Source organism: Sminthopsis crassicaudata, chromosome 4 (assembly GCF_048593235.1).
Source record: "Sminthopsis crassicaudata isolate SCR6 chromosome 4, ASM4859323v1, whole genome shotgun sequence".
Classification (NCBI taxonomy): domain Eukaryota; kingdom Metazoa; phylum Chordata; class Mammalia; order Dasyuromorphia; family Dasyuridae; genus Sminthopsis; species Sminthopsis crassicaudata.
This window is the reverse complement of record NC_133620.1, coordinates 40,121,520-40,265,698: the sequence shown is the minus strand read 5'-3', so window position 1 is coordinate 40,265,698 and position 144,179 is coordinate 40,121,520. Positions and strand designations below refer to the sequence as shown.

General features: G+C 31.6%; 2 protein-coding genes across 7 annotated transcripts in view; both read right to left on the bottom strand.

Annotated features, from left to right (window-relative positions):
* The window catches only part of LOC141541841 (vitellogenin-2-like), a 66,798-nt gene extending 63,723 nt beyond the window's left edge, over positions 1 to 3,075 (bottom strand). Inside the window, exons 1-3 of the mRNA XM_074266367.1 lie at positions 2,883 to 3,075; positions 2,312 to 2,332; positions 2,069 to 2,220 (exon numbers count right to left, since the gene is read on the bottom strand). Of these exons, the coding sequence (XP_074122468.1) occupies positions 2,069 to 2,220; positions 2,312 to 2,332; positions 2,883 to 2,922 (213 nt within the window). The 5' untranslated portion in view covers positions 2,923 to 3,075. The remainder of the gene's footprint in view (positions 1 to 2,068; positions 2,221 to 2,311; positions 2,333 to 2,882) is intronic.
* Positions 3,076 to 29,261: 26,186 nt separating this feature from the next.
* Positions 29,262 to 131,164, bottom strand: SSX2IP (SSX family member 2 interacting protein). 6 transcript variants are annotated; one of them, XM_074266361.1, is made up of 15 exons: positions 130,786 to 131,164; positions 73,075 to 73,171; positions 63,149 to 63,272; positions 61,104 to 61,273; positions 60,691 to 60,903; positions 57,812 to 57,922; positions 56,109 to 56,244; positions 49,539 to 49,614; positions 49,259 to 49,436; positions 37,371 to 37,521; positions 35,866 to 36,002; positions 35,487 to 35,660; positions 33,992 to 34,103; positions 32,877 to 33,039; positions 29,262 to 30,140 (listed from the first exon to the last, which is right to left on the bottom strand). In XM_074266361.1, the coding sequence occupies exons 3-15, from the start codon at positions 63,189 to 63,191 to the stop codon at positions 29,960 to 29,962; spliced, it is 1,845 nt and encodes a 614-aa protein (XP_074122462.1). In that variant the 5' UTR covers positions 63,192 to 63,272; positions 73,075 to 73,171; positions 130,786 to 131,164; the 3' UTR covers positions 29,262 to 29,959. The 6 variants fall into 6 exon arrangements, with proteins under 6 accessions (XP_074122462.1, XP_074122463.1, XP_074122465.1 ...); XM_074266362.1 differs by having other exon boundaries at positions 73,075 to 73,130; XM_074266364.1 differs by having other exon boundaries at positions 35,487 to 35,657; positions 73,075 to 73,130.
* Positions 131,165 to 144,179: the final 13,015 nt, after the last annotated feature.

Here is a 144,179-nt window from a genome sequence, read left to right as displayed (position 1 = left end):
GAATGGATGTCCATCAGTTGGAGAATGGTTGGGTAAATTGTGGTATATGAAGGTTATGGAATATTATTGCTCTGTAAGAAATGACCAGCAGGAGGAATACAGAGAGGCTTGGAGAGACTTACATCAACTGATGCTGAGTGAAATGAACAGAACCAGAAGATCACTGTACACTTCAACAACAATACTGTATGAGGATCATATTCTGATGGAAGTGGAAATCTTCAACATAAAGAAGATCCAACTCACTTCCAGTTGATCAATGCTGGACAGAGGTAGCTACACCCAGAGAAGAAACACTGGGAGGGGAATGAAAATTGGTAGCACTAATATCTGTCTGCCCAGGTTACATGTACCTTCGGAATCTAATACTTAACGTGCAACAAGAAAATGGTATTTACACACATGTATTGTATCTAAGTTATATTGTAACACATGTAAAATGTATGGGATTACCTGCCATCAGGGGGAGGGAGTGGAGGGAGGGAGGGGATAATTTGGAAAAATGAATAAAAAAATAAAATAAAATAAAATATTAAAAAAAAAGAAAAAAAGAAATATACCACTAGAAATTATATTCTCCTTGATTCGTAGCACTTTAGAACTTAAAGCTGTAAAAAGCCAAATCAATGGCTGGGTGTAGTGATTGACTAGCAAACTCCATCAATCCACTGGTCCTCAAGCTGAGCCTAAAGGAAACCTGCCACTCATACAAAGGGCATTAAGACCACTGAATTGATCATGGACCTCCAGTAATAATGAGTTTTACTAGTGACCAGAGTGAAACTCTGGTTCCACTACTCTATAAAACTACTCATTAGTAACTATTACATGTATTAACAAGAATGTCACCTGGTCTGTGGGGCTCATTTATACCCAGTGTGATTCTAGGATTCTGTCCCCTCTGTCCATCTCACAAACACCATTTCCTACAGCAGAGTTTCTTAACTTTTTTGTATTTTCATTTATCTATCTGTGAAAGTTATGGACCTCTCTTCAAAGTAATGTTTAAATAAGATAAAAGCAAAGGAAACCAAGATTGGTGTAAATAAAGATGAAGTCTATGAATCCCCTACTCAAAATAATGTTTTTAAACACATAAAATAAAAATGCAAAGGGAATTAAGGTTGGTCAAAATAAAGTTGTAGTTTTTTGTTTTGTTTTTTTTTCCCCATATCTCAGTTAATGGACTCACATAAATCCGTCCACCGAACTTTTGGGGTTCTATGAATCACAGGTTAAGAAACGTAACCTGGAGCAAAGTTGAAATCACAAGCAGTAGATTTCTAGATATCTATACCATCGTTGATTAATCTAGAACCTCTGAAAGTGATCAATATTGTCAGGTCCATGATGCAGAAAAGGGAGTATCAGAGGAAATTATAAATCTATGAGCAGAGGACCAAGCAAGGTTGCTGTAATGAGGAGTTGAAGAGAGACTTAGAGGAACCATGGAGGAATGATCACATTAATATATGGCTGTCTCTCTTGACTTGAGAAGCAACATGGTGGTACCAGAAAGAATACTGGTCTTGGAAATATAACTCTTCAAATCTTGCCTCAGATGACTAGATGCATGACATCAGACAGATTGCTTTACCTCCATATGTCCTTATCTTTAAAATCCTTATCTAATTCAAAGTATTCTACTTAAAGGTAAACTATTATTTTTAAGTGTTTCATGTAGGCTGAAGAGAAGCCAATATAGATGAAGATTAAAGACTCCAAATCTATTTTTAGCATGAGCAGATGAATTTGGGGGACATTTTGAAAACTACTTGCTTAAAAATGGCACTATTTGAGGTGACAGTAATTTGACTAAATGCTATAAAAATATTCAGATCTAGGCTCCTAATGTGTTCCAAACTGGAAGGTATCTCAGAGAATATCTAGCCCAACCATCTTGTTTGCAGATAAGAATTCCAGAGGCTCAGAAAGGCAGAGTGTCTCATTGATAATAAATCTCTGGAGCAGAATGTCAACCCAGAGCAATCAGATTTCAGACTTTTTTTATTCAAAACTACTTTCTGGGTGTGTCCCACATAAACACATTTTTTTTCCCCAGAAGTACCTTGAGGAAATAGAGCTTCTGGGTTGCACCACCGATCTCCAGTTTGCTGGTCAACCTCAGTCCTGATCTAGCCAAACCTCTTTCTGGTAGCCCACTCAGAATCACAGCTTGATAAGTATATGCATAGGTCTTGTTTGGGTTGAATGCTGGTTCTGGAAGGAAAAACACAGATGAGTTTGGGATTTATGATGCCTGATATGCTTCCCACTCAAACCCATGAGGCATGCAAAAGAACATACTTACCCATAATATACTTCTCACTCCCTGTTAAAAATAAAAATAAATTAAATTAAAAGCAAAATGCAAATGTAGAAAATTCTTTAGTTGGAGAACAATATTATTATAACTGAATGGAAAAGGGGGAGTTAAAAGAGGGTCCTTTTTTCCCTATTTCCCTCCTATTTCAGCCTTGACCTCTACTTTCTCTCTAGATCAAGGACCATAGGAGAAGACCTGAAAAAAAATATCATTGGCCCCTTCCCTAGTCCTCCACAACTCCAATCTACAGCAAACCACCATCCCAACACTTCCCTGCCTCCATCTTCCCATCTCCATCCTGCTCCAGCAAGCCCTACCCGCTCCAAGTAGAAGGTGTAAGAGACACCGCAGAACATGATTTGCTTCTGATGTACCTGCCCCCCACACTGTGGCTCCCACTGGTCATGGCCTTGACTTTGGAGCTTTGTTTTTTATGGGTTCCATCAATATATTTCATGCTTAAAATTTTTCCATAGTAAAATTCATTTGGGGAAAGCAGGACTCAGGGATTTCTAAGGCGTCTTCCTATTCTGACATTCTAGAAGAGGGCACTTACCCACCAGAGAGAAGAGCAGGGCCAACGTGATTCCCTTCATTGTGGTGATGAATGCTGAGCCTGGGGCAGCTGGTGGCTTTTATGGCAAGAGAAAAAATCCCACGTGGTCCCCCCTGGGTTGTTTAACTGGGCTGTCTGTTTTTTTAATCACCCTTGGCAAACACCCTGCTGCATGGGGGAAAATTATCTTTTTAAACAGAAGAGGTCATTCTGTCCAGCCTTGCAAAGCCCTTCAGCAGAAATCAGAGTGCCTCTTTTTGTCCTTTGTAAAAAATCACCCTGTCCAGTGGTGCTGCTGATGAGGGAACAACAATTGGCCCACCTTGTCCAGGGATGTTGGTGAAGAGGGAACAACAAGTGGTCCTTCCATATGCGTTCCATGTTGACGGGATTTTTGCCATGATAAAGTTCTACATTGAATTTTTTTGGGGGGAGCCCCATGCATGAGAGCCCAAAAGAGCTCCTAGACCTAAACCCGAGGTGAGTTCAGAAATCACCTACTCCCACCCCCTCATTCTGCTAATGAAGAAACTACTCCCAGGCACTGAAGACCCAGTAAGTCCAATCTTCCCATTTTATACATGAGGAAACTGAGGTTCAAGCAGATGAAGTGATCTTCCCAAGACTATCAGGATATCAGGAGGAAGAATTTGAACCACAGATGTGTTGGATGGGGGTGAGAGATGGGGGAAGTGACCCGAGTTCTCATCTCACCTTGGTCACCAATTGTGTGAACTTGGGTAAGTCATTCAATCCCCTGGCCTCAATTTTTTAATCTGAAAAATGGGAGGGGAGTTGGATTAGGTTCCTTCTAGTATCCCTCTTCTAGGAGTCTATAAAAGGCTTAATTAAAAACTAATGAGACAGTATGGTACAATGGAAAGGATGTTAGAAGATTTGAGTTCAGATTCTGACACATTAACTCTAGCACTTTGGACAAGTCATGTCATCTTACTGGGTTTCAATTTACTCTTCTATAAAATAAGAGTTGTACTAAATGTCTTTGAGTCCCTTTCCAGCTGTAAGATCAAAAGGACCTCGGATGGTCCTTTTTTATGGTGATATAAGTTGGCTACAGGAATCTTACATGGTCTATAGCACAGGGAAGTCCCGTAGAACCCTGAGGGCTTCCTGAAGGAGGTGACCCAAACCAAGTGCTTTTACCCAGACTCACACAGTGGATTATATTTTGGCACCAAGTTAGCATTCAAACCCAGCAAGATCAGGAGACTGGGGACATTCTGAAGTTCCACTGAGGGTAGGATGGGATGGACACTTCTGATTTCTCCAGACTGAGTTCCTTATCACTATACCCATGAGCCTGGGAGCTCAAAAAGAAAAAACTAAAGCTCACACGCTTTCTTACTAATTTTAAATATGAATAACCCGAAACTCTGGAAGATGATGTCCACCTCCAGATATGTCCAGAGGCTGGGATAAACTTCTGTGGAAGAAGAGGGATGAGAACTCTACAAAGGGACTTAGTAAGAGAAGCTATTGGAGTGTCTCAGACAAAGAAAAGGATATTTCTGGGTCATTGTGGTAATGTTGTGTAAAGATTAGAATGCTGAACTTGTAATCAGAAAGATCTGATTTGACTTTTACCTCAATCACATAATCTTGGGGAGATTGGTACTTATAAAGTTTATTTTTTGAATTTCAGTGGAAGATTTTTAACTTATCCTTATGGAATTTTATTTTATTAGATTTGTTTCAACATTCTGGTCTGGTCAAGATTTGGGGGAACCCTGACTTTGTCATTTATGTCGTCTATCCTTCCCTAGTTAGGGGTCATCTAAAAAATTGATCAAAACCTGCTTGAACCTCAGTTTCCTCAGTTATAAAATGGTCTCCATAATGTCCCTTCAGTTTTAAATCTATTTTTAAAAAATTCTAAGAATTATCAGAAATGGAAGCTTCTTTTCATAAGGGAAATATAGCCTATTTTCCTTTAAAATTATTTTTGAACTGTGCATTGATGAACACAGATAATCCAGCTGGCCAGTATTTTTCCACATCATAGCACAGTAAACAGGGCAAAAGGGCAGAGCACAGTGACCTGGCTATTTCTGTTGACAGGTCATCCTTGGGTGAATAGAATTTTTTCCTCAGAACAAGGCAGGTGAGTTAGGTGAATACCAATTCAGTAACAGCTGTCAAATGTCACATTTCTATTCTAATTCTGCTGATCTAGTCTTCACCCCCGCCGCTCCCCACCATCCTACCAAATCACATATGCTATTCACCGCCGAGATTATTGGGTTTTCAATATTTCAATGAGTGAGATCTTGCTGGTTAAATTTCTTCTGTTTTCAGCACATCACAGAAAAGTAATCGTGTATATAAACATAATATTTTAAAGTGTGTATATGCATATATAAACATAAATATTTAAAAATCTTTAAATATGGATAAAGGCTCAAGCAATTTTCAAAAGATTTGCAAACTATTAAGAATTACATGAAGATTGTTCCAGCTCATTAATAATAAAAAGAAACACAAATCAAAAGAGCCAGAGAGTTCATCTCATTCCTAGGAAATTGGCAAAGATATTAAAAGATATCAATAAAATTTTAAGTCACTAAAAAAGAGAATAAATAAGTTATCTTGTAAAAATGATATAGAGAAACTCAGGTTAACAACCTGAGAATTTTAAATAGGAAACCTCTTTTAGATTAGAATAGTTGAGTTGGAAGAAGTCAAGCCTAAGCTGCCATTTTCCACACTTAAAATGAAACATCACATGGTTCAAGTAGCATATCAACATCCTCAAGTCAACTCTGTGAATGAATAGAAATTCTTTTAAGTTTCTTAAAGCACTGGAATACAAATGGAAAATTAAGATGGTCTCTTCTTTTAAAGAACTCACATTTATATGATTTATGATGTGAAAATAACATAAGTAATTAAGATACTTTGAGCTGAACAACTTACTTAGAAAAAACATATTGTCATTATATTTTTATCTGAGAATACATGATATAAAAATAATTTGAGAAAATTCAGCATAAGAGATAAGTAATCCTGGTATTTATAAAGTTTATTTTTTGAATTTCAATGTAAGATTTTGAATTTATCCCTATGGAATTTTATCTTATTAGATTTGTTTCAATATTCTGGTCTGGTCAAGATTTGGGGGGATTCTGACTTTGTCATTTATGTAATCTATCCTTCCCTAGTTAGGGGTCATCTAAAAAACTGATCAATATGCTATCTAAGACTTCTTCCAAACCAAATCCTTGCTCAAGCAGCACTAGTTCCCTGAGACACTAGACTGGAGAGTTACTTCCCAGCGACACAGAACCACAAATGATTACTTCTTGGATCAGGCCATTCAATCACTTCTGAATCAATTTAGCTATACTACCTCCTGGCCAATATCTCTCCAATTTTTTCACAGGAGGAGAAAGAGAAAGAACAGCGTTCTTGTCCTCTGGCACATCAAGCAAAGCAATCAAAAGAGAAAGTAAGTTTAGTCTGGTATGACCTGGTCCTGATGTTTCCCTGTTGGCTTATTTCAGTCACTTCTTACTTTTCTATATATTCACTATCACTTAAAGAAAAAAAAAAGTTATAACTATGTTTTAGAATTATGCAAGGAATTCAAGTCAAGTTCATTGGAATCTAGCTTTCAGACTCCATTCTCTTAACATTTTTTGAAATAAGAATGACTTTTGCCCTTTTCCAGTCTTAAGATTCCTCTCCCACCGCACACGATTGTTCAAAGCTAGCTAACAGTGTAGCAATCACATTTACGATTTTTTTTTTTTGCAGTAACTAAGAACATAGTTCATTTGAACCAAGTAATTTGAGGTATTTGAACCACTAAAAAAATTAGTTCAACAATCACAATCAAAACAATATGTTGATTGAAAAGCAGAAGGAATGCACCAAAAAATTCTAGAGAGGATATAGATAAACCTCTTATAAATTTTCTAATAATGGAACAAACTTCCTCAAATCACCATAACATTTATATTGTCTTTGTTAATTATTGTAAAGCTGTTGACTCAGTTCTATACTCATAGCTTTTTCATGACTGCCAAAAATATATTATGAAAACAGTATAGTATTTGATATCCATAATTGAAAAATTATTCTCTTTTAAAAAAGAGTTTAAAATGTTTAAAAACATTCCACCAACACAGTGATGTCAAGAATAATATCAAATATGACATTTTTTAGTAGGACAACTTAAGCCATATTGTGACTTTGTTGCTGCTGTTCAGTCATTTTTTGGTGTGTTCAATTCTTTCTGACCCTATTTGGAATCTTCTTGGCAAAGATAATGGAGTAGAGTACCACTTCTTCCTTAGTTCATTTTACAGAGAGCAAAACTGAAGCAAACAGGGTTAAGGGATTTTCCCCGAGTCATACAGCTAGTGTCTAAAGTTATATTTGAATCCAGGAAGATGAAGGGAGATGGACTGTCTTTTGGTTTTTCCTGCCCTTAAATCATTTTCTTTTTACTGGATCATTTGATATATGTGGATGGCCTCAAGCAGAAAGGATACAACAAAAAATACATTAAATTAAACAAAAACACATTCAACAACAACAAAAAAATAAACTACTTCATCTCATGTCATTTTTCTACAGTGGGATCAAATGTCATTTGGACTTCATAAATGTAAATCAATTCTTACTGCATACCAAAGAAAGAAACAAAATGAAGGCTTTCAGCTTTAACCTAAAGGTCTCATGGAATCAATGGATGAAGGAGATTCTTACAAAATGTCTTGCTTTTCTTTAAAAAAAAACACATCATACATAAAAATGTTAATTATCAAAGAAGGCTTAAATTAAAGACTTAATAGCATACTGAAATTAAAACTAAATTAAAGTAACACCAATCTTAATGTACACTTTGGGACCTTTAAAATTGCCAAGATGAATTTGGAAAGTATCCTAACAAAAACAAAATAAATGAAATGTAGGGCCATCATCCTAAGACAACTATAAAAAAGATTAATATTTCTTCCCCTGAAGGGAGTATAAGGATTAATGGATAGTTTAAGAGCAAGGGATAAACACATAAAAGACCTATAGAAAAATTTTTGGAAAAGGCAAACATCACAACTTTGGTTTAGTCAGATATAACCAAAACTGGTTTACTTCCTAATGAAACCTACAAAATTACTAAGGTCCAAGGATTAAATCAAAAGGTATTTCCTGGGCAACACCTGCATAGCCATAGCCAACAATATATTGATTCAGCATAATCAAACAAATGGCTAAGTCACATGGATGTTTGTGGAAACACTGGGGGGTCTATGATGACAGATCCATTTCAGGTCAATGCCACCAGAAATTACAGAATGGTTATCCATCCGGGGCCTGGGATTAGCAATTCAACTTATCAATCAATCAAGTGAATACAGCAAACTTTATAATATATCCTTGTAAGCTATAAAAAATTTAGCACCTACTGAAGATCTCCCAAGCTCACTATATTTTATTATAGATGACAAATCTCCATTATAGATGACAGAAACAGAATATCCCAGGCAATCAATCAATGTATCAATCAATCAATCAAGGGAATATAACAAACTTTATAATCTATCATTATAAACTATAAAAACCTACTGAAGATCTCCCAAGCTCACTATATTTTATTACAGATGAAAAATCTCCATGCTACAGATACAGACTTCAAAATATCCCAGGTAATTAATCAATATATCAATCAATCAAGTTAATATAACAAACATTATAACATATTATTGTAAGCTATAAAAACTTAACACCTACTGAGGACCTCCCAAGTTCACTATATTTTATTACAGATGACTAATCTCCATGCTACAGATACAGACTTCAGAATATCCCAGATAATCTCTATACCACATCTGAAAGATTATGTTATATTTCATATTTTAGGAAGGATATTAATCATTTGAGAAGCTTCCAAGTTAGAACAATCAAAATGGTGAAAGGTCTCAAGTCCATGCCATTTAAGGATCACTTAAAAGAATTTGTGGCATTTAGTTCCAGAGAAAGAAAGACTCAGAGGGGATATCTAATATTGTCTTGAAGTTCTTGAAAGACCATTCTGTGGACAAGGGGTTCAATTTGCTCAGTTTCATGCCAAAGGTTAGAATAAGAAGTTGCAGAATAGTAAATTTAGTTTCAAGGTATAGAACACCTTCGTGACACTAAAGAACTAATAATTTTTTTAATTATAAACATCACTATAAAAATATATTCCAATGATCAGTACCAGTGAAACGTGGACCCTAAATCCTCAATTTTTATTTTATTTAAGTCCTATTTTTAATTTTTAAAAATGACATTAGTTAGTTTATAAGTTATTATTCTAAAAATAAATACTATTTTAAAAAACATTTTATGTAGTTTGTTTAAGAAACAGTGATTATCTGACAGGAAAAAAAAATTATTAAAATGTGGTTTTTAAGTTTTAGATGTTATGTCTTAGGTAAGTGAATGGAATATAAAATGAAGTGGAAATCACCCTTAAGCATACATACAAAGTTCGGAAGAGTCAATGAGCCAGACCAGATACATACTGAGCAACATCGATCAAATGTAGGACATTCTTAAAAACTTAGTGCACCTTAAAAAAATATATCTCAGGAAAACATTTCAAAGAATTTTTGAACATTTTCTCCAATATTAATACTCGAGAGTCAATCATAACTACCAAACCAATGCTAATTTTCTCATTTTTGTCAAAATGTTCATAAGAATTATCCATACCTACAACAAAGGTATCCTAGATAGAAATACAGAAGGCATGTATTTGGGGATGGAGGAGAGGTTCTATAAGTGACACTTTGATTCTGTCACACAATTGACTGGAAAGTGCAGAGAATGCAAGATTCCTCTCTGTTTATTGATTGGAGAAAAAAGCTTTTGAGCAAATACACTCTTAAAGGCTGTCCTTTGTCAAAGACTCTCTCAAGTATTAGTTAAGATCATACAGGACTCCTTGATAAATGCAATCACAGAGACAGCTCTATTCAATTACCCTCTGATTATTGATGTCAAGAAGGAATCAATCACGCAATCAAGGATTTATTGAGGCAGCTAGCTGACATGGTGGATTGACTGTGCAACTTGGTATTATAAAGACCTGGGTTTGAATAGTTCTGTCAGATACTCACTAGCTCTGGAACTGTGGACAAGTTACTTTAACACATTGAACCTCAGTTTTTGCATCTGTAAAATGAGGAAATTAGGCTTGCTGACCTCTAGGTCCCTTCCAGTTCTAAATCTATGATCCTATGAATCTGACTACGCACTATTTGTAAGGTATTGTGTTAAGTGCTAGAACTTACAAAAACATTAGAGACAGATGCATGTTTTTGCCATAAGTGTTCATCAATGACATGGAAGATAGATAGATTGTAAAGAATGAAAGAGTTGTTCTTTATAAAAAATGAGATACTTCATATCTCTAGTTTGCAGATTGTTTTGCTGCATTTTTAATTTTTTTCACTTAATAGTATTTTATTTTTTTCCAATCACATGTAAAGATAGTTTCTGACATTCACTTTTATAAGATTTTGAGTTGCAAATGATTTTTTCTCCCTCCTCAAACCCTTCTTCAAGATGGCAAGCAATCTGATATAGATTATAAATGTACAATCATATTAAATGTATTTCCACATTAATCATGTGGTGAAAGAAGAATTAGGACAAAAGGGGAAAACTATGAGAAAGAAAAAAAAGTGAAATTAGTATGCTTCAGTGTGTGCATTCAGACTCAATATATCTTTTTTTTTTTTGGATGTGGGACAGTCTTTTCCATCACGAGTCTTTTGGAAATGTCTTTGATCATTGTATTACTGGGAAGACCTAAATAGATCAAAGTTCCTCATCATTTGAAAATAATATTGAGGTCTATTCCTAATATTTCATTTAATATTGAAAACACTTAAAACTTAGTGGGGGGAATTAACATACACCCAGAAAAGCAAATTCAGGGTAATTTCACATTAGAGGGGGCAGTAACAGTTGAGGTGTCGAGAAAGATCTTCTGCAGGGGATGAAAGATGAATTGAGCCTTCACATAAACTAGAGAGTCTAAGAAGCAAAGATAAAGAAAGAGTAGATTATAGGTAGTGAAAAATGGAAGACGGCGGACTATAGCTTATTAAAGGAGAAATTCTATATAATAAGTTCATGAATGTAATAGGATGGTACATGCTGCTACATGCAGGATGAAGAATTTGCATTTAATGCCTTCTCCAGTCTATCTGTACACAGCTTGCCAAATTTATATTCTTAAAACACAGGTCTGCCCGTGTCACTTTTCTGCTAAAGAAACTCCAGTGGGATCCTCTTGCTTACAATACTTGGGTGGCACTTACTGCTTATGAAGATTTCGAGGGATGTAAAGGAAAAGGTAGAGTTCAAGTGTGATGCTAATGTTGCAAACCTTAGTTAAAATATTAAAAGTAGAAAGCTGGACATATGCTGATTTGTATGCTAAATGTTCAAACAGATTTTAAATGGTCTAGTAAAAAAGGTAAGTGGGATGCCATGGCCTAAAATTATCCAAGAAAAGTCATTCCAAAAGGATGAGATGTTCTCAAAAAGGTAATTCTGTTGAATATTCTGAAAACTGCTGTTTTCTTTATTTTTATTTTTAAAGCTTTTTATTTTCAAAACATATAGAGATAATTTTTCAACATTGACCCTTGCACAGCCTTGTGTTTCAGATTTTCCCCTCCTTCCACTCACTCCTTCCCTTAGATGATAAGCAATCCAATATATGTTATATATGTTAAATCCAATATGTGTAAACATATTTATACAATTCTCTTTCTGCTGGCTTTTTAAAAGTTTATAGAATCAACTTTATTGTCAGAAGTTCTTACAGCTGTTATTATGTGACAGATAGAGCCTGGAGCCTACAAAGTAACCATACAGAAACCAATGTGCATCTGATATGTAAATTGGAAAATAATCTGCCTTCTAAAAGATTAAAAAAAAAAAAAACCTATCTTCCATGCAAAAACCTTTTTAAAAGAATCTTCTCCAAGTTTGGAAAAAACTATTAGCCAAGATTATGATGTAACCAAACATAACATTTTCTTTACAAATAAAAAAGTATATTATAAAGTTAGGATGGAGTATGTTTATGATTTAACAAAATAATCCTAAAGAATAAATACTTCCCAAAAATGTTTTGTTACCTGACAGGGAAACTAAAAATAAAACTGCTATATTATGTCCAATATTAAGTTTTTTTCATTTGTCAAAATCTAAAATATTTAAAACTTTTTTAAAAGGGGAAAGAGAAGGGAGATGGTTCTAGAAGAACAGATTGGAATGTTTTGGCCTTGCATATGTTTTATCAACAACAGGAATGTTCCTCTATTCACTATGGAGGCTAAATTAGTGATCTATGGAGATTAACTGCAGAATAAAAATGAAAAGATTGATGATGTCCAGGTAGAAATAATCAGGATACTGCTATTTTTGTCTTTCTAAGTCTAGAGTCTAACATAGTGACTTGTATATAATAGGCTTTTTAAGATGCCACTGGATTGAATGCAATCTAATGTAAAATGTTGACTTCCCATCAAGATTTCAATCATTTCTCCTTCAAAAATCAGTTCTTTCTTATTTTTTTTTAAACCATGTATGGAATGCTATTTCCCATGGTCATTTACCCTACCTTCTAAACTCTTCTGTCACCCATTTCAATATTGCTTCTCTGCCTCATTGATCATGAATTTCCAATATTGGTCCACCATTTATATTATATTTATATTATATCCTTCTACAGCCATATTCTAGACATGAGTGACATTCCATTGATACTTAGGAGATATTTGAATTAGGATATCCAATTTACCTTGTTAATTTCTGATAGTTTGTATATGTAAATATTTAAGGTCATGGGTATAATTTCTGTCCTTGGATATTGTCTTTTATGAATTAATAGGTATCTTCATATTTTTCCCTGTGTCATAGCTTTTATTACCTGTGATATGTCACAGTAGACATGTGTGAGTGGATTTATGTGCCCCCATTTATTCTTTTTTTAACACTCCCCCCTTTGATAAGATTTTTCTTTAATATTTAATAATATATATATATATTTAATATTTAATATGTTTTCTTTAATATTTTAGTAATCCTTATTTGTATTTTATATCTCCTTATATATTACCTATACCTATTTATATATATCCTTTTTATATTTTTTAATAATCTTTAATAGATGAGCTCCATCTCTACCCAATATCTCACCATTTTTACATTGTAAATCCTGCTCTTAGAACCCAAATTCTATCTTCAGACATTATGATCCTCTTAATCAGTCTTTGACTGCTTACATCTGTCTTCCCATTCCTTTGATCAGTAGCAATGATGAAAGCTCATCTATACCACTGAGTTTTTGACTTTTTTTTGCTAAGACCTTATTCCCAGCTTCTCGGGTTCTTTCTGGAAGTACCAAATTTCTTCATAAGAATCACCAGTAATGACTAAGGGTCATCAGGTTTGACAAATCCCAGGAAGCTCTCCAATATGTACCCCAGGAAGATAATAGATTTTCTGGCTGTTTATGTCATATTGACCCTCCCTTAAATGCTTACTGATTATGTCTCTGAGCAAGTCACTTTTTTTTTTCATGAACTTGTTCCCTTATCTATAAAATGGGGACATCGATAACATTTACCCTCATAAGGTAGTGCTGAGAATCAAATGAAGTCCCCTCCTCTCCTGCCCTCCTCATTCTCCATCAAACGAAGCTTTTCTGTTCCCTGTCACTCTTGTGCCTGACTCCCTGTGCTAAATCTCAAAGTTGTTCTTTAAGTATCCATTGTTCCAGAAGGCATAACTAGGACTGATGGGTAGAAGATACAGGGAGATCAATTTGGCTCAACAGTAGGAAGAATTTTCTAACAATTACCAGCTGGAATAGGCTGCTTCACAAAATAATGAGCTTTCCACCAGTGGAAATGTTCAGGGAATGGCTGAGTGACTTTCTGTCAAGGATGTCTCAGACAGGGATTCTCACACTGGGAGACAAGTGGGATCCAATCCAATTCAACAGACTCATATTCTCTACCAGTTCCAAAAAAGGCCACGGTATAGAGAAGAGAAGGATGGAAGTCAGGTCAGGGAGAAGGGAAATATATTTTTTTAAATAATAGATTTTTATTTTCAAAATGCATGCAAAGATAGTTTTCAACATTGTAAAACCTTGTGTTCCAAATTTTTTACTCTCCTTTTGAGGGAAAATAATCTTTTGGTCTTCTTCCTGGATTTTCTATTCTATCCTGGATTGTACTTTATTTAGGTGAAAAATCTGTTTAAAGCTGGCAAACTCAAGTCAAATCAACAAGCATTTATTAAGCACCTACTGTGTGCTATGCACTGCATAAATATTTCCCAAACTTACAAAGGTCAGCTAAGAATATAGACTAAGAAACTTTCTGGATTGCTCAAGAAGATGCTTTAAAGCACCCATGGGAGTAGAAGGAAAATCAGATTACAGATTTTTTGCTGAGGTTTGGAAGCTCTTTGTCTGAATAATGCATGTATGCAAGGATCAGGAAAGTTTAAACCTTCAAGAAGATTCAGATTAAAACTTCAAGGAACAGGTTAGAGAGGCAGATTTGGTATCATTTTCTGTAATTATTCTTATTGCTTCAAGTTCATAATGAGGAGCTTTCAGTGATATGACACCAACCACTTGAACAGATTTAACCAGGCTAATTAAAGTTAGGCAGATGATTCTGGACACATCCAAAACCATTAATGCTATTTCATGTTCAGTCCCAAAGACGACAAAATTATTCTCCATCTAGCAGACTTAAATGCCAAACGTGGATTTAATATATTCATCATTGGGAAAAAAACTAGACAAAAACAAACTGCTAAACAAACAATATATGCAAAAGCTGACATTTCTCTATAAGCCTTTGTTTGTTTATTTTACCTTTCTGCCTTTTTAATTGTTGTTGTTCAATTGATTAGCCTCATTTAGGGTTTTCTTAGTAAAGATACTGGAGTGGTTTACCATTTCCTTACCCAGCTCATTTTACAAATGAGAAAACTGAGGTAAGCAAAGTTGAGTGACTTGCCTAGAGTCACACAGCTAGTAAGTGTCTGAGGCATATTTAAACTAAGGTCCTCCTGATTCCAGGCCAAGGCTCTATCCACTGAGCCACTCCTGTCTGTTTTTGAAGACTGAATTTCCTTATCTTTTCCATGCTGGGAATTCAGAGACCCCGCAAAGCCTGAATTCATCAATGTTTAGCTCAGTAGTTTCTGCCTGATCATTTTTTTTCTAACCAGGTGGGTTTCCTCTTACACTGTGCCCCTTTATTTTCCTGGGTTTCATGTGGGTTTAGTATGGATGCCTCATCAGCTTTAGCCCTACTGGAGCCCTGTACTCCTAAAATCAAATAATATGCCAGTCTCCCCATAGAAGGAATCACAGACATACATTATCAAACCCAAATAAAGTTTTCTTTAGTTTGGAAACAGGACCTGAATCAGGTTGATAACAGAATTCAACAGATTCAACTGTACAGATGTTTTAAGTACCTACTAATGTGTTCCACACACTGTGTCAAGCAGTGGGGGAAAAAGTCACAAATTAAACAGTCCTTTCCATCTAAGTATTTACTTTCTATTAGTTTTACATTATCTATACATTGTAAGCCTGAACCACATACATAAAAATGACTAAGCTAAGTCACGTGTCTAGCATGTACCAGCCACTCTGCTAAGCACACCACTAAATAGTAGGAACTACCCCTAAGCCAATCAAAAACCTACTTCCTTGGAAGAATATAATTTTTTTAGTGTTCCCTCCTCCAATCCTATCTGTGACTTAATCTATCTATAAAAGAGTCTGAAGATTCTTCAATTTGGGACTATGCCCAAAGGGCATACTGTGCATACTTTTGTTCCAGCAGTGTCTCTTTTGGGTCTGTGTCCCAAAGAGATTATAAAAAAGGGAAAAGTAAAAAAAAAAAAAAAAAAGGAGAAAAATACTCATATGTGCAAAAATATTTGCGGTAACCCTTTTTGTAGTGGCAGGAAACTAGAAATTGAATGGCTGAATAAGTTATGCTCTATGAATGTGATAGAATATTCTTTTTTATAGAAATGATGAGCAGCCTGATGTCAGAAAAGCCTAGAATTACTTGAATTGATGCTGAGGGAAGTGAGCAGAACCAGAACACTGTACATAGCAACAGCAACATTATGTGATGATCCACTATGATAGATCTAGCTCTTCTCAGAAATAGTGATCCAAGACAGTTCCAATAGCCCTGTGAGAGAAAAAACTATGGATACTAAATATGGATCAAAGCATATACTATTTTCATTTTTTCTTATGTTTTTCCCTTTAGTTCTGATTTTTCTTTCATAATATGACTAATATGGAAATATTTTAAATGACTATACATATAAACTATTATCAGATTGTTTGCTGTTTTGGGGAGGGGAATAGAAATTTATAACTCAATATTTCTTATAAAAATGAATGTTGAAAACTATCTTTATATGTATTTGGAAAAAAATAAATCACATCTATATCTATATAGATCTAGATATATGTATGTAGATCTCTATATCGATCTCTCTCTATATGTATAAATATAGATAGATGTAAAGAATCTAAGCTCAAGATCTCCAAGGCAAAGCCTAGGATTTTTCAAGTGATACTAACACCGTGATCAGAACTGCATGTTGCTTAGAGGGAAATAGATTCCAACAGCTCAACTGTCAAGATTAAATCTTAATCTGGCCCCATAAAGTTATTGATAACAGCTCACATTTGTATCCATGTGTCGTTATTTGTCCTTTGTTTTTGAAAAGAATTAATGACATAATTATATCTTGTCTCTTGCATAAATTGGATTTTAGTGAAAAAAAAAAAAAATTGCACAAAATCATCAACCTCACTCTCTCTTCCAGATCTGTCAACGTCCAATGGCAAGACAAAATCCAAACAGCTAGTGACAGCTTGAGATGCAGGGGATAACCTTGACATCTTCCTTATCTGACACATTTCTCACTGTTCCATAGAATCTGCTTTAGCCATCTTCATGGCCATGGGAACAAATCTTTCTCATTAGCCCACTGGGGTGGGGGAGTCTTTACATTGTTTGGGTAGATATCCTCTGAAATCATCAAGAGATTTAAGGGCTGTTGATTACCCAACCTATACATGTGCACATGTATGTTCATGTATATGTATGTTTACATAGACAATAACATAAAAGATCATTTATTTTCTCATTTGGCTCTCACAAACAACCCTGTAAAATGAATAATTGTTATTTCCATCATCCAGATGAGGAAACTCAGCCCTAGAGATGAAATAACTTACTCAATTACATTTGTCCAAGATACCAGAATTTAAAATTCAAAACTAAACCTTCTGACTTGGAGTTCCATGTTCTGCTCATATTTCCTCTGCTGTCATTGAATCTCTACCAACCCTTCACATCACAGAGATGATGACAATACTGCATAGCAGAAACAGTAGTACTTTGAACTGCATTTTCAAATTTTATTAAAATTCTGATGTCTTTCAAAACTGATCTCATTTCTCTTAGAATCAGGATAGAAACTGAAACTCACTGGCAAGAATAGTTTGTTTTTTTTAAATGTTTCCATCTGTCCTTTAACTCTCCTTTAAGGAGCATAAAACCCAGAAATATGTTTCAATTACATTTGTTGGATAGGATTAGACTATCCCTTGGGGACACTGGGTGAATTTCCAGTGTTTGAGAGGCTGTTAAACTGCTCATTAGCACACTCTTTTAAGGTCTTTAGAAGAAATAAAATGAAATGAAACTCAAGCATACCAATTTGGCCAATTTTCTGCAGTAAAAAAGACTTGGTGGCAAAAATAAAACTTTGAATTATCTGTGTATTTCACTTATTTATGCTACCTCTGTCATCTAGGGTGGGCAGGGTCGATGGTGTCCTGACTGGCCACAGAAATCTGGAAGCCCTAGGCCCAAATTTTCCCTCTTCTAAGTATAGATATCATCTCTCTAAACTGCATGCAATCTTCTAGGGCTGGGCTCCTAAGCTACAGGCAAATTACTAACTGCATTGGTCACATATTGATGTCTTCCATTACCTTCAGCACTGGAGATACCTGAACTTTAAAGAACAAGCATTTCTTAAGGACCTGCTATGTCTAGGCAAATATTAGGTACTAGAGAAAAAAAGACAAGTATCCATTAAACAACACAACTGCATCCAGTTCACTGTTTGTGAGGTTGAGCTATACCTTTTACTGAGAAAGTCAAATAACAGATATTCTCTCTAAACACACAAGCTATAACCCATCCATGCCCAAGAGTCTGATATTCATCCATTTCCTCCCTAAATCTTAATAAGAGGGATCCACCCAAAGTACTGGTCCTATTATTCTCTCAACATGGCATAGATATAGAATATGTAAGCTATTAGTTATCCTCTAAACTCTTCTTCCATCACCAATATATCTTTTCTTCCAGTCATGAATCTCTAGGCTGATTATCTTTTCCACTGAGTTTCCTTCTTAATACCCTGTTCATGCTGCAGTGTTCTTATTCTCACCATGAGTCTGTGGAACAATGAGAACTAAATTTAAAAAGTTAATTCTCTTTAACAGCTAGAGGTTACCATTCCAGATCTTAGAGCAGGAAATTTAAACTATAAAGTATGAAGTCTTACTAAGTATTCAGGGTTAAGAAATTTCATTTTAAAAGTCTTATTAAGAAATTATATTTATAAGGAGTTAACGACATGAGAGGAAAGCTGTGAAAATAAGATTCTACAGAACATGAAGCTTTGCCAATGATAAACAGATCACCTGAAATCTCATTTCCATGCTGACTCAATTGTGTTTACACAACACTTTTTTCAATTTCCTCAATGGCCTCTTCCTTCTGATAGGAGGGCTGGAGCACTAAATTCTTCCCAAAACCTTCCTGAGCAGGGGCCTTTCTGAATCTGAACTTCCCAGGTAATTCTCCACTTTTCATCAGCAGCTTTGCTTGGTTTTTAACTCCATAGACCACTGGGAAACTCCTTCAGCTTTCTTTTACATTAAACTGTAATCATCCTAAGGGCAGGGATTCTCTAATATTTCTTCCTCAATGAGTTTGATACCTGGGTCCCCAATTCCTGCCCTCACACTAAGGTAATTCACCAAACATTGATTTCTCCCCTTAAATATCAAAACCACTTATTTCTCCCACGAACAGCCTCTCCACCCAACCTCAGCTGATGGTCCTATCTTTGGTCTTGCCATCATTCACATTGCACTTCTATTTTCAAGAATTCTGAAATCTCCCTTTCCAGTCACAATTTTAGACTTTTTACTCTCCTTCTGCCTTCCTTATAAATCTTCATCTTTACCATGACTTCCAATTCCTTGGCCCCTCAATTCTGTCTTTAGCCATTTTCCCCATCATTCTCTCTTCTCTCCATCTTGACTCCTTGGTGATCCAACTTAACCCTCTTAAATCTTTCTCTCCTAAATCCTTAGCTTATTATTATATGCTGTCACTAATTTTACCCAGCTAGGCTTTTTAGCCTTGGTTATTCCCATTATTTACCACATGCTGTTGAAAATGCAAAATAAATCACACTATTGAGTCCACTACAAATGTTACACAACCTCACTCCTCCCCCCCCCCCTCAATATCCCACATTCCACAGCAATTCTTCCAAACCTTTTCTTACTCAAACATCCCATGGTTCCTTCTCTCATCACCCTCTCAACTGAAATCTTGCCTCATATTTTAAAGAAAAAATTAGGATGTTTACTGAGGTCCCCCTTTTCTCTTCTTCATCTCTTCTGCCCCTCCTTCACTCCATCTCATATGAGAAAGTAGCCTTTAGCCTCTTGTTCAAATGATCCTATTCTATCCTGTCTTTTCCAATGATTGTCCTGCTGTTCCATTTATTTTTCAATCTCTCCCTTTCTGCAGGCTCATTTCTTATTGCCCACACATACACACCTATCCTGATGAAATCCTCACATGGTCTTTCTTCCATCCCTGCTAATCATTCTGTATCTCTTCTGTACGTAGGGCTAAACTCCTCCCCAAGGTCTTCTACAACAGCCTCCACTTTGACTCCTCTTGCTCCGTTCTTAATCCCTTGCTACTGGACTTCAGATCTTTCCTACCTAAACTGCTTTCTCCAAAGTTACTAATGCTCTCTTAGTTGTCAAGTCCAGCAAGCTTTTCTCAAGCCTCATTCTGCTCGACTTTTCTGCACACTTTTGACCCTGTTGACGTCTTTCTCTTACAAATTATGTCTTCTGTGTGTCTTATGGTTTTGTCCTGGACCCTATTAAAAACTTTTATTTTATTATAAAAAGTTTTCTGTTTGACGTCATGTATCCTTCCCCATAGTCGTAAGAAATTATAAGGAACAGAGTCCTTTCCTTTTTAGCAAGGAAAAAAAAAAAAACTGATCAATACAATAAGAAACTCTTGGGGCAGCTAGGTAGCACAGTGGATAGAGCACCAGCCCTGAAGTCAGGAGGACCCGAGTTCAAATTTGACCTCAGACACAACATGTCCTGTGTGACCCCGGGCAAGTCACTTAACCCCAATTTCCTCAGTAAAAGAAAAAAAAATTAATTCTGAAAATATGTGCAATGTATAAACCTGTAGACCTCTCCACCTTTACCAAAGAGTGGGTTACTTCATTTGAGTCCTATTGAACTTTATAATTTGATACATTTACTTTTGTTGTTCTTTCCATTTACATTGTAATGATCATATATAGTGTTTTCTTGGTTCTCTTGCTTCACTCTGCATCTGTTCACAAAGATTTTCCCATTCTTCTCCATATTCATCACACACATTTCTTACAGAAGTGTATTCTATTGTATTATGTACCACAATTTGTTTAGTCATTCCTCAATTGATGGCAATCTATTTTTCTTTCAATTCTTAGCTAGCACAAAAAGTGTTGCTACATCCAGAGAGAAAATTAAGGAAGCTGGATATGGTTCAAAGGATAATACTTTCATCTTTTTGTCATTTTTCTTTCTTTCCCCCTTTTGGATTGATTTTTCTTGTACAATATGACAGATATGTATGTTTAAAAGGAATGCACACATTTAACCTATATCAGATTGACAGAAAAGTCAACAATGTCAAGGATTTAAGGAACAACCAAGCAGAATGAGGCTTGAGAGAAGCCCACTGGACTTGATAACTAAGAGATCATTAGAAACATTGCAGAAAACAGTTTAGGTAGAATGAAAAGGGCTAAAGTCCAAATTCAAGGAATTAAGAACGGAATAAGAGGAGACAAAGTGGAAGCTATTGTAGAAAACCTTTTTGAGGAGTTTTCCCTTAAGGGGAAGAGAAGGGAGAAAATTTTAGAACACAAAGTCAATGTCAAAAATTTTCTTTACATATATTGGAAAAATAAAATACTTTTAAAAGTGTGGTGACTTTGCTCTTATTGATGCCTTCCTTGGATTTAAGCCTAGTAATAGAATGTCTGGTTTAAAGGGTATGGACAAGGGACAACTAGATGACACAATGAATGGAGCAACAATCTGACACTTCACACACACTAGCTGTGTGATTCTGGACAAGTCACTTAACACTGAATGGCTTACCTCTTCCCAATATTATAAAAAGGTTATAGACATTTTAATCACTTTATTCACATGATTCAAAATGCACCATTTCATAGTTCCACCAATAACAGATTAGTATGCCTAACTTCTTACAACCCTCCAACACTGACTATTGTCATTTTTGTCAATTTGTAGGGTGGGAGGTAAAACTCAGGATTATTTTGATCCGAATTTCTTTTATTACTAGTGATTTAGGGCATTTTTATGTGATTGTGAATTGTTTATAATTATTTTGAGAACTGCTTCTTTTTGGCCATTTATATTCTGGGGAATGACTCAGTTACAAATGAATGTGTGTATGTACACCCACACAATTTTTTATTACTTATATAGCTTGGAAATCCTTATCAGAGAAATTCAGTACAAAGATTATTTTCCCCCATTTGACTACTTCCCTTCTTATCCTAGATGCATTATTTTCTTTGCTTTTTAGTTTCAAGTAACCAATGTTATCTATTTCCCCTTTTGTAACTGCTCCTATCTTGTTTGGTTAAGAATACCTCTCTTGGAGAACTAGAGATCATTATTGATCACAAAATAGAAGATTTTGATTACATCAAACTAAAAAGTTTCTGTACAAACAATACTAATGCAAACAAGATTAGAAGGGAAGTAAGAAATTGGAAAATATTTTTAAAGTTAAAGGTTCTGACAAAGGTCTCATTTCCAAAATATATAGAGAACTGACCCTAATTTATAGGAAACCAAACCATTCTCCAATTGATAAATGGTCAAGGGATATGGACAATTCTCAGATGATGAAATTGAAACTATATCCACTCATATGAAAGAGTGTTCCAAATCACTACTGATCAGAGAAATGCAAATTAAGACAACTCTGAGATACCACTACACACCTGTCAGATTGGCTAAGATGACAGGAACAAATGATGAATGTTGGAGGGGATGTGGGAAAACTGGGACTGATGCATTGTTGGTGGAGTTGTGAAAGAATCCAGCCATTTTGTAGAGCAATCTGGAATTATGCCCAAAAAGTTATCAAACTGTGCATACCCTTTGACCCAGCATTGCTGCTATTGGGCTTATATCCCAAAGAAATACTAAAGAGTGGAAAGGGACCTGTATGTGCCAAAATGTTTGTGGCAGCTCTTTTTGTTGTAGCTAGAAACTGGAAGATGAATAGATGTCCATCAGTTGGAGAATGGTTGGGTAAATTGTGGTATATGAAGGTTATGGAATATTATTGCTCTGTAAGAAATGACCAGCAGGAGGAATACTGAGAGGCTTGGAGAGACTTACATCAACTGATGCTGAGTGAAATGAACAGAACCAGAAGATCACTATACACTTCAACAACAATACTGTATGAGGATATATTCTGATGGAAGTGGAAATCTTCAACATAAAGAAGAGCCAACTCACTTCCAGTTGATCAATGATGGACAGAAATAACTATACCCAGAGAAGGAACACTGGGAAGCGAATGTAAATTGTTAGCACTACTGTCTAGCTACCCAGGTTACTTATACCTTCGGAAGCTAATACTTAATGTGCAACAAGAAAATGGTATTTACACACATGTATTGTATCTAGGTTATATAGTAGCACATGTAAAATGTATGGGATTGCCTGTCATCAAGGGGAGGGAGTGGAGGGAGGGAGGGGATAATTTGGAAAAATGAATAAAAAAAAAAAAAAAGAATACCTCTCTTACTTGTAGCTATAAGATTACCCAATCTGTTTCTCTTCTAATATTTTATGCTACCATATATAATCTTCATTATTAAAGTCATGTATGGATTTTGAATGTGTTGTGGACTGTGATTTAAGCTTAATTTCTGCCAGGCTGCTTTCCAGATTTTCCAGAAATTTTTATCAAATAGTAAGTTTTTCTCCAGATAATTCATGTTTTCCACTTTATCATACCCTAAGTCAGTGAGTTTTATGGTTTCTGAATCTGTTGTCTATCCATTGACTGACATTTCATTGACCTGTTCTTTTCTCTCTATACTTGACTTGGTGATCTTACCATCTTCCATGGATTTAATTCGCATCTCTATGCTAAACTGCCACAAACTCTCTGCTGATCTTCAATCTTGTACCTTCAATTGCCTTCAATACCTTGTACCTTCAATAGAAACTGGATTTTTAGTAGATTATCTTAAACTCAGTATTTCCAAAACTGAAATTGTCTTTTTCCCCAAATCCTCCTCCCATCTCCCCTTTGCTGTACAAGGCAATACCACCCCCATTTTCTCAGTCCCTCATGCTCTCAACCTTGGACACATTGCTATCTCTCACCCTCCCCATAGCCACTCTACTTCCAGGGTCTATCGATTCCACCCTTACAACATTCCTGGCTAATGAGAGCTCCTTTCTCTCTTTTGACATTGCCATGTTGTAAGGCCCTTCATTGCTGCACCTGACTATTCCCCCAAGCCTGCTTCAGGCATCCCTCTCTGCTCCAAACCCTCCTCCATTCAGCTACCAAAATGATTTTCCTAAAGTATAGGTCTGATATTACTTCCCTACTCAATAAACTTCAGTAGCTTCCTATTGCCTCTAGGATCAAATTCAAAATACTGTTTGGTATTTAAAGTCCTGTGACCCAGCCCCTTCCTACCTTTCCATTCATTTTACACCTTACTTCCGAACACACACTTTTCCATCCACTGATACTGATACTGATTTTTGGTTTTAGGCATTTTTTTTTCTGGCTATCCCTCATATCTCCTGCCTCTCTATTGCAACTACTGATCTCCTTGGCTTCCTTTAAATCCCAAATACAATTTCATCTACAGAAATTTTTCCCCAACCTCTCTGAATTCCAATGTCTTCCCCCTGTTATTTCCTAGCTTGCCTTGTATATGTGTGTATGTGTGTGTGTGTGTGTATAGTTATGTGTTTTGCATGTTGTCTCTATTAGGCAGGCTTTCTTTTGACTTTTTTTTTGTCTCCAGTAGCTAACACATAGATGCTTAATGGTTTTTATATCCCTAGTATTTAGCATAGTGATTATACAGTGGACACATAAATGTTTATTCAATTGAAAAAAACAGTATTTTCTAAATGTGTTTTCTATAAAGATAACTCTATACTAATTGCTGTCACTACCTTTTCCTCCTTTATAATTTGGCTTCTGACTCCACAAGTCACCTGAACTTCTCTAAGGCCAACAATAAAATTCATGCTTTCTAAATCCAAGTCTTTCCTCAGTCCTCATCTTCCTTTTTCACACACCCTTCTATTCTGGAATACTCTGAATCTCTGTCATATTCTTACTCAAGCCTTATTAATTCTAACTATGGATGACTTATACTATATCCTTCCTGCATCCCTACTCACATGTTAGGGAAAAAAAGCTGAAGTCATCCAACTGAGATGACTGGGTGACATTATATATTTTATACCACCTGACACTCTCTGGATCCATCTCACTGCAAGGGGATCTTTTTACTCCTCTCCCAAATCAAGTCTCTCTCCACCTCTCTACAAATGTCTCTCCTCTGCCCTTCTTCCCATAGTGGAGTCAGGCCTTCTCCTTGCCTAGACCAACCTTTCTATATATGTTAATTCCATCCCTTCTCTTTTTCCAGTTGATTGCTATTTCAGTCTTCAATTCTTCCTGCCTTCTAGTTGCTATCCTGTTGCCTATAAAAATGCCCTAAGAGTTCCTCATCTTTAAAAAATCCTCACTAGATCCTACAATCCCTTCAACTTATGGAACTTTTTGCCTCAGCCAACTCCTAAACATCTGTCATTCATTGTTAGTATTTCCATTTCTCTCAATTCACTTCTCAACTCTTTATAATTTGGCTTCCTTTCTCATTATACTCTCCTCCTCCAATTACCAAAAATTAACTTACAAATCCATCTTTTCATCCTTTATCTCCATATTTGATGAGAACCATCCTTTCCTCTTATTCTCTTTTCTATGTATTTATGACAGTTCTACTTTTCTAACTCTTTTGCTGACTCACCAGTCTTATCATTCACTTCAAATGTGGATAGATTCCAAGGTTCTGGACTGTATCATTTATTTGGTAACCTCATCAGGTCCCATGGATTTAAATATCATTTATATGTAGATCAACAAGCAAACAAGCATTTTTAAAAAGCAGATTGCTCTAATTTTTTATAGCCTAGATTTTCAAAGAGCCATCTTTTATAACAAAGAATTTTCAAGAAGAAAAAAAAATAGTAAAACAGATCAACACATTTAAGAAACCATGTCATATACCATGTTCTGCATATTCCCCCCTCCTAGGGACTCCCTATCTCTGGGATCAAGGGAAGATGTCTGCTCATCTCTCTTCTTTGGGATCAAGGTTGTTCTTTATAATTCAACAACATTCTTTGATTGTTGTGTCAATAAAGATTTTTAACCACCTACTCGTAGGCAGCCATTGTACTACTAGGAATGCCAAGACAAAATGACTCAATCCCTGCTCTCAAGGAGTTAACATTTAATCACATCTGCAATCTAGACATTCAGCTTTAGTCTTTTTTGGGAAATTCTCTCCTGAACTTGAGCCAACTGTGCGCTGGACATTTCTAACCATCTGTGCACAGATATCCTCAGCATCCTCCCTTCCCTACCAATTCACCCCTCTTCCCAATCTCACACCAACCTTCCAGGTATGCAAGTTTACAGCTTCAATGCTACTCTCCTGATTCTCCCTCATACAACATATATACAACCAGCAAATTGCCAAACTTTTCCTACCTCCACAGCTCTCATAATTCTCACTGCTCAAACAACTTCCCCCTACCACCTCACACACTTTTCCTGTTGCAGAAAATACAGTAGTAGTCATATTCTTTTCCCCCAGAAATTGATCTCTTGGTCCCACTTCTTCCCACTCTGATTTATCCTTCATACAACTGTCAAAGTGATCTTTCTTTAAATGCAGATTTGACTGTTACCGCCCTATTCAATCAACCCTAATGATTCCTTATTGCTTTTAGAATAAAAATAAAGCCATACCAATAAATAATAATAAAAGTAAAGCTTTTTAGGGCTTGCTTGGGGAGTCTTGCACAACACGACTGAGACTGATCTTTCTTGATTAGTTGTGTCACACTGTTCCACATTCTCGCATCCAAGAGTGTCCTTGCTCTCCCCAGCATGAGACTCCATCTCCTAAGGTCTTGTGGCCCTCCCCTAAAGAATAGTATTGGTGTTAGGAGCAGGGAAGAGGCTAGCTGACGAGGGAACGACGAAGAGAGCAAACTGCTCCTTTGGATAGAGCACATTAGCTCCACTAATTAGGATAGAGGCCCATTATTTGCTCCAAGGCAACTCACGCATCAACTTTTATATGAAACTTTCCCTGAGAACACCAATTAAAAGGATTCTCTTCCTCCTCGAACTTTCTTGTACCACTTTGTCTGAATCCTTCCTTTGCCCAGGTCACATTTTAGCTGGAATTATACTGATATACACGTTGCAGTTCTGGTAGAATGGAAGTGCTCTGAGAGCTGTCATTTTTTTGAGCCAATTATCATTATCTTGCACACAAATGCTTAATGTTTGAGTATTTTGCTGTACCTAACATGATTAGACATATAGAGCTGAACATTACAATTCCTTCCGAAGCAAAAATTCTAGAAAACTCTAGAAAGCCAAAGCCAAATGTAAAAAAGATCTTAATGAGAGGGATATGGCTAAGGACAAATCCCAGGATATGACTCTGTGTTGGAGAACAGACCAATTCCATGCTTTCCCCTCGAGGTATTGCCTTCATTTCATAATTATAAAAACTGCTTAGGCTTGCTGCATTGGAATATTCTGATAAGATACAAAAGGATCTGGACATTAATTATACTAGATTGTGTTTATTTCCTTTAAGAAAACTGGAAAAAAAATTGGAAAATCTTAACTGACTTGCATTTATAATTTTCTTCTAAATTCAGGAGAATTTTTTTAAAATGTCATTTGTTCATCACTTTAATATTGATCCTTTATGATGTAACTTACAAAAGGCTGATGGACCTTTGAACACAACAGAAAGTCTGGTCACTATGACCCTAGTCAAAAGATCTTTTTTAAACATAGTAATATTGACAAAATGAGAGCAAAGAATGGTATTGGTAAAGGGTGTTTACGGGAGAGTTGGGGAAAGTCTGGGACTAAGGGAAAAGGAAGAAAACAAATTGCTCCTTTTGGATAGCATATCAGTTCCACTGGTTATGAATTGCTTTTGTTTTATAAATCAAGAGCTAAAGCTCATCAATAAAAGCCATATACATATTAAAATAATTATTTTTAAACAAAAACTGTTCAACTCAGTTTTATATAAAAGTTTACATATGAAACAGGGTACATAAAATTTAGCTATTCAATTCTTTGGCAGTTGTTATTTCATTTATCTGGATACTGTTCCCAATAAGCTGATTGCTTTCCTTTGGGTCTGTCTCATCCTTGTGATTTGTGTTTTTCCACATTTTTTAATGAAACATTTATCTAAACACTGATGGCCACTATATAGTTAGCATATCAAAGAAAAAGGAACTTGGCTTGGTAGGCCTTCAAGCATCTGTCACTAAGGATATATCTAGAGTATGGATTAGAGGAGTATGATCAAAATGTTTTATGTTAGCAGTAGGGAGAAAAGCTGCAGGAGTAGAGAAGCTAAAACTTTGCATCAACTTACCAAATAAGATGTAAGGGTAGAGGAAGAGTCTAATGTGACATCAAGCTTTCAAATAGAGGGATATGAGTCTTCATAGATCATAAGAGGTCTAGAGACCTCAGGGGTCATTTAGTCCAGAGTTCCTTCATTTATAGATAAGAAAATTGAGGTCCAGAAAATTGGACAAAATTACAAAAAAAACTAACATCAGAGGCAAAGGATGTGAAGCCAGATCTCCTGACAAATGTTAATGCTGTCAATTGACAATTTCAGGGGGTGGAATGCTGAAAATTTGGGGAAATTAAGAAAAAATCATTGTGTAGAAGGTGGCACTTGTAAAACCTGAAGAGGGCTAAGGATTCCCAGAGGGCAACAAAAATCTGGTAGAAAACCTATGTAGACAGCACTGAAGCTACTTGGGGAAGACCAGAGACCATTTTGGACCACTGAATAAATGTGTGATGAGCAATGTGAAAAAAGGTTATAAAACTTATCGGGGCCAAGTCATGAAGGGCTTGAAATGCCACAATTTTTATTTATCCTTCAGAGAATAGGGACAATTCACTGAAGCTTGTGAAGGAGTGACATGGTTTGTGCACACACATGTGCGTGCATGTGTGTGTGAATGATTGCCCCGAAACAATATTAAATAACTCACTCTGATATGTAGTCCTGAGGGCACATACTGGCTCTCTATGCAGCCTTACAGTATAGTACTTGATGGCAAAAGGACAGCTCCTGTGGGGAAGAACATGGACACTTCTTTTCTTCCCTCCTCAGATTTTACTCCTTTCCTTTTCGAAATCATTGTGTATTAGGAACTAGATTGCACAACAAGGAACCTTTAACACAATGCTGTCACATAAAGCACACCAAGATGTTTCAGTGGTCAACTCTGAAGGCTACATGGCCACTTAATATCTGCAGATGAAATAGGTGCTTTCACTAATGGTAGATAATTTCTGCTGTGCAAATATCACCATCATTAATATTCTAAATCTTAGAAACATTCTGAAGTGGTCTTAAAGGCATTTCTGATTCCATTCCCCCCAAGTGATACATATTATATGTGCATATATAAAAATTGTCCTCTCAAATAACTGGTCCATGGTTTAAAATCCAAGTAAATAATTTCCACATTAATCAGTAATAAACACTGTTAAAACTCAGTTTCATAAGAATAGTTTTTTTCACATTTATTGCCCAGATATATTTAAAAAGTCCAATCCTTTAATGAAATTTGGCAATAGCCCTAATACATCTGTAAACAGAATATTACTAAAAAAGATTTAAATTGGCATGTAAAATACTATGATTATGGATGCATGAAATTATTAAATTTTAAAGCATCTTAACATAATCATGTATAACTATATACAAAACATACATAAATCTCAATTTAAAACATATGAAAGAGGCAATTTCAAATCACACAAGACGTAATAAATATAGAGCTTGCTTTGTTAAAAATCTACATTTTACATTCAAGTAAAGGCAAAACTTCCAATGCCAGTTATACTGTAGACAAAGTTAAACATTTACAATAATTGGTTTCCTAAAAGTGCTACTTTTTATATCAATAAAAGGAAATGCTCCTTTCTAGTGCTTCAATTTCCATCTGAAATGTGTCTACATTCCTTTATTCACAGAACCAGAAGTTTCTGTTACTAAAAATCCAAAGCTTTTGTATCTTTTTCAATAGATAACATTTCAGTTCTTTGGGGAATAGAATATAGGGAATTCAGAACAAAACTCAAGACAAACTTTCTTAAAACCATTAAATATGATCAAGTTTATCCCACTTTGCATCTTAGACAAGAGAATTTAGGAACACATTAACTTAACCAAGCACATTCCACTTGATATGCCTATGGTAAGCCATCTCTGTGTTCTATGGATGAATCTGTACAAGCCAAAGAGCGTGAACCAGAGCAGCCTCCTTCTTGTGAGTCCGATCTTGATGCCATGCTCCATCTCTGAGTCATACATTCCCTTCCAACCTGATTTGGTTTAGTGTCTTCTGTAGTTACATTCAGTACCCTGCTTGAACTGTTAGGAGGAAAAAGTTAATATTACTATATTTATATTTGTACCTCATTTCTAAGATGTTTTTAAAATTCTCCATTATCTCAGTTTCAAAAGTATAGGTTAATTGGAGGGGTAGAGGAAGAAGTACTTCAAATAATTTTATTGCAATATTTGAATACTCCCTATACTCTTTGATTTCTTGGCCCCCAGAAAAAAGAATACAACAAATCCCAGTCAATTTTGGGAGTAAGCTATTCATCTGAAGAGCAGGACTCGTCATAAATATTAAGGTGTAGTCTACCACCAGAGTTCCATTCTTTGCATGGCTTCTCCACATATTTAAAGTGGCTAGCAAAATTTCAATTATATAGTCTAAAATGTTTTCATTTAAAGTGATATCCACATCACTCAGAAATACATGAAAAAAAAATTTTTTTTAAACTAAAGGTACTGAACAGTCATGTTTAAGTCTGGTATATCAACTAAACTTCCTATAATACTCTTTTTCAACAGAAATTATTATAAAAGTATCTACAATCTAGAACATTTCTCTTAAGACTTAAGTTTTGGTTCTCTATACACTATCTGCACATGATGTGGAAAACGAACCATTGTGCTTGGAACTATTAAATGTGGGTTTCAAATCCTGGTTCTCCTACCAATAGGGTCTCTTCAAGCATTTAACATTATCATAGTAAAAGTGCGGCATGTGAGCTACATGTTTTCCTAAGGTTTCTCTACCTGTTGAATATTCTATGATATACTCTTCAAAGAAATTGTGAGAAGGCTTCAAATAAAAATTGTATAATGAAAACTTGAATTGAAAAAAGGAGAGGAGGGCATCTCTATTAATTACTAAAACTTCTTAATATGTCAATATTGTAACAAATATAGAACTGGACCTTCTTGAGATACTGTCCTTGAATTACATGCCATGAAGATACATAATAAATTAAATTACCCTAAGGATTTTTTAGGTCATTTAATAACGAAATGCCTCACACCAAAGGATTTAAGATACCTCTTATTGAATTCTCCCTGAAAGTGAAGTTATCTTAAGTCATAGTATAGTTGTTTTTTTTTTTAAATATATTTTTGAAAATCTTTTTCTAAAACCACTTTTTATGGTTTTGTTCAAATTTCAAAGGCCTTGAAGTATGAAATAAGGTAAAAATATCTACTTTAAATGTTTTCATTATATTGGCCTTCAGAATAGCAGCAGAGGAAAATGTTGTTATATCCATTTTTATGTGATATAAACTTACATTACTAATAAATCACAAAGACAACTTTTGAAAGAATTAAGCCAATCACATTATTTTGTTGTTGTAATTAACATTTAAATTTTTCTTTTCTGTTCTTTTTCTTTTTGCTGAGGCAATTTTGGGTTAAGTGACTTGCCCAGGATCACACAGCCAGAATGTGTTAAAGTGTCTGAAGCCAGTTTTGAATTCAGGTCCTCTTGACTTCAGGACTGGTGCTCTATCTACTGAACTGATTTTCAAAAGAAAATCCTTAATTTCACAGGTTAAGTAAAACCACACTTAACAACAATTGATACTACATGATTCTTAGGGAATTCCTGGAAGAAAGCTTTTTAAATGTTCCATAAGTATATTCTCCAGGCTCATTGTATTTTCATTTTGACTGATGTTACATTTTCATTTATTTAAATAAAATCTTATCTTGGAATTAAGATCAAACAAACATTAAAAAACATTGTTAAAACATGCTAAGACCTATCTTCCTTAAATTATCTATTATCAATTGTGTTGAATGACTAAAGACATGTTTTTGCTAATGTTTTTCAATGATTCTAGCAAGCATGTTTTTCTTTGAAAAAATTTTTTGTAACTATACTCTTAGGTTTCTTTAAAGTCTCATCCTTCTGTTAAAATCATCTACAAATTAGATACCGAGGGCTATTTTCCCCCCATATTGGAATTTTTTTCTTTTAAACAAAGCCAACCAATACCATGACTTAGTGGGAAAAGGATGCTTTCTCAGCCTTTTTGTTGTTCAATGCTCTTCCTCTCTTCTCAGCTTCCCCATTGCCTTGAACCCAAATCTCCTCAGAGCTAGCTCATGAATGCTTTTATACTAGACTCAATTCTTTCTGGAATTCAGGAGATACTGATGAGCTCCCTCTTAACTGTCAACAAGGACCCTGTTTCTACAGCACTTATTTCTTCTACAACTCCATACTTTCCCATCTGCTTTGCTCATTCTTTCCTTTTTCAGGCATTTTTCAGGCATTTTCTTAACAGTTCATTTGGGAAAAGTCTGATCCAAAGAAGAGAAAATGGAATGGATAACCTTAAGGGTTATCTTAAGGTTGAGACAAGGAGGAAAAGATGGAGAAATCTAAAACATCAATAGATTATGACTTTACACTATTAATTTTGGTTTTTCTATTAAAAAGACCAAAAGGGTACATTTAAAGAAATTTTTAAAATAGACATACAGCATTTCCCCCTAATTATCAGGAATTGATTTGGTATTTAAAGTACTTTTTAAAAAGCTAAGTAATTCCTGTCATTCATTATTAACCATTTAAAAAAAAAATATTTAAGTAACTGAACATTATAATAACGTCTGTATGTATTATCTTCATTTGGTACTAAATTATTTTCTGTGTACAAGGGAAAAATTTTCAATGGACAAAAGAATTTGATGAAGCAGTTTTTGTTTCAGCAATGTGAGTGGCTAACACTTTTCAAAAAGTATATAAGAATAAGGTCATCTATAGACTAATACCTATTTGTTGATAAATGGTGAATTGTCTGGAAAAGCTCTGAAGTACAAGGGGAAACAGGCAGAGATTTAGTGAGTTTAGATGCGCATACTGAAGACTCGCTAGACACAGAATAAAATTTTTGCCCAGGCTTGGAGTGCAGTGTTAGATTGTCCTGATCAGAACCTAAAAAAGAAAAAGAGTAAAAAATGTTCACTTCTTCAGAGATTCTGAACTACAGAGACACTGATATGTGAAATGGTCCAGTAGACCTAAGACCAATGAAGTGAGTTTTTGAGTATACTTCTGGTCCTGGGATTCCAACCTCCCTAGGAATGCTCTTCTGTATTATTAAAATAATAATCTGAGAAGGGCCTAGGAGTGGAGAACTCTTGGGTTAAAATAATTCCACTGATACACACTTGGCTGTTTGACTCTGGAAAAGCCATTTAACTAACCTTTCAGTAATTCAATTAATTTTAACCTAAATTCATTTACTCGATAAATTATATAGTTCTGAACTATATGATAAAGGGAATGTCCATGGAGGGAGTTATTCCCTGAACTGATAAAATCACAGAACTTGCCAAAAGTCAAAATGAACTACTGTGGATTTATTTTGAAAAAATTTATAATTTTGTCTAAGTAGATACTCCCTTCTTCCCATTGACACTAAGCCAACCCCATCTGGAATTTAGTAAAAAGCCCCTAAGAAAGACTCTTTATCTAATACAGCCAACCTCTCAATGAGGCTCTCTGGATTCAGCCAAGCTGGGGCTCAGACAATAGTCATCATATGGAACTGAAACTATAAGCTGAGAAGACTTTGCCATATTCTCATGCTCCACTAATCAGGGCTTCTTAAATTTTGCTTACTTTCATACCAAAATGAGTCATCATAGGACCTCAATGGAAGGATTCTTCAGAATATTTATGTACTACAACTGACTTGAAAGCTTTGAAATGTTTGGTTGTCATTAACTGATACACTCATGTTCAGTGTGATCATAAGAAACATGTAAATCCAAACTAATTTTGAAAAACAGAAATGTCTACATAGTAATTGCTTGCAATAACATGCTTCCAAATAAAATATCCTCATGTTTGTTTTTTTTTTCTTCATTTGTAAACTACTTACTTCCTGAGAAGGCACTTTGAGGTTTCCCATTTTCTGAATTCTTGTCAAAAGAAGTCATGTTTAAAAACTGTTGCTTTAGCCAACCAGCTCGGTCTTCTTCAAAGGCCTTTCTCTATGAAATGATAGACACAACCACACAAAAAAATGAAATAAATGCCTCTCTATGTCATGATTTTATTTCCTGGATCGCTCTTGATATCAGCTAAAGTTAGTTTCCTAGAAAGCTAAGGAAAATTTACTAGTTCATTTATAAGATCTATAAATTTACTTAATAGGCATTATTCTTTGTCTAATATATTCAAATACAATGGCCTCTGAATTAAGCAGTTTACAAATCAAGGCATAGTAGTATACAACTTGTAAATAATGTAAAATGTTAAGAACCTTAAGTTTTAAGTGATATCAAGAGTACACTGATATAGGCTATATTTCTGCAGATTTGTCAATTAATCATAGGAGGAAGTTATATTGAGAAAATATTAAGACTAATTCAAAGATAAGAGTTCAAAGATTTGAGTCTTCAATCACTTACTATGTGATCTTGTTTGTCACAATCATACTAAGATCAAATTTAGTTTCCACATATGCTCTTCCTCCATCATAGGATATTCGAAGGATCAGCAACAATATAAGGAAAAATCCTTTTTTAAATGTAACACATGATTCTGATCAACATGATCTGATGCAAATAACTCCAAAAGATCGATGATGAAAAATGCTCTATGCCTCCAAAAAAAGAATTGATGAATTCAAAGAGCAAACCGAAAGATATATTTTTTTTTTCTTTTTATTTTTTTCCTTTTTCGGACAGAGGGATTTGACATGAAGAATATGGAAATGTTCTAAGGCTTCATATAATGTATACTCTCAATGGATGGGGGAGAGAATTTGAAACTCAAAATTTTTTTAAATGAGAGCAAAAATTAATATAAAGCATTATAAGCAACAGTAAGTATTAAATTGTCCCTTTAAAATCATTAAAATACAGGGATGATTAAAAACTGGCAAACTTCCATTCCAGACATAAAGAATAAGGATAAAAGAAACGTTTACAAGTAGCTTCTAAATAGTTATGAGTTGCAGATACACTCTTCTGATGTTCCCTAAAATAACCCCCAGAGGTTATTTAAATAAGGTCCATGAGTGGTCACTGTACATCGAAGTCTGGCTCTAATAGAACTTGGTCTAAAAGAAAGTTTGAAGAAAAGCTTTCCAAAGATTCAATGCATATGAATTCAACAATAAAAACAAAAATCCAAGTTAATCTAGGAATATTCTCATTTGTTTCTAAGAGTTTGAGCCCAGATTATCTGTTTGATTCAAAGTAGGTGAAATAAGAAACATTTTTATATTGTTTATATATTTTTTGAAACACACTAATTAATAATCATATTTACTGTTGATCTACTGTTGATTCTTTCAAATATAACTATTCCAGCTTTGAATCTATATTAGGTTGGAATTTGCTAGAAATCCAGTGATTTAAATAAAATACCTCTAATCCTAGTCGGATAGCAGCTTCTGTAAAATTCCGTCTTTCTTTCTCAAAGTTCTTTTTTTGTTCTTTAAATAAGGCCCATTCTTCTTCGAGACGTTCTTTTTCTTCCAATAAATAACAGTCTTGTAATAATGAAGAGGTGTCATCATCACATGCAGTGGTGAATTGCTGCTACAAATTAAAACAAAATCTGTTTAAATTTTAAGATAGATCACCTTATAGGCTGAGGTTCTTAAGTAGTAAGCTCTCCATACAAAAAATTTGGAAACGGGTAATCAACACAAGAAATTCAATGTTTTAAATACTCTGAAAAGAAAAGAATGCCATCTTCAAGGATTATAGGACACAACAGTTAAACTAGGTAACTGATATCTACCTGTAAAAGTTGTTGCTGAGTCTGGATCATTTCCTTGCAATGTTGAATTTCCAACTCCAATTTTTCAGTTTCTTGTTCATGATCCTGTCTTGAGATAACTTCTTCATCTTTAAAGCCTCCTAAGTGTACCTTTGACACTGATTCAAAAACATTTAACAATGGTATAAAAATCTGCAGATACCTAAAGTTCCCTTGCATATGTTAAAACAGTAAGCATCTTAGAATTCTTATCACTCAAGATTTTCATGAATTCTTTAAAATTTCAACCATTTCTAAAAGAAGAGATCTTTGTTGCTATAAATGTCAAATTTCACCATAAACTTAAATTTCAAGATCAAATGCCTTCAATATAATATACATTAAAAAACAAGTGGCTTCCAAGGCATGTACAGCTAAGCATGTACCTTACTGTGTTAGAAATTATCTAATTTCTCCTGCTTATTAAAAGTTTTCCTCGAATTGTACATGTACCACAATGACTTTTATATTAACTTTATCCAAGCACTTTTCTTGGCTTAAAAAAAAGATAATTTCCACTGCTGTGGATATTACAGCAAGATTATGCAATAAAATTCATGAATTATGTTTTGCTGCCACTTCTATTTCAAAGCAAAATTGGGACTTATTCCTTTATTACAGGCTTCAGCACATGAAAATGTTATCTGAGCCTTGTTCATTGGCATTAAATGCAAGATTTACAAACTGTAAGCCTACTTGTAAAATCTAAGCACAGTTTATTTATTGCTGATAATGGCTGAAATCAAAGTAATATATTTAAACACTCAGTTTTGGAAACAGAAGTATAAACATTACTTTGCTAGTCATTCTTTCCTGCTGAAGACATTTGTCAGCACTGAGTTTATAGCTGGGCAATTTATGATGACTTTTTTCTGTAGGACAATAACTCCTTCAAATAAATAGGTTTGCCCAATAACCAATTTATTAATAACTAAAATTATGTAATTTCTGTTCAAAGTATTAACATACAAAATATTAAACAATATATTCTAGAAATCTACATTAAGAAATGTCTAAGGAATAAGGAATCATAGAAAGACTATGTGAATTTATATTGCATTATAAATAGTACTTGATTTTAAAATGTTTAGAATAAAACAAAATGACCTTATTCACTCTTACTGAGTAAATTACACTGCAGGCACACAAATGTGCTTTTTTCTCAAAGACTTTCTGTACATGCAAAGTTAAGTTTCTCCAGGCAAAACAAACTCTTAATAAAATGCCTAAAAGACGACAAAATTTTGTATTTCTAAGTAAAGTACTTTAAGTTGTTCCAGGACATATATGAATGTGATCCTGTAACTAGTATTCTAGATCTCTATTCAACAAGGGTTAGAAATTATAGATGAACATGGTATCATATAACATTTATAATAAATACATGCATTCAAAGATGTTTCTAGAAGATTTACCAACATGTTAATTTGAACATTTCTTTGGGTGTCACAATTTTGCTAAAAGTGTATAGAAGTCAAGACAATCACCTTGGTTATCAAGTTTTTCCACATGACTTTTCAGAATTCTCCACTGTTTTCTAATGCTATTAGTTAGCTGCTCTCTCACAGTTTCACAAGAGAGTTCCCACATATTTTCTTTACTTAATTCTGAAGTATCTTCTTCAATATCCGACTGGACCTACACATAAATGGTAGAATTATAGAAGTAGAAAAATAGAAAAAAGGAGAAAAACAGAAAAAAGCAGAAAAACTCAGAATATATCAGCACACATTGTTACTAATTCAGAATGATGAAACATCAGCTTTTCTCTATCATCTTCACATGAGCTTTCATAATTAATGTTCTCCTGTTAATCATTAAAAACAATTGATGAATTTCAAAGTATATTTTCTATACATAAAACCTTTTCTGTCACAAAGTTGAGTCCTCTCCCGATTACAAAGTATACAAACTATCTTAACACCTATTAAATCAGTACTATCTTAACACTCATAATATAGTGTGAAGGTGATCCTGCTCTACTAAAGGTATGGGAACCCCAGCAAGTCCTCTAACTGGAAAGACCACAAGAACCCCTCTCTAAGCCAGAGTCTATGACCCTAAGAGATCCCAGGGACTGATGATTGTCTAAGTATCAGTGTAAGCTAAAATGGAGAATCATTCAATACCTGAGTAGGGGCAGGAGGATGAATCTGTAGAACCTGTGTTCTAAGGTAAGAGACAGGATAGCTTAGTGAAAGTGAAAAGACAGTAGCAGCTCTGGTCTCAGGCCAATGTGGTTTCAAGTACAGTTAACTTGTCAACAGGCAATCACAACTTCATGAAACTTCAGTGAAAACGAGGCTTATACAAGAGAAATGAATATGCACACGGAGCCCAAGGAGTTTACAATCCATACAAAATACTCAATTTTTTTTTTTTTAACAGCAAGACAAAGGACAAAGGAAGGAGGAGATACCAGAAGTCTCTACCCTAAAGAAGTGTGGCAGAGAAGAAGGAAGTGCAGTACAGGTGGGCAAAGGACAAAACCCCTCCCCCAAGTGGATAAGCCACTGGAAAATATGACAACTCAAAAAGACAAGTTCAAGGGATCTTTTAACAATACTTAGCAGATTTTAGGAGAGTTCCTGAAGCTCTCAAACTTCAAATTGAAGATGCTGACCTGAATAGGTGGAGTCATCTCCTAAGGAAAAATCTCAGTCAAATCCAAAGACAACAACATTTCAAGATCTGAAGGTATCTCATTCTGCAGAGATAGGGGGAACAGGAATGACAGATTTGCTGCTAGATAACAAGCAGGAGGCAAAGCACTTCATGTCTCTCAGATCCAGCTCCATTCTGTACAAATGACCAAATTTCTATAAGAATCCTTCTAACTCTAAAGTTCTACATACAACATATACTTCACATCAAAGAAAGTGATGAATAATGAATTCTGGTAGATATCAGATTTAATCTAATAACTATTTATCCAAATATAGTTTTCCTTAACAATGGAAGGGGGGAAAAAATCGAAACCATTTATAAAGCAAAATATATACATTAGCCCTACTTTCCAACTGACTTCCATTTTATAACTAGAGATATGTTATTTCTTTGGAAAATTCTTCAGCCAACACACCTAATCATATTTAATGAAATTCATTGCAATGCTAATAGTATTGAATCAAAGATAAGATAAACAAGTCTAAGTAGCTCAAAAATATATCAAAACCCAAATTATATACATAATAGCTACTGCAATAAATGGGAATACAAAATAATTTTTAAGTGACCAACCAGGTCACTCCTAAATTTCGTCCTCCTAAAAATTAACAGATGCAAAATCAAATTACATTTTGCAGAAAGGCATCAAATTTGTTTTGTTATATTAAAATCTCATCTATCATTTTTAAAGGAACTTTGTACTCACCCCCTATTTACCCATCATAGTTAAAAACTAAGTACTAAAAAATTCATCCATACTACATAAATATATCATGCAACTTTTTAAAGCCACAGGACCTCAAAGTTCTCCCTAGAAAAATTTAAAATGAGAACATGTTTGGTTTTTTTTGTTGTTGCTTTTTGACATTTACCATATTCCACATCTTAATAACAAATTGACTAGCCATGGTCTAAACACAAAGAATGTTTTGTTTGTGTCTTAATCTCTTCAAGACCTACCTAGCACAATGCCTCAAACACAACAACAACTTTTGCTGCATTGAAATAAATCACTGGTTTCAGGCCACATTTTCTGCAGATTACTCAGTCATGCATAGAAATTGAGGGGAAAAGCCCGATGCAATTATCCATCATACAATTAGAAATAATACTTATGAATGTTTGAAAGGATATAATACAAAAGCTTTAGGCCAGGTTTTAAGAAAGAACAGAAAATAGAAAAAAAAAAAAAAAAAGTTCTACCCAGGAAACTTAGGTATTACTGCTTCTCCAAAGTTAAATACTTAACCCCACAAAATATAAAGTAGGCCATTGCCACTTGCTAATTGATGATCTGTAGCTAATTTGCCCCATTACCAATGAAGAAAGCATCCTGGCCTAAGATCTCCTGGACCTATCTAAAGAGAGATAGATGTTGGCAACTTTGCCAGTCACACAAATGGAAAACATTTTGAGGGGGGCTTTACTAATAATACAGGCCATGTGTGTTCATCAAACTACTACTTGCTTGAGAACAAGTCTAGAAAGCAACAAAATACAATCTACAAATATAGTTATAAAAGTAAAAAAACAAAATCTAAAGAAAAATGAAAATATGTATGGTTCAATTTAATCAGTTATGTAAACCTACTTGGAAAGAGATTAGAAGCAAAATGGTAACTACATTTTAAAAAGTCAGTAGAAGTCCCAGAAAAGGTCCTGGAGAGTATCTACATTGGTTTATTGGCTTCTAAAGAACAGAACCTAGGAGATTCAGGACACTGCAACTTCTTAAATCCATATTGAGAAGCAAAGTAAGGATCAATCAAAATAGACAAAGAGTTTAGATTCTGCAAATATGAAGAACAGTATTTATGGGAAGGATTCTGGAATGATGGCCAAGTAGGTAAAAAAATTTCAAGTTCTCCAGATTTCCCCCACAAACAAAACAAAATTGTATTACAGGGTGAACAACAAATAAGACCAGTGAAAAATAAATAAGATTTGGGGCTGAACAGGGGTCCCCATTGGGACAACCTAAAAAGACCTGAAAAAAGACCCCAGGACTAAAGTTTAACTGGGTGTAAAGTATAAGCACCTCCAAGCTAACACTACAGAAAAAGCCTGCCCAGAGACCTGAGGCTAGCTGGCTCTGGAGGTAGCCTAAGCCAAACCACAGGAACTCTGGGACACGGGGGGAAGTCAGGGGTCTGAACTCTGAGGATTCCAAATGCCAGGCCCAGTCGTGCTGCAAGAAAAGGGGTCAGGGAGTGCAGGGGCAGAGAGATGCTGGCTGCAGACACTTCCAGTCCGGACTCTCACAATTCAAGAACTTTACATATTGGCGCCCAACGTGGGGCAAGGACTTTTAATTATCCTGACATGGACTTATTCTGAGCCCTTCAGAGGAGCTAGCCCGACTTTCGCAATTTGGCGCCCGAACAGGGACAGACACGATCCTGATTCCAGTAGAAAAACCTCTGATTCAGATTCCAGTGGAAAAGATTTTATGACGCAGAAATAACTGTGAGTAACAAGGAAACTTTGTTAAAGATTAAGTGAGTGTTCTAATAGACAAATAAGGAACTTAAATTGTTATGGGCTAAACCAGCAATCTCTTATAGCTGAAATGGGGCAGATGTTAGCTAAAGACAATCCCTCGACCTCAGCCGACTCAGCCCCAGCGGCAGCCTCAGCTCCAGTCCCAATCAGGAGTGGTACTATAGAGAGTATAATTAAGATAATTGAGGAGCAGAGTTTACTTGTAACCTGGGCACAGATTGCTAAACTCTTGGCTGCATTAAGACGCACATCCCCTTGGTTCTTAGAGGAAGAAAAGATAGATGTAGATAACTGGAAGCTAGTGGGATTTGAAATGAAAGAATTTCACACAAAAAATGGGCCTCGTTCAATTTCTGCAGAGGTATTTTATATCTACAACACAGTTCAATTAGCCTTAAACTATCAAGCAAATTGTAGGAGAAGGAAAAGTTTTAAAAATGAACAGAGGAGGAAACTGATTGGGAAGCAGTAACAACAGCTGTCCAAAGAGTAGCTGGAATGCTTCAAAGACCAGACTAACTAAAGTGGAACAGTACTGCAGAAGGGAGGCTCGTAAAAAAAGCCTCAGTGGAGGCTAGACTGAAGGCTGCGACCCAGTCACAATTAGATGGTGTTCAGACTGGTTTGAGCCAGCTTCATAATGCATTAAATGATGTAAAAAATATACAGCAATTTCTAGCAGATGTCAGTAAAGACTGGAGACAGAGCATCAACACTATTGAAAATCTTAAGGATGTGAAGGATGCAGTAGTACAGCATAGCCAGCTGGCTGCTGCTGTAGAAAACCTACCAGAGATTGTCAGAGAAACTCAAGACAACACTAACTATGATATAAAAACCTCCTGGCTTGAAATAAGAAGAAATGAGTTAAAAATTCTTGATTCTATTCACACCTGGCTCCTCAAGGGTAGACCACAACAGCAATGGCTAGGCTAGATAATTTCTAACCATCATTTCCTCCTCTCTGCCCTACCAACTGAAGTACATATCTAACTTGTAATTTCCATCCAGAAGGGAAGTAGATGTATTCTTTCTTCATTTCTAATTCAAGCATCTGGAGCACAAAAATTTCAGGAAAGGAGGATAACAGAAAAACCATCAATGTATAAATATAGAAGGCAACAGAGAGAAAGATGGCTAGAAAAAGCGTGGAGAAAAATCAAAGTTTTCAGGGGAAAAAAAAACTGCAGGAAAAGACAAAGGAAAAAAAATCAGTAGGCAGACCAACTCATGAGAAGACAACTAAGAAATAGTATTTAAAGAAAAATGTACTGAAAATTCACAAAGAAAAATAAACCAACGTAACAACATTTGGCAGGTCCTCAAGGAATAATGAAGCAACCACTAGTAAGTAATTTTAAAAAAGAAATTAGAAAAATTAAAGAAGAAAGCAAGAGTAAAAGAACATAGGACTAAAATTAATGTTGAAAAGAACTTTCAATAACCTGGCAATGTAAGACAATTTTTAAATATGTGGTGGATTCCTTCCAAGTATGTAAGGTTCTCAAAAGGATAATATTAAGTCAATAACTAAAAATACTGATCTAAAGGAAAAAACTGGCCAAAAAAAGAAAAAAAAAATGTTGAGGTAGAGCAGGGAGAGCTCCGAGGGCAGGAAAAGGAAGCAATCAGAATATCGGAGTCCTATATATGACAAAATAATTGACATGGGGAACAAAATGAATAAGAGACAAATCTGAGGATCAAAAACACTGTTAGAATAACATGCAGTAAAAAGTCTGAACACCATAATAAAAGTTGAAAGTCTTCATAGGACAGTGAATGAAAGAAATCCCTAGTTTTAATCACCAAGGAATGCATTGGTTTAACTGTAGAATTTCACCCTTCAAAAGCACAAATATTATATAAACAGTTAATCAAAAGTACTTATGCTCTCAAAGAAAGTAAATATGAGTAGCTCAGGGCTATTCTTTTTCTAAAATTAAGAAGCTAGTGAAACATTCTAAAAAGTAAAGGCAAACAGGATACACTCAAGAATAAAATATCCTACAATAATATAGTCATCAAAAAAAAAAAAAAAAAAAACCAGGAATGATTTTAATAAGGAAAATATTAGAATTGTTCCTTGAAAAGATTCCAAAATATAAATAGGCTTTTTGATGTGCAAATAATTTATATTGGATAAACACAAGAAATATAAATAAATAAAATTAGTAAGAAAAGTCTAAAGGAAATCAATTTTCTTGTGTTTCTAGAGTCATACTAGATTACTATTTAGAAAGAAAATTTTTGTTTATACTAATCAAGGAGCACAGAGAATATAAATTTATCAAGGGACAAAGATGTCTTTCTGATCTGAGGGTGAGAAAATTAAGAAAGAAATGAACAAATAATTCAGAGATTATGTAACACATGTTATCTCCTAATTTTTTTTTGGGGGGGGGGAAGGTTTGAGAGTAGGAAAAGCGTTATTAGTATTCAGACAGCAGATTCCAGAGAGGATAAAAAGATAAATGATAAAAGGAAGCTGGAGACATGTTTCTGGTGACCTAACTAAAAAGGAAAGAAAAAAAAATAAGGGCAGTGAGATAAGAAGAATGTTGAGAAGGATTTCAGATGAGGAAGTTTAGGAAATATCCTAAATGTACTTGTAGAAAAGAGAAGCAAAAAAAAAAAAAAAAAAAAAAAAAAAGATACAAATCTAATATTAAAAGAATGATGACATCCTTGAGTCAAAAAACAAATCACAGAAGTGATTAATAAAAATCAGAATTAACAAAGCTTTTAAGCACAAACCAAATTGTCAAAATCAGATAATAAAGAGATTAAATTAAAAACAAAAAAGTTATATAGAACTGAACTCAAAACCATAACTGTTTTCTGAAAAGTTTAATAAATAGCTGAGGGAAATCAAATCACAAGAATAAGGTGAATTCACAATGAACTGCAATATGTAATTATAAACTGGGAAATGAGTAGAAACTGTTAGCATTTTTTTTGCTTTTCTCCCCAGGTTATTTTTACCTTCCGAATCCAATTCTTCCTTTGCAACAACAACAAAAAAATTCGGTTCTGCACATATATATTGTACCTAGGATATACTATAACTATATATACTAGGATATTTAATATGTATGGAAATGCCTGCCATCTAAGGGAGGGGGTGGAGGGAAGGAGGGGAAAAATTTGAAACAGAAGGGAGTACAAGGAATAATGTTGTAAAAAATTATCTATGCATATGTACTGTCAAAAAATGTTATAATTATAAAATTAATTTAAAGATTATCCGTTTGTCTTTTTACAAAAATATAAAATAACCAAATTAACAAAGACATCCCCAGTTGTAGAAAAAGTCATAAATGAACTACCTAGAGGATAAAAATTCCTTGTACAAACAGATTTACAAATAAATTTTATAAATGTATTAAAAGCAATAAATAGCTGTTACAAAACGATTCTCAATAATTGGAAAGTATGGCACTTTACCTAAACTCCTTAAATTCTGACATCCAAGTAAGGAAATGATAAAAGAAAAAAAGAACCATAGATCAATTTCACTAGGACATTATCACAAATAATATGAAATAAAACCTTAGCAAAGCTGCCACCACAAAATAAATTTTAAAACAAACAACTATTAAGTAAAAAATATTTTATTAAGATTTAAGTTGTATTTATATTAGAGACACCAAGAATGGTTCAAACGTTGCAATAATCAAAACAAACAGCATTCATTTATATTGCTTTTTAAAAAAAACTAACAAGCATATAACCTTGGAAAGTTTCTTCTTAAGAAATATATATATATATGGGGGCCAGCTAGGTAGCGCAGTGGTTAGAGCACCAGCCCTGAATTCAGGAGGACCCGAGTTCAAATCTGGTGTCAAGACACTTAACATTTCCTAGCTGTGTGACCCTGGGCAAGTCACTTAACCCCAGCCTCAGGGGGAAAAAAAGAAAAGAAACATGTATGTATGTATGTATGTATATAAATATATACATGTATACACACATACATATATGTATATATACATATAAATATATATATACACACATACATATATATGTATACATATTTATATGTAATATCAGCCAATAAAGAAATATATATATACATATTTATTATCAGTCAAGAGAGAAAAAAAATCTCTAATTGCAGATAAGATAGCTCACCATCCAGAGAAACTTGATCACTCGAGACAAGAAATTGAGACAAAATTTTCAGTAAAAGGATATAAAACCAAATAAAAATCAATAATCAAAACATTTAGTACTAGCTAAGAAATAGAATGGTAGTAGATCAGTGGAATAGATTTGAAACACATGATATAATAACAAGGCCTATAGAAATCTAGTATTTGATAAACCCTCAAATTCCAGCTTCTGGAATTAAGAACTCGCTCTCTGGCAAAAATTGCTGGAAAAACTTGAAAATAATATGTCAGAAATTCAGCACAGACCTCTATCTCACGACCATATATAAAAATTAAGGTCAAAATGGGTACATGACTTTTTTTCTTTTCTCCTCTTTTTTCCCCCTCTCGTTGTTTCCTTTTGTTCTGATTTTTCTCCCCCAAAATGTACATGTAATATCAAAAAAATTTTTTTAAAGTTTTAAAAAAGAATCAATGTAAAACAGCTCTGAGAAGAAAAAAACAGCAACAATATTCTTCTGGAAAACCTATGAATTAGTCCAACCATTCTAGAAAACCTATGAAATTGTCTTAGTCACTTACTGTTGAAACTTTTTAACCCAGAAATCCTTGTGGTTAAGTTTATCTGCCCCCCCCCCCCCCCGCCCAAGACAAAAGAAAGAAAAGGGGACAGAGGCAGAAAGTTCCTTGTCAATAACAGCATTTATCTTAACACCAAAATCTGGAAACAAAATAGGTGCTCCACATTGAGGAACAGATGCCATCATGTCAATGAAAAAGGAAGCTATACAGAGTTGTTATATGGAGAAGAGAATAATCACAGAACTTGTGGGTAAAGTAAGTAGAACCTTAACCTCCCTCAGACCCTTACTGCATATACTATTGTGGGCAAGCCATTTAACTACTCTGACTTGCGGCTTCCTCAGGTATAAAATCAAAGAGTCAAACTCAATAACTCCTTTCCAACTCTGGGTCTGTTATCCTCCTAATGGAATTAAATAATTTCTTTCTCCTCTTGGGAGAGGGTAGGATACAACACAGGAATAACTATGCATACTTCTACTGTTAGAATCCATTGCTGTCGGGGCAGCTAGGTGTCGCAGTGGATAGAGCACCAGCCCTGAATTCAGGAGGACCTGAGTTCAAATTTGGTCTCAGAAACTTAACACTTCCTAGCTGTGTGACCCTGGGCAAGTCACTTAACCCCAGCCTCAGGAAAAAGAAAAAAAAAAATCCATTGCTGTGTCATTTAACTTTGCTTAAAGAAGAGCTGCAGTGGGAATGGTAGGTAGAAGTTAAGGAAATATAACCAGTATTATAAGCAAGAAAACTAAACTGCTTTCTAAAAGCCTTTTTATTTTTCATTTTTATCAAAGAAGTCAATGCTTACAAGAATCCCTGCAATTATTAGTATTTAAACAAATTTGATTGTATTAATGTGCAACATTAGGTTTCTAATGTTTATTCTTTTAAATGAAGAATAATCTTTAATGGGAAAAGATTATATGCTACTAAAGCAAAATTATTTCATGGAGAGAACACTGAATTAATTGTCAGTAAAAACAGTAATTTTCTAGCTGAGTTAGTACCTCTAGATACTGCTAAAATCAAGCAGTACCTATCCCACAAGACTGCAATCAGACCAAAATGAGACTATGCATTTATGAAAATGCTTAGACAAGTATAAAGCTCACTCCAAAATTTTTTTAAAGAAATAGTTAAAACATTGAGATTTTTAGATGAAAAATGTTACCAGTATTATTATGTACATAGCATGTCTCTGCATGTGGCTAACCTTCAAACAAAAATCACTAAGTATAAGTAGATTAAAATAACAATCAAAAAGGCTCCATGTTGTTTAAAAATCTTTATCAAATACATTTCTCTTCCAAGTTCACTCAAACCAAATAACTTGTTTCTTTATTTCACTCTACAATTCTTAGCACTCCCCTCCGAGGTGGGGGGTCTTGCTTTTTTTCATCTGATGATCTCATCAGCTCCCACAGAATCAATTATTCTCTCTACACAGAGAAGCCCCAAGTCTATACCCAGACCTAATCTCTGTGAAGCTCTAACCCTGAATTAACAATTGTCCCACTGGACATTTTGAACTGAATGCCCTACAGTCACATCCAACTCAACATGTCTGTCCAAGAGCATCTATCAATCTTTCCAGGAGCATCTATTAATTTTCTAGTCATCCAAGTTCATTAATTTGGGTCAAAATTTCTCACTGTTTTTCATCTTCCATTTGCCAAATCTGATTTCTTCCTACACATTATCACTCAAATATGTCCCCTTTTCTCCACTCATTCATTGGGCCATCATCACCTCTAGCCTGAAATATTACAAATAAAACTATTTTGTCTCCTTGCCTGAAGCCTCTCCCTATTCCAATTTACCCTATATTCTCCTTAAGGGAATTTCTGATCAAGCCACACATCTTGCTTTCTCCCAGCTTCAGCAAACTCTGGTGATCCTCTTATTTCCTCTTTGGCATCTTCATCTCTTCACAAAACTGGTCCCCTTTCTAGCTTAGCTTCCCATGTACTGACCTCCTCTTGGTTGCATATAAATGACCCTCCCCATCACTGCCCTCTGGGTTTTTGCCCTAACTGCCCCACCTACCTAGAATTCACTCTCATCTCTACTTTGTAAAGTCCTTAAATTTCAAGAATGCAGTTCTATAATCACCCTCTCGTACCTTTCCCAATAACCTTACATTTAAATTTATTCAATATATATTCCTTAACATTTATATACATTCATGTTACCTCTCCCAATCTAAGCTCCTTGAGAGAAAAGACTGTTTTGTTTAAATTTTTGTCTTTATATCCCCCATGCCTAGCAGAGGACCTGGCAAACAGCAAATTTAATAATGCTTGCTGATTAAAAGAGGTATTTTTTCCCATGACATAGAGCTGTGTGAGTCACTGAGGATACAGGCAATAGTCCCCACTCTCCTCTGGGAAATAATATTTAGTATAAAGATTTTTTTAAAATAGGATATAGACTAGAATGTGATTGAGTGTTTATAATTTATCAAATAAGAAATGAGAATGAGGATTATCTGTAAATGTAGTAGAGGAAAAAATAAACACAAACCTTTCATAGAAGAGACTGAAGAAATAGAAAGCAAGCAGGGAAATAAGCCTTTATTAAACACCTATTTTGTACCAGGCACTGTGATAAACAATATGATATCATTTGATCTTCACAACAATCAAGGGAAGTAGATACTATTATCCCAATTTTACAATTGAGGAAACTAAAGTAAATAGAGATTAAATGATTTTTCTAGAATTCACAAGTAATTCTCTGAGGCTAGATTTGAATTTAGGGTGTACTCCTAAATCCAGGCCCAGATTTCTATCCACTTTACCACCTGATTTAAAAAAGTATTTCAAGAGTCTAATGTGGAAAAATCCATTTTATTTTCTTCCCCATTTAATAGTATTTTATTTTTTTCCAATTACATGTAAAGACAAATTTTAACATTCATTTGTAAGATTTTGAGTTCCAAACTTTTTTTCGTCTCTCCCTCTCCCCCCAAGCAATCTGATATATAAACATATAGGTTATATGTATATAATCATATTAAATATAAGAAATAATCCATTTTAGGAACAGGAAATAATGTGCACAAATGAATAGTGAAGAAAGCAGCCCCAGTCTATCTTCAATACAGAAAGTGTAAAATAAGGCTGAAAATATAGGAATGAGTTAGACCTTTAACAGTCTTGAATATCAGGTTAAAGAATCTATAATTCTTGCAAGCAATGGGCACCACCGAACCTTGGTGACAAATCACATGATTAGATTTCTATAACAGGCCTATAGAATGGATTGTGAAGGAGGAAGGCAAAAAAGACCAGTTAGAAGGTTGATAATGATAATATAGACATGCCCAGGGTGGAGCTGATTATATCCTTTTCCAAATCAACCCCATCTAACTTTCTTATTTCTAGATATCGATTCTCATCCATTCTTAATGGAAAAGAGGAGGAAATCAGCAAAGGAAGAAGGGTAGTATCAGAAACATAGTAAAATAATTCTTGGTATGACTTAAGAAAAATTAAATAGACACTTACAGCCCCGGGACTATCTTCAGCCTTTTCTTTAGGTTTTTGCTTTTGTGGCGCCAGAAGAGAAATCATTTCCTTTTTCATTTGCTGAAGAACTTTCTTGAGCTCAGCATTTTCCAACAGAATTTGTTTCTGGCGTTGTTCATAGTCATTCAACAGAACTTTATACATTTCATCTTCATTCCTTCATTATTTGAAAGAGGAGGGTACAGTCAGAGTTAAGAATATTAAAAAAAAGAAATTTGAGTTTAAATACATGAATTTGGAAATTTTAAGTAAATGTTACCTAGCTTCAGTTTTGCCAGTTCTCCAGGCTCCTCTCTTTCCATCTGCTCTCCCTACATAATTTAAAATATCCATAGCTACCAATAAGGGGGAAAAAAAACAAAAAACATGTTATAAGTTTCAAACTTTTTGAAAACTAAGTCTATACCATATAATGGTAGAGAAGAAGAAAGAATTATAAACTGAATCTTTATCAGGTTTAAAACACTGCATGATTCATGTGCCAGTCCAACCTCTTTCCCTACAGTGTTTCTACTAAGGGAAGATGAAATGGAAAAGTTGAGGGGTGGGGGTTGAAGCAAAACAATTATTATCTATTCAAAAATAAAATAATGTTTAAGAGCTTTCATATAAACTTGTATGCTTATGAACTTCTCTTTTAAGTGTTGAATATCCTTCATTCCAAATGACAGTCAAAAAATCCACAATCTTAGGCTACATTGAGGCATAATAATGCCCCCAACTATGGAAGTAACTATTCACCAGTACCTTGCTTAATTCTGGACATATCGTTCTAAGGAAGGACAGGAATAAACTAGGGAGCATTCAGAAGAAAGGTCAGTATGGCAGAAAGCTTCAAGATTATGCCTACATGAATCTTGCTTGGAGGAACAAGTATGATGGTCTGTAGAAATGAAGACTGACAGAAGGATATGACAGCTAACTTCAAGATCTAAATATCTAACATGTAAAAGGGGGATTATGTCAGGAATAATTAAACTGGGGTCTATGAACTTTTAAAAAATATCTATTTGATGACTATTTCAATATAATCAATTTCCTTTCTGATCCTATGTATTTTATTTTATTCACTTACCAACATTATTCTTCAAAGGAGTTTCTGGTTTTTACCAGACTATCAAGGAAATCCAGAACAAAAAAATTACAAACAAAAACACATGCATGCAATTGTTTAAGTCAAAACTTATAAAGTTTGAGGGGGGGGGGAAAGATGTTTTACCATTTTAAAAAACCTTATCATTATAAAATATTTTACATAAATTTACTTCCTCCTAGTCTAGGTAGTATAAATGCTAAGGCCAGTGACCTCATCAATGTAGTGATTTCCTTTCAATAATGCAAATTACAATGCATCTGGATTCTTTAATCCTTGAGCCTTTTGTCTATGTCCCACTGGACATGATGGGAGTGGAGAATGTGAGGTTTATTCAACATATAGGGAGCTTTCTTCTACATCTATTTCAGCTCTTGAAAATATACAGCTAACCATCACTTCTCTCTTGTTCTTGATGTTGCCCCCTACTCTCTTCTAGCTGTTACATCAATCAGGAAGCATAATTTATGCCATATTTCCTGGATAATTCTTGGTTGGTAATAAGCATTAGCCTACTCACATAAATACTATGCAACACCCTCCCCCCTCCCCCAATCCTCTAGGTGATTAAGCTTTAATTTTTCAGAAAATGTGGTATCCATGACTCACAGTCGCAGAGCCTCACCAGAACAGAATAATACTGGTGTCAAAAAAAAAAAAATCTTGCTTCAAGGAGAAGTTTTGGATTATTAAAGAACACAATTTCCCAAAGACAATCTAAATCTAGTATTAAATAGTATTAATATTAAATAATTAATGATACTGATGATATGTTAAGATTGTTAACAAACATTTTAGGATTCCACCTATATAAAGTCATGTAAAGTATTTCAGGTTTTTTGTTTCTTTTTCTAATTCCTTTTATTTCCCCTCTCTCCCAAACACATTTTTAGGTACTTTATATAATTGACATTTAGAATTATAAGGGAAATTTATACTTAGTTTTTATTTTCTTGATAGAGATGATCATGTTACTAATAAAATGTTTCTAAAACACAGCTCAAACTATTTAGGAAGCAAAGAAAAAGACCTAATAAAAGACACTTTGCAAAATAATCCCCTAAATTCCTTAAAAGTGTTTTGCCCCCCTAAATATTTGATTCCCCCAAAATTTAAACTCTTCTTGCCCAAGGAGAACCCAAGTTAGTATGCCACTTACAAAAATAGATCTGAAAAAATTTTAGGAAAAACATCAAAACTGCTATGCTAGTAACAGAATTTTAAGGATTTCATTTTTAATTGCCACTGGTGTTTTGTTTTTATAACCACAGCATTTACCACAGTACTGTGCATATATGTAGTCATTTAATAAATTGAACCATACCTGATTTTACTAGTTCACAGATCATTTTAAAAGTAGTCAATCAACCAACTTTAAATCTTCCTAATAATCTTCTATCAAAATGTTCTATCTTAGCTGCATTAGATAAAAGTTTTCCCAGATGGTGAGCAAAACATTCACTATCACCAATTTCCAAAAACCATGCCTGCTAAAATAAAGGAAGATTTGGTTGTTTCTCTCAATCTGTACTCCTTCTTGTCAATTTAGCAAACTTTATGGTATTCCTGAGATAGGGAACTTTTAGACTGCTACCTTTTAATCTGCTTTAGTTATCTGAAATAACATAAAAGCTTCATGGTAATACCAACTAATAGATCACTTAAAAACAACACTGTAAAAGACCCACGTTAGAGTTAAAATGAATATTTTATGCTTCAGCTGAACTCAAAAAAGGGGTAGCAAACATGGTCTCAGAGAAGACTATTGTAGCAAGAGATATGAAGAGGAGATAAGCAAGGAAAGTACATTAGATTTACAGGCACCAAAAAAAAATGATGCAATATATGTGTATACAGATATACATATACACCCCCCCCCCAATAACAGAGCATCTAAAAACTTAAGGGAAAAGTTAATTTAATTATAGGAGGAACCAGAGATTATAAGAAACTATTTAATTATAGGAGGAACCAAAGATTGTAAAAAACTATAATAGTAGTGGGCCCTCAAATGGCCTTCTTTAGATCCAAACAAACTAATAAAACAGAAAAATTAGAAATTTTACATCTCTGACAATTACTGAATGAGAACAGATTTTATAGGTTTCTCAGCCATCTATATGGTACTTTACAAAAAGTAGACACATAGTGAACCATAAAAAAAACCTCACCCAAATGTAAAAAAGTTGAGATACTGAGCCCCATTATTTATTGACCACAATGCAATAAAAATATTATGATGAAAAAATCCAAAATTAATTGTATACCAAATAATACTAAAAAAAAAAAAAAAAAAAAAAAAAAAAAAGTGTGAAAAAACAAATTAGAGATATGGAAAAATTTAAATAAAATATAATAAGACAACATGGCAATGCTTAGAATGCAGCTAAAGTAATTCTTATAGGAAAATATCTCTCTAAAATACTTTCATCAACAAAAGGGAGAAAAAGCAATTCAATTAGCTGGATATGCAACTAGAAGAACTAGAGCAAGATCCCTCAAAAATAATTAATTTCTGAAAATCAAGGAAGCGATATGAAAAAATAAATTGAAAAACAAGCTTAAAGCTGATTACAAAAGAAACTGATAGTTAATTTAAAAGTTTATTTTTTAAAAAGAAACAAAAAATTTATGACAACTGAATTAAAATATTATCAGAACCTATACTGTCAAATAACATACCTACAAAACTTTTAACTTACAATAAATTAATGAATATTTACAAAAAAATAAAATGTTATATTAACAAAATAAAATAAGATTACTTAAAACTCATTATCAGAAAAAGAAATTAAAAGTCATAAATGAATTTCCAAAGATAAAAGTTTCCAGACTAGATGGATTTATAAATAAATTCTATCAAATATTTAGTGAACAATTTATTCCAATGTTACATAAACTGTCTGCAAAAATAGAGGAAAGAGACCTAAATAGTGGTCTTTATACGTAAAAGAAAAGATAGATCAGAGAAACAAAACTACAAAATATGTTTAATGAACACTGATGCCAAAATTTTAATACAAAATATTAGTAAACATACTACAACAACATAGTATTCAAGATTACACACTATATCAAATTTGTATTTATATCAAGAATGTGAAATTGTTGACTCAATGGAAAAAAAAAACACAAACATAAGAAACCACATCAATAACAAAAACATGGTTATCTCAAGAGATGCTAAAAAGAGTTTTGACAAAATCCAATACATTTCTATTAAAAAATTTTTTAAAGTTAGAAAGAAATTTTCATTAATATAGAACAAAATAGTAGTATTTATTTAAACCAAGAATAAACATTAAGTATAAATGAGAAAAGTTGAAAACCTTTCCAATTTCCAGGAGGAAAGCAAGAATGTCTATTATTGTGACTATCGTTTAAAAACATTGCTAGAATAGAGGTAAGAAGAGAAAAAAGAAATTGGGAGAATAGAATATGGCAAAGAAGAAGTACCCTAGCTTTTTGCAGATCATATAATTTATTAAAAATCCTAGAGTCATCTAAAAATTAAATGAAACAATACATTCAAAATTACAGGAAACAATCCACAAAGTTAAAAGCAAAAGTTGTGGAATATAATAAATGCATATAAATCATTAGTGTTACTGTACGTTACTAAAGAAAAAAAAAAACATTCAGAAACAAGTGAAATCTGAATTTAAATAACAAAATATTTGGAAGTCCATTTGCCAAGACACAGCAGGAACTACATACTACAGAATATAGAAATTAAGATAGTTCTAAATAATTGGAGAAATATTACTTGCTCAAGGGTAGAATAAGTTAATATAATAAAAATTATAATACTGCTTAAGCTAATTGACTTATTCAGTGCCAAAACAATCAAACTACCACAGGATTATTTTATAGAACTAGGAAAAATAACCAACAATGAAACTATTAAGAATATTGAGGGAAATTAAGAAAAAAAAAAAAAAGAAAAAAAAAAGAGAACAAACAGGGCCTAATAGTAATCACTAGTACTAGATCAACATTATAAATACTATAAAGCTATAACCATTAAAACAACTAATAGTTTAAAAACGGGAGCAGTCAGTATGTGAAATAGATTAGTTTTAACACATGGAAGAGTAAATAAACACAGGAACATAGTGTTCAATGACCTTCAAAAATCACTATTTGGTAATAAATGCTAAAAATCCTTGAAAGGAATCTGAAAGATGCCATCTTGTAGAGATGAAGATAAATTGCAAATGGAGATATGATTTTAAAAAGTGGCCTCAAAAGCAAAGTTATTAAAATTATTAAACTGTATATTAGTTTGATTCAGATACACCACAACTAGACATATACCCTTAAAGAGTGTTTATATATATATATATATAAAGAGAGAAAGGAGAGAGAGAGAGAGAGAGAGAGAGAGAGAGAGAGAGAGAGAGAGAGAGATATGTAAATACTTCTAGAAATCTCTTTTTGTAGTGGCAAAAAACTGAAAACTACTAAAGGAAGTGTCCATCTATTGGGGAACAGCTAAACATTATGATTTATGAATGTAATCTAATATTTATTATGCCATAAGAACTGATGAAAAAATGGGCAGTTTCAAACTAAACAGGAAAGATTTATGTAAGCTGATGTATGGTGATGCAAACAAAATCAAGGAAACAATTTATATAATGACAACACCATTAAAAAAAAAATTGTCATGTGCCTAGCAGAACATCAAAGATGATTCAAAATATGCAATAAAAAACATTGATTTAAAAAAAATTCAAAGAATTTAGGAAGTCAACAATTTATTTATGCAACAAACCACAATATCAGATGGCTGCAGATGAATCACAAACTAGGTGAAGGAGTCATGCATTTTTGAACATGGCCAATAAGAAATCTGTTTAGCCTGACTAGACATAGTATCACTGTTTCTTTTTCTTTTTGTTATTTTAACTGGAATGCAGGCATAAAGGTGGAGGAAGTGATAATATTTGCTAACTGAAAAAAAAAAAAAAAAAAAAAAATATATATATATATATATATATTATAAAGGTTGCTAACTGCCTGACACTAAAGCTTTTAAAATCTCTCAACTGATTAAAAAAAAAAAAAGAAAAAGACAGAGGTACAGTTTAGATAATACTTTGAGACAAACTCTAGGATTTCATTTCTTTACTAGATTCCTCAAAGTTAAAAGTGATCTAATTTCAAAGGACTTAATAATCTTTTTTATAAAAAGCCATTTAAATATATTTTTCCCTCTATTAAAGTATAAGAACATTAAGACAAGCAAACAAACATTTCACTTATTTCCCTCAGTACCTATCCCAATGAAAGGCACATAGCAGGCACTTAAATGTTTATAGAATTAACACTAAAAATAATGCATGCTTTTTTATTGTATAATTTATTCACTCTATTCTAATTCTGTCATAACTGTTCCTTGCCTTATCAGTTTTGCAATATTCTTTGACCAAAATCAATTCAGAGCAGACTGTTTTAAGGCTTAACATCTCTATATCTCCTCTTCAATGTTAGAAAAATAAACAATTGTTAGGTTAGGAAAATAAAAAACTATTAGCTGCTTACAGGCAAAGCAAGCAATTCTCCTTTTCCACAAAGCAATACTTTGATTGGTTTATGGATTTTCTTCACCTAAAACCAAAGAATGAAAATATAACGCTCCAAATTAATATAGTCCTTATACTTGATTTTTAAATCAAAATATCCCCCCCCAATAATTACAACTTCTTTACTACTTATTTGTCAGATGTTTACCTGTTTTTTTATCCTTTTTATTCATAACAAGTTGATGAAGACGTTCCTTTAGCTTGTTATATTCACGCTCTTTTCTCTTCATATCATGATTATACTGAGTTGCCCGACTCGCAATGATATTCTGTAATTTTTGTACCTTAAAAAAAGGCATTTGTTTTTAAATAGGTATTCCTTTAAACAATTTATGCATTTGTATTAATAACTTCAAAAGTGAGTAAATAAAAAAGCCTTTCTTCCTTGGGTATTGTGGATGAGGACTATATCACATTCATCCCACCTGTCTACATTAACTGGGAAAGAGGTCAAATCTTAAGAATTAAAAAAATCAATCTTATTTCTACAAAACATTATACTACTACAAAGCCTTATTTTCTTCTAGCAACTGAAATACTGCTTCATTATGGCACAGGGCAATTGCTTGAATCTCAGAGGTGCTTCATATGATTACTGAAGGCTTCAAACAAAGGGGCAAAAACTGTTGTCCAAGGGAACAGTCTAGTTAAGTTCAAAAAGCTCATCAACTCCCATGTTGGGCCACCAGTAGGTGATAAGGTTTTTTTAACTAAAGCAATTAAACCACTTAAGTAGTGGAGGAAATAGAATCTACATATATATATATATACCCGATTGAATCACAAATCCTTGAGATTTCTTTTTATTCAGTAATTCTGAAAAATGCTAGATTGTTTTAATTATCAACTCAGAATAAAATATTTCTAGATCTACAATAATCTCCTCCGCTCCAAACATAGAAAAGTCACAGTTAGCACAGTCTTGCCCCTCAATTCTAAAGCATAACCCATTAACTATTACTATAAGTCCAATTCCTATGTAGGAATTCTTATTCAATATTAGTTTGTATGTCAAAGAGGAGGACTCCCATGACAAGAGATGATATTCTATCTATAATCACTTTCAAAATGAGATAATTTGGGTTCTACTATCCTCTAGCCCAAGTGCTGCCCCGAGTTCTATACAAAATTGTCCAATTCAAAGTACTACAGGATTTTCAGTTAGTTGCCACCTATTTGGTAGGTATAGAGCTACTGAGGTAAAATCATTCCTAACAAAAGTTTTTAAAGTTATCTGAAACTAGCAATTAAATATACTTAATACATTTTATACTATTATTGAAAGTAAACAGGGTATTCTGGATACTAAATTATCACATATCAAGAATTATATGGCAGGGCAATTGAGACAACAGCTTTCTTACACATCAATTTGAAAAAAAAAAAGTCTGAATTCTAATAACCGATTCTACAAATATAAGTTTCATGTCAGCAGGACTAAACACAAAGCTAAAACTAAAACATCAATGCCTGGTGACAAAAATATTTCAGATACAATATTTTTTGTACTAAAACCTCCCCCCACTAATATGTGTGGCAATGTGGAGGGTATCATTAAGTGAAAAGGAAGATGGGGCAGGAATTGGAAACATATGGTGGACATTAAGAGGTTCAACCTTAAAAAGTGAAAGCAAGTCAGAAAAGCAGTTAGCCAGGAGTGGGGAAGGCAATTAGCTATGACAAAGCAGAAAAGACATTACATCTGAAATTGAACCTTTAAACTGAAACACAACACACCATATGATAATGTAGGACGAGATTTTGCTCTTTCCTACTTTAAGGAAAGAATGGACACAAAATCTCTATAACTTATATTAGGTAGGGGGGAAAATCACTAGGACTATGACTCACCTCATCCTTCTCATTTTTAAGCAACTGGTGCAAGTTTCTGTTCTTGCCTTGTAGCTGTCTGTCTCTCTCCTGAAGCCCAATCATTTCCCTCCTAGATGTTTCTAGTTGTTCCTAAAACATCCATATTTAGCCTTAAGTAAAATTCATATCGAATTCAAAACTAGTTTAACTCTTAAGAGTCTAAATAAGTTATAGATACATTAAAATTCTTGCCATCTAAAAGATGTCTATTTTCACACAAGCTATTTTTCTTTCAATGAAGACTGGCTAATAAAATGAAGAAGACAACTAAGTTGCAACAGCAGAATTTATACAACCAAAGGAATGTGACATCTTGCAACTTAAGTATTTCTGAAGGTGACCCATTCCAATAATGCTACTATTAATTCAAAATGTTGGTGCAGCTTCAGGAATAGGCTTCAAAGACTATTTCAGAATCTTTTGAACATTCTCAGAAGAGTCAACTCATTACTCTTGCTGGTTCAGTTTGGTTTTGGAATAGGCAAAACTAAGAGAGTCAAATTTAATGAAGATAGTTGATAACATGTTTTTGAATCAAAATTAAGTGTAACTACAAAGTAACTTAATTGATTTTATTACACGGCTTATTAAACTCTAAAGGTAATTTCCCAAAGAATTAAAAACTTTCTAAACAACATGATTAAAACACAACAGAGAGCACCCCAAAGTGCCTGCCTCTGAAAGAAACAACATGCACTGTTGTGCAAAGTGTTGATGTTTGTGGATTTATAGTCACATCTTAAACTCTTTGAAATGCTCCTGTTTTTCCAAACCTGTAGAGAAATAACCATTAGCCTACTGTTTCCCCTTTATGTTGGGTCCAAACTATTGAGGAAAGCAGATTAATATTCTAATTCACAGCAATTAATGTCTCAATCTAATTCTGGAAAATGGAGAAGGAAGAGAACTCAAGGATCCATCTTTTAGTTCTCAGATTTTCCAAATAAAATTTTAGCACAGTGAAGTAACTCTCATAATTAGCTTTCATGGATCCTCTACCCACAGAACACACCCAGACTTTGAATGGACCTTTTAAAAAGCTTGTGCCAGCTATCCTAGGAAGTTCTGTAGGGAACAGAGTGTGTGCTAGACCAGAGCATTGACCAAAGCTCTGTGGCACTTTCCAAACTACATTTTCAGTCCAATGAGCTTTACACATTGAGCTAATCTCAATTGGTGTCCAGGATGTTTAAAAAAAAAAAAAAAAAAAAAAGAAGCATTCTTAAAACAAGCAACAAAAAAAATTGTTACTGTGGATCACTTGAGCTCAAGAGAAAATGAGCAACTGATAATACTCCAATATTAGGCTACAAAGACAGGCAGCAAGGCAGCAATTGTTAAGTTAAGCAAGAATCAACCTCTCTAAAATTCCAAAAAGAATCCACAAATAGTCATAACCCAGCCACCATCCCAACACCTGTATCATTTTCCTACTAAAGAATATTTTAAAAGTTAATTTTTGCCTGGAAAGATCTACATGAACTGATGTTGTATGAAGTGAGCAGAACCAGGAAAACACTGTATGCAGCAACAAGATTATTATATGATGCTCAACTGTGACTTGGTTTTTCTCAACAATGCAGTGATTCAAGGAATGGAAAATGCTAATCCCATCAAGAGAAAGAACTCTGGGTATTGAATGTGGATCAAAACATAATATTTTCACTTTTTTGCTTTTTTTTTTTTCATTCTTTCATGCTTCTCCCCCCCTTTGGTCTGATTTTTAATTGCATAATGTGACAAATATACAAATATGTTTAAAAGGATTACACATATTTAACTTATATCAGATTGCCTGCTGGCTTGGGGAAAGAGAAGATAAGGGAGGAAGAGAGAAAAATTGAGAAAAAGTTTTACAAAAATGAATGCTGGAAACAATCTTTACTATATTTGGAAAAATAAAGTACTATAAAAAATTTTTTTGTGCTGTTCAAGAGAAGCAGGGAACAAGCTGAGAAGATAGATAATGAGGAAGGAAGGAAACATTGACAGAGTGAGAGACAGACAGAAAAAGAGAGAGAGAGAGAGAGAGAGAGAGAGAGAGAGAGAGAGAGAGAGAGAGAGAGAGAGAGAGAGAGAGAGAGAGAGAGGCAAAGAAAAAGAGATGGGTAATTGGGGATCTTTTTAAATAAGATGATTTGACTATATTAAGAAAGATTCAGAATATAGTGATTTTTATTTATATAATATACATAATAAACTAAAGAAAATCTATGATATCCACTGTACAGCTAATTTAGAAAATCTTTTTTTCTTAATAGACTGACCAGCAATCTTTTTAAAATTGCTGATGTGATGTAGCAGATCAATCACCAGGGGGAAAAAAATTCTTCTGTTAAATAAACAAAGTAATGGTACTTTGTCACACATTGCCATAATCTTCTCATCTGAAAGCCCAGGAGGCTTCAGCAAGGAACAGCTCATCATCTATGATTGCTTAACTCCTGGCCCACTATTATATTGAGTATTGGGTCCTTTGGTATGAGTTTCCTTTAAATAAAAATATTGTTCTCAGTGTTTGAGGACTAGCTTCTTAATAGGACTATTTATTAGTGTCATCTTCTTTGTTAGAAAACAAGTTCTTTAAAATCATAAATTTCATCATTATTATTCCTTAACTGTATCTGCTATATCCAGATGGCCACAAAACAGTTCATAAAGTAAACATCTTCATTATAAATATTAAGATGTAGAAATTAATGCCTTCTTGCATTAAGTACTTGCATTAACACACAAACAATAATAGTAAGATAATTATTACTAAAGTTTATTTAACATGTTTGGCAAATAAAATAATGAAAATGTCTAGCATTAATTTACATAACATAATTCAAATGCAAATTGAATATAATTTCTACCTTCAGCTTGGAATAGCAGTTCTGCAGATGGTCCATATCACTTCCCAGTTTCAAATTCTGTGTTTCCACATTTTCCTGAGCTAGGAGGTTCTTTCGATGAAGTACAAGTAGTTCATGGATACAATTTAAAACTGCAACTATATTTAAGTCTCTTTTAACCTCTTTACCTTTGGACTCTTCACATAATGAAGGAAAACCTAAAGTAGTCAGCTCCTAGTAGGAGAAAAATATATTTTTTTTTCTAAAAGCATTTGTTGAACAAACTTAAGAAGTAGATAATGACTTTCAAAACTATCCCAAAAACATTTAAACAACATAATATACTTGTCCTTACTATATAGTTTTCTCTCAGAGGTATTAAGACTCTTTGTTGACTAAATTGATTTCTGCCCACATTTTATTTTTAAAATTACCTGGTCAAGATAGGATATACTCTGGTCAACATTCTCTTCTGTGCAGAAAGCCCTGAAAAAACTGTGCACACTCTTTGCCAAAGGTAGTGAAGGACACAGAACTTGCTGTGAGTATAAACTTGAAGGAGACATATTGGTTTCTGAGGTAAACTGAGAAATATTTTTGCTTTCTGGAATTCAAGAAAAAAATGCTTAATATAAATTATTTAGAATATTAACCAAAAAAGGCACTCTAAGTTATGTGGATTTTAAGAGTATTGTCAATTTGTAAGGATTTTTAATTTGAAAAAAAAAAATACTATTATATTCATTCTCATGAAGGGTCAATGTATAGAATAATTTTTAAATCATTTTCTCTCCTATCCCAACCACCATTATCATATAAAACTTTAATTTAGATGTAATGAATAACAAAAATCTATTCAACCTATACCACACATAATTTATAAAAATTGTCAGATAGCCAACATACATTTATTAAGCAATTACAATGTGAAAATCCGTGCTCATGATCAAATGGATGAGGTAACACATAAATGACTAAATATGTAGATAGAAGGTAATGTCAAGGATTCAAGGTAGCACCAAGGGGGATTGATCAAAACCAGTAAAAGGTAGGGTTTGAGCTGAGCCTTAAAGAAAGCTGTGAAAATTAAAGAGGCAGGAGTTATGGAACAGAGCACTCCAAGCAACAGAGTGCTATATTCAAGAAATTGTTACTTTACTAGAAGGATCGGGAGGCAAAATAGACAATTATGAAATAGTCAATGAATATTTAGAAGGTAGAGAATTGCCAAAAATATTTGTGTTCAAAATTAGTCATTCATCTCAAATGCTACCCTATCCATTAGGGACAGAGAATATCCTCTAAATTTCCCTTGAAATAATAATTAGATTTTATACATCACATTGTACAATTGAGAGTCCTGGACTAGAAACAAACCATAAGTAAATTCAAGCCCCACTTATTACATATTGTGTGACCATCACCAAGTCCCTTCACCTTTTAAGTCTCAGCTTCCCCATTTGTAAAATGAGAGAGTATTCATAACATGCACACATGCTTGTCTGTATATGTATGCAAACTTATATGGAGTTTAAAATATGTGAATATCAACTACATAAAGTAGGGTTAAGACAAAGAAAAAAGGATTGATTCACATGATGAGAAAAACTGACAATCCATGTGATTCCCCAGTAACTTTGCAATGTTAAAAGACCTAGAACAAAGTCTCATGGACATGGCAGACTGCTTACTGCTTGGGAGAGATTTACAGGAAAATGATAGATGAGAACTATACAAGATAGGCAAGAAGGCAAGAGGAAGTACTAACCTTAGTGAAATTAGAGCTCCAGAAGCAGTCAGTAATCATTAAGTGCCTACTAAGTTCCAAGCACAATGTTAAGTGCCAGGGACGCAAAGAAAGGCAGAGCAGTTCTTGCCCTCCAGAAGCTCACAATCAAATCTGTGTTGTGGAGATTTTGGCATTGGCATGGAGAAAGACCACCTCTTTGTCCAAGAATGAGTTAAGAATGAGGCAGAAAATGAGGTCAAAAGGTTTTGAGATGGAGAAAATAGGAAAAGATGCCAATATTAAATGGCTTCAAGTATCTCAGTAAAAGGTAACATTCCTCAGCCAAGAGGCAGGAAAAGAAGGGAGAGATGAGACAGAAGAGAATCTCTAGAATAGTTTCTGGAGGAAATAAGTGAGGCAATCAATTGGGGAAGAACAAAAAAGACTGTCTTCACACAATGAGAGCCAAGTTGAAATTGTATAACATGATTTTTTAAATGTCATTTTATTATATATTTAACAAGTATTTTTCCTTCCCTTCTCCTCCCTGTCCTTCAGTGAATTTAAAACAAACAAAAAAAACCCATAACAAATATGCAAAGTGCATTCCAACACTGGGAATGCCAAAAAATGTGTCACACTCACCTCTTGATTAGGTATTACTGTAGTCTTGTTTTCAACTATTTAACCTAAGAATTAAAGTTCATTCAAGATATTATACTTTACTTTTTTAAAAAAAACTATAATTACCTGATGATGGAATTGGCACTGTAATAGTTTTCCAATCTCCCATAGCAACCAAATCAGCTAGGATACCTGAGTGACTGGCTCAGCAATAATGCATTCAGTCCAATTGCTTCTATGTAGGCATCATCTAAAAACGGAAAGATTTTGGTTCAACAACAATAACTAACAGCTATAAGAGGTAGATGCATGAAAATCCAATATACCTCATTATATGATTAAGCTAATTCTCAAAAAAAAAAAAAAAAAACCCAAAACAGGGAAATATCAAATATTTATCAGAAAAATAGACATAAAACAATATATATACCACAGAATCCAAATGTAGTGGGGTTATTATCTCAAGACAAGAGGCACAACTAAGTGATAGGGTAAATAGATCAATGAGCCTGTAGTCACAGAGACTTGAGTTCTAATTTGGCCTTGGCCACTTACGAGATTGCATGACCCTGGGCAAGTTACTTAACCACCATCTACTTCAGTTTCCTCATCTGTAAAGTAGGGATAATAACTCCTAACTTGTAGTGTTATTGTGAAGATGAAATGAGATAATAAAACTCTTAGCACAATGCCTGGTACATAGTAAGCACTATGTAAATATTAACTATGATTATCATTACTGTTATTAAAAATTACTTAGAATAGTCCACAGCACATAATAGGTACTCTATTTTCTGCTTCCAAAGGCATTATAGGTTTTTCATATTATAGTGCATGGCACTTACATGTTTTTTAAATGTCTACATTCATTCATTATACTAAATGTATATACTATGAAGGCTATGATGAAGACTACAGAATGAACTTCTATGGTATAGGAAATACTCTGTAACAGAATTTTACTTTATATTTATTTCTTTTTGTATTAAAACTTCTGCCCACCACTGCTTAGAAGAACAATGATCAGAAAGTCTGTTCTATGAACATATGAAGTCCATTCTTTATTCTGTAACAACAGCTGAGTTTTGAACCCACACTATCTGAAATGTTGGTTTGTTTAAATGCTACATGCTAAAAAAAAAAAAAAAACAAAAAAAACAAAATAAAAACCTTCCTTGCTATATTATTTCATATTTTCCAAGTAGTTAAACCATGATTTTACTAACAATAATATTAATAACAGTGAACTAAATGATGATCCTACTTGTAATATAAGGATGTGTATAGACATATTAGCATCCATTAGAAAAGTATTCTTTAAACAAAATTCCTTATCAAACTGTTATTTTCCTTTTCATTTAGTTTACAAAATGAAGAGAAATGTATAAAATGTAATGATAACAAATTTTAATTTTTTAATTAGGATGACATTATAGCAGATATATAATTTTTAAGCAAAGACCCACTTTGCCATACATAACAAAAGAAAATGGGCTGAATCAATAAATGGTAAGTCACTCAATGCATAGAAATTCTACTTAGATTGGATTCCAAGTGGATTGGTGTCTGAAAAGCCATGAAAATCCAGGAAGAAAAAGGCAGTTTGTTTCTTTCTTCCCTTCCCCTCCCATTTTCTGCACATAACTCTTTGGAACAATGACATGTGAAGATAAAAATAAGATTTTTCCAATAAAAGTAGCCCGTTAGAAACAGAAATATTTTCCTATTCCTGAAAGGTTTCAAATTACCCCTATATCCAAGCTGAATTGCCCCTCTGCTATTGCTATCCATCTTTATCATTTTTATTATCTCTGTCTTAGATATTGTTTTAGGCAAATGAGAGAGACAAGTGAAATAGCCTGCTTTATTTGAATTTAGGAAAAAGAAAAAAACCAGTATTCACTATGCAAATACCACATCAAGATAATTGTTACTTCTCTTCTCCCTGTAAGCAAAATTTTAAGACAAAATGAGAAACCCTTTACCATTTTACCTCATAATGCTTTCATGGCAAGGGAAACTAATAATTCTGAAGATTAAAAAACTCAATACTGTTTCCCTAGCTCTAATTTGAAATTTATTTGATAAAGTATCTTAAAAAAATAAAGACAATAGTCAAAATACAGTACATTTTGGTGAGTTTTCATCTTACACAAAGATTATTATGTGAAATGGCCTCACCAAGAGTACTCTAGAGTTTAGTTTGGACTCAAGTCCCACTACACTATTTGAAGAACTTGAGATGTAAATCTGACCACCAATCCTTTGTCCTACACAATATGATACACATCAGTCTTTCTGACAACTCCAGGGACTATGAAGTACTTCCTATGTTGGGAGCCAAATTAGAAGAGTAGGGACTGGCTACTTCACAGAATAAAAGTTGGAGTCTAGACATTAAGTCTAAGTTATATAATCAATTTTTGCCCATGGCTCCCAAGAACAACAGAACAGGATTCAAAAGACAATGTTCAAGATAAGAATGTACAACATATCAAAAGGTCAATATATTCTTCTTAATAACTTCAGGACATAATGTGACATGAGATGGGAAAAAATGTATGCTGATATCCTCAAGTCCTTGATCACACTCTTAACAATTTACAACAACCTCCACCCCAATGTTCTCCAAGGTTGTATTACACATACATCCCAAGGAGTGAGATACTCTATAAGGAATCAGAAACTACTAAAACTTCCATATGACCACAAGAAAACTACTATGGTAATAAAGAAGTTCAAAACACTAACTCAGAAGAGGACAATAATTTCAAAATGCCTACAATCTTAAAGGGGAATACAAATTGGGTCTAAAGCCTAAAATTCAAAGAGTATTTTGAAAATCAAACAAAAAAGGGAGAAGAAAAATTGGGAAAATGAAAAGTTATGCAAGATATTTATGAAAAAACAATCAACAGCTTGAAAAAAAAAAAAAAGAAAATGATTGAAGAAAACATTTCTTAAAAAATTAAAATTGGCCAAATGGGGGAAAAAATATCCACTACAGAAAACCATTCCTTTAAAAGTAGAATCGATCAAATGGAAAAAGAGGTACAAAAGCTAACTGAAGAAAATAATCCCTTAAAAATTAGAATTGTGCAAATGGAAGCTAATGACTTTATGAGGCATAAAGAATCAAATAAATAATAATAATAAATAAACCCAAAAGAAGAAAATGTAAAACATTTTGGAAATGTTTTGAAAAAACAACAATTGGAAAAACAACTTGCAGAATAATCCAGTAGAGACAATTTAAGAATTGCTAGACTACCTAAAAGCCATGATCAAAAAAAAAAAAAAAAAAAAAAAAAAAAGGACGAACAGAAGGAAGGAAAGAAGGAAGGAAGGAAAAAAGAAAGCCAAGACAGCATCTTTTAAGAAATTATGAAGGAAAATTGTCCTGATATCCCAGAACAGAGGGTAAAATAGTTGTTGAAAGAATGGGCTTATACCCCAAGGAACTACTAAAGAAGGGAAAGGGACCTGTATGTGCCAAAATGTTTGTGGCAGCCCTTTTCATAGTGGCTAGAAGCTGGAAGATGAATGGATGTCCATCAATTGGAGAATGGTTGGGTAAACTATGGTATATGAATGTTATGGAATATTATTGTTCTATAAGAAATGACCAACAGGAGGAATACAGAGAGGCTTGGAGAGACTTACATCAACTGATGCTAAGTGAAACAAGCAGAACCAGAAGATCATTATACACTTCAACAATGAAACTGTACGAGGATGTATGCTGATGGAAGTGGATTTCTTCAACATAGAGAAGAGCTAATCCAATTCCAATTGATTAATGATGGACAGAACCAGCTACATCCAGAAAAGGAACACTGGGAAATGAATGTAAACTGTTATTTTTACCTTCTGAATCCAATTCTTCCTGTGCAACAAAAAATTCGGTTCTACACACATATATTGTATCTAGAATATACTGTAATATATTTAACATATATAAGACTGCTTGCCATCTGGGGGAGGGGGTTGGGGGAGGAAGGGAAAAAATCTGAATAGAAATAAGTGCAAGGGATAATGTTGTAAAAAATTACCCATGCATATGTACTGTCAAAAAATGTTATAATTATAAAATAAAATAACAATTAAAAAATAAAAAAATAAAATTAAATTAAAAAAATAAATAAATAAAGAATCCACTGTTCATTTCTCAAAAGAGGAATCCCAGGACTTATCAGGTCAAGAAACAAATATTGCCTAAAGACAGAAGTAAACAATTCACATATTAAAGAGCCACAGTCAGGAGGACACAGGACTTAACATCTGCATTAAAGGACTGGAAGGCTTGGAATATCATACTCTGGAAAGCAAAGGAGTCTGGACCACAAGAATCAACTACCCAGCAAACTGAGCATATTTCAGGGGAAAAAAATGCACCTTCAATGAAGTAAGAAACTCTCAAACTTTTCTGATGAGAAGACAAGAACTAATCTGATCTTCAGAACAGAAAATCTGATCTTCAAATACAAGACTCAAAAGAAGTATAAGACAGCATATAAGAAAAAAAAATCATGTTATTCAAGAATACTAAATGTTTACATCCCTAAACAGGAAGATGATACTTGTAAACTTTTGAAAGCAAGATCTTTATTAGGGCAGTTGGAAGGAATATTGAGAGGATGTGGGTATCATGTGATGATATTTAAAAAAAAAAATTAGGTGAAAAAAGGATTGTACTAGGAGAAAAGTGGGAGATAAAAATAAGGTAAATTATATCACATAAAGGAACCAAAAAAAGACCTATTACACTAAAGGAGGAAAAAAAGAGAAGTGAGGATAGTTTAAATCTGGAATAGCATTACTCAACAGGTATAGAAATTTATTTTACCTTATAGAGAAGGGGAAACAGGAAAGAAAAGGAAAGGGGGAGGGGCTGATAGGAGAGAGGGCAAATTGAGAGAATATTCAGAGGTAAAACACTGGCGAAGAAGGGCAAGTTGAAAGGACAGAGAAAAGTAAGTATAAATGGGGAAGGGGAAGGAATTGGATGGAGAGAAATAGTAATAACCAAATGAATGTGAACTCTCCCACAAAATGGAAGCATACAGCAGAGTAGATGAAAAGAAACACATTTGAAACAGGAAAATACACAGAGACTAAAGGTACAACATAATATATTATGCTTCAACTAAAGTTAAAAAAAAAAAAAAAAGCAGGGGTAGCAATCTTAAGACAAAGCAAAAGCAAAAAGAGATCTGATTAAAAGGGATAAGGAAGGAAACTACATCTTGCTAAAGGGTACCATAGATAATGAAGTAATGTCAATACTAAACATATATACACCAGGGATGCTATATGGTATAGTATCCAAATTCTTAGAGAAGTTAAGTTACAGAAGGATATAGAAAACAAAACCATACTAGTAGGGGAACTCAACATTCCCCTCTCAGAACTAGATAAATGTAACTACAAAACATACAAAGAGGAAGTTAAGGAGATAAAGAGAATTTTTTTAAAAGTTAAGATGATAGATCTCTAGAGAAAACTGAATGGGGATATAAAGAAATATACATTTCTCAGTGGTACAAGATACCTACACAAAAAGTGACCGTGTATTAGGACATAAAAAAAATCTCACAATTAAATGAAAAAAAGCAGAAATATTAGAGGCATCCTTCCTTTTCAGATCAGGATAAAATAAAAATTATGTAATAAAGGAAAGAGTGGAAATGAACACTTTTTAAACCTGGAATAATGTACACACTCAGCAGGAAAGAAAAGGAAATAATCAAAGAAAGATAAGACTAAAATTGGAAACTATAATCTAATACTAAAGAATGACTGGGTAAAACCACAAATCATAGAAATGATATCAAAAGAGAAAAGCCATCATAAAACAAATACCAAAACTTTTGGGATGCAGCCAAAGCAATTCTTAAGGGAAATTTCATATCACTTACATGAATAAAATAGCAAAAGAAGAGAGCCAATGAATTGGACCTGCAACTAAAAAAGCTAGAAGAAAAAATTTTAAACCCCCCAATTAAATATCAAATTAGAAATTCTGAAAAAAATCAAAGGAGAAATTTTAAAAACAAAGTTAATAAAACTAAGAACTTTATGAGAAATGCATTTATATAAAATAGATAAACTTTTGGTAATTTTTCATTTAAAAATTACCAGTATCAAAAATGAAAAAGGCCAATTTACCAGCAATGAAGAGTAAATTAAAGCAATAATTAGGAGCTGTTTTGCCAATAAATCTGACAATCTAAATGAAATGAATATTTACAAAAATATAAATTGCCCAGATAAACATAATAAAAAACCCCATTTTAGAAAAAAAAGTTGCACAATCAAGCCATAAACGAACTCCCTAAAAAAAAAAAAAAATTACAAATGAATTCTACCCAATCTTTAAAGAGCAATTCCTTCCAATATGATATGTAACTGAAGGAAACCTACCAAATTCCTTTTATGTCACAAATATCATATCACAGTGATATCTAAACCAGGAAAAACCCAGAGAAAAAAAAATTACAGACCAATGAGTATTTATGAAAAAATTAAATATTAGAAAAGAGATGATAGCAATTATTCCCAATAATTAACATTATTATCAGGTGGGATTTATATCAGGAATGCAGGGATGGTTCAGTATCAGGAAAACTATCAGCACAATAGATCCTCTATTCAAAGGGAAAAAAACTCACACAAATTATATATATGATTTAACTCAATTGATGTAGAAAAAGCTTTTGACAAAATACAATACAGCACCTGTTACTACTGGAAACACTATAGAGAGCATGGGAATAAAAGGAATTTTTCTTAAAATGATAAGAAGCAACTATCTAAAATCATCAACAAGCATATGTAAAAGCATTCTCAATAAAATCAGGGATGAAACAAGGATACCCATTATCACCCACTATTATTCAATACTACAAGAAACCTTAGCTTTAGCAGTAAGAAGAAAAAGAATTGAAAGAATTAGAATAAGCAATGAAAAAATAAAACTTATCACTCTTTGAATATAAGACTGCTCAGAGAATCCTAGAGAATCAATTAAAAATTTACTTGAAATAATGAACTTTAGCAAAGCTGAAGGACATAAAAAATAAAACAAACAAAAAAAAAATCAACATTTCTATATATTACCAAAAAAAAAAAAAAAAAAAGTTATATAAAATATTCCGAAGTCTACCTGACAAGACTAACACAAGAACTATATTGGACACAATTAAATAGATCTAGACAACTAAAAAAGTGAAGAGTAGAAACAATATAATAAAAATGACAATTTAATTCTACCTAAAGTAAATTCACTTATTCAGTGCCATACCAATTAAACTATCAAAAAATATTTTAAAGAAAAAAAATATAAAATTCATCTGGAAGAACAAAAAGGTCAAGAATATCAAGGGAATCAATGGAGAAAAAATGAAAAGGACATTGTCTAGTCATACCAGATCTAAAACTATATTATAAAGCAAGTCATCAAAACTGTTTAGTACTGGTAGTACTGGATAAGAAACAGTATTCCACTGTTTCATAAATCTAAAGATTCTAGCTTCTAGGATAAGAACTCACCAACTGACAAAAAGTGCTAGGAAACCTAGAAAATAGTATGTCAGAAACTAAGCAAAGATCAACATCTCACCAAAATGAGGGCAAAATTGGTGCACGATTTAGATACAGGATGACAGTTTAAGCAACTGAGGAGGAATAGTTTACCTGTCAGATCTACAAAAGAGAGAAGAATTTATAATCAAAACAGAAATAGAGAACATTATGAAATACAAAATGGCTAATTTTGATGACATTAAATTAAAAGTTTTTTGCACAAACAAAACCAATGCAATCAAGTAAGAGGAAAGCAGACAACTGGGATACAACTTTTATAGCCAGTGTTTCTGATAAAGGCCTCATTTCTAAAATACACAGAGTATTCAATCAAATTTATAAAAAAAATACAAGTCACTCCCCAATTGATTAATGGTCAAAGAATATGAACCGACAGTTTTCAGATGAAGAAATTAAAGCTAACTATAGTCACATGAAAAAAATGCTCAAAATCACTATTGATTAGAGAAATGCCAATTAAAACAACTGAAGTAATATCTCATATCTACCAGACTGGCTAATGTGACAGAAGAGGAAAATGATAAATGCTGGAGAAAATGTGGGAAAATTAGAACCCTAATGCATTGCTGGAATTGTTAACTAGTCCAATCATCCTGGAAAGCAATTTGAACTATGCACACAAAGAGCTATAAAGCTCTTTTTATATCCTTTGTTTATAAAGAAGTTTTAAAAACTCTTGCATACCCTTTGATGGAGAAATACCTCCTCTATGATCTGTATCCCAAAGAGATCATTAAAAGAGGGAAAAGATCCACAAAAATATTTATAACAGCTTTGAAAATTGGAAATTGAGGAGATGCCCATCAACTGGGGAATGGCTGAACAAGTTATGGTACATAAATGTAATTGAATACTACTGTGCTATAAGAAATGATGAGCAAAAGGATTTCAGAAAAACATGGAAGGACTTACATGAACTGATACCAAGTAAAATGATCATTAGAATCAAAAAAACATTTTATACAGTAACAGCAAGATTATGTGATAATCAACTATGATAGACTTAGCTCTTTTCTATGATCTAAGACAATTCCAAAAGACCTGTGATGGAAAATACTATTCATATCCAGAGAAAGAAGTATGAAGTCTGAACATAGGTCAAAGAATACCATCTTCACTTTTTGGGTTTTTTTTTTTTTCTTTCTGTGGTCTTTCCATTGTGTTCTGATTCTTTTTTTACAACATGATTATAATGTGGAAATATGGTTAACATGATAGTACATATATAACCTAAATAAGGCTGCTTGATGTCTTGGAGAAGCAAGAGAGAAAGAAGGGAGAAAAATTTGGAAATCAAAATCTTATAAAAATGGTGTTGAAAACTATTTTTGCATGTAATTGGAAAAAAACAAAATAGTATTAAACAGGGAAAAAAGTATCTAATGTAATTTTTAAAATGAGGTTAATTCAAAGTGAGGGGAATGGTTTCATCCCATTTGTTAAAAATATAAAAATGCAATATCTTGCAATTAGTTTCCAAGTACATCTGATTGACACTAGGAAAAATGGAAATATATTAGTCAAATTTCAACAACTATAGTTAATGAAAGAGGCATCACAGATTAATAAATGAATTCAATGATGTACTACATTTTTTTTTTTTTGCTAGAACCACAACTAAGCATCAAATCTAATTTAAAGTGTTAAAACCAAGATTTTCAAAACTCTATTAGGCACATTGAACCATATTACAAACCCACTAAAAATTATTGATAATGTATTTTTGAAAATAAAAGTGTGCACATGTGTGTGTGTGTTGTGTGTGTGTGTGTGTGTGTGTGTGTGTGTGTGTGTGTGTGTGACAGAGAGAGGAAAACCAACATATGTATTGGGGATGTGTGCTTAAAAAATTTTTGACAGAGGTAATGGCACAATAAAAAATAAAAGACCACTTCTACAAAATGAGGAAAACTAGATATATATGTGTGTGTGTGTGTGTGTGTGTGTGTGTGTGTGTGTGTGTGTGTGTGTGTGTGAAAGAGAGAGAGAGAGAGAGAGAGAGAGAGAGAGAGACAGACAGAGACAGAGACAGAGACAGACAGAGACAGAGACACAGAGAAAAATCAACATATATATAGGGGATGTATACTCAAAAAATTTTTGACAGGGATGATGGCACAATAAAAAATAAAAGACCACTTCTACAAAATGAGGAAAGCTAGACATTTTCCATGTCTAAAAAGAACAAGCCAATAAATTTAGTTTCTATGACATATCTAACATGTATAAGACTGCCTGCCATCTAGGGGAAAGGATAGAGGGAAGGAAGGGAAAAATCGGAACAGGAGTGAGTGCAAGGGATAATGTAAAAAATTACCCATGCATATGTACTGTCAAAAAAAAGTTATAGTTATAAAATTAAAAATATTAATTAAAAATAAAATAAATTTAGTTATCATATTTAGATGAATAAAATATTCATAAAATGCCTTGTCTTTTAAACTTACCTGAATTTGGTTTTTCTTTTATCTATAAATTCAGAAATGATGTCACCACAGTAGTTCTGTTAAAAGAGGGGGGAAAAAAATCAAATTGCAGAACATTCTGAGCACTACTATTTGAAATGCTTTCTTATACTATATTCTTGTACAAATTGCTAACAGTATAAAAAAAAATCTATTGTTAAAAGGTGCAACTCTATTGTACTAAGGTTTCTATTAAATGAAAATTTATAACTGAGTCCTTCTAAAAGGATATTAGAAATCAAGAAAGCAAAATGATGTGCTAATTTATTAGTTCAGCTAATATTTCATTCAAAAAGGCAAAATCTAACTTCCAAAGATAGTCATTTTGAATTAATCCTTAGCCAACTTCAATAAAGACTGAACACAAAAGAAAAAAATGCTTTAAGAAGTTCACACTGCTAGAAAGAAATTCATTTTGTCCTAAAAGCTTAAGAAAAATTGTAAAACTTAGCACATTATATTAGGCATTTGTCATTTGTAATTTTCTTTTTAGGTAATGATAGATTTATCCATATTAATTCATGAAATGACAAATATGTTATAATATTTCACTATTATATTCTCCTTTTAGAAGCTCAAGATTCTTTTTATTGAAATTTAATTCAAAAAGAACAAGAAATCTCAGCTTTAAAAAGTTCACATTGCCATAATTATTTTGCCCTAAAAGCTTCTATATAAAAAGAATCACATTGTATTAAGCATTTGTTAAATGGGGTTTTCTTTTCAAGAACATGATGGAGATATGTATGTTTGTTTATACATATGCGGTTGTATATATTCATTTAATAATAAATTTTATAAGATTTTTATAAAGCTCTTTATCTCAAGATTCATTACAACAGAATTCAAACTTAAAAGAAAAAACCAAACCCTCTTCTTTAAAAAGTTCATACTGTTACAAAATCATTTTATCCTAAAAGTTACAGCTTCAGGAAAACTAATCATATTATAATATACATCTTCACATATAATTTAATTTGTAGGGGAATGATGATTTTATAAATATACATAAAACAAAATTCTTGTTATAATAGAAGCCCAAGATTCATATTACTTCACATACATAAAAAAAAATTCCTTTAAAAAGTTCACTTTCACAAAATCATTTTATCCTCAAAACTTCAGATTACTGTAAAAGAAATCACAAGTGGCATTAGACATTTTTTATAATTTTTTTTTGCAAGGATGATAGCTTTATCCATATTCAAATACACACGCATATATATACCATATATACACACATATATGCCAAATTCATGAAATAACAAATCTTGTCATAGATTTTTCTATTATTTTTTTCTCGTTAAAATAAAGTTCACAATACTACAAAATCATTTTATTCTAAAAGCTTCAAAAGAAATACTTTAAAACTAATTACATTATATTAGACATTTGTTTTATATAATTTTGTTTGCAAGGACATGATGGTTGTATATAGATACCCATGTAATTATACATATGTTAATTCATATAGTAACAAATATTACTATATTATTATTATATTCTGCTTAGCTGAAATTCATTACAACATAACCTCAAAAAAAAATCTCCTTTAAAAGTTACTATTACCACAAAATCATTTTAAAGTTTCAGAATACTGTAAAACTAATAACATTACATTAGACAATTATTATATGTAATTTTATTTGCAAAGACATGATGGTTGTATCTACATATATGCACATTTTTAAACATATATATATATATATATATATATATATATATATATATAATGGATCCAATAACAAAGCTCCCAATAAAATAGGCTTCTATTATACTCTTTAGCTCAAATTTAAAAAACAAAAAAAAGAAAGAAAATTCTCCACTTTTGAAAGGTTACACTACCAAAAAATGATTTTACCCTAATCATTTTACCCTATAAGCTTCAAAAGAAATTGTAAAATTCTTCACAAGACATGTTATATTATTTTGTCTGCCGGTGCATAATGGTTGTAAACAGTTATGTGTGTGTGTGTGTGTGTGTGTAAATACATATATATATATATATATATATGTATATACATATATATGTATATACACACACAGACGCACACACAATCATATATACATATGCAAAAAGAAATCTTGATATAACACAGAAATTTACTACTTCATAATTCAAACCAAAAGCAAAACAAAATAAGAAAAAACTCCTTTAAAATGTCCATACTGCCACAAAACCATTTTATACTAAAAAAAACAAAAAAAAAAACAAAATCAAAACAAAACAAAAAAAAAAAACACGAGGGAAAAATACTCTAAAGTTAATCACATTATATTATAGAATTGTTATAAAATTTCATTTTTAACAGCATGATTGCATATATATATATTATATATATATATACACACACAAATACATTCCTATGCTAATTTGTATAACAAATCTTGTTATACTAAGTTTGATATTTTCCTATCTCCAATACTCAAAATTTACTATATTAAAAGAGAATTCACACCTGAAAGAACTCTCCTTTAATAAGTTAACATTGCCACAAAATTTTATTCTTCAGAAGAAATACCAGAAAACTAATATTATCACATTATATTAAACATTTGTTTTATGTAACTATACTTACAAGGACACAAGATTTATCTAAATAAACAGATATACTAATTCATAAAATCACAATGTTTGTTATAAAAATTCTATTATATTATTCTTTACTCAATATTAATTATACCTTAACTCAAACAAAAAAAAAAGTTTTTAAAAGTTCACACTGCCACAACATCATTTTGTCCTAAAAGCTTCAGAAGACATGCTGTGAAATTAATCACATTATACTAGACAAATCATATAGAGATTTATTTTACAAGAGAAAAATAGTGTGTAAAAAATATATGAACACATACACTAATTCAAGTTAACAAATTTTGTGATAAGATTTCTACTATATTGTCCTTAGAAATTCAAGGTTCATTATATTACAACAGAATTCAAAATTTAAAAAACAACCCCTCTCCTTTAAAAAGTTCATACGAAACAGATATAGTAATTCATAAGATCACAATTTTTGCTACAAAAATTTTATTATTATATTCTTCTTTATTCAACATTCGTTATAACTTAAGTCAAACAAAAAAAAGTTTTTAAAAGTTCACACTGCCACAAAATCATTTTGTCCTAAAAGCTTCAGAAGAGATGCTGTGAAATTAATCACATTATACTAGCCAAATCATATAGAGATTTATTTTGCAAGAGAATAATGGTATGTATAAATAAATAAATATATATATATACACATACATTGATTCAAGTTAACAAATTCTGTGATAAGATTCCTATTATATTGTCCTTAGAAATTCAAGGTTCATTATATTACAAACAACAGAATGCAAAATTTAAAAAAACCCTCTTTTAAAAAGTTCATACTAAACAGATGTACTAATTCTAATTCATAAGATCACAATATTTGCTACAAAAATTCTATTATTATACTCTTCTTTACTCAACATTCATTATAACTTAAACAAAAAAAAAAAAAAAAAAAGAAAAAGTTTTTAAAACTTCACACTGCCACAAAATCATTTTGTCCTAAAAGCTTCAGAAGGGATGCTGTGAAATTAATCACATTATACTTGTCAAATAATATAGAGATTTATTTTACAAGAGAATAATGGTGTGTATAAAGAAATATATACACACACCCTAATTTAAGTTAACAAATTTTGTGATAAGATTTCTATTATATTGCCTTACAAATTCAAGGTACATTATATTATGACAGAAAGCATAATTAAAAAAATACCTCTCTCCTTTAAAAACTTCATAGTAAACATATACTACTTCATAAGATCACAATTTTTGTTATAAAAATTCTATTATATTCTTCTTTATTCAACAATCATTGCAACTTAACTCAAACAAAAAAAAAAAGCTTTTAAAAAGTTCACACTGCCAAAAAATCATTTTGTCCTAAAAGCTTCAGAAGAGATGCTGTGAAATAAATCACATTATACTAGCCAAATCATCTAGAGATTTATTTTGCAAGAGAATAATGGTGTGTATAAATAAGTATATACAAGTACCCTAATTCAAGTTAACAAATTTTGTGATAAGACTTCTATTATATTGTCCTTAGAAATTCAAGGTTCATTATATTACAACAGAATTCAAAATTACAAAAAAAAAACCCTCTCTCCTTTAAAAAGATTACTAAACATATACTAATTCATAAGATCACAATTTTTGTTATAAAAATTTTATTATTATATTCTTCTTTATTCAACAGTCATTATAACTTAACTCAAAAAAAAAAAAGTTTTTAAAAGTTCACACTGCCACAAAATCATTTTGTCCTAAAAGCTTCAGAAGAGATGCAGTGAAATTAATCACATTATACAGTCAAATCACATAGAGATTTTGCAAGAGAATAATGGTGTGTATCAATAAATATATACACCTACACTAATTCAAGTTAACAAATTTTGTGATAAGATTTCTATTATATTGTCCTTAGAAATTCAAGGTTCATTATATTACAACAGAATTCAAAATTAAGAAAATACCTCGCTCCTTTAAAAAGTTCATAGTAAATATATACTACTTCATAAGATCACAATTTTTGTTATAAGAATTCTATTATTGTATTCTTCTTTATTCAACATTCATTATAACTTAACTCAACCAAAAAAAAATTCCTCTCTCCTTCAAAAAGTTCATAGTAAACATATACTACTTCATAAGATCACAATTTTTGTTATAAAAATTCTATTATTATATTCTTGACTCAACATTCATTATAAAAACTCAAACAAAAAAAAATGTTTTAAAAAGTTCACACTGCCATAAAATCATTTTATCCTAAAAGCTTCAGAAGAGATGCTGTGAAATTAATCACATTATACTAGTCAAATCACATAGAGATTTATTTTGCAAGAGAATAATGGTGTGTATCAATAAATATATACAACTAGACTAATTCAAGGTAACAAATTTTGTGATAAGATTTCTATAATATTGTCCTTAGAAATTCAAGGTTCATTATATTACAACAGAATTCAAAATTAAAAAAATACCTCTCTCCCTTAAAAAGTTCATAGTAAATATATACTACTTCATAAGATCACAATTTTTGTTATAAAAATTCTATTATTGTATTCTTCTTTATTCAACATTCATTATAACTTAACTCAAACAAAAAAAAAAAAGTTTTTAAAAGTTCACACTGCCAAAAAATCATTTTGTCCTAAAAGCTTCAGAAGAGATGCTGTGAAATTAATCACATTATACTAGACAAATCATATAGAGATTTATTTTGCAAGAGAATAATGGTGTGTGCATATATTGTATCTAGAATATACTGTAATATATTTAACATATATAAGACTGCTTGCCATCTGGGGGAGGGGGTTGGGTGAGGAAGGGAAAAAATCTGAATAGAAGTAAGTGCAAGGGATAATGTTGTAAAAAATTACCCATGCATATGTACTGTCAAAAAAATGTTATAATTATAAAATAAAATTTAAATTAAAAAAAAAAGAGAATAATGGTGTGTATCAATAAATATATACACATACCCTAATTCAAGTTAACAAATTTTGTGATAAGATTTCTATTATATTGCCCTTAGAAATTCAAGGCTCAATATATTACAACAGAATTCAAAATTTTAAAAAAAAAAACCTGTCTCCTTTAAAAAGTTCATAGTAAACATATACTAATTCATAGAATCACAATTTTTGTTATAAAAATTCTATTATTATATTCTTCTTCACTCAACATTCATTATAGAAACTCAAACAAAAAAAATGTTTTAAAAAGTTCACACTGCCATAAAATCATTTTATCCTAAAAGCTTCAGAAGAGATGCTGTGAAATTAATCACATTATACTAGTCAAATCACATAGAGATTTATTTTGCAAGAGAATAATGCTGTGTATCAATAACTATATACACCTAGACTAATTCAAGGTAAAAAATTTTGTGATAAGATTTCTATTATATTGTCCTTAGAAATTCAAGGTTCATTATATTACAACAGAATTCAAAATTAAAAAAATATCTCTCTCCTTTAAAAAGTTCATAGTAAATATATACTACTTCATAAGATCACAATTTTTGTTATAAAAATTCTATTGTATTCTTCTTTATTCAACATTCGTTTTAACTTCACTCAACCAAAAAAAAAAAAAGTTTTTAAAAGTTCACACTTCCACAAAATCATTTTGTCCTAAAAGCTTCAGAAGAGATGCTGTGCAATTAATCAAATTATACTGGTCAAATCATATAGAGATTTATTTTGCAAGAGAATAATGGTGTGTATAAATAAATATATACACATACCCTAATTCAAGTTAACAAATTTTGTGATAAGATTTCTATTATATTGTCCTTAGAAATTCAAGGTTCATTATATTACCACAGAATTCAAAATTAAAAGAAAAAACCTCTCTCCTTTAAAAAGTTCATATGAAAAAGATATACGAATTCATAAGATCACAATTTTTGCTACAAAAATTCTATTAATATATTCTTCTTTACTCAACATTCATTATAACTTAACTCAAACAAAAAAAAAAAAAAAGTTTTTAAAAGTTCACACTGCCACAAAATCATTTTGTCCTAAAAGCTTCAGAAGAGATGCTGTGCAATTAATCACATTATACTGGTCAAATCATATAGAGATTTATTTTGCAAGAGAATAATGGTGTGTATAAATAAATATATACACATACCATAATTCAAGGTAACAAATTTTGTGATAGGATTTCTATTATATTGTCCTTAAAAATTCAAGGTTGATTATATTACAACAGAATTCAAAATTAAAAAAATTCCTCTCTCCTTTAAAAAGTTCATATTAAACATATACTACTTCATAATATCACATTTTTTGTTATAAAAATTCTGTTATTATATTCTTCTTTATTCAACATTCATTATAACTTAAGTCAAACAAAAAAAAAGTTTTTAAAAGTTCACACTGCCACAAAATCATTTTGTCCTAAAAGCTACAGAAGAGATGCTGTGAAATAAGTTACATTATATTAGTCAAATCACATAGAGATCTATTTTGCAAGAGAATAATGGTGTGTATCAATAAATATATACACATACACTAATTCAAGTTAACAAATTTTGTGATAAGATTTCTATTATATTGTCCTTAGAAATTCAAGATTCATTATATTACTCTGAATTCAAAATTAAAAAAATTCCTCTCTCCTTTAAAAAGTTCGTAGTAAACATATACTACTTCATAAGATCACAATTTTTGTTATAAAAATTCTATTATTGTATTCTTCTTTATTCAACATTGATTATAACTTACCTCAACCAAAAAAAAAAAAGTTTTTAAAAGTTCACACTGCCACAAAATCATTTTGTCCTAAAAGCTTCAGAAGAAAAGCTGTGAAATTAATTACATTGCACTAGACAAATCATAGAGAGATTTATTTTGCAAGAGAATAATGGTGTGTGTAAATAAATATATACACCTACACTTATTCAAGGTAACAAATTTTGTGATAAGATTTCTATTATATTGTCCTTAGAAATTCAACGTTCATTATATTAAAAAAGACTGCAAAATTAAAAAAAAAAAAAAAAAAAAACCTCTCTCCTTTAAAAATTTCAAGCTAAACATTTATGCTAATTCATAGGATCACAATTTTTGTTATAAAAATTCTATTATTATATTCTTCTTTACTCAATATTCATTATAACTTAAACAAAAAAAAGTTTTCCAAAGTTCACACTGCCACAAAATCATTGTCCTAAAAGCTTCAGAAGAGATGCTGTGAAATTAATCACATTGTACTAGTAAAATCATATAGTGATTTATTTTGCAAGAGAATAATGGTGTGTGCATATATTGTATCTAGAATATACTGTAATATATTTAACATATATAAGACTGCTTGCCATCTGGGGGAGGGGGTTGGGGGAGGAAGGGAAAAAATCTGAATAGAAGTAAGTGCAAGGGATAATGTTGTAAAAAATTATCCATGCATATGTACTGTCAAAAAAATGTTATCATTATAAAATAAAATTTAAATTTAAAAAAAAAAGAGAATAATGGTGTGTGAAAATAAATATATACACCTACACTAAATCAAGGTAACAAATTTTGTGATAAGATTTCTATTATATTGTCCTTAGAAATTCAAGGTACATTATATTAAAACAGAATGCAAAATTAAAAAAAAAACCCTCTTTCCTTTAAAAAGTTCATACTAAACAGTTATGCTACTTCATAAGATCACAATTTTTGTTATAAAAATTCTCTTATTATATTCTTCTTTACTTAACATTCATTATAACAACTCAAACAAACAAAAAAAAGTTTTAAAAAGTTCACACTGCCATAAAATCATTTTGTCCTAAAAGCTTCAGAAGAGATGCTGTGAAATAAATCACATTATACTAGTCAAATCATATAGAGATTTATTTTGCAAGAGAATAATGGTGTGTATAAATAAATATATACACATACCCTAATTCAAGTTAACAAATTTTGTGATAGGATTTCTATTATATTGTCCTTAGAAATTCAAGGTTCATTATATTACAACAGAATTCAAAATTAAAAAAATTCCTCTCTCCTTTAAAAAGTTCATAGTAAACATATACTACTTCATAAGATCACAATTTTTGTTATAAAAATTCTGTTATTATATTCTTCTTTATTCAACATTCATCATCACTTAAGTCAAACAAAAAAAAAAAGTTTTTAAAAGTTCACACTGCCACAAAATCATTTTGTCCTAAAAGATTCAGAAGAGATGCTGTGAAATTAATCACATTATACTAGACAAATCATATAGAGATTTATTTTGCAAGAGAATAATGGTGTGTGTAAGTAAATATGTACACCTACACTTATTCAAGGTAACAAATTTTGTGATAAGATTTCTATTATATTGTCCTTAGAAATTCAAGGTTCATTATATTACAACAGAATTCAAAATTAAAAAAATACCTCTCTCCTTTAAAAAGTTCATAGTAAATATATACTACTTCATAAGATCACAATTTTTGTTATAAAAATTCTATTATTATATTCTTCTTTATTCAACATTCATTATAACTTAAGTCAAACAAAAAAAAAGTTTTTAAAAGTTCACACTGCCACAAAATCATTTTGTCCTAAAAGCTACAGAAGAGATGCTGTGAAATAAGTTACATTATATTAGTCAAATCACATAGAGATCTATTTTGCAAGAGAATAATGGTGTGTATCAATAAATATATACACATACACTAATTCAAGTTAACAAATTTTGTGATAAGATTTCTATTATATTGTCCTTAGAAATTCAAGATTCATTATATTACTCTGAATTCAAAATTAAAAAAATTCCTCTCTCCTTTAAAAAGTTCGTAGTAAACATATACTACTTCATAAGATCACAATTTTTGTTATAAAAATTCTATTATTGTATTCTTCTTTATTCAACATTGATTATAACTTACCTCAACCAAAAAAAAAAAAGTTTTTAAAAGTTCACACTGCCACAAAATCATTTTGTCCTAAAAGCTTCAGAAGAAAAGCTGTGAAATTAATTACATTGCACTAGACAAATCATAGAGAGATTTATTTTGCAAGAGAATAATGGTGTGTGTAAATAAATATATACACCTACACTTATTCAAGGTAACAAATTTTGTGATAAGATTTCTATTATATTGTCCTTAGAAATTCAACGTTCATTATATTAAAAAAGACTGCAAAATTAAAAAAAAAAAAAAAAAAAACCTCTCTCCTTTAAAAATTTCAAGCTAAACATTTATGCTAATTCATAGGATCACAATTTTTGTTATAAAAATTCTATTATTATATTCTTCTTTACTCAATATTCATTATAACTTAAACAAAAAAAAGTTTTCCAAAGTTCACACTGCCACAAAATCATTGTCCTAAAAGCTTCAGAAGAGATGCTGTGAAATTAATCACATTGTACTAGTAAAATCATATAGTGATTTATTTTGCAAGAGAATAATGGTGTGTGCATATATTGTATCTAGAATATACTGTAATATATTTAACATATATAAGACTGCTTGCCATCTGGGGGAGGGGGTTGGGGGAGGAAGGGAAAAAATCTGAATAGAAGTAAGTGCAAGGGATAATGTTGTAAAAAATTATCCATGCATATGTACTGTCAAAAAAATGTTATCATTATAAAATAAAATTTAAATTTAAAAAAAAAAGAGAATAATGGTGTGTGAAAATAAATATATACACCTACACTAAATCAAGGTAACAAATTTTGTGATAAGATTTCTATTATATTGTCCTTAGAAATTCAAGGTACATTATATTAAAACAGAATGCAAAATTAAAAAAAAAACCCTCTTTCCTTTAAAAAGTTCATACTAAACAGTTATGCTACTTCATAAGATCACAATTTTTGTTATAAAAATTCTCTTATTATATTCTTCTTTACTTAACATTCATTATAACAACTCAAACAAACAAAAAAAAGTTTTAAAAAGTTCACACTGCCATAAAATCATTTTGTCCTAAAAGCTTCAGAAGAGATGCTGTGAAATAAATCACATTATACTAGTCAAATCATATAGAGATTTATTTTGCAAGAGAATAATGGTGTGTATAAATAAATATATACACATACCCTAATTCAAGTTAACAAATTTTGTGATAGGATTTCTATTATATTGTCCTTAGAAATTCAAGGTTCATTATATTACAACAGAATTCAAAATTAAAAAAATTCCTCTCTCCTTTAAAAAGTTCATAGTAAACATATACTACTTCATAAGATCACAATTTTTGTTATAAAAATTCTGTTATTATATTCTTCTTTATTCAACATTCATCATCACTTAAGTCAAACAAAAAAAAAAAGTTTTTAAAAGTTCACACTGCCACAAAATCATTTTGTCCTAAAAGATTCAGAAGAGATGCTGTGAAATTAATCACATTATACTAGACAAATCATATAGAGATTTATTTTGCAAGAGAATAATGGTGTGTGTAAGTAAATATGTACACCTACACTTATTCAAGGTAACAAATTTTGTGATAAGATTTCTATTATATTGTCCTTAGAAATTCAAGGTTCATTATATTACAACAGAATTCAAAATTAAAAAAATACCTCTCTCCTTTAAAAAGTTCATAGTAAATATATACTACTTCATAAGATCACAATTTTTGTTATAAAAATTCTATTATTATATTCTTCTTTATTCAACATTCATTATAACTTAAGTCAAACAAAAAAAAAGTTTTTAAAAGTTCACACTGCCACAAAATCATTTTGTCCTAAAAGCTACAGAAGAGATGCTGTGAAATAAGTTACATTATATTAGTCAAATCACATAGAGATCTATTTTGCAAGAGAATAATGGTGTGTATCAATAAATATATACACATACACTAATTCAAGTTAACAAATTTTGTGATAAGATTTCTATTATATTGTCCTTAGAAATTCAAGATTCATTATATTACTCTGAATTCAAAATTAAAAAAATTCCTCTCTCCTTTAAAAAGTTCGTAGTAAACATATACTACTTCATAAGATCACAATTTTTGTTATAAAAATTCTATTATTGTATTCTTCTTTATTCAACATTGATTATAACTTACCTCAACCAAAAAAAAAAAAGTTTTTAAAAGTTCACACTGCCACAAAATCATTTTGTCCTAAAAGCTTCAGAAGAAAAGCTGTGAAATTAATTACATTGCACTAGACAAATCATAGAGAGATTTATTTTGCAAGAGAATAATGGTGTGTGTAAATAAATATATACACCTACACTTATTCAAGGTAACAAATTTTGTGATAAGATTTCTATTATATTGTCCTTAGAAATTCAACGTTCATTATATTAAAAAAGACTGCAAAATTAAAAAAAAAAAAAAAAAAACCTCTCTCCTTTAAAAATTTCAAGCTAAACATTTATGCTAATTCATAGGATCACAATTTTTGTTATAAAAATTCTATTATTATATTCTTCTTTACTCAATATTCATTATAACTTAAACAAAAAAAAGTTTTCCAAAGTTCACACTGCCACAAAATCATTGTCCTAAAAGCTTCAGAAGAGATGCTGTGAAATTAATCACATTGTACTAGTAAAATCATATAGTGATTTATTTTGCAAGAGAATAATGGTGTGTGCATATATTGTATCTAGAATATACTGTAATATATTTAACATATATAAGACTGCTTGCCATCTGGGGGAGGGGGTTGGGGGAGGAAGGGAAAAAATCTGAATAGAAGTAAGTGCAAGGGATAATGTTGTAAAAAATTATCCATGCATATGTACTGTCAAAAAAATGTTATCATTATAAAATAAAATTTAAATTTAAAAAAAAAAGAGAATAATGGTGTGTGAAAATAAATATATACACCTACACTAAATCAAGGTAACAAATTTTGTGATAAGATTTCTATTATATTGTCCTTAGAAATTCAAGGTACATTATATTAAAACAGAATGCAAAATTAAAAAAAAAACCCTCTTTCCTTTAAAAAGTTCATACTAAACAGTTATGCTACTTCATAAGATCACAATTTTTGTTATAAAAATTCTCTTATTATATTCTTCTTTACTTAACATTCATTATAACAACTCAAACAAACAAAAAAAAGTTTTAAAAAGTTCACACTGCCATAAAATCATTTTGTCCTAAAAGCTTCAGAAGAGATGCTGTGAAATAAATCACATTATACTAGTCAAATCATATAGAGATTTATTTTGCAAGAGAATAATGGTGTGTATAAATAAATATATACACATACCCTAATTCAAGTTAACAAATTTTGTGATAGGATTTCTATTATATTGTCCTTAGAAATTCAAGGTTCATTATATTACAACAGAATTCAAAATTAAAAAAATTCCTCTCTCCTTTAAAAAGTTCATAGTAAACATATACTACTTCATAAGATCACAATTTTTGTTATAAAAATTCTGTTATTATATTCTTCTTTATTCAACATTCATCATCACTTAAGTCAAACAAAAAAAAAAAGTTTTTAAAAGTTCACACTGCCACAAAATCATTTTGTCCTAAAAGATTCAGAAGAGATGCTGTGAAATTAATCACATTATACTAGACAAATCATATAGAGATTTATTTTGCAAGAGAATAATGGTGTGTGTAAGTAAATATGTACACCTACACTTATTCAAGGTAACAAATTTTGTGATAAGATTTCTATTATATTGTCCTTAGAAATTCAAGGTTCATTATATTACAACAGAATTCAAAATTAAAAAAATACCTCTCTCCTTTAAAAAGTTCATAGTAAATATATACTACTTCATAAGATCACAATTTTTGTTATAAAAATTCTATTATTATATTCTTCTTTATTCAACATTCATTATAACTTAAGTCAAACAAAAAAAAAGTTTTTAAAAGTTCACACTGCCACAAAATCATTTTGTCCTAAAAGCTACAGAAGAGATGCTGTGAAATAAGTTACATTATATTAGTCAAATCACATAGAGATCTATTTTGCAAGAGAATAATGGTGTGTATCAATAAATATATACACATACACTAATTCAAGTTAACAAATTTTGTGATAAGATTTCTATTATATTGTCCTTAGAAATTCAAGATTCATTATATTACTCTGAATTCAAAATTAAAAAAATTCCTCTCTCCTTTAAAAAGTTCGTAGTAAACATATACTACTTCATAAGATCACAATTTTTGTTATAAAAATTCTATTATTGTATTCTTCTTTATTCAACATTGATTATAACTTACCTCAACCAAAAAAAAAAAAGTTTTTAAAAGTTCACACTGCCACAAAATCATTTTGTCCTAAAAGCTTCAGAAGAAAAGCTGTGAAATTAATTACATTGCACTAGACAAATCATAGAGAGATTTATTTTGCAAGAGAATAATGGTGTGTGTAAATAAATATATACACCTACACTTATTCAAGGTAACAAATTTTGTGATAAGATTTCTATTATATTGTCCTTAGAAATTCAACGTTCATTATATTAAAAAAGACTGCAAAATTAAAAAAAAAAAAAAAAAAAACCTCTCTCCTTTAAAAATTTCAAGCTAAACATTTATGCTAATTCATAGGATCACAATTTTTGTTATAAAAATTCTATTATTATATTCTTCTTTACTCAATATTCATTATAACTTAAACAAAAAAAAGTTTTCCAAAGTTCACACTGCCACAAAATCATTGTCCTAAAAGCTTCAGAAGAGATGCTGTGAAATTAATCACATTGTACTAGTAAAATCATATAGTGATTTATTTTGCAAGAGAATAATGGTGTGTGCATATATTGTATCTAGAATATACTGTAATATATTTAACATATATAAGACTGCTTGCCATCTGGGGGAGGGGGTTGGGGGAGGAAGGGAAAAAATCTGAATAGAAGTAAGTGCAAGGGATAATGTTGTAAAAAATTATCCATGCATATGTACTGTCAAAAAAATGTTATCATTATAAAATAAAATTTAAATTTAAAAAAAAAAGAGAATAATGGTGTGTGAAAATAAATATATACACCTACACTAAATCAAGGTAACAAATTTTGTGATAAGATTTCTATTATATTGTCCTTAGAAATTCAAGGTACATTATATTAAAACAGAATGCAAAATTAAAAAAAAAACCCTCTTTCCTTTAAAAAGTTCATACTAAACAGTTATGCTACTTCATAAGATCACAATTTTTGTTATAAAAATTCTCTTATTATATTCTTCTTTACTTAACATTCATTATAACAACTCAAACAAACAAAAAAAAGTTTTAAAAAGTTCACACTGCCATAAAATCATTTTGTCCTAAAAGCTTCAGAAGAGATGCTGTGAAATAAATCACATTATACTAGTCAAATCATATAGAGATTTATTTTGCAAGAGAATAATGGTGTGTATAAATAAATATATACACATACCCTAATTCAAGTTAACAAATTTTGTGATAGGATTTCTATTATATTGTCCTTAGAAATTCAAGGTTCATTATATTACAACAGAATTCAAAATTAAAAAAATTCCTCTCTCCTTTAAAAAGTTCATAGTAAACATATACTACTTCATAAGATCACAATTTTTGTTATAAAAATTCTGTTATTATATTCTTCTTTATTCAACATTCATCATCACTTAAGTCAAACAAAAAAAAAAAGTTTTTAAAAGTTCACACTGCCACAAAATCATTTTGTCCTAAAAGATTCAGAAGAGATGCTGTGAAATTAATCACATTATACTAGACAAATCATATAGAGATTTATTTTGCAAGAGAATAATGGTGTGTGTAAGTAAATATGTACACCTACACTTATTCAAGGTAACAAATTTTGTGATAAGATTTCTATTATATTGTCCTTAGAAATTCAAGGTTCATTATATTACAACAGAATTCAAAATTAAAAAAATACCTCTCTCCTTTAAAAAGTTCATAGTAAATATATACTACTTCATAAGATCACAATTTTTGTTATAAAAATTCTATTATTATATTCTTCTTTATTCAACATTCATTATAACTTAAGTCAAACAAAAAAAAAGTTTTTAAAAGTTCACACTGCCACAAAATCATTTTGTCCTAAAAGCTACAGAAGAGATGCTGTGAAATAAGTTACATTATATTAGTCAAATCACATAGAGATCTATTTTGCAAGAGAATAATGGTGTGTATCAATAAATATATACACATACACTAATTCAAGTTAACAAATTTTGTGATAAGATTTCTATTATATTGTCCTTAGAAATTCAAGATTCATTATATTACTCTGAATTCAAAATTAAAAAAATTCCTCTCTCCTTTAAAAAGTTCGTAGTAAACATATACTACTTCATAAGATCACAATTTTTGTTATAAAAATTCTATTATTGTATTCTTCTTTATTCAACATTGATTATAACTTACCTCAACCAAAAAAAAAAAAGTTTTTAAAAGTTCACACTGCCACAAAATCATTTTGTCCTAAAAGCTTCAGAAGAAAAGCTGTGAAATTAATTACATTGCACTAGACAAATCATAGAGAGATTTATTTTGCAAGAGAATAATGGTGTGTGTAAATAAATATATACACCTACACTTATTCAAGGTAACAAATTTTGTGATAAGATTTCTATTATATTGTCCTTAGAAATTCAACGTTCATTATATTAAAAAAGACTGCAAAATTAAAAAAAAAAAAAAAAAAAACCTCTCTCCTTTAAAAATTTCAAGCTAAACATTTATGCTAATTCATAGGATCACAATTTTTGTTATAAAAATTCTATTATTATATTCTTCTTTACTCAATATTCATTATAACTTAAACAAAAAAAAGTTTTCCAAAGTTCACACTGCCACAAAATCATTGTCCTAAAAGCTTCAGAAGAGATGCTGTGAAATTAATCACATTGTACTAGTAAAATCATATAGTGATTTATTTTGCAAGAGAATAATGGTGTGTGCATATATTGTATCTAGAATATACTGTAATATATTTAACATATATAAGACTGCTTGCCATCTGGGGGAGGGGGTTGGGGGAGGAAGGGAAAAAATCTGAATAGAAGTAAGTGCAAGGGATAATGTTGTAAAAAATTATCCATGCATATGTACTGTCAAAAAAATGTTATCATTATAAAATAAAATTTAAATTTAAAAAAAAAAGAGAATAATGGTGTGTGAAAATAAATATATACACCTACACTAAATCAAGGTAACAAATTTTGTGATAAGATTTCTATTATATTGTCCTTAGAAATTCAAGGTACATTATATTAAAACAGAATGCAAAATTAAAAAAAAAACCCTCTTTCCTTTAAAAAGTTCATACTAAACAGTTATGCTACTTCATAAGATCACAATTTTTGTTATAAAAATTCTCTTATTATATTCTTCTTTACTTAACATTCATTATAACAACTCAAACAAACAAAAAAAAGTTTTAAAAAGTTCACACTGCCATAAAATCATTTTGTCCTAAAAGCTTCAGAAGAGATGCTGTGAAATAAATCACATTATACTAGTCAAATCATATAGAGATTTATTTTGCAAGAGAATAATGGTGTGTATAAATAAATATATACACATACCCTAATTCAAGTTAACAAATTTTGTGATAGGATTTCTATTATATTGTCCTTAGAAATTCAAGGTTCATTATATTACAACAGAATTCAAAATTAAAAAAATACCTCTCTCCTTTAAAAAGTTCATAGTAAATATATACTACTTCATAAGATCACAATTTTTGTTATAAAAATTCTATTATTATATTCTTCTTTATTCAACATTCATTATAACTTAAGTCAAACAAAAAAAAAGTTTTTAAAAGTTCACACTGCCACAAAATCATTTTGTCCTAAAAGCTACAGAAGAGATGCTGTGAAATAAGTTACATTATATTAGTCAAATCACATAGAGATCTATTTTGCAAGAGAATAATGGTGTGTATCAATAAATATATACACATACACTAATTCAAGTTAACAAATTTTGTGATAAGATTTCTATTATATTGTCCTTAGAAATTCAAGATTCATTATATTACTCTGAATTCAAAATTAAAAAAATTCCTCTCTCCTTTAAAAAGTTCGTAGTAAACATATACTACTTCATAAGATCACAATTTTTGTTATAAAAATTCTATTATTGTATTCTTTATTCAACATTGATTATAACTTACCTCAACCAAAAAAAAAAAAGTTTTTAAAAGTTCACACTGCCACAAAATCATTTTGTCCTAAAAGCTTCAGAAGAAAAGCTGTGAAATTAATTACATTGCCTAGACAAATCATAGAGAGATTTATTTTGCAAGAGAATAATGGTGTGTGTAAATAAATATATACACCTACACTTATTCAAGGTAACAAATTTTGTGATAAGATTTCTATTATATTGTCCTTAGAAATTCAACGTTCATTATATTAAAAAAGACTGCAAAATTAAAAAAAAAAAAAAAAAAAAAAACCTCTCTCCTTTAAAAATTTCAAGCTAAACATTTATGCTAATTCATAGGATCACAATTTTTGTTATAAAAATTCTATTATTATATTCTTCTTTACTCAATATTCATTATAACTTAAACAAAAAAAAGTTTTCCAAAGTTCACACTGCCACAAAATCATTGTCCTAAAAGCTTCAGAAGAGATGCTGTGAAATTAATCACATTGTACTAGTAAAATCATATAGTGATTTATTTTGCAAGAGAATAATGGTGTGTGCATATATTGTATCTAGAATATACTGTAATATATTTAACATATATAAGACTGCTTGCCATCTGGGGGAGGGGGTTGGGGGAGGAAGGGAAAAAATCTGAATAGAAGTAAGTGCAAGGGATAATGTTGTAAAAAATTATCCATGCATATGTACTGTCAAAAAAATGTTATCATTATAAAATAAAATTTAAATTTAAAAAAAAAAGAGAATAATGGTGTGTGAAAATAAATATATACACCTACACTAAATCAAGGTAACAAATTTTGTGATAAGATTTCTATTATATTGTCCTTAGAAATTCAAGGTACATTATATTAAAACAGAATGCAAAATTAAAAAAAAAACCCTCTTTCCTTTAAAAAGTTCATACTAAACAGTTATGCTACTTCATAAGATCACAATTTTTGTTATAAAAATTCTCTTATTATATTCTTCTTTACTTAACATTCATTATAACAACTCAAACAAACAAAAAAAAGTTTTAAAAAGTTCACACTGCCATAAAATCATTTTGTCCTAAAAGCTTCAGAAGAGATGCTGTGAAATAAATCACATTATACTAGTCAAATCATATAGAGATTTATTTTGCAAGAGAATAATGGTGTGTATAAATAAATATATACACATACCCTAATTCAAGTTAACAAATTTTGTGATAGGATTTCTATTATATTGTCCTTAGAAATTCAAGGTTCATTATATTACAACAGAATTCAAAATTAAAAAAATTCCTCTCTCCTTTAAAAAGTTCATAGTAAACATATACTACTTCATAAGATCACAATTTTTGTTATAAAAATTCTGTTATTATATTCTTCTTTATTCAACATTCATCATAACTTAAGTCAAACAAAAAAAAAAAGTTTTTAAAAGTTCACACTGCCACAAAATCATTTTGTCCTAAAAGATTCAGAAGAGATGCTGTGAAATTAATCACATTATACTAGACAAATCATATAGAGATTTATTTTGCAAGAGAATAATGGTGTGTGTAAGTAAATATGTACACCTACACTTATTCAAGGTAACAAATTTTGTGATAAGATTTCTATTATATTGTCCTTAGAAATTCAAGGTTCATTATATTACAACAGAATTCAAAATTAAAAAAATACCTCTCTCCTTTAAAAAGTTCATAGTAAATATATACTACTTCATAAGATCACAATTTTTGTTATAAAAATTCTATTATTATATTCTTCTTTATTCAACATTCATTATAACTTAAGTCAAACAAAAAAAAAGTTTTTAAAAGTTCACACTGCCACAAAATCATTTTGTCCTAAAAGCTACAGAAGAGATGCTGTGAAATAAGTTACATTATATTAGTCAAATCACATAGAGATCTATTTTGCAAGAGAATAATGGTGTGTATCAATAAATATATACACATACACTAATTCAAGTTAACAAATTTTGTGATAAGATTTCTATTATATTGTCCTTAGAAATTCAAGATTCATTATATTACTCTGAATTCAAAATTAAAAAAATTCCTCTCTCCTTTAAAAAGTTCGTAGTAAACATATACTACTTCATAAGATCACAATTTTTGTTATAAAAATTCTATTATTGTATTCTTCTTTATTCAACATTGATTATAACTTACCTCAACCAAAAAAAAAAAAGTTTTTAAAAGTTCACACTGCCACAAAATCATTTTGTCCTAAAAGCTTCAGAAGAAAAGCTGTGAAATTAATTACATTGCACTAGACAAATCATAGAGAGATTTATTTTGCAAGAGAATAATGGTGTGTGTAAATAAATATATACACCTACACTTATTCAAGGTAACAAATTTTGTGATAAGATTTCTATTATATTGTCCTTAGAAATTCAACGTTCATTATATTAAAAAAGACTGCAAAATTAAAAAAAAAAAAAAAAAAACCTCTCTCCTTTAAAAATTTCAAGCTAAACATTTATGCTAATTCATAGGATCACAATTTTTGTTATAAAAATTCTATTATTATATTCTTCTTTACTCAATATTCATTATAACTTAAACAAAAAAAAGTTTTCCAAAGTTCACACTGCCACAAAATCATTGTCCTAAAAGCTTCAGAAGAGATGCTGTGAAATTAATCACATTGTACTAGTAAAATCATATAGTGATTTATTTTGCAAGAGAATAATGGTGTGTGCATATATTGTATCTAGAATATACTGTAATATATTTAACATATATAAGACTGCTTGCCATCTGGGGGAGGGGGTTGGGGGAGGAAGGGAAAAAATCTGAATAGAAGTAAGTGCAAGGGATAATGTTGTAAAAAATTATCCATGCATATGTACTGTCAAAAAAATGTTATCATTATAAAATAAAATTTAAATTTAAAAAAAAAAGAGAATAATGGTGTGTGAAAATAAATATATACACCTACACTAAATCAAGGTAACAAATTTTGTGATAAGATTTCTATTATATTGTCCTTAGAAATTCAAGGTACATTATATTAAAACAGAATGCAAAATTAAAAAAAAAACCCTCTTTCCTTTAAAAAGTTCATACTAAACAGTAATGCTACTTCATAAGATCACAATTTTTGTTATAAAAATTCTCTTATTATATTCTTCTTTACTTAACATTCATTATAACAACTCAAACAAACAAAAAAAAGTTTTAAAAAGTTCACACTGCCATAAAATCATTTTGTCCTAAAAGCTTCAGAAGAGATGCTGTGAAATAAATCACATTATACTAGACAAATCATATAGAGATTTATTTTGCAAGAGAATAATGGTGTGTGTAAGTAAATATGTACACCTACACTTATTCAAGGTAACAAATTTTGTGATAAGATTTCTATTATATTGTCCTTAGAAATTCAAGGTTCATTATATTACAACAGAATTCAAAATTAAAAAAATACCTCTCTCCTTTAAAAAGTTCATAGTAAATATATACTACTTCATAAGATCACAATTTTTGTTATAAAAATTCTATTATTGTATTCTTCTTTATTCAACATTCATTATAACTTCACTCAACCAAAAAAAAAAAGTTTTTAAAAGTTCACACTGCCACAAAATCATTTTGTCCTAAAAGCTTCAGAAGAGATGCTGTGTAATTAATCACATTATACTGGTCAAATCATATAGAGATTTATTTTGCAAGAGAATAATGTTGTGTATAAATAAATATATACACATACCATAATTCAAGGTAACAAATTTTATGATAAGATTTCTATTATATTGTCCTTAGAAATTCAAGGTTCATTATATTACCACAGAATTCAAAATTAAAAGAAAAAACCTCTCTCCTTTAAAAAGTTCATATGAAAAAGATATACAAATTCATAAGATCACAATTTTTGCTACAAAAATTCTATTAATATATTCTTCTTTACTTAACATTCATTATAACAACTCAAACAAACAAAAAAAAGTTTTTAAAAGTTCACACTGCCACAAAATCATTTTGTCCTAAAAGCTTCAGAAGAGATGCTGTGCAATTAATCACATTATACTGGTCAAATCATATAGAAATTTATTTTGCAAGAGAATAATGGTGTGTATCAATAAATATATACACCTAGACTAATTCAAGGCAACAAATATTGTGATAAGATTTCTATTATATTGTCCTTAGAAATTCAAGGTTGATTATATTCCAAAAGAATTGAAAATTATAAAAATTCCTCTCTCCTTTAAAAAGTTCCTAGTAAACATATACTACCTCATAAGATCACAATTTTGTTATAAAAATTCTATTATTATATTCTTCTTTATTCAACATTCATTATAACTTAAGTCAAACAAAAAAAAAGTTTTTAAAACTTCACACTGCCACAAAATCATTTTGTCCTAAAAGCTACAGAAGAGATGCTGTGAAATAAATCACATTATACTAGCCAAATCATCTAGAGATTTATTTTGCAAGAGAATAATGGTGTGTATCAATAAATATATAGACCTAGACTAATTCAAGGCAACAAATTTTGTGATAAGATTTATATTATATTGTCCTTAGAAATTCAAGGTTCATTATATTACAACAGAATTCAAAATTTAAAAAATACCTTTCTCCTTTAAAAAGTTCATAGTAAATATATACTACTTCATAAGATCACAATTTTTGTTATAAAAATTCTATTACTATATTCTTCTTTATTCAACATTCATTATAACTTAAGTCAAACAAAAAAAAAAGTTTTTAAAAGTTCACACTGCCACTAAATCATTTTGTCCTAAAAGCTTTCAGAAGAGATGCTGTGAAATTAATCACATATACTAGTCAAATCATATAGAGAATTATTTTGCAAGAGAATAATGGTGTGTATAAATAAATATATACAAGTACACTAATTCAAGTTAACAAATTTTGTGATAAGATTTCTATTATATTGTACTTAGAAATTCAAGGTTCATTATATTACAACAGAATTGAAAAATAAAAAAAAACCACCTCTCTCCCTTAAAAAGTTCACACTAAACATATACTAATTCATAAGATCACATTTTTGTTATAAAAATTCTATTACTATATTCTTCTTTACGCAACATTCATTATAACTTAAACAAACAAAAAAAAGTTTTCCAAAGTTCACACTGCCACAAAATCATTGTCCTAAAAGCTTCAGAAGAGATGCTGTGAAATTAATCACATTATACTAGTCAAAACACAGTGATTTATTTTGCAAGAGAATAATGGTGTGTATCAATAAATATCTACACCTACACTAATTCAAGTTAACAAATTTTGTGATAAGATTTCTATTATATTGTCCTTAGAAATTCAAGGTTCATTATATTACAACTGAATTCAAAATTAAAAAAAAAAACCTCTCTACTTTAAAAAGATTACTAAACATATACTAACTCATAACATCACAATTTTTGTTCTAAAAATTTTATTATTATATTCTTCTTTATTCAACATTCATTATAACTTAACACAAACAAAATAAAAAAAGTTTTTAAAAGTTCACACTGCCACAAAATTATTTTGTCCTAAAAGCTTCAGATGAGATGCTGTTAAATTAATCAGATTATACTGGCCAAATCATATAGAGATTTATTTTGCAAGAGAATATTGGTGTGTGCATATATTGTATCTAGAATATACTGTAATATATTTAACATATATAAGACAGCTTGCCATCTGGGGGAGGGGGTGGGGGAGGAAGGGAAAAAATCTGAATAGAAGTAAGTGCAAGGGATAATGTTGTAAAAAATTATCCATGCATATGTACTGTCAAAAAAATGTTATCATTATAAAATAAAATTTAAATTTAAAAAAAAAAAGAGAATAATGGTGTGTGTAAATAAATATATACACCTACACTAAATCAAGGTAACAAATTTTGTGATAAGATTTCTATTATATTGTCCTTAGAAATTCAAGGTACATTATATTAAAACAGAATGCAAAATTAAAAAAAAAACCCTGTTTCCTTTAAAAAGTTCATACTAAACAGTTATGCTACTTCATAAGATCACAAGTTTTGTTATAAAAATTCTCTTATTATATTCTTCTTTACTTAACATTCATTATAACAACTCAAACAAACAAAAAAAAGTTTTAAAAAGTTCACACTGCCATAAAATCATTTTGTCCTAAAAGCTTCAGAAGAGATGCTGTGAAATAAATCACATTGTACTAGTCAAATCATATAGAGATTTATTTTGCAAGAGAATAATGGTGTGTATAAATAAATATATACACATACCCTAATTCAAGTTAACAAATTTTGTGATAGGATTTCTATTATATTGTCCTTAGAAATTCAAGGTTCATTATATTACAAGAGAATTCAAAATTAAAAAAATTCCTCTCTCCTTTAAAAAGTTCGTAGTAAACATATACTACTTCATAAGATCACAATTTTTGTTATAAATATTCTGTTATTATATTCTTCTTTATTCAACATTCATCATAACTTAAGTCAAACAAAAAAAAAAGTTTTTAAAAGTTCACACTGCCACAAAATCATTTTGTCCTAAAAGATTCAGAAGAGATGCTGTGAAATTAATCACATTATACTACACAAATCATATAGAGATTTATTTTGCAAGAGAATAAAGGTGTGTGTAAGTAAATATATATACCTACACTTATTTAAGGTAACAAATTTTGTGATAAGATTTCTATTATATTGTCCTTAGAAATTCAAGGTTCATTATATTAAAAAAGAATGCAAAATTAAAAAAAAAAAAACCTCTCTCCTTTAAAAAGTTCATACTAAACAGTTATAGTAATTCATAAGATTACAATTTTTGTTATAAAAATTCTATTATTATATTCTTCTTTACTCAACATTCATTATAACTTAAACAAAAAAAAGTATTTAAAAGTTCACACTGCCACAAAATCATTGTCCTAAAAGCTTCAGAAGAGATGCTGTGAAATTAATCACATTATACTAGTCAAAACACATAATGATTTATTTTGCAAGAGAATAATGGTGTGTATCAATAAATATCTACACCTACACTAATTCAAGTTAACAAATTTTGTGATAAGATTTCTATTATATTGTCCTTAGAAATTCAAGGTTCATTATATTACAACAGAATTCAAAATTAAAAAAAAAACCTCTCTCCTTTAAAAAGATTACTAAACATATACTAATTCATAACATCACAATTTTTGTTCTAAAAATTTTATTATTATATTCTTCTTTATTCAACATTCATTATAACTTAACACAAACAAAATAAAAAAAGTTTTTAAAAGTTCACACTGCCACAAAATCATTTTGTCCTAAAAGCTTCAGAAGAGATGCTGTGAAATTAATCACATTATACTGGCCAAATCATATAGAGATTTATTTTGCAAGAGAATAATGGTGTGTGCATATATTGTATCTAGAATATACTGTAATATATTTAACATATATAAGACTGCTTGCCATCTGGGGGAGGGGGTTGGGGGAGGAAGGGAAAAAATCTGAATAGAAGTAAGTGCAAGGGATAATGTTGTAAAAAATTACCCATGCATATGTACTGTCAAAAAAATGTTATCATTATAAAATAAAATTTAAATTTAAAAAAAAAGAGAATAATGGTGTGTATCAATAAATATATACACATACCCTAATTCAAGTTAACAAATTTTGTGATAAGATTTCTATTATATTGCCCTTAGAAATTCAAGGCTCATTATATTACAACAGAATTCAAAATTTTAAAAAAAAAAACCTCTCTCCTTTAAAAAGTTCATAGTAAACATATACTAATGCATAAGATCACAATTTTTGTTATAAAAATTCTATTATTTTATTCTTCTTCACTCAACATTCATTATAGAAACTCAAACAAAAAAAAAAGGTTTTAAAAAGTTCACACTGCCATAAAATCATTTTGTCCTAAAAGCTTCAGAAGAGATGCTGTGAAATTAATCACATTATACTAGTCAAATCACATAGAGATTTATTTTGCAAGACAATAATGGTGTGTATCAATAAATATATAAACCTAAACTAATTCAAGATAACAAATTTTGTGATAAGATTTCTATTATATTGTCCTTAGAAATTCAAGGTTCATTATATTACAATAGAATTCAAAATTAAAAAATACCTCTCTCCTTTGAAAAGTTCATAGTAAATATATACTATTTCATAAGATCACAATTTTTGTTATAAAAATTCTATTATTGTATTATTCTTTATTCAACATTCATTATAACTTCACTCAACCAAAAAAAAAAAAGTTTTTAAAAGTTCACACTGCCACAAAATCATTTTGTCCTAAAAGCTTCAGAAGAGATGCTGTGAAATTAATCATATTATACTGGCCAAATCATATAGAGATTTATTTTGCAAGAGAATAATGGTGTGTGCATATATTGTATCTAGAATATACTGTAATATATTTAACATATATAAGACTGCTTTCCATCTGGGGGAGGGGGTTGGGGGAGGAAGGGAAAAAATCTGAATAGAAGTAAGTGCAAGGGATAATGTTGTAAAAAATTACCCATGCATATGTACTGTCAAAAAAATGTTATCATTATAAAATAAAATTTAAATTAAAAAAAAAAGAGAATAATGGTGTGTATCAATAAATATATACACATACCCTAATTCAAGTTAACAAATTTTGTGATAAGATTTCTATTATATTGCCCTTAGAAATTCAAGGCTCATTATATTACAACAGAATTCAAAATTTTAAAAAAAAAAACCTCTCTCCTTTAAAAAGTTCATAGTAAACATATACTAATGCATAAGATCACAATTTTTGTTATAAAAATTCTATTATTTTATTCTTCTTCACTCAACATTCATTATAGAAACTCAAACAAAAAAAAAAGGTTTTAAAAAGTTCACACTGCCATAAAATCATTTTGTCCTAAAAGCTTCAGAAGAGATGCTGTGAAATTAATCACATTATACTAGTCAAATCACATAGAGATTTATTTTGCAAGACAATAATGGTGTGTATCAATAAATATATAAACCTAAACTAATTCAAGATAACAAATTTTGTGATAAGATTTCTATTATATTGTCCTTAGAAATTCAAGGTTCATTATATTACAATAGAATTCAAAATTAAAAAAATACCTCTCTCCTTTAAGAAGTTCATAGTAAATATATACTATTTCATAAGATCACAATTTTTGTTATAAAAATTCTATTATTGTATTATTCTTTATTCAACATTCATTATAACTTCACGCAACCAAAAAAAAAAAAAGTTTTTAAAAGTTCACACTGCCACAAAATCATTTTGTCCTAAAAGCTTCAGAAGAGATGCTGTGAAATTAATCACATTATACTGGCCAAATCATATAGAGATTTATTTTGCAAGAGAATAATGGTGTGTGCATATATTGTATCTAGAATATACTGTAATATATTTAACATATATAAGACTGCTTGCCATCTGGGGGAGGGGGTTGGGGGAGGAAGGGAAAAAATCTGAATAGAAGTAAGTGCAAGGGATAATGTTGTAAAAAATTACCCATGCATATGTACTGTCAAAAAAATGTTATCATTATAAAATAAAATTTAAATTTAAAAAAAAAGAGAATAATGGTGTGTATCAATAAATATATACACATACCCTAATTCAAGTTAACAAATTTTGTGATAAGATTTCTATTATATTGCCCTTAGAAATTCAAGGCTCATTATATTACAACAGAATTCAAAATTTTAAAAAAAAAAACCTCTCTCCTTTAAAAAGTTCATAGTAAACATATACTAATGCATAAGATCACAATTTTTGTTATAAAAATTCTATTATTTTATTCTTCTTCACTCAACATTCATTATAGAAACTCAAACAAAAAAAAAAGGTTTTAAAAAGTTCACACTGCCATAAAATCATTTTGTCCTAAAAGCTTCAGAAGAGATGCTGTGAAATTAATCACATTATACTAGTCAAATCACATAGAGATTTATTTTGCAAGACAATAATGGTGTGTATCAATAAATATATAAACCTAAACTAATTCAAGATAACAAATTTTGTGATAAGATTTCTATTATATTGTCCTTAGAAATTCAAGGTTCATTATATTACAATAGAATTCAAAATTAAAAAAATACCTCTCTCCTTTAAGAAGTTCATAGTAAATATATACTATTCCATAAGATCACAATTTTTGTTATAAAAATTCTATTATTGTATTATTCTTTATTCAACATTCATTATAACTTCACGCAACCAAAAAAAAAAAAAGTTTTTAAAAGTTCACACTGCCACAAAATCATTTTGTCCTAAAAGCTTCAGAAGAGATGCTGTGAAATTAATCATATTATACTGGCCAAATCATATAGAGATTTATTTTGCAAGAGAATAATGGTGTGTGCATATATTGTATCTAGAATATACTGTAATATATTTAACATATATAAGACTGCTTGCCATCTGGGGGATGGGTTTGTGGGAGGAAGGGAAAAAATCTGAATAGATGTAAGTGCAAGGGATAATGTTGTAAAAAATTAGCCATGTATATGTACTGTCAAAAAAATGTTATAATTATAAAATAAAATTTAAATTTAAAAAAAAGAGAATAATTGTGTGTATCAATAAATATATACACATACCCTAATTCAAGTTAACAAATTTTGTGATAAGATTTCTATTATATTGTCCTTAGAAATTCAAGGTTCATTATATTACAACAGAATTCAAAATTTTAAAAATACCTCTCTCCTTTAAAAAGTTCATAGTAAATATATACTACTTCATAAGATCACAATTTTTGTTATAAAAATTCTATTATTGTATTCTTCTTTATTCAACATTCATTATAACTTCACTCAACCAAAAAAAAAAAGTTTTTAAAAGTTCACACTGCCACAAAATCATTTTGCCTAAAAGCTTCAGAAGAGATGCTGTGTAATTAATCACATTATACTGGTCAAATCATATAGAGATTTATTTTGCAAGAGAATAATGGTGTGTATAAATAAATATATACACATACCATAATTCAAGGTAACAAATTTTGTGATAAGATTTCTCTTATATTGTCCTTAGAAATTCAAGGTTCATTATATTACCACAGAATTCAAAATTAAAAGAAAAAACCTCTCTCCTTTAAAAAGTTCATATGAAAAAGATATACGAATTCATAAGATCACAATTTTTGCTACAAAAATTCTATTAATATATTCTTCTTTACTCAACATTCATTATAACTTAACTCAAACAAAAAAAAAAAAAAGTTTTTAAAAGTTCACACTGCCACAAAATCATTTTGTCCTAAAAGCTTCAGAAGAGATGCTGTGCAATTAATCACTTTATACTGGTCAAATCATATAGAGATTTATTTTGCAAGAGAATAATGGTGTGTATCAATAAATATATACACCTAGACTAATTCAAGGTAACAAATTTTGTGATAAGATTTCTATTATATTGTCCTTAGAAATTCAAGGTTGATTATATTCCAACAGAATTGAAAATTATAAAAATTCCTCTCTCCTTTAAAAAGTTCCTAGTAAACATATACTACCTCATAAGATCACAATTTTTGTTATAAAAATTCTATTATTATATTCTTCTTTATTCAACATTCATTATAACTTAAGTCAAACAAAAAAAAAGGTTTTAAAACTTCACACTGCCACAAAATCATTTTGTCCTAAAAGCTACAGAAGAGATGCTGTGAAATAAATCACATTATACTAGCCAAATCATCTAGAGATTTATTTTGCAAGAGAATAATGGTGTCTATCAATAAATATATACACCTAGACTAATTCAAGGCAACAAATTTTGTGAAAAGATTTATATTATATTGTCCTTGGAAATTCAAGGTTCATTATATTACAACAGAATTCAAAATTTAAAAAATACCTTTCTCCTTTAAAAAGTTCATAGTAAATATATACTACTTCATAAGATCACAATTTTTGTTATAGAAATTCTATTATTGTATTCTTCTTTATTCAAAATTCATTATAACTTAAGTCAAACAAAAAAAAAGTTTTTAAAAGTTCACACTGCCACTAAATCATTTTGTCCTAAAAGCTTTCAGAAGAGATGCTGTGAAATTAATCACATATACTAGTCAAATCATATAGAGAATTATTTTGCAAGAGAATAATGGTATGTATAAATAAATATATACAAGTACACTAATTCAAGTTAACAAATTTTGTGATAAGATTTCTATTATATTGTACTTAGAAATTCAAGGTTCATTATATTACAACATATACTACTTCATAAGATCACAATTTTTGTTATAAAAATTCTGTTATTATATTCTTCTTTATTCAACATTCATCATAACTTCACTCAACCAAACAAAAAAAAAGTTTTTAAAAGTTCACACTGCCACAAAATCATTGTCCTAAAAGCTTCAGAAGAGATGCTGTGAAATTAATCACATTATACTAGTCAAAACACATAGTGATTTATTTTGCAAGAGAATAATGGTGTGTATCAATAAATATCTACACCTACACTAATTCAAGTTAACAAATTTTGTGATAAGATTTCTATTATATTGTCCTTAGAAATTCAAGGTTCATTATATTACAACAGAATTCAAAATTAAAAAAAAAAACCTCTCTCCTTTAAAAAGATTACTAAACATATACTAACTCATAACATTACAATTTTTGTTATATAAATTTTATTATTATATTCTTCTTTATTCAACATTCATTATAACTTAACACAAACAAAATAAAAAAAGTTTTTAAAAGTTCACACTGCCACAAAATCATTTTGTCCTAAAAGCTTCAGAAGAGATGCTGTGAAATTAATCACATTATACTGGCCACATCATATAGAGATTTATTTTGCAAGAGAATATTGGTGTGTGCATATATTGTATCTAGAATATACTGTAATATATTTAACATATATAAGACTGCTTGCCATCTGGGGGAGGGGGTTGGGGGAGGAAGGGAAAAAATCTGAATAGAAGTAAGTGCAAGGGATAATGTTGTAAAAAAATTACCCATGCATATGTACTTTCAAAAAAATGTTATCATTATAAAATAAAATTTAAATTTAAAAAAAAAGAGAATGGTGTGTATCAATAAATATATACACATACCCTAATTCAAGTTAACAAATTTTGTGATAAGATTTCTATTATATTGCCCTTAGAAATTAAAGGCTCATTATATTGCAACAGAATTCAAAATTTAAAAAAAAAACCTCTCTCCTTTAAAAAGTTCATAGTAAACATATACTAATTCATAAGATCACAATTTTTGTTATAAAAATTCTATTATTATATTCTTCTTGACTCAACATTCAGTATAAAAACTCAAAGAAAAAAAAATGTTTTAAAAAGTTCACACTGTCACAAAATCATATTGTCCTAAAAGCTTCAGAAGAGATGCTGTGCAATTAATCACATTATACTGGTCAAATCATATAGAGATTTATTTTGCAAGAGAATAATGGTGTGTATAAATAAATATATACACATACCATAATTCAAGGTAACAAATTTTGTGATAGAATTTCTATTATATTGTCCTTAGAAATTCATGGTTCATTATATTACAACAGAATTCAAATTTAAAAAATTCCTCTCTCCTTTAAAAAGTTCATAGTAAACATATACTACTTCATAAGATCACAATTTTTGTTATAAAAATTCTGGTATTATATTCTTCTTTATTCAACATTCATTATAACTTAAGTCAAACAAAAAAAAAGTTTTTAAAAGTTCACACTGCCACAAAATCATTTTGTCCTAAAAGCTTCAGAAGAGATGCTGTTAAATTAATCACATTATACTAGTCAAATCACATATTGATTTATTTTGCAAGAGAATAATGGTGTGTATCAATAAATATCTATACCTTCACTAATTCAAGTTAACAAATTTTGTGATAAGATTTCTATTATATTGCCCTTAGAAATTCAAGGTTCATTATATTACAAAAGAATGCAAAATTTAAAAAAAACCTCTCTTTCAAAAAGTTCATACTAAACAGATGTACTAATTCTAATTCATAAGATCACAATTTTTGCTACAAAAATTCTATTACTATATTCTTCTTTACCCAACATTCATTATAACTTAACTCAACCAAACAAAAAAAAAGTTTTTAAAAGTTCACACTGCCAAAAAATCATTTTGTCCTAAAAGCTTCAGAAGAGATGCTGTGAAATTAATCACATTATACTGGTCAAATCATATAGAGATTTATTTTGCAAGAGAATAATGGTGAGTATAAATAAATATATACACATACCCTAATTCAAGTTAACAAATTTTGTGATGAGATTTCTATTATATTGTACTTAGAAATTCAAGGTTCATTATATTACAACAGAATTCAAAATTAAAAAAAAAAAAAACCTCTCTCCTTTAAAAAGATTACTAAACATATACTAATTCATAACATCACAATTTTTGTTATAAAAATTTTATTATTATATTCTTCTTTACTCAACATTCATTATAACTTAACTCAAACAAAATAAAAAAAGTTTTTAAAAGTTCACACTGCCATAAAATCATTTTGTCCTAAAAGCTTCAGAAGAGATGCTGTGAAATTAATCACATTATACTAGTCAAATCACATAGAGATTTATTTTGCAAGAGAATAATTGTGTGCATATATTGTATCTAGAATATACTGTAATATATTTAACATATATAAGACTGCTTGCGTTGGGGGAGGAAGGGAAAAAATCTGTATAGAAGTGCAAGGGATAATGTTGTAAAAAATTACCCATGCATATGTACTGTCAAAAAAATGTTATAATTATAAAATAAAATTAAAATTAAAAAAAAAAAGGGAATAAAGGTGTGTGTAAATAAATATATAAACCTATACTAATTCAAGTTAACGAATTTTGTGTTAAGATTTCTATTATATTGTAATAAAATGAACTGTGAATTTCTAAGGACAACAGAATTCAAAATTTAAAAAATACCTCTCTCCTTTAAAAAGTTCATACGAAAAAGATATACTAATTCATAAGATCACAATTTTTGCTATAAAAATTCTATTATTATATTCTTCTTTATTCAACATTCATTATAACTTACGTCAAACAACAAAAAAAAAGTTTTTAAAAGTTCACACTGCCACAAAATCATTTTGTCCTAAAAGCTTCAGAAGAGATGCTATGAAATTAATCACATTATACTAGACAAATCATATAGAGATTTATTTTGCAAGAGAATAATGGTGTGTGTAAATAAATATATACACATACACTAATTCAAGGTAACAAATTTTGTGATAAGATTTCTATTATATTGTCCTTAGAAATTCAAGGTACATTATATTAAAACAGAATGGAAAATTCAAAAAAAAACCTCTTTCCTTTAAAAAGTTCATACTAAACAGTTATGCTAATTCATAAGATCACAATTTTTGTTATAAAAATTCTATTATTATATTCTTCTTAACATTCATTATAACAACTCAAACAACAAAAAAAAAGTTTTAAAAAGTTCACACTGCCATAAAATCATTTTGTCCTAAAAGCTTTAGAAGACATGCTGTGAAATTAATCACATTATAATAGTCAAATCATAAAGAGATTTATTTTGCAAGAGAATAATGGTGTGTATAAATAAATATATACACATACCCTAATTCAATTTAACAAATTTTGTGATAAGATTTCTATTATATTGTCCTTAGAAATTCAAGGTTCATTATATTACAACAGAATTCAAAATTAAAAAAAAAACCTCTCCTTTAAAAAGTTCACACTAAATATATACTAATTCATAAGATCACATTTTTGTTATAAAAATTCTATTATTATATTCTTCTTTACTCAACATTCATTATAACAACTCAAACAAAAACAAAAAAAGTTTTTAAAAGTTCACACTGCCACAAAATCATTTTGTCCTAAAAGCTTCAAAAGAGATGCTGTGAAATTAATCACTAGACAAATCATATAGAGATTTATTTTGCAAGAGAATAATGGTGTTATAAATAAATATATACATATACCCTAATTCAAGTTAACAAATTTTGTGATAAGATTTCTATTATATTGTCCTTAGAAATTCAAGGTTCATTATATTACAACAGAATTCAAAATTAACAAAAAAAAACCTCTCTCCTTTAAAAAGTTCATATGAAAAAGATATACTAATTCATAAGATCACAATTTTTGCTACAAAAATTCTATTACTATATTCTTCTTTACTCAACATTCATTATAACAACTCAAACAAAAAAAAAAAAAAGTTTTTAAAAGTTCACACTGCCACAAAATGATTTCGACCTAAAAGCTTCAAAAGAGATGCTGTGCAATTAATCACATTATACTGGTCAAATCATATAGAGTTTTATTTTGCAAGAGAATAATGGTGTGTATAAATAAATGTTAGGATTACTAAGTGAGAACTCGGGTTGTCTGGATAGTGACGAGGTGAGAATTCAGGTTGGACAATTACAAGGTGAGAACTCAGGTTGACTTGATGGAAGGAGCAGGCTCATTGGCTGAGGTGGTTCTTCCCAGAAGCCCTTGCATTATCCCACGCCCATTCTCTGGGAGAATAAAAGAGAGGACTCCCAGAGATAGAGAGAAGACTCTGAATTGCATCAGGCTTGATGGGGCTCTCTGCAGGAAGGGAAGTCACTTCTTTGGACAAGAGTTAACAGCAACTGCCTGGAGACAACGGTTCACTACAGGAAGAAGAATCTGTCTGAGAGATTTGAGTAGACACAGCATGATCTCTTCCCAGAGAGTGATCCGGCAGCTTCTAGAGATGACAGCTCGCTACAAATAAATATATACACATACCCTAATTCAAGTTAACAAATTTTGTGATAAGATTTCTATTATATTGCCCTTAGAAATTCAAGGCTCATTATATTACAACAGAATTCAAAATTTAAAAAAAACCTCTCTCCTTAAAAAAGTTCATACTAAACAGTTATACTAATTCATAAGATCTCATTTTTGTTATAAAAATTCTATTATTATATTCTTCTTTACTCAACATTCATTATAACTTAAAAAAACAAAAAAAAGTTTTTAAAAGTTCACACCTGCCACAAAATCATTTTGTCCTAAAAGCTTCAGAAGAGATGCTGTGAAATTATACTAGTCAAATCATATAGAGATTTATTTTGCAAGAGAATAATGGTGCGTATAAATAAATATATACAAGTACCTAATTCAAGGTAACAAATTTTGTGATAAGATTTCTATTATATTGTCCTTAGAAATTCAAGGTTCATTATATTACAACAGAATTCAAAATTTAAAAAAAAACTTCTCTCCTTTAAAAAGATTACTAAACATATACTAATTCTTAAGATCAAAATTTTTGTTATAAAAATTTTATTATTATATTCTTCTTTATTCAACAGTCATAACTTAACTCAAAAAAAAAAAAAAAAGTTTTTACAAGTTCACACTGCCACAAAATCATTTGTCCTAAAAGCTTCAGAAGAGATCCTGTGAAATTAATCACATTATAATAGTCAAATCATATAGAGATTTATTTTGCAAGAGAAAAATGGTGGTGAAAATATATACACATACACTAATTCAATTTAACAAATTTTGTGATAAGATTTCTATTATATTGTCCTTAGAAATTCAAGGTTCATTATATTACAACAGAATTCAAAATTAAAAAAAAAACCTCTCTTTTAAAAAGTTCATACTAAACAGTTATACTAATTCATAAGATCTTATTTTTGTTACAAAAATTCTATTATTATATTCTTCTTTACTCAACATTCATTATAACTTAACTGAAACAAAAAAAAAGTTTTTAAAAGTTCACACTGCAACCATTCTCCAATTGATAAATGGTCAGGGGATATGAACAGACAATTCTCAGATGATGAAATTGAAACTATTTCCACTCACATGAAAGAGTGTTCCAAATCACTACTGATCAGAGAAATGCAAATTAAGACAAGTCTGAGATACCACTACACACCTGTCAGATTGGCTAAAATGACAGGAACAAATAATGATGAATGTTGGAGGGGATGTGGGAAAACGGGGACACTGATACACTGTTGGTGGAGTTGTGAAAGAATCCAGCCATTCTGGAGAGCAATTTGGAACTATGCCCAAAAAGTTGTCAAACTGTGCATACCCTTTGACCCAGCATTGCTGTTATTGGGATTATATCCCAAAGAAATACTAAAGAGTGGAAAGGGACCTGTATGTGCCAAAATGTTTGTGGCAGCTCTTTTTGTTGTAGCTAGAAACTGGAAGTTGAATGCATGTCCATCAATTGGAGAATGGTTGGGTAAATTGTGGTATATGAAGGTTATGGAATATTATTGCTCTGTAAGAAATGACCAGCAGGAGGAATACTGAGAGGCTTGGAGAGACTTACATCAACTGCTGCTGAGTGAAATGAGCAGAACTAGAAGATCACTATACACTTCAACAACAATACTGTATGAGGATGTATTCTGATGGAGGTGGAAATCTTCAACATAAAGAAGATCCAACTCACTTCCAGTTGATCAATGATGGACAGAAATAACTATACCCAGAGAAGGAACACTGGGAAGCAAATGTAAATTGTTAGCACTATTGTCTATCTACCCAGGTTACTTATACCTTCGGAAGCTAATAATTAATGTGCAACAAGAAAATGGTATTTACACACATATATTGTATCTAGGTTATATTGTAACACATGTAAAATGTATGGGAATACCTGTCATCGGGGGGGAGGGTGTGCAGGGAGGGAGGGGATAATTTGGAAAAATGAATTTAAAAAAAAAAAAAAAAAGTTCACACTGCAACAAAATCATTTTGTCCTAAAAGCTTCAAAAGAGATGCTTGTGAAATTAATCACATTATATTAGTCAAATCATATAGAGATTTATTTTGCAAGAGAATAATGGTGTGTATAAATAAATATATACACATACCCTAATTCAAGTTAACAAATTTTGTGATAAGATTTCTATTATATTGTCCTTAGAAATTCAAGGTTCATTATATTACAACAGAATTCAAAATTTAAAAAAAACCTCTCTCCTTTAAAAAGTTCATACTAAACAGTTATACTAATTCATAAGATCACAATTTTTGTTATAAAAATTCTATTATTATATTCTTCTTTACTCAACATTCATTATAACTTAACTCAAACAAAAAAAAAAAAAGTTTTTAAAAGTTCACTCTGCCACAAAATCATTTTGTCCTAAAAGCTTCAGAAGAGATGCTGTGAAATTAATCACATTATACTAGCCAAATCATATAGTGATTTATTTTGCAAGAGAATAATGGTGTGTATAAATATATACACATACCCTAATTCAAGTTAACAAATTTTGTGATAAGATTTCTATTATATTGTCCTTAGAAATTCAAGGTTCATTATATTACAACAGAATTCAAAATTAAAAAAAAAAAAAACCTCTCTTTTAAAAAGTTCATACTAAACAGTTATACTAATTCATAAGATCACAATTTGTTATAAAAATTCTATTATTATATTCTTCTTTACTCAGCATTCATTATAACTTAACTCAAACAAAAAAAATGGTTTTAAAAGTTCACACTGTCACAAAATCATTTTGTTTTAAAAGCTTCAGAAAAGATGCTGTGAAATTAATCACATTATACTAGTCAAATCATATAGACATTTATTTTGCAAGAGAATAATGGTGTGTGTAAATATATACACACACACTAATTCAAGTTAACATTTTGGGATAAGATTTCTATTATAGTCCTTAGAAATTCAAGGTTCATTATACAACAGAATTAAAAATTTAAAAAGAAAAACCTCTCTCCTTTAAAAAGTTCATACTAAACATATACTAATTCATAAGATCACAATTTTTGTTATAAAAATTCTATTATATTCTTCTTTACTCAACATTCATTATAACAACTCAAACAAACAAAAAAAATGTTTTTAAAAGTTCACACTGCCACAAAATCATTTTGTCCTAAAAGCTTCAGAAGAGATGCTGTGAAATTAATCACATTATAATAGTCAAATCATATAGAGATTTATTTTGCAAGAGAATAATGGTGGTGAAAATATATACACATACACTAATTCAAGTTAACAAATTTTGTGATAAGATTTCTATTATATTGTCCTTAGAAATTCAAGGTTCATTATATTACAACAGAATTCAAAATTAAAAAAAAAAAACCTCTCTTTTAAAAAGTTCATACTAAACAGTTATACTAATTCATAAGATCACAATTTTTGTTATAAAAATTCTATTATTATATTCTTCTTTACTCAACATTCATTATAACTTAACTCAAACAAACAAAAAAAATGGTTTTAAAAGTTCACACTGCCACAAAATCATTTTGTTTTAAAAGCTTCAGAAGAGATGCTGTGAAGTTAATCACATTATAATAGTCAAATCATATAGAGATTTATTTTGCAAGAGTATAATGGTGTGTGTAAATATATACACATACACTAATTCAAGTTAACATTTTGTGATAAGATTTCTATTATATTGTCCTTAGAAATTCAATGTTCATTATATTACAACAGAATTCAAAATTAAAAAAAAAAACCTCTCTCCTTTAAAAAGTTCATACTAAACATATACTAATTCATAAGATCACAATTTTTGTTATAAAAATTCTATTATATTCTTCTTTACTCAACATTCATTATAACTTAACTGAAACAAAAAAAAAGTTTTTAAAAGTCCACACTGCCACAAAATCATTTTGTCCTAAAAGCTTCAGAAGAGATGCTGTGAAATTAATCACATTATACTAGTCAAATCATATAGAGATTTATTTTGCAAGAGAATAATGGTATGTGTAAATAAATATATACACATACACTAATTCAAGTTAACAAATTTTGTGATAATATTTCTATTATATTGTCCTTAGAAATTCAAGGTTCATTATATTACAACTGAATTCAAAATTAAAAAAAAAACCTCTCTCCTTTAAAAAGTTCATACTTGCCACAAAAACCTTCAGCAGATATACTGTAAAATTAATCCTATTATGTTGAAATATGTTATTTGCAAAACAATTCAATACACACATTGTATAAATTTATAAATACATACATGCCAATTTATAACAAAATCTTATTATAATAGGATTCTAAAATTATATTCTCCTTATTTCAAAATTCATTATGATATAATTTAAAAAATTTTTTTGCTTTAAAAAGATTAAATGCTACAAAATAATTTTGTCCTAAAAGCTTCAGAATAAACTAGTCACATTAATGTTAGATATTTGTTTCAAGTTCATTTGAAAGAAAGTAAAGGACATGTTACATATATACAATCTTTCTCTGTGTGCATACATATATACACATATATAAACTAATTCATGTAAAAACAAATCTTGTTAATAGAATCCTATTATTCTCCTTACAAGATTCCCTATAGCATAATTCACACAAAAGAAAAAATATCTTCTTTAAAAATTCACACTGACACAATTATTCTTTAAGCTTCAGAATACTGTAAAACTAATCACAATATAATTACATTAATCAATTTCATTTGTGAGAGGCATGATGGTATGATATATAAATCCATACATATGCATACTAATTCATGTTAATAATAAACCTTGTTATAAGAGTTCTATTATATTCTACTTAAAAACTCAAAATTCATTATCACAACATAATTCAAACAAACATGTTTTTATAAATTCACTGTTACAAAATCATTTTATCCAAAAAGCTTAAGAAAAATTATTAAACTCATTATTAATAGGCATGAGTATTTTTATTTGCAAAAGAATTATAATATACATACACACATTCTAATTCATCTAACAATAAATCTTGAAGCTCAAGATTCATTATAACAAATTTAAACAAAAGAAACAATGTTTTAAAAAGCTCACATTGACAAATATATTTTGTCAAAAACAAGAAAAACTTCAAAAGTAATCATACATTGTAATATGAATTTGTTTTATATATTTGCAAAGGAATGATGGTATGTGTAAATATAATCATGTTTGCATGCAGACACATATATATTAATTCATTTTAACAATAAATCTTCTTAGAGATGTTAAATTTTAAAAGCCAACTATAATTACATAATTCAAACCAAAAGAATTCTGTTTGAAAAAATTAACACTGCCACAAAATCTTTTTGCCCTAAAAGCTTCCAAAAAAATATTAAAAAAAAAAAAAAGTAATCACATTTTATTAGGCATTGGTTATATATAATTTTATTTGCAAAAAGCATGATGGTGTATATAAAATTTATATTCTAATTCAAATTAATAAATCATGTTACAATAGTTTATTAAATCTATTGTTAAAAGCTCAATATTTATTAAAACATTTCAAACAAAAAAAATTTGTTTTAAAACTTAATGTTGCCACAAAACCATTTTGTCCCCAAAGCTTCAAAATAATGTAAAAGAAAAAATCAAAACTAATCACATTAGGCATTTCTTACACATAATTTTATTTTCAAAGATAAGATGGTATATCCTAATTCAAGTTAATAAATCTCATTATAATAATACTGTATATATAATACTACAAATACTTTATTCTACTGAAAAGATTAAGATTCATTCTATTATAAAATAAACCAAAAAAAAAAAAAATATATCAGTGCTTTACAAGATTAATATTGCCACAAAATCATTTTGTCCTAAAAGCTTCAGAATATATATATAAACTTAATCATATTACACTAGACATTTGTTATACATAACTTTATTTGCAAAGGCAATGGTATATATGTATGTGTGAATGTGTGTATGTATATTTATAAAACATTCATTTACTAATTCAAGTTAATAAATTTCATTATAAGTTCTACTGTATTCTACTAAAAAGATCAAGATTCATTATATTTTAAAATAATTCAAACAAAAAAAAAAAATCAAGTGCTTTAAAAATTTAATAATGCCATAAATCATTTTGTTCTAAAAGCTTCAGAGAAATAAATGTTTTTTTAAAAAACTAGTTACATTATATTGGGTATTTATTATATATAAAATTCTATTTACAAAGGCATGATGGTGTTTGTGTATGTAAATATACACATACATATAATATATTTATGTTAATAACAAATCATATTACAATAGTCTAATTATATTCTACTTAAAAGCTCAAGCTTCATTAAAATAACTTTTAAAAAAAAATCTGTTCCAGAAGAAATAAAAAAGTTATTATATTACATTATATTAGACATTACATAAAATTTTATTTGCAAGAGCATGATCCAGTATGTTTATACATACACACATATTTATACAAATGTGTAAATATATACACTAAGTAATGCAATGATAAATCTTGTTACAATAGGGTTTTATTGTTAGAGTCTACTTAGAAACTCAAGATTCATTATAACATAATTCAACAAACAAACCAAAAGTCTCCTTTAAAAAGTTACCGAGCAAAAAAGTAATTTTGCTCTAAAAGCTTCAGAAGAAATGCTGTAAAAACTAAATTATCATATTAAGCTTTTGTTACATATAATTTTATTTATATGTGACATGATGCCATATATATATATGTGTGTGTATACATATATATATATAATAAACATATTCATATTATAATAAATAAATAAGAGTTCCATTATATTTGCCTTAAGAATTCAAAATGCATTATTTTATAAAATAATTTAAAGAAAAATCTACTTTAAAAATATATACTGCAAAAAAATTTTGTCCTAAAAGCTTCAGAATCTTAAAAAAAAAAAAACCCTAGACAAATTATATTAAGCCTTTGTTTTATATATATACATATATATATATATATATATATATATATATAATTTTATTTGCAGACATGATTATTTGATGTTTGTATTTATAAATAAATATATATTCACAATTCAGGTTAATAACAAATCTTGTCAAAAGTTTTATTATATTCTTTTTAAGCCCAAGATTAAATAGAAAAAAAGAATCTGTTCCAAAAGGAATGATGGAAAAAGAGCTAGTCACATTATATAAGGCATTTCTTACATAAAATTTTATTTGCAAAGATATGATGCTATGTGATGTGTGTGTACATATATAATATACACAAACACATATACACACATATTGAATTTACACATGCATACTAATTTGTGTAATAACAAATCTTGCTACAAGTTCTATTATTGTATTCTACTTACAAGTTCAAGATTCAGTACAATATACAAAAATCTCTCCTTTAAAAAAATTACCAGAGCCACATCATTTTGCTCTAAAAACTTCAGGAAAAAATACTGTAAAACTAATCACATCATATCAAGCATTTGTTATAATTTTATTTGCAAAGCCATAGTGATGTATATATGTGTGTATATTTACATACATTAATTATATAACAAATATTACACAGTTCTAATATATTCTCCTTAGGTATTGAGGAGTCACTGTATTATAAAATGATTCAAACCAAAAAGGAAAAAAACCTTCTACTTAAAAAAATTCATATTGCCACTCAAACATTTTACCCTAAAAGCTTCAGAAGAAATACTGTAAAACTAATCACATCATATCAAGCATTTGTTATAATTTTATTTGCAAAGCCATAGTGATGTATATATGTGTGTATATTTACATACATTAATTATATAACAAATATTACACAGTTCTAATATATTCTCCTTAGGTATTGAGGAGTCACTGTATTATAAAATGATTCAAACCAAAAAGGAAAAAAAACCTTCTACTTAAAAAAATTCATATTGCCACTCAAACATTTTACCCTAAAAGCTTCAGAAGAAATATTGTAAAATTAATCACATCATATCATGCATTCATCATATATATGTATAGGTGTGTATATTATTTGCAAGGGCATAACATATACATGTATACTACTTAATGTAATAACAAAGTTTGTTATAATAGAGCTCTATGTATCATATTCTCCTTACAAACCCTAAGATTCTTTTCAAACATAATTTAACAACAAAAAAATTCTCTGCTTTAAAAAAAGTTTTAACACTGCCACAAATTCATTTTGTCCTAAAAGCTTCAGAAGAAATACCATAAGACTAAATGGATAATAGTAGGCATCTGGTCAAGATTAAGGTGATTATCATTTAGGGGGGGAAAAAAATGGTAAATTTGAAAATAAAACAAAACTGTAAAGTCTTTAATAATCTAAAATTCTCCTTTATAAAAAAAATAAATTACTTCTTTTATCCGACACACAGATGGGAAGCCCAAGCTAACTTTTTTCCTATGCTTGAAATGTGAATAAGGGAAGGAAAAGCAACCTACAAAAAAAAAAAATAATAATAATAATCATGAAATAAACAGGTATCATCCTCTTTTTTCTTATAGTCCCAATGGCAAAGAAAAGGTTTTATGCAGACAGCCTCACAGCGTTCTCATAATCTTCTAAGCTCCAAGGCACTTTTCCACACATTCAAATCACTGATATAGAACCCAGAACTATCTTACTGATTTAAGTCCATCTTTGTAGGGCTTTCAGAGTGTATTTATAATATTTAACATTATTTCAGTAATAGTAAAAGACATGAAATGAACAAAGTTGTGGATATTGGGCCATCTCTTCTCAAAAAATACTGGATCTTTATAAAAAAAAAAAAATTCGCACCAATTTTAGGTAAAAAAAAAAAAAATTTACACAGTAACTTCCAAAAGTTAGATAGTGGGCAAAATAAACTGGAAAAGGATATATAGTATTTTTTTGAAATAATACAAGGGGTATCCCCAATGTATTCCCAAGATTTGTTCTGGTTGGCCCTAAATACATGAATTTTAGCAGGAATGGGAAGAATTACAGGTGATTAAGCCAGATCTTCTATACAAAGGATAAGATTCCTCAGGATTATGAGATTGCACACACACACACACACACACACACACACACACACACACACACACCCCACTTTCCACATCTGGGAATAACAGGAAGACTACTACATGAGATTTGATAGGGACTGTCTTGCTTTTTATTTTGCACATCCAAGGCTTGAGATATACTAAGTGCTTAAGAAATAAATTTTAATTAATTCCTAAGACATTAGTCACATGCTATGTGAGTACAAATGGGCACATGAATAAAAGTTACTGTAGCACCTTCCTCCTGGACTGAGACTCCCCTAAGGCAGAGACCTTATCTCAGTTTCTCTAAAAGAATATAGTACACCATAATAGACTACTAATAAGACTCAGAAAATATCTTTCAACAAAGAAAGAAGGAAAATAAACAAAACATTCCATGTCTCAGTGATCTCCCTTTACTTCCTTCATCTCCCCACAAACCTGGAATATTCTTCCCCAGCTATGTTCTAGGTTCAAATCTCACAACCTTCTTGAGACCTTTCTAGATCTTCCCATTAATGCTCTGCTGTCTGCCCCCCTCCCCAATTACTTTTTTATCTACTTTTGTGACCAGCATTCCTACCCTCCCCACTCAGAATGTATGTTCCTTGAGGGTAGGGGCTGTTTCATTTTTGCTCATTTCTAGTAAAAAATCCTAAGAATTTAATGCCTGAAATGGTTTAAGAGTAAAAAAATTGCTTGAAATGTTACAAGAAAAATGTGAATTTACATATTTAAAATTTAACATAGAAAACATTTGAGTTATTTTAGCCAGAGCCACTCACTGCATAAAGCAAAAATTTTTTCTATGCTCTACCACAAACAAGAATCTTCACAATATTACTGTTATACTCATTTCCCAAAGCACTTTGTTTAAAATGCATTATTAAAAAACAGAAGTCCATTTTCATAAAAATTTAAGAGAGGTTAGATTAAGAAAACTGGTTTTATTTTTTTGTCTATCCAAGAGCAAGCATGGATACAGTCACTACTCAAGATAAAGTATGTTTATAACCTGACTAGCACAAAAAACAATTCTGCTGTGGAATTCAAGTTAATTACTGCTATACTAAAAAAGAGAATAGTCTTTGAAGCTGACCACTCCAGATTATTTATTTTGCTTGACTATACATATTTGTTACAAGTGTTTTGTTTTTCTTTCTTTTTTTTAACCAAGGGGACTGGGGGTTGAAAGGAGAGAAAAACACAGAGTTTTGGTCATTAAAGTTTTAATTTAAAAAAAAAAAAAAAAAAAAAAAAGATTCCTGCACCATCATAACAGGTTTTTAATATGAACATAAGGCTTGGCTGGTGGGCTTCTTTTCCTATCTCAAAGATACCCCCTTTCAAATTAGCCTTTGGTTTAGCTCCATATTCTCCATAACTTCTCGATTCTTTATGCTTTCATTTGCACTCTTTTATCCTAATTTCTAATGCCCAAAAAGTATATCTAATTGAATATCCCTTCACTCCAAACTAATCATTTCCAAAATTCTATTTCCTTTCAACTTACTACCACTATCCTTCAAGCCAAGAGAACCAAAGGGTTCTTTAAAAGCCAAATATATCATTTCTGTACCTGATAAAATTTCCTCAATTTATACTGCACTCCTCCCAACCTATCCTATTTCTTCTACCTGTCAAGATTGTCCTTAAAAAGTTCACCCCACACAACCAAAATCCCAACAAGGTCCCCTCTCCTAAATCCATACATGCCATACATATATTCCAGTCAGCCTCAAGGTTTTTGCTACTGCCCAGTTCTACCTAACCATACTCCTATAATCTTCTTCACAAACTTTTCCAGGTATTCCAGGAATGTTTTCTACATTCTCTTTGAAGTATGCAGAACCCCCCCCTTTATTCCTTTCTACATTTTCTGAATCCCCCAAAACAATTTAATATATGGGCACACTGTGTACAACATATATATGTTGACTGATTTGTTATATATTCCAATAAACAAAATTGAATATTCACCAAATAGCACAATAAAAAGAAATAACTTCTGGGTTAAATCTTTCTTGGGAAACTAGCATCAGTCCTTATACTATGCAATTTTCTTAAACTCTTTTCATGCCCAAATTTTCCCCATCTCTAACCACTAAAAGAGCAATAAATACAGTGTTTTAAAAAGTTTATTTCACATTCACATTGTTGTGAATAAATTTAAATATGAGTAGGAGTAACTAATTCTAAAATGGACTTCAAAAATCAAACATATGATAAACATTTCACAATACTGCATTGCAGTTACATTATTTGGTTCTCCAAACACTTCACAGGCTATTTCACAAACAGCAAATATTTTTATTTAAGTTTGCTCAAATATTTAAACAAAATTACTTACCAATGTGTTAGATTATCTAGGAGAAAAGAGAAAGGTCCTTAAACTACAAACACTAAATTCCAAAGAATGTATTGGCTTACAATATACAAAATTAAATTCAATTGTGAATTGTAACCATACTGCACAAAAATATCCATGTTAACAGAATATTATTCCAACTAACTACTAGAATATTAGTGTCTTCTCAAATTAAAAAAATCTGGATAAGTATATTAAACAAAACAAAAATCATCTATTCAAAACAAAGCATAAAAGCACTCTCCAAATCCAAAAAAATTCATTTTTCTTTCTTTCAAGTATAAAAAAATTTATCTAAAAATTGTTAAAAAATAAAATAAAATTTCTGTCAAGTTGTATTAAAGTTTAGGATGGTTTAAAAAGTCTAAGTGAGCATATTTTAAATTTACTTGTTTTCTCCTTAGTCAAAAGTTAAGAAGGTATATAAATGCCTAAGTGAGCACATTTTAAATTTTTTATTTGTTTTTTCCTTAGTCAAAAGTTAAGAAGGTATATAAAAATGCCTCTCTTTCCTGACAGCACATTTTATATTTAGGATCTAAATGAGAAAAAAATCAACTCAAAAGATTTAAATGCTGGTAAAATAATTTTCATCTTCCCTTGGGATAAAGGTAAGTGGTATTTTTCAGGATCTAAATGAGAAAGAAATTAACTCAAGATTTAAATATTGGTAAAATAATTTTAATCTTCCCTTGGGGCAAAGGTAAGTGGTATTTTTCACAACATTCACTGGTTAAAGCTACATTCTTATAAAACTAACTATCCCTTCTCCTATAAATTATAAACTATTTTATAGGTGCCCTGTGCATATTAAAAAAAAAAAAAAAAGAAAGTCAACTTCTAAGATAAGAATTCTGTCCAGTTTAGCAAATAACCTCGAATATTCTTGAATAACAAGATGATTCCAATAGTGAAAAATGTAAGCAAAGAGTATAGCTGTCAGTTATCTAATGAACAATGGTAATGGTGTACAATTACTCAAAATAAATAATCCAAAGTCAATTATTCTGTGACAGAGGAAATTTTACACACTTACACACGCACACACACCACTTACATGTATTTATATAACTATATCTATAAAATATGTTTATGCCCATGAAATTTTTATATGTGTTTGTGTGTGTGTATATACATATGTGTGTGTGCGCACATATATAAAATATGTATGCCTGAAAACTCACAGGTTAGCTTGCTTGGAAAAAACTAATAAGAGATTTTAAAATTGCTAGGAATAATCATTCATTTATATAAACAACTAATAGTGAAAATAAATACTTTGGGAGGGAGTTTTAACATATTTTAGACTCTAGTCTAGATGCTTTTCAAATAATTTGGTTTTAAGCAATTCACTTAATGCATCTGCAGCTTCAACAAAAATTAATAGAACCAAAATAAATTTTAGATATCAAGGTAAAAACTAAAATATAGGAAGCACTACATTTCTAGTTTTTAGCAAAAGAGTATCAATGCATACAATCAAATTAATTCTGAATTTAGAATATTCATCTTCAAATTTTATACAAATAAAAATAGTGCCCCTACCCCAAAGTATCAGTAAACATTTTAATTTCCAAGGTTAAGGGTGAACTACTTCTATATCATCACAACTAATTCTAAAACAATATACCAAAACCTCAAGTATTTTAAATCAAAATATATTTTAAGGAAAGGTGAGAACTATTTTCAAAGAAAGCAGCAACCCCATAGCCAGATTCATGGTGAAGCAATTGTTCTATGTAATGACTGAAGAGAAAAACTACGGGCAATATAATTATTTTTCTAAATTAAATTATGTACCCCACAATCAAAGAATTCCACTATGCAAAAATCAAAATGTAAAAAGGAAAAACTTAGGGAGTTGATTTTTATATTGAAGATCCTGATATTTAGAAAATTTTTTACAATACAAACTATACAGAAAAACACATAGGATCAGGTTTTGTAATAAATTGGGAACAGATTGATGCAATGAGTGATTAAAATATCAATAAAGAAAAAAATAACTAATAAACTGATGTACTTTTTTTGTTTTAGTTTGTGGTTTTTTTTTTTAAGAACCACTGCAAATGGAATTAAAGATAATATTGGAATTTCAAGGATCAAACAAGGATGGGGACAGTAGGTTCTAAATCAGGAGAAACTAGTGTTCAAAACTCCTCTGACTCTGTTTTCTTATCTATGGAAAGAGGATATATAGTAATACCATTTGTATATTCTCCACAAGATTACTGGAACAACCAAATGAGGATGCAAGTAAAACATTTACCTAAGATAGGGGAGTCTTTATTTTTTGCGTGCCATGAAACTCCTCAGAAGCCTGATAAAGCCTATGCACTTCTTTTCAGCATGTTTTTAAATGATAGAAGGATTAAAAAGAAAATTATATCAAAATAAAAGGTTTTTTTCTATTCAAGTTCAGACACCCAAAATCTATGCAGAAACTACAAACTCTCAATTACACTTGGACTTTGCATAAATCTGACCTTTCTCATCTGCAACATGGGGCTAAGGAGACTAAATGACCTGTAAGGAATGATCACCCCTGCTAGACTACTATGGTCTGTTAGGCTCAATCTCTAACTCTGTCAGTGCTAGGACTAGGGACTAGGACCACAACCACCTTCTCCAGTTTCCTCTTTTCTATGATCTCAGTGTTGCTAAGATTTAATTATCTTGTCCAGGTTTTCAGACATAGGGTTAAATCCAAGTTTGGTTCCTTTTCTTTCTCCCATGCCATGCTATCTCACCTATGTTTTTTGCTATGCTTAAATACCATTTAGGGGAGAAAGGGAAGATGCTGAATTCATTTAAACTGACAAATCAGTTTATAAGGAATGACCCAGAGTACAGTAGCTCTGGAAACAGTGAAACCTCTGTGCAAATGATGCTTCTTAAAAGAATGAATTTTACATTTAAACTTATTTATATTAAATATTGTTGAATAAAATATAACTTATCAGTGCTTCCAAAACCCCCTCAGTATTCTATAAATATTCATTCTCAATCACTTTTCCTCACAAAATACTGGTGTGGATATTTAATGCTATTTCTAAATTAATCTAATTTTTATGATTCTGTGCTTTTCTTATCTCCTTTCTATGAACTCCTAAGCAATCTGTGGATTATATAAGAATCATCAGCACCTGAATATATTGTTTCTTCCTGCTCCTTTTTTAATGTTAGTTTTTGTTCCCTTGCTATATACATATGCCCATACAATATGCCCTGTGGGCAAATTAGATTCTATCTTTATTTTTTTTCCCCTCACATGGTACTAGACATATAGATTATCTGGGACCAAGGCATTCAATAGGAAAACACACAGCTTTTACAGTCATCTTTTTAGCAATTACTACAACTACTGAGAAGCAAACCCCTCCCTCAGCATTCCATAAATATCCATCCTCAATCACTTTTCCTCATAGAATACTGGTGTTGGTATTCAATTTTGTTTCTAAGGAAAAACTGAATTTCTAAAGCTAATTTTTAAGATTGTGTTTTTCTTGTCTCCTTTCTATGAACTCCTAAGTAATCTGTGGATTATATAAGAATCATCAGCACCTGAATATATTGTTTCTTCCTGCTCATTTTTTTTAATGTTAGTTTTTGTTCCCTTGCTATATACATACCCCAATGCGGGCAAATTTACTGATTTTATCTTTCTTATATTTTTTTTCCTCACATGGTACTGGATATATAGATTACCTGGGATCAAACTTCTACAAAAATTCATTCTCTATTTTTATGATGGTATTCAATAAGAAAACATACAGCTTTTATAGTCATCTTTTTAGAAACAACTACAACTATTGAGAAGCAATCCTTGGGAATTTACAATATAGATACAGAAACATCAGAAACCAATAACTCAGTTTAGTAATATGTGAATGATACTGTCAAAAAGAGGAGCATGTGTATTCTGCTTGGTTCCAGGATCCATTCTGGAAAGCTGCAGGGAGGAAAACTTCAGAGGATATAAGGGAAAGCTGCCTAATAAAGAGCACCATCCTGAAATTGTCAGGCCCTCCTTGACTTCTGACCTGCAGGGAGAATTTTTTTTTTCCCCTGGAAAAGCCAGGTCCTTTCCAAGTTTGATCTGCAAGGTTAAGTGACAAGTTTGTCATTTAATCATAGTACCTATAAGAGATTTTTTTAAAATCTAATGTAGGTTAGTTTTATTTAAAAGACAGCTAATATATGAGCTAATTTTGTAGATTAAAAAAAGTATGGCATTTTATATATTGTAAAAATAATCTCTAAACTTCTAAAAACAAATCTTACATTATAAAAGGAGGGATAGCAATAAATCTTAATCTCCCCCAAACATCAAGTTTTTAAGCCTCATAAAGCAATTAAATGTAAGTTCCATTCTGAAAGGTACTGGAGTTTATTTTCTGACTCAATTATAATATTCTGCAAACAATTTTTAAGTTTTCAATCTCATGCTTGGGAAAACAACTCTATCACACTTTTAAACTAAGAATTACATTTACTAAGGTAGTAAAGTAAGCAGAATAAGCCTGTATAGCCCCAAAGAATGTAAATCATAAATATAATTCATTAGGTTCTGACCTGCTCTAATTATTACAATAACAAAATATATAAGAACTTCACTGTATCATATTCTGTAGAGCAAATTCAGTTAAAAGTCTGTTTTAGGGGGAAAAGCATCCTTATTCCAACAAATTCTATTTTCTTCTACTTCCATCAAATTTATTCCAGCAATCACTTCCTCCTTTTTCTCCTTTAAATTCTCTCCACTGACCTATTTGTAGTGAGTAGTGAGAGTTTCCAATTTTAAGTCAGAAAGACCCGAGTTCAAATCCTGTATCAGACACACTTAAGTATATAAAATAGTGAATTTACCTAACAATTACTATTTGTGTGATTCTGGGGCAAGTCTCTAACTCTTCCAGTCTCAATTTCTTCATTTGTAAAACTTAAATAATGAGATTATATGTGTAAAAGTCCTGTGTAAACCTTAAGAGCACTATATAAATAAATGTTAGCTATTATTATTATAAATATAACCAGTTCCTGTCATTCCTAACGTAGCTGTCCACTGGCCACTAAAAATTTACCCAGAATTTATCAAACATTTTACTTATGTACAACTACTCTTTGAGGAAGATAAGTATTCTCTATTTTAGGTAAAAGGAAAGTGGCATTCAATGAGATAAAATGATTTGTCCAAAGATGCACTTCATAAAATTTTCAAGCTGAATGGAATTTTAAGGTCACCTAGATCAACCCCTCAAAATTTTGTAGATAAGGAAATTGAAATATAAAAATGTTAAATGACTTGTCCAAAGTCACAGTTAAGTGTTGCAGCTGAGATTCACTCAAGTTTTATCTGTCCATGAAACTAGTTTCCACTGACTCGTCCCATTATCCAGATTTCCCTGACAATCTTTTGTGATCTGATTTATCTTTTTCCACTTCTCTATAGAAAACTGCCTTTCTGATAATTCCATTGACTTTCTAATTAATAAATCTAATCCTTCTTTTTCAATCCTTATTCTCCTTGGCCTCTAAAAAATATTTCACACTCAAGACCAACTCTGATCCCTCTTGTGACTTGACTTCAGAACTCTTGCCTGATTTTTCTACTTCCCCATCTTATTTTTCCTTCATAGGCCCCACATCATTTTCCCAACTCTTTAATATCAGTGTTCCAACAGGTACCCTGTTCAATCTTCTCTCCTTACTCTACACTCTAATAGTATTCCAAATACCATCTATCTCTTCCTCAGATGAAATCAACTTTGTAGTCTCTAGTTCTGCCATCTCTTTTACACTATAAAAGCTACATCTCTAATGACACAAAAGTCAGTCATCTTTACCTAGCCCCTTAATACTTCAAAACTAATCTTGGGCTCTCTCTCCTTCAGACTCTGACACCTATTTGGGGCAGCACTATTCATAGAGTGCCCTACATTCAAAACTTCGGCATTATCCTTGACTTCTCTCTTTCCCTCTCACATCCAATTATTTAACAAGCAGTTCTGTCTACAATGTCTCAAGAAGCTCCCCGGAACAAAAACCCACTACTTCCCAAAGCAATCCATTCTACTTCTGGATAGTTTTCCAGCCTGATCTCATAGTACTCTCTTCTGTATATTCAATGTTCCAGCAAAAGGGAATTTAAGTACCCTACATTTTCAAGCCTCCATGCCTCTGTTTATGCTGTTCCCATGCCTGGAATGTCTTCTCTCTTCTAGCAAAGAAAAGCATTCTTCAAGAGATTTCTATAAACTGCTTTACAAATCAATTCCTACTCAATCTTTGAAGTTCAACTCAAATGCCACCTCTTCCATGTCTTCCCCACCCACCTCTAATCAGTAATGAATGGACTACCCTTCTCAGAGTACTCCATACATATTTGCCATATCTTTTACTTGACAATAGGTCAACTCAATTATCCACACTGACAAAGGGACCCAAAAAAGATCATTTAAAATAATTCTACCACCCCATCTCTTCCATGTTGTGACTCCCTACTAATTGAACTTCTGACACCCAGTCCCATCTGTACTGACTCTGTGATTTCCTACTGATTATTACTTTCAGGAATCTGGAACTGAGTGTGTAAGTAAGCCACTAAGACGCCACATAACAGAAAACTACTGAAAAATCAAGAGTTGATAGCATTTGATTATAGTTTATGATGTTTAACAAAACAAAGTGAACTCTGATCAACAAAGAAGATCAACAGATTGATTCTCCCTTTTTAAACAAACCCTTAGTGATTTTTGATATATTTCTTCAGGATCTTAAATGTTGGGTGTGTAATTTTTTCTTCAAATACTTGTATGAGTTTTATGAGTTAGACAAAGTTTCACAATTCAAGATTCTTGTGAATGAGTTACTTCTAAAGCTACATAAACATCTATAAAAATTAGTCAGGATAACAATGCATACATAAAAATACTTAGGATAAATAATAATGCTATTCTCAGGTGAAAATGACCATCAAATATATATATATATATATATATATATATATATATATATATATATATAAATTCATTCATTTTTTAGGAGTATATACTTTAATTACAAAAGAGCAACAGGATTTGCAATCAAGCTCTCTCTATATCTTTATCCTTATCTACATAGTGAGATGATATCCAAGTTTTCTGGTGAGGTCTCCAATATTCATTACTCTCATCCCTCAAGCAAAAACAATTACAAAATGACTAGCTGGCATTAGAAAAAACAGGTTTTTGGTTATTTAAACCAAATGGCTCTAATCACACATTAAGATATCCACCATGCACAGAAAGGTGATGCTGAAATACTTTTTAAAAGATTTTTAATTGTCAAAGAAACACAAATTGATCAAATTTGGGAAAGTGAAAAGCCGTTTAAATCAATATTCTTTAAAGTCCTTAGGGCCTAATTGTATAAATGTGTCTGGAAACTATAATCCTGGTTTTATGCCAACCTTGGACAGGTAATTTAAAACTATTAATGCTTCAATCTTTGTGATCTGCTTCACTAGAATGTTTAGAACATTAGGTGCTTTGAAGGGGCTAATATGTTTATGACCAGCACTTCAGCACACTGAAATCATCCAAGTAAATAAATAACTAGGCCTATGCAGAGTTCTTTTCCAGCTGCTGTATAAGGTTATTGAATCTGTAAGCTTTAGCTTAGATCTCACTGTCCATATGGAGAGGAGAGTTTTAAATGACTTTATTAAACCATCTTATCATTCAAAAAGTCTTAAATTTTTAATTCTCAGTTTCTGATGACATTTCACATGTGCTAATGACATGACATGTGAAATTATTTAATGATCATTTGTTGTTGGTTTAGTTAGGATGAAAAGTCTAAACTTGCTAGTTATGTCTTGCTATCTCCACTTCTATTTAGCTTTACACCTAATACATTTAAAATCCACATATCTACCTCTTGTTTCTTTCAAATAATTTTTAACTCCCATAGCTAAGTCTTTTAAGCCATTTTTTTCTTTTTCAAGTTGTAAATTTTAAAAATATTATTTCCTCCCCACCCCCAAGGTTAGGGTTAAGTGACTTGCCCAGGGTCACACAGCTAGGAAGTCTTAAGTGTCTGAGACCAAATTTGAACTCTAGTCCTCCAGAATTCAAGGCTGGTGCTCTATCCGCTGCGACACCTAGCTGCCCCTTTAAAAATATTTTTAGCCAGTCATATCTCTTTACAAATGTTGATTGGATCTACTCTATTTCAAATAAAATCTAAAGCTGGCAAATGTTTTAATAATTAATATTCAAATTACTTTTACTTACTTTTACTTACTCTTGACAAGGAAAAGAGCTACACCCTGAAGCTGGGAATAATTTGCTCAAGGCCACAGAGTCATTCCTTAGCAGTGATTTGGCAAATCTAAGACTTTCTATATTCTCAGTCCCAAGGCCTAGGTCAGTACCATATTACACCCAAAATGATTTGTGATCACCTTTCTAATGTATATCTTTTGCATCAAAAATGTAGGTCTAATCCCAAAATATTTCCCTCCAGATTTGAAATTGCTAAGAATTTAATTCCATGGATTACTCAAATCTTAAGATATCCCTATGGCTTACTGGTTCCTCCCTAACTTCAATGATTCACATGGAGTATGTTGATAAAGAAATGACAATTATCTCAAAAATCAACAATCAACAAACAAATCTTCACTAAGCAATTGGAATATGTCAAGGCATACAAAAATAAATGTATATAAACATTTGACATCTTTAAATCTATAAATGTTAGGGAGGGGGAAGGAGGCTTCTGAAGGGTCAGCCAGTCATAATTATTTTCCTCCAGAAAATAGGGATGTGAGTGGAAAGATTTATTGCAGTAGCTAATATGATCAAATCAGATTATGTAAAGAATTCAGCAAACCTTGCCTTATATGAATGTTAGCTAGTGTTCATTATGTGTTATTACATAATTATATTGCTATATATTATGATTATAGTACTCTAGACATATTACAGCATTTTAAGTTATACATATGTAACAGTAATGTATTTTATAAATTATAGCACTTTATTATATACTACTACAGTACTATAAACATAATTACTCTATGCAGTATATATTACATCACTCTATAATAATATACTTTAGTATTGTCCTATTATCCTACTCTATGTAATATTATATATTATAGGATCATGAGAATGTTATACCACAAAGTACTCTTCCATACACTGTTATGACATTATTATATAATGCTATCACAGTACATTGTGTTATAGTAGTCTAGTATATCATTATTACACTGAGTATAATGTTAATATATACTATATAATATCCTGTACCACAAATTATTATAGTATATTATATTATACAACATTTAAATAGTAATAATACATTATCATAGTACTCTATATTATATATTAAAGAACTCTAACTAGTATGTTATTTAAGTTTTTTGTTATATTGGGGAAGCTAGAGAGCACAGGAGATGCAGAACTGGGCCTGGAGTCAGGAAGCTTTGTTCAAATCCAGTCTCAGATAGTAGCTATGTGACACCCTCTTCCCCACCCTTTCAAGTCACTAAACTCATTTATCTCATTTTCCTCTAAAATGAATTGGTGAAAGAAATTGCCAATTTTTTTAATGTCCTTGCCAAGAAACAACAAAATGCAGTCATGAAAAGTCCGATGCAAAGGAACAACATGATGTTACTTTACAGTACTCTAAATCTGATATATTTTACATACTTAGTATGTAATATATAGCACTGAATACATATCAATTTTATCACAAAACTCATAAGAACATAATACTACATTACATATTACAGGATTTGAATTATATTATTAGTGGTATATAGGTGGTATATTTCTACAGTACTATAAGCATGCCATGTTTATAGTCTATCTCAACTACTAGAGTCAAATAAAATACCATTCTTGTATTAGGTAGTATACTATATTATTATAGATCTGAATATAATTATATATGAGTATAATATGTAATATTACATTACTTCAGGTATTATGTTAAATAAGATCATTACAATCCTTTGAGTAGTACAATAATGTAGGATTATATAATTGAGTAGTACAATAATGTAGGATTATATAATACTATCACCTTGCTTTTAGTAGACGACCATGATATTATTGATGTCTAAATATATCATGTTATCTATCATAATAGTACTCCAAATAATATAATATATGATCCTAATACTCTTAAATTAAGTATGTCATATTATTCCAAGTAGTCGGCTATTATTATACAGCCCCATGTTACACTCTGCATGATATATACATTATTTTATAGTAAAATATATAATGCTATTATTGCATTACATAATGTAGTATATAATATTGCACGATATACTATTGCAGCGCTGCTCGGAGCAGCATACCCTGGTGCAGCAGCACTGTAAGTACAGTACCATACCATGTAGCATCACAGTACCCCAAGCAGCACACCACCATTCTCGCACTCTACAGTAGCCTAACGCTAAGCCCAATCTCACACGAGTGGTGCTGCCCCGTCTGATTTGGGGTCCCATCACTCCGCACTACACGACTCCCCGCCGCGCCATGAGGCAGTGTAGGGCGCGCAGCGCCGCTCGGGCATGCTGGCCTGCCATCCTCTCTCCCCCGAGCACAGCACCACACTATAGCTCTGAGCAGCCGCCTCATCTCCCCACACTACGGTACTCCAGGCAGTCCACAGGTGTCAGAGCGCCCCGCCGCCCCACTCCATGGGAGGACACCGCTCCGGGAGCCCCATCTTGTACACACCCTCTTCTCCTCTGAGCAGTGTGATCCGGCAGCAGACCCCTCCCCACATTGCAGTCCCACTAGACTGTGCCTTCTCACACAATATCTCAGCACTGCACCGTGCTTCATCACATCCTACTGCATCCTACAGTACACTCCGGGCAGTCCACAGGTCTCGGGCGCCCCGCCGCCCCACTCCACAGCATGGTATCACTCCCGGGAGCCTCATCCCCGCAGAACCCCCCACAGTTCACGGTACTCCAGGCAGTCCACCACCACCACGCCCCACCAAGCAGGAGCACAGCTCCGCGCCGTCACCCCGATTCTCCACCTTACTCCGGGGAGCCCCATCCCTCCTCTTCCGAGAGATGTTAAGGGAGCCGGCGGCCCTCCCAGCGCCCCCTCGAGCCCGGCCCGACCGCAGCGGCCTCCCCCCGGGGCCTCCGGGCCCAGCCCCGCACCGCGCTGTGCGCCCTACCCCCGAGCCTGGCACTGCTCCGCTGCCAAGGCTCGCAGCACACGGCAGCTCCGGCAGCTCAAGACGACTCCCGGCAGTCCACTATCAAATCTCGCCACTCCCGCACCGAGCCGCGACAGGCCTCCGGGGAAGCGCCGGAGAAGGCTGGCTGTGGGCGGACGCCCCCGGCCCCACTCGTGCCCGCGTGCCCGCGCGCCTCGGCCCCACCACGCTTCGTCCAGGCCGCGGGGAAGGCGTGGAGCCGTCAGCCTCGAGCGCCGGAGCTCCGACAGCAGCATTGGCGCGGCCGAGGGTCCTCCCCAGAACCCACCTTCCCCGCCCACCAAGGGTCTGCGCAGAGCAAAGAGCCCCGCCTGCCTTATTTCACCTTCACCCGGGAGGCCGCCGCCCCCACGTCGATGCCTTCTGGCAGGCACCTGTTCCCCCTGCAGGGGGTCCAGGCCCCGCTCTCCCCTCCCCCCCAGCGCGTCCCCCACCTGAAGCCCAGCCCCTCCCCCCCAACGCCCAGGACTCTCTGCTCGAGGAGGGGACGTAGGGGGAGGGGAACAGCAGCTAATCCGGGCCTCAGCCTCTCCCTGGGGCCAACGGCTGCAACGGCGCCTCCCAGAGGAGGGGGAGGGGCGCAGATCCAGGTGCAAGGGCGGCGACCACTCACCTCCCAGTCCTGCCCCCGCCTCGCTGCATTCCCAGCCGCAGAGAAGACTTCTTCCCACCCCCCCACCCCCACCCTAGCCCCCACCTCCAACCCTAACCCCCTCCCCCCAATCAATGGCGCCCCCTCCACCTACGCTCCTAAGTCTTTGCTGGGCACGTCACAGTGACCCCACCCTGAGGGGGGGGCACTCACCAGTCATGGCCCCCCCCACGGGCGGGGGGGGGGGGTGTGAGGGGCTCCTCGCTTAAGACCACCAGACTCCCCTCAGCAGCTACAATCCCCAACTGCCAGGCCCAAGAATGAGGCGCCTCAGGCTGAGCCTCCCTTCCCTAGGCCCCGCCTCCTCGACTGTCTCCCCAGTTTAGGCTCCGCCCCCTTCTGCACTGCCTCCCCTCCCTAGGGCCGCAGGTTTCCCACCCCTCCCCCGCGCTTCCCTCTACCTAAGTTCCTTCCCATTGGATCCCTTAGTTGCTAGGAGATGAATAACGGCGGCCTACATTGACCTGATTGGGCCTCCCTATTGGCTCCACCCCCTTCCCCCTGAAAAGTCTTATTCCTCACACTCTAGGCTTAGGATGGGAGCGCAGCTGCAGCTACGCACCTGTTAGAGCCTGTGAATCACCCGGCGAGGGCTGTCCTGGCTTTCCCACTCCCTGCTCCACTCGCACTTCAAGTCCTTGCTCGGGATGCGGATGAGAGAGCATTTCTGGGCTACATTTTCTAAAAAGTCCAAGTGAACACGCGCCAACAAGTCTAGACGAGAAGGTTTTTTCCTCTTCCTGGAGCCCAACCATGAGTTTTGGCAAAAGGAGGCCTATAGAACCACAATAATTGACTTCCAGAATTAGGTCAGGCTCAAGAGATGCTTGGATATGGACAACGGTCCAAAAAGAAGAAGTTGGCACGCCTAAAATAGACCAGAAAGTATAGAAAAAGAAAATAAGAACAACTTATGCACAGAAGGAAAATCAGACAAGATTTGAATCCTCTCTGAATCCTATAAACAGAAGGGATGTCAAAATATACACAGTCAAAAATGTGGAGATCGACCCATGTGCGCGGTTTGGCGGGCCAGAAATATTAAGAGCAGAGATGATAGAAAGGAGTCCTCTCTTCGTTTTTCTCATATGGGCCCCTGTGGATGCTCTGGAAGATTAAAAAAAAAAAAAAAAAAAAAAGGATTTGTAAAAGGAGAGGATAGAAGAACACCCGTGGCAAGTGAAAGATTGAAGTTTAAAAAACAAAACCAATGTGAATGTTATCGAAACTAAGAGACTTAGAAGAGGAGGCATTAAAATGCAAGTTTAACATTTTAATATGATTCTTGGCAGTTTGCGCCAAGTAAAATAATAAATCGAGAAAAGAATAAAAGTTTGTCACCCTCGAGAACTGTGTTGGAGTTGTTTTTTTTTTTTTTCAAATCCAAGACTTTCCATAAAGGCCGAAGAGAGGGAGAAGAAAATGGAGTTCTGAAAAGTACAAGTTTCATACCAAAAAGACTCTCCGGTTTGCATGGGGTGAAATTTTTGTGAATGTACGGTGTTGGAAATGAACAAAGTAATGGTCCCGTTACTGCATCAAACCAGTCACTAAGGAAAGGGCTAATGGAAGTGGGGATCTGAGAGGAAAATGGAATGATTCTCGTACCTTCCGACCAATACTACCGGTTTGGTGATGAGAGAATGCAGAAAGAAAGGGGAAAAGAGAAGTCGGTCGGTTTACTCAGAAGAATGATGCTGAAATGAAAACTCTCGAAAGATACACATCCCAGATCAAGATCTCGATTAGCCTCATCTCTCTCGATCTTTAGAAGTCACAAGTCAATAAGCACCTACTATGTGCCAGGCACTGTACTGAGCACTTAAAATGCAAAGAAAGAGATTATCACCTGCTCTCATTTTAAAATAACTTTAAATACACTTAGTATTTTTCTTTGGCCATTTTTCTTAAATAGTAACACATTAGGTATTATTTTATCCAAATACCTTGCAAGCATGAAAAGTTCAAAACATGAGTTTACCTATAGTTTCCCTAATAATTTATAATGAAGGGGAGGACAAAGAGATCTAAAGAAGCTATGGTCAACTTCAGGACACAAAGTTTTTATGATAACTAGTTTGATTGCTTTAAAGTGATTCTTCTGGGCCACAGATTAGATAGTGAGCCGGTCTTAAAACCAGCTCAAAAAATGAGAAGACTTTTTAAGTTCAAAATTTTGATCCACACTGGCCCATTTTGTGTGACTCTAGGCAAGTCGTTTAATCTCTGCACATTTTAAGTAACTCTCTTAAGGACCTAAATTGTCAAGAAAGCACTTTTTAGTATTGCTATAAAGGGTGCTTCCTTTCCTGGGAGTTCTTAAACTAATTCGAAATCACAAGTCTAAGCTCTATCCCTATTAAATGATGGAGAAGCAGCCTTTACCATTGGACAAATGTGTTAGAAAGTTTTACTTATTTTGAGACAAAGTCGGCCTCTGCAGTCGGCCCCTGCAGTCGGCCCCTGCAGTCGGCCCGTTACTCCTATCTATGACCTTTGGGGACCAAAGAACGATTCTAATCCTTCTTGCACATGGCCACTTTTCAAATTCTTGAAGACAGATTTTTTGTCCCTCCAAATTCTTTGCTCCAAACTGAGAATACGTAGATCCTTCAACTGATCTTCTCCATGACAGAGTTTCTAAACTTACCATAATATTCATTCTCCATCAGGCAATTGTCAATATCTCACAAGACCTTGTCGAACTATTTCAACTGATCAGAATAGAGGGTAACAATCATTAACTCCCATATTCTTTACATTTTGCTTCTCTAAATTCTACCTTTTTTTTTTTTTTAGCCTCCATATTCTACAGTTTGTTGACTCATTTTGAGGTTGTAGACTAATAAAACCCTCAGATTTGTTCACACATCTTGACTATTTCACACATATTCACACATGTTAACTATCCTTTCTTTGTAATAGTGGTTCAAGAAATGTGATATTTCTGCAGTTTGTTTTTTTAAACTTGCCAAAATGCATGTGTAGTTTACTCAATTTTGTTCTATTTGATCTTGTTCATTGTTCCAGCTTTATGGTTGCTATCAATACTTAGTGGTTTTGGGAAACTCTATTGCTTATTCCACTAGATTACAGTATGTCATTTACATTTCTTCATATTATCCATAAAGATATCATGACAAGTTATCAAATACCTGCTAAGACTTAAATACTTTGTTTATAGCATTTCCCTTACCCACTAAATCAATCACAAAAAGAAACTGAATTTAGTCTAGATTAAGTTAATCTTGATAAATCTGTGTCCACTCTTAAGGGACATGATTTCCCTTTCTACATGCTTATAAATCATCCCTTTATTAATATATTCTAGAATTTTCCAGAAATCAAAGTAAAGCTCACCAGTCTACCACCTGATCAGTTACTTCTTTTTTGGAAAACTGGAATGTTAATCCATCTACAAGTACTTTCCTCATTTTTCATAATTTTCAGAAGATTGGTGGGTGATTACAGTTCAGTGGTCAGTGACGCCTGCTAGTTCTCTCTGAAATGTATTTTATCTGCATTTAATGATTAGAAGTTATTCAGGGCATTTTCTTACCATTTCTTTAATTATCTTGTGTTTCAACTCTTTGTTAATCATTTTTGTTCTGTTCATATCAGACTGAAGATTGTTCTTCCTAGTAAAAAAACAAAAAACCATGTTGAGTAGTGCTCCATCATCTGTTATTTTCCCTCTATCATGAGCCATGATCTAATCCCTTCTTTGATCTTAGTCTTACTCTCAATATAGCAATAAAAATATTTTTTTTATTTCCTTTAGTATACATTGAAATTTTTAGCTTATTCTGAGCTTTAGTACACCTAGCATTATTCTTATTGGACCACGCCACTGTTGTGTATTCATTCTCAGTAAACTTCCCTTGCTTTCATCTTCTTTGCATCCCTTTCTTAGAGTTCCAAGATGGTCTAGAAATTTCCTGAGCAACCACATCAGTCTTTTAAGTCCTTTCTCCCTTTATTCTCCATCAGAATCACTAGTGTTTGTGTCAGATTTTTTTTTTCCTAAGAGCATCCCATCACTTTTGATTCAACTTTCTCCTACCTATTCTTTTTCTGAACTCTATGAAATCTCTTCTCTCCAAGTTTAGGGTTTGCCCTGCATTCCTTCCCTTATTACAAATTCTAAAATATAGTATTCACTTCTTTCCAGTGTTCCCAACATTTCAGCTTTGGTAGCCAACTGCTCTTTATTGGGCAGAATCAGCTCACAAATAACTGGGTACTCTCAATTTAATGACTCATACCAGTTATCTATTCAGAAATAGCCATGGTGTAGAGGAGGATAATGTCATCAAAATACTGACATAGAAGCTATCCTGAACACCTACAGAACTGATCTGCTTTCTCTCTCCCCTCTGATTCCAATGTCAACATCTTATTACTCTTACTAAATCATAAAGTATACAGGTCTACCCATGTCTTATTCAGTATGTATTCTTCACAGTAATTTGCACACATTATCTCCTCAGTAAATTTTTATTGAGTACATAAATGAATCAATGAAAGCAAGTGTTAAAAATTACTTAGGACTTCCCAACAATTATTTGAGCTGCTACAGCTTCTACTACTGAGCATATACAAATATATAAGAATGAATATACTATAATTGTGTTCTACTCTAAATTATGCCATTTAATGATTCTTTCATTAAGAACTATTCTAGGATACAGTATGAGGAGCAGGTAAATGGAGGAGAGCTATTCCTTTCCAAACATCCAACTTCTTTTGCTCTGATTCAGTACTAACCAAATAACCTTCTGATACATGCTAAAATAGACTGGGGATCTGGACTGAGTCATTGCCATTTAAGAATATTTGCCTTTGTCATTCTGCCTTCAGGGTTGGGCTACCTCTGCAGGAAAGACAATTTGGCAGACAGTCATAAAGCAAACTGAACTGAATGTGGGCTATTGCATTTGTTTAAACATGTTCAGCATCTTCAGTGGAAACTATTCTGTGAACCAGTAAAAGAAGAGAATTGAAATAGAAGTTTTTATTAAGCCAAAATGAGTAAGCACAGTGATGAAATATGAAGCAGGCAACAACTTGAACTGTCCAAATATAATTTGAGTTATAATATATAGGAGGTCATATCTTAATGCTTATCTCAATTACATTTTTCTCATTTACAATAGACTTTAGACACACACACACACATATGCACTAATAGACTGAGGTTTTCAGTGAGTAACAGTGGTCTGAGACAATTTCAAACCTTTTTCTGTTTTACTGCTTAATACAAAAGTATTTAATGTAACAGAAACATAGGTTTTTAAAAGTATATTGGATTTTTATAAATCAAATATCAAATTCTGAAGGCAAAAAAATGTTATTCCAAAAACTAGACAAAAGGGGAGCTATACAAAGATGAAATAAATTTCTTGGGTTACTTGAGAATGAAAACAGAAGAATAGTGTCGTCCTGCATTAATGTCCTGTAAGAATTCAGATTGGCAGTGAATGTTAAAGCCAGAAAAAAGGGTTATTAAATTTTGTTTTGGGTTCGGTTTTATTTTTTATTTAGCTATGTTGGAAGCAAGGAAAGGCCCAAAGGAAAGATAATGTCATCTTCCTAGGAAAGAGCACAAAATGGTTCACATGAAATAGAAAACAAAATAATGATATGGTCAGAAAACATATTAATGAGTTTATGTCACTAGATCCAGAGGACCTATATCCTAAAGAACTGATTAAACAATTGTCTGTCACCTGTGAGAGATAGGACTGGAAAAAAGGCAAATGTACTGAATATAAATGAGACTGGAGTCTGAAAACTATACACAAATGACCCCAACTTTTGTCCCAAGTAAAATTCCAGAACACAGGAGATTAATTGTGGAAAATTAGCTGTGAATACTAAGAAGAAATTTTTATTTTTTAATTTAATTTTTTTATTATAGCTTTTTATATACAAAACATATGCATAGGTAATTTTTCAACCCTTGCAAAAATTTCTGTTCCAACTTTTCCCCTTCTCCCCACCCCCTCCCCTAGATGGCAGGTAGCCCCATACATGTTAAATAAGTTAAAGTATATGTTAAATACAATATATGTATACATATTTATACAGTTATCTTGTTGCACAGGAAAGATCGGATTTATAAAGGAGGTAAAAATAACTTGAGAAGAAAAAAACATGCAAGCAAACAAAGCGTGGAAATGTTATGTTGTGGTCCATACTCATTTCTCAGTGAAGAAAAATAAATTTTAAAAAATGTTAATAGATTAACTTCATATTTTCTAACAGAGTAACTAGATTGATATATCAGAAGCTTGTTGTAGACATTATATATTTAGATTTGAGAAAAACACTTGACAACACCTTTCTTACTATGCTTGCCAATAAAATGGAGGGATTGTGCACTACATGAGAGTACAATTAGGTAGATTTGGAACTGGTTAACGGATCCAAGGAGAAGTTAATAAAATTTGTCTAATTGGACTGCCTGCCTCAATTCTTTTCTCACTCCAATCCATCCTCCACAGAGCTGCCAAAAAGTCATTTTCCTCAAGTGTAGGTCTGATCTTGTACTCAATAAAGTCCAGTGGCTTCCAACTGTTTTTGGATTAAATATAAACTCATAGTTGGCATTTAAAATCTTTCATGATCTGGCTTTACCTTTCTAGCCTTATTATACATTACTTTCCTATAGTCCAACCATGCCATCCTTCCTGTGCTTCCTCCCCAATGGCTTTTCATCTTCCATTTTTGTGCCTTTGAAAAGACTGTTTCCTATGCTTGTGCTTTGCTTCTTATTTCTGCTTCTTAGAATTCCTAGTTTCCTTCAAAACTCAGTTTTTTACCAGTTTCTACAAGAAACCTCTAATTTTCTCCATTTGCTAATGTTTATTCCTCCCCTACACCCCCCCCAAAAAATGTGTATTGTTGTTCACTCTCCTGTCCTCAGAAAAAAAAAAAAAGATGGTGGTGATGGTGGTAGTTGTTCCATTTCTGGTATATCCAGCTTTTCATGGCCCCATCTGGGGTTTTCTTGGCAAAGATACTAGTATGGTTTGCCATTTCCTTCTCTAGCCCATTTTACAGATGAGGTAAATAGGGTGAAGTGATTTGCCCAGAATAACACAACTAATGAGTGATTGAAGTCAGATTTGAATTTAGGAAGATATCCTCTAATACTTTCTATCCTATCTGCCTCTGAAAAACTTTATTTTATACCTTTTTTTGTATGTGTGTGTATCTATATATGTGTTATATAGATATAGATATATAGATATAGATATAGATATATAGATATAGATGTATAGATATAGATATAGATATATGTAAAATCCCCAATGGATTGGTAGTTCCTTGAAAGCAAGAAACTATTTTCCTATTTTTTATCCCCACTGCCTATAAGAATGTCCCAGCACATAGTTTGTGCTTAATTAATACTTATTGATTTAATACATTATCAGATTGGAGAAACATTACCTAAGTCATGTACCCTAGGTGACATTCCTGGCTCTGTACAGTTTAACACCTTTATTGATGACATGGATAAAGACATAGATAACTTGGAAGTAGAGGTAACAGGTTAGACAGGGTCCAGATTCAAAAAGGTTTATAAAGATTAGCTAGAAGAGCTGTTCTCAAATTTTTTATTATCTTTTTGGTGATCCTTTCACATTCTTAAAAGTTACTGAGACCCTATTTATCCTCTTTTAATTGTAAGCATTTGTATCCTTCAGTTATTGATTTAAAAATGCTTTTCTAATTTCAATGTAATTCTTTATCAAGCAGACAATTATGTTCATCCTACCCTCTGCATTAAAAATCAACAGAATTGGTTCATGTCGAATGCCAATTTTTTTTCCTCAAAGACTTGACCTATATCTGACAGGATTCAAGCCCTATTTGGTATATGTATTAACTGCATATAACTCAACACTCCCAGCAACTTTCTAAGAAAGCCCATTATAGAAAAGTTTGTGGAAATTCTTTCCACACCAGTATAACAGGTTCATACATCCTGTTATCTAGAAGATAATAGAAGTCATCTAGTATAGCCCTTTATTTCATAAAAAAGGTTTTGTGGCTTGCTCAAGGTCATACAGCTAGCAAGTAAGTACAAAAAGCCAACATTCAAACTTAGGTTTTGAAATTCCAAATTCTGTAAGTGAAATCACTGGTCTGGATCAAGACCTTCTACCCAGTCCCCAACTCAAATTCAAATTGTTTTGCTAAGTGCTTTGGACTCAAATAAAGCTATGATGCAGCCTTTGCTTTCAAAGAGTTTGGATTCTAATAACGAAAGAGTCAGATGGGAACTTGTACATATTATAATCTAAAAAATTTCATCAGTAGTTTTTTTTTTTAAGTTGAAAACTTATCTTTGTATGTATTAGAAAAATAAAATACTATTGGGGGAAAAAAAGTTGACTGCATTAATCTCCCTACATACCCCTACATACTAAAATTTGTACTTTCATTTCTGAATACTTCTAAGAAATGACAAAGGAAAGTAGGCAATCCAATAAGAGAGGTCTTTTATGGTTAAGCCATGCTCTCTTCTTGAGATTGTTCCATTTCTTTTATAGCTCTGTTATATTCACAAATCTCAGAGAAATATTTGCCACCATCAATATACTTTGATTCTGACAGATCCTAATTCAGTGTGGGTGTGTATAGAAGTACCTTGACATTCTAGTCTCCACAATGATGCAATGGCCATTCAAATCAAGGGAAGACTCTAACTGCCCCATACCTCCTGAAGAGTAGAGTGATTCATTCTTTTGTAATAGGCCCAGTATTATTCAGTCTCTTTTGTGCAACATTCTTGTGGATTTAACAAAGCATGTAGAAGCCACAAATACCTGAGAATACAAAATGCATTTGCAGATATCTGGGAAAACTTTTCAGTGATACAATTCAGAAGCATTGAAAGGGAGGACATAAATTGAGAAATAGTTGTATGCTTCTATATGTATTCTTGAGACACACACCTAAGAAAACATGTATTTGTTTTTAGATCATGTTGCTGACATGCCGGATGGGACATGATGCCAGTCTTCTTCAGTCATATGCCATCTGACTGTTTCATCAAAGTTACCTGTGGAGGCTGGTAAATGTCAAGGCCATTATAACACATTTTGTCACAGATTAGCTCTACATGTATTCCTTCTGCTTTCTAGTATACTATCTTTTATCTATTTTATTTGACCCTATTCTATCTTTTAGGATCTTGTCCATCAATTATCTCCTTTTTTCTTGGATCTTAATCTTTTTTTCCCTTGCTTATTCTTTCCTTTTTAACAACCTCAGAAATATTTAACTTGAGATACTCAAGTTTTCCTTTGTAATATGTATTTTATTTAATGCATTTAAAAACATTCTAAGTTTGGGTTTATAGATTTCTCTAGACTGCTAATAGGGTCCATGAACAAAACAGGATTACAAACAACAACAATAAAAAAGATTAAGAACCTCTTTTTCTACAGCTTATAGAACCTGGGTTCAAATCTCAACCTTGAAGAGTATTCCCTGTGTGTTTTAGAACAATAATGTAAACTCCTCAGTTGATGGATTTCCTCGACTGGACTGTATAGGTTTGGAAATCTCTTCTGGTTCTCAGTCTAGAAATTCTTTGCTCTTTCAAATTGTTATCTTATTTTTCTCCTTTTCTTTTACTACTAAATTTCTCTATATATACTCCCTCCCTCACTCACTCCTTAACCATTAGAAATTTTCCCATCTACCAAAATTGCTCTCTTCACATTACCAATGACATTCTAATAGCCAAATCTAATCAGAGCTATAATCAGTATAGGGACAATGGAAATTTACCCCAAATGAACTGAATTGAGAAACTCTTAAATTGGTATACTGGTATTTGGATCACACACTAAAGGATGAAGGGGAGGAAATAGACATTTTAACATTCAGAGGTCTTCCAGTAAACTCAGTTCAACCACCAGTGCCCCTCCACTAAGGTCTGGAAAAATTCTCCCTTCCGAACTATTCTTTCAACACTCTACATACCTTCTCCCTTCCAAACTATTCTTTCAACACTCTACATGCCTTCCACCCAAATTGAAATTTAGAGAAGAACAAAAAGATTGTAATGTTCTATTTCCTGTTCTTCAAGCTTCGAGGCATGGAGGGAATGGAGTTGGCTACCCACATCTGGTGGGTTCAGTACAGCAATTTCATCACTTGCCAAACCAGGACTTATCCTATACTCAATAAATAGAAACTGGACAGAAGGGACTACCCAACTGGCATGGAAGTGCCACTTCCATAAACCCCTGAAGTCTATTTCAATGAGTCCCTTCTGCCACTGACTCCCCAGAGGGTGAGAGGAGGCATACTACTGGAGCATACTTCTGCTTGCTCAAGGTGGGATCCACATCCCCATTCCCACTGCCCTTGATCTTCAGTAGATGATTATGACCCTTTGCCATCCCTTCCTTTTACTGTTCCTCACCCACCATCATAGGGAGAGAGAAAAGATGAGATCCTGATCAGAACTGCATGTAGGACAGGAGGGAGCCAAAGATGAGTGTATAGAGTAAAGTGTTGTACCTCTCCCAACCCTCAAAAGCTGTCATCCTGGCCCTGCTGAACTAGCTCCTAGTTAGCAAAAATAGTTTAAGTTGGAATCAATCATTCTCTCACATTCTTCCTTTTTCCAGCAAAATGCCTAGAAAAAGGTATCCACTCTCTCTCTCCTCCTCTTACTCCCTCCTTAACCTCTTGCAATCTGATTTCTAACCTTACCACTCAGTAAAATTCTCTTAATTGCTTAATCCTATAGACTTTTCTCAGCCCTCATCCTTCTTAACATTTTATACTATTGATCATTCTCCCCTCCTGGATACTCTTTTCTCACTCAGTTTTCATGACATCATTCTGTTTTTGGTTTTTTTCCTGAACCCTTCATCTCAGTCTTTTTTGCTGTATGTATACATACCAAATATCTAACTATAGATGTAGTTTTTTTGTTTAAGATCTTTTTCTTTCTCTATATTTTCCTTCTTAGTGATTTCACCAGTTCCTATAGATTCAATTATCTCTATGTAGAAGTCTCTTAGATCTATTTTACATCTTATGCTCCCTCTCTATTAGACATCTCTGCCTGGATATCCCATAGTCCTGATGAAAATAGAACTCATTATTTACTCCCAAATCTACTCATCATCCAAACTTTCCCATTAAAATTTAATATCTTTTCAGTCACTTTGGTTTACATAGTAGCATTATTTTTGGCTCTTCTCTCTACCTTAATCCAACCCTCCTTTATCTAATCAGTGGCCAAGTCTTAGAGACTTAATTTCTACAACATTTCTTGATTCTATCCCCTTCTTGTTCTTCCCTCAGCTACCACCCCACAGAAGTAACTCAAATTTTCATTCTCTTTTCCCCAAGCTCTTGCAATGGCAACTTAAGTAAACTTCCAAATTCCAGTCTCTCCAGTCTCCAATCTATGCTACCAAAATCATCTTCCTAAAGCACAAGTCTAACTGTGTCACTCCCTGTTCTACAACCTTCAGTGGGTCCCTATTGCCTCTATGACAGCTGTTGGACAAATTCCTCCATTTAGTATTCAAGATTTTCTCAGTGTAAATCCATTTTTTCTTTCCAAATTTATTTTACATTACTTACCTTATTCATTTCCCCCCCCCCCCAAACTTGCTTACTTTCTGTTCATGGAACTAGGTCTTCCAACTATTTCAGTTTCCATATTATTTCTGTCTTACATCCCAATTTTTCTTCAGTGCTCAGTGCTTCAGGAAAGAAAGCTTGTGCTAATTCCTCTAGTTCTTAATGCTCTAATTATTTAACTTACTATGTATTTGCATATCTATATATATTTCTTACATGACAGTAGAATGTAAGCTGTTTGAAGGTAAGTACCATTATATTGCCCAGGATTTACTGTAACAGTGTAGACACTGTAGCTCAAAGTAGGTGCTTATGCTGTATTAGGCTGTATTAAACTGGAAACTACCAAATGATAAGATAAATTTTCCTAGAGTCTTTATCTCAAATGTCACCTACTGAGGGAATTTTTTGATCTATTGTCCAAGATGCAAAAATTCCTCATTAAGGTTCTGAATCTAATAATTTCCACTTATATGTCATAGAGCATCTGTACACCCCCGGTATTCAAAGATGAATTCATCATCTTTCCTACTCAGATAAGCTCCTCCTCTTGACTTCTCTGTTAATCATATCCATCATATAAGTTTGAAACTCTGAAGTCAGTTTTAACTCTTACCATTACCCATCTTGCCTTTAGTCTCATGTCTATCCTTTCCTTTTCATTCTGCTACCTCCATTAAAATCAGACCCTTTAATCACTCATCAGGAATATTTCAGGAGCCTAGGTCAAGTTTTTCTTTCTCTATCCATTCTGTTTTCCATTGCCAAATAAAGTACTTTTGTGGTCAAATAATTAATTTCTCAGCTAAGAAATTTCTAATGGTCCCTATTGCTACCCATCTTTCTTCTTATCCTTAATCTTCCACTTTTCCCTTCCATACACTCTAAATACCAAATTGTCTTCCTCATTGTAGAAGAATAAATGATTTAGCCAATGGGATCACACAGGTAAATAAATTTCAGAAGCAGGATTTGAACCTTCTTCAGTGCCAGGATATTTTTCCATTTTCCCTGCTGCTTCTTGGTTCCTTATCAGATCTGAATCTATTAATTCCAAGATTTAAGATTAGAGCCATTCATAGACCAAAATCTAGCTTCTTGTGAGTAAAACAACAAGCCCACACACAACTTCTGATGTGGACAAACCTGACAACTTTGGGAATATTGTTCCTATTAAGAGTGTTGGTTGAATTCTTTGAGTCTAATTCTTTGAGCCTGCACTGTCCCTTTAAAAAAAGGAGAGCCTTTTGCTTCATGTGTCTGGGTTCTCTTGGTCCATTTGATCTCAGCAGCTGTTCCCCAACCTGATGCTATTCAGAGATTTTCTCCAGCTCTTTGTTGTGCTTTTAGGCTTTGCTGTGCTTTTGTTTTCTTATAGTACGGATTGTCAGATAGAAATCACACATTTGGGGGCGAGACAGTTGGCAGATAGTAGAGGAAATAGTTATTCACAATGATTGGTGCTATTTCCCTTTTCTTAAGATCAAAATAATTTTAGTCTACCCGAAGGGCTGAAAACAGCACAAAAGGGAAAATCTTACCCTGTCTCCCTAATTTGATGCACCAAGAGTTGAGTTGATATATTTAGGGATTGGGGAGAGGGGAGGGAAAGGAGCCTCAAATGAAAATGTCTGTTGTTATATTATCCAAGGGTGGAACATCCCAAATATTTGTCCTTCTAGAAATAAACATATTTTACATTTCCCCAACAGATGCCAACTCTCATATTTAAAATGGACATACCATTTTACAGCTCATAAATTTTCTATTTAAAGCCCATTTCATTTATACTTTTCATTTAATATAATAATTAATTACAAATTCAGTTTAGCTTTGGCTAGTAACAAAGTACATTGGCTCCCTAGAAAGTTTTTTCTCCCATTGCTCTGCCAAATTGATAAATTTCTAAGTTATAAGATTCA

Excerpts from the sequence above, each read along its gene's own strand:
- SSX2IP (XM_074266361.1), bottom strand. The coding sequence starts at position 63,191 with ATGGGAGATTGGAAAACTATTACAGTGCCAATTCCATCATCAG. Across the intron at positions 60,904-61,103 it reads GTATATCCTATCTTGACCAG|GAGCTGACTACTTTAGGTTT; the intron begins GTAATTTTAAAA and ends TTCTCCTACTAG. Across the intron at positions 30,141-32,876 it reads CACCATTTATCAACAAATAG|TTCAAGCAGGGTACTGAATG; the intron begins GTATTAGTCTAT and ends TCCTCCTAACAG.